Raw genomic sequence first — 144,179 nt, forward strand, 5'->3', positions numbered from 1 at the left:
CTTTGAAAAAGCTGAACTGAGACTGGGAAAGAGAGGGCTGCATTTACTCATGCAATGTTGGGTTATAATACATGGATAGCATAAAGCTGTGATAAAGATGGGAAGAAGGAACAGCAAGAGGTTTTCTTTCTTAAGCAATATAGAATACGTAGAATGCTTTAGATGACTAAAGAAAATATTTTCTTATGGCAATAAAGAGAAACATCTGCTTTGCATGGCTTAAATTCCCCATTCTGAAGTCTAAATAGACTTCTGCTTTGCACAGGTATATATTGACATGTAATAATGCATATGAAATATATTTATTTGCTCCTCTCTATATGGATTTAAAAGGCTTAAGAATTGCAAAAGTATAACAGTGAGCAAAAATTCACCCGTTTTTATCATTCTTTGAACAGAATGAATTGCTTGGCATTGCATAAGACAACATGAATACTGCCTCTCAGTGCCTACAGTAGAGAAGACAGGCTCTGAAATGACAGGATGTACTGGGAAGCCTTGAAACAGTCAATTATCATCACTGTTAGGAACAAGCCTTTAGGAAGAACTTAAGGGCAAACAAGGATGAAAAGGCACTGTAGCATAAGGAGCTGCAGAGAAAGAGAAGCGAGGGGAGTTATTACAAGCTCAGCCATAGCAGCCCCTTGGCACAACAGTGTAGAGATCTAGATATAGGCACATACCTTTGCCCCATAGCTAAGAATCATTTCTATATTGCATAAAACAAATACATTAATTATATCATAGGTATGGAAATTAGATTACAAATATTTCGGTTGAAAGCCCCCAAAGAACTGTTACATTGTGAAAAATTATGAACACCTTGGTGACTTTCAAACAGATTTCATCTTCCACTGTTTTCCCCTGTTCCTGTGCATTTTTGTGTGGATATTCCCTGAGAAAATTTTCACCGATTAGAACTGTATATTTAAGATACAGCTTGCAATATTCCAGATTATTCCATACCTTAAGGGTATATTTTACCTGAAGGTAAATTATACCCCAAAAGGTATATTTATTCATCCCCCTGCCCCCAAGAAAATTTTATTGGGATAGAAATAAAAATAACATGCAAAGATTTAAACAAATACCCCTGGAGCAAAATTAACCCCACTGAGTCTAGGCGCCCAGTCACCCAGTTCAGATAACCAATGTGACCAGTCTGTGACACATCACTAGTAAAGTTGGTTTCCACAGAAACATGCACAAAAACCAATCAAGAGACAGTTTAATATAACATTCTGCATCTGGCTTACATGGAAAAAAAATAAACTAACCTATGTCAATATAACTGTTTGGCAGCCACTGTAAAGTCACCTGTAACTATCTCAAAATTATTGTTCTGTTAGCAGCCTCAGTAGAAAATTACTAAAGGTAGATATTTATTTAGGTGATTCTCTTTCAGAGAACAAGTGACTTCTACCAATCAAAAGTCCCACTTTACTATTATCTACTTATAACAACTGGTATTATGTAACATTTTGTGAGTTTCAGCTACAGCACAGCATTCAGCAGAATTAGATACAAACACTAAATACATATCCATGATATTCTCATTTTCTATGTCAGGACTTGACCTGTGTGTTGGCAACACTAATTATGTATTTCTCCAAAATACTTTTTTCCCGTAGTGCAAAATGCTACTTCCCTGTAAGAATAGTTATTTTAAAAATATAACAGATTTGCAGTACTTTCAAAGAGACCAGCAGGTTTTACCTAGAGAATTAGAAAAGCAAAGTGTCAGTGCTTTAGTCTGATAAAATGTTTTCACCCTTGTTAAAAAAAAAATATATATATACACAAATGGTGGCAGCATGCCATGTTTTCCAGTAGTCACGCTAACTTTAAGCCTACCAACAGAAAGAAACAACATGCACTTTGAAAGAGAGTCCAAAGGAATGAGAGTCATTGGAATGGAGATATGACATGTTTTACCAAGCTCCTTTCTGCCTTCAGTTGCTTATTTCCAGTGCACTAGAATGGAAACACTAACAGGTGGTAGCCCAGAGAGAAAATATTTCTTTTTCAACTTTCTGTTTAAATGCAAGTTTATATCTTACCTTTTTGCTATGTTCCAATTAAGAAACTTGTATTTTCCCTTATTTTTCTTCTGTTATGGAAGGCTGGTGTGATTGGGAATTCATCCCTACTACATAAGTCTCTGCTTACAGATCTAGGGAGGCAAGGTACCTTATGCACACTAGTATAGCTATTTATGCAGACCACATCAGTTTATTCAAAAGACTTATATCCCTGCAGAAGTTCAGGGCTTGATATGATAGTGCTCTCATTTGTTAAGCATGAACCTTTTAATGCTTAAAGAGTAAGAATGTTTCCAAAGGAGAGCAGCAGCAGAGACTAAAATGCCCAATTAAAAAGTAGGGGAAAAATACATTCAAACCAGACACCCCACACTCTCACAACTAACCCACAGGCATAAAATTGACTAGCTGTCTAAGGCTGCTAAGAACAGAGACGCAGGATATCTTCCTAAAGGAAAAGGAGTCATTTCAACCTTTTAATTTACAAAGGGAAACCACACACCTAGGTGTTGCAGCTCTGCTCATGAGGAGCAATTAGAACATAATCTGGGTTGTTTATTTTTTTGTGTTAAGAGGTCCATGCTGAAAGATAAAAAAGACTTATAGTCATTCAGTAAGCTCTATGTCTGTGATGCTTTTCAACTGGCTTTTGTGTTGGTACTATCTGCTTTTTTTTTGTTGTTTGGAAAGAATAAACAATCTCTTTAAGTAGGTAATCTCACTTGGGTTAGTCTGCTACAAAAAAGCAAATTGTCCCTTCGTGTTAAAGTTGGATTTTAAAGGAAAAGAAACTCGAAAAGAAATCAGTGCCTGTACAGCGAGCAGCAGCCATTCAGTTAAAGGTATATTCTTAAAACTGATACAGCCAATCCTTTCTAGATGAATCCACTTTTATCAAATACTTTGTGACTTAAGGTATATTGTTATAAACAAACTTAGCAAAGAGGTTGATTTAGTATATTTAAAACTAGTAACAGACTTCAGAGGCTAGAACAATTCTGCTTGCTATCTAAAGAGAAGTATAAAAGAAAACATATAAGCCATCAATTACAACAGGTGCCTTGAGGGACTTTTATGGCCAATAGTGACACCAATGTCACAGTCAAAGTTGCACAATTACCTCTGCATCTTTCCTAGAATGAAGGAGTCAAGCTTGCATGGCTCTTCTGACCCAAACTGTGCCAGCATGGCAAAGAAAGTTGGGCAATATTTCAAACAAGCAATAAAAAAAATATTTCTCATGCTGTCAGCACAGAACCAGTAGTGAGAGAAATAGAATACGCTTTGGTGTTCCCAACTTCTGGTATCTTGAATCTCTCCAAAGATTTATAGGTGCTGTCCTAACAGTGCTGCTTGTTAGTGTGGTCTCGGGTTTGTTTAAAACAGTCCTAAACCATAGAAGGTGCACACAGTAGACCCCTTTGCCCATGACATTGGTTCAAGGATAAATCTGACTAACAATTTAAGTCAGTTGTGGGTTTTTTTAATAAAGGTGGAAAATAGTATTTAAAGAATGATTGCTTGTGTCATCCACCCAGGAAATGTAGGTCCCTCTGTGGGACAAGACCTATAATTTATTATATGGATATTCAACTTTTAGCATATTGTAAGGTCTTGGACAATCTTCAAGCAAGAGATTCTTCCCCTCTACTAAACTGCTTGGTAGTTGATCTGTCATCAGCTACCCACAAGAGAGAAGGAGGGTAAAAATAGCCATTCTTCACAACAAATTCTTTTCCAAATCTTTCAGATTCTCTGTCAATGCCTTTTCTGTGGCTACTGTTTTTGCAGCTACAGAGGACCTTGGTCAACAGGATGGCAGGCCAGCCATACAGTAGAAACTGTGAAATCTTGAGATTGGCACAGAAAGATGTTAAAACTTGCCAACAGAGTTATATTACTGCAATGACTAACAACAGACTGGGTTACTGCAATCTGGTCTCTACTCTTGCAAAGACTTGTATGCAACCTCAAATTAACACATTGTTAGCCTGATCCAGAAAAGACTGATATTAACGGAGACCTTTTTCCAGCTGATGTCACAGACCTTTGGCTCAGGAATTCTAAATGCATCTGTTGGTTATGAGCACAAATTAAGCTGAGTTTTTGGGGTTTTTTAACTGATGTAAAAGCTTTAAATCTCAAAAATATAGTAAGAGCAGAAAATAAAATATAGTAGTTTCTTCAATATTTCATCAAAAAATAAGTTTCCTGAACTTAAACACTATTTGCTTTACTTTTATATGACTGGAACATCTTTTCATTGTTTCAATTTTGATTTTGGGGAGGTAAGGCTATTGTATAGATTCATTAATTACTAGTCCCTAAGCCAATGGATGTCATACTTGGGACTTGTTCCTCCTCACACTGCTGACTAGCATCCACTGTTGGAGGCTTCTGGAAAGTTACTTTTAACCACAAGTTATTGTACTAGCTGCAGGAATTGTGTGGAAGATAGATATGAGAAAGAGGAGCCTTCTGTAGCATATATTAGAAAGCAAGTTGGATTTGATAGACATAATAGTTATTCCTGGCTCTAATGTTTGTGAAAAGAAACTTTAACAATAACGAATGTAAATTTTATTCCATATTTTAAAGAAAGCCTATCATGTACAAAGCTGCAGAGCTACAAATCTGGTAATAATTTAAAAAGAAAGGCAAGATGTAATTGAGAAATAGAGAAGCAAATTAAATAATTTATTTCTTCAAATTTTAAACTACATCAGATGATCAAAATAGAAAATGAACAAATAAGCAGATGAGCAAAATCTTATTTTGTCACCTATTTTACAATCCAAGGTAAGTGGACACTGCATGGGAAGAAAGTCTGCTGCATAGATGGAGTAGCAGACTAGGATTCTGGAGATTTGGCTCTTACCTCTTCTACTGGCCTTCTGGATTGCCTTCAGCAAGCCACTTCCACAGCTTGTACCTCTATGTCCTAGTATGTAATGTGGATTTCCTCTGTAAAGCATTCTAAGATCTCTTGGTAATACTCTCATAGTTAAATTGTATTATTTTCATATTTTAGAATCATAGAATATCTCAAGTTGGAAGGGACCCATAAGGATCATTGAGTCCAACTCCCTGTTCCTCGCAGGACTACCTAAAACTAAACCAACCATATGACTAAGAGCATTGTCTAAACATTCCTTGAACTCTGACAGGCTTGGTGCCAGGCTCCCTGGGGAGACTGTTCCAGTGACTGACCACTCTCAGTGAAGAACCTTTTCCTAACGTCCAATCTGATCTTCCCCTGATGCAGCTTAATTCCATTTCCTCATGTCCTATCACTGGTCACCAGAGAGAGATCAGCACCTCCTTCTCCACTGGCCCTCCTTTGGACACACTCTAATAGTTTGATGTCCTTATATTGAGACACCCAAAACTGCATGAGAAGATCAGAAGAGTAAAAGTGAGAAAACTCTTGGGTTGAGATAAAGACAGTTTAATAGGTAAAGCAAAAGCCATGTACGCAAGCAAAGAAAAACAAGGAATTCATTCACCACTTCCCATGGGCAGGCAGGTGTTCAGCCATCCCCAGGAAAGCAGGGCTCCATCATGTGTAATGGTTGCTTGGGAAAACAAACACCATAATGCCAAATGTATCCCCCTTTCTTCTTCTTCCCCCAGTTTATATACTCAGCATGACATCATATGGTATGGAATACCTCTTTGGCTAGCTTGGGTCACCTGTCCTGGCTGTGTCCCCTCCCAACCTCTTGTGCCGCACCCCCAGCCTACTCACTGGTGGGGTGGGGTGAGAAGCAGAAAAGGCTTTGACTCTGTGTAAGCACTGCTCAGCAATAACAAAAACATCCCTGTATTATCAACACAGTTTCCAGCACAAATCCAAAACATAGCCCACAGTAACTATTATGAAGAAAATTAATTCTACCCCAGCCAAAACCAGCACAGATATAATTTATGCCACAGCACTACCCTTGGGCAAATAATATTAACAAAGGGTTATTTGCAGTATCCAAAATGGGATTTAATGCAGACAGGCATCTAATCAACTGAGCTTTTGAAAACATTTGTTCAGAGATTGTTTAAAGTTCATAGGAGCCTCAGGCTTCAACAAAGGTGCATTGGCAACTTCTAGTGTGTACACCTAAAGCACCTAAAACTGGACAGGACTAAGCAAGTCAGCACACCAGTGATTCCATATATCATAGTGTGAGCATATATCCTGCTGGAATCCTGAAACTAAATCTGCTTATTTTCATGAGGGATTCAATCCCCAGTGAGTGTTAACAATCATACCTGTGAGAAGAGACACTTGAATTTCAGTGCCTGTTAGAACTGCTGCTTATTTATTTTGCATTAGTCAGTCATAAAATACATAAACAGACCATGGAACACTGACTGAAACCCACGTCTTTATAAAGAGAAATGCTTTAATCCTAAGGTACTGTGTTACAGTTGATGTTTTTCTGGACACTAGTCCATGCAAAGTGGAAAAGCAACATTAGGATTGAGTAAGAAGAAAAAGAGAGCTTATTTCACCTAACATGGCTCAAGCACTTTGTTGGACTGGAGATGTGGACCTAAATCCTCTTCAGGCAGAGGGATTTGAACCAAAAAGTCCTATCACATTAGCAAGAACCTGTGGATGAAAGGCAATCTCCACTTGTGCTTTCACCTCTGTTTCACAGTACTGATTCTTACTTTGTTTAAACAAAGATTTACCTTCAGTGTCTATAAATTCAAAGGAGGAGAAGGCGGCATCTTCCTCTAGTACGGAAACAGCACTTAGGTTTCCAACAGAGTGATAACAAGGTCAGAATGTTTTCTCTTAGATATACAGACAACAATCTAGATGCAACAGGCTGTAGCTTCTTCTAGAGGAACCAAACATCTGATACTTAGGGATCATGATGATGAACATCACAGTGCCAAAATCCTTTTTTTATGAACAGATTCTCATGGCAGTTATATTGCACAGAAACAGGAGCTCATTTGTAGACATGATGATGTCTCCAGACACAGCAATTTCTGGCAGTTCTGACAGTGATTCAGTTCTGATTCCAACTTTGTATTGCATACATTTTCTCAGAAAAAAATATGTAGGAAGAATATTTTAGACATCTTGCACTTACCAGTAAGAAATAACATTCTGACAGTCACATAAAAACATAACCAGCAACTATTCTGACATGAATAAAACACTGTCCATGTCTATTTCATGTCCTTAGTACCTTAACCTGCTGACATATTTATTACAGGTAATTTCAAGAAAGTTGCAAAAAGCCATCAGTGAAAGGGGGGTGGTGGATTGGGGGGTATGGGAGGTGTATGAACATACATTTCTGAAGAGGTTGATTCACTCAGGATTTCTGGCAGTATAAATTAAAACTTCCAGAGTTTTTATTATTTAATTATTTATTTGAATGCCAACTAACAGAGGATATGATTCTTGGTAGAGTTCCCTGGGTTTCACATGTTTTATCTGTACAGAAAATACCACAAAATCTGGCTCAGTAAAAGAGAAAGACAAGACTACTTAAAACTGATGGAGTATTTAACTTTTTGACACAATTTAAAGCCAGCAGGAGCTCTGCAAGTAAACAGGCTGCAGAATCAGTCTAGGTCCGTTTAGAGGACGTGAATTTTTAACCTAGCCTTGAGCGACAAATAAACAGCATCACGACAGAATCACACAGCCTCTTTTGAGTCACACAGCCTCTCCTGACCTCCCCCTCCCCTTTTCTATAAAGAGTCATGATATCACCAGCAAAATATCCTTTCCTTTAACTCAGCACCAGAGGAGTAAGAGGAGTTTAGTCTACCTATTCTGTTACCACCGTCCCCAACTAAATACCTTTTGAGCCAAGCACATGCACACATATCTCCTACTTACTGCTGCCATAGCAAACCAATGTCCAAAACACCAAAATAAGGGTAGCTGAAGAGGTCCTCTTTTTCTCAGCTGCAAAGATGCATTCTTCAGACTAATTGATTACAAATGTTCACTTAACAAGCAAAGTTGTTCATATATAACAGTCATGCAATAGTGAGTCTTGAAGACTTTAAATGTTGTTCACTTGTCTTTCTAAATCAAAATCACCCAGTAATTATTGTGAAAAAAAACAACATCCAGTACTTAAAGCAAATTTCATTTTTAATCTAGGGGAAATTTGTATCCCAGAATTTAATGGAGTTAGCATTCTTTTATTTTTCCTTTTTTTTTTTTTTTAACAGAGAGCAAAGCCTCTATATGAATGCACAGCATAGCTAAAAAAATCAAGGATTAGAAATAAAAGTAGAAGCCTTTTGCTGCTATGCTATTGATTTTTTCACTCAGTTGTGATCAAATAGTCATACTGTCTGACAGGTAGTCAGTGCGCTGTGTAAAACAAACTGCTAAATCAAGCTCCTAGTAGATGTGCACGTGACACAAATATACTACATTGGAAAAACTATAGGTAGAATGAAAAAAATCAGCACACATTGAATGAGCATTAATTACTGTCTCCCTTAGTCTGCACTGGGAATTTCCAGGGAATTTCTAGAATTGCCATGCCCTGATGTATTTTCTGCAATTTGGTCAGTGCAGGAAAATCACATAGAATCCATTGAAGTCAGCTGCCCACACTCAACTGAAATTTGAGTCCTGTTTATTCTCTAATTTTTGAAGAATTAGTTTTAGAGAGAAAGGACCCTCATAAAAAGAAATGGAAAATAAATTATTGTGAAAGGATGAGAGAGCTTCTTGCTTAGTTTTGCAGATGTCAGTAATGCAAGCATTTTGTTAAGCTTTTAATCGAGATTTATTTAGTTTCTTCAAAATAATGAAAACTATAGAAAAAGACTTTGGTAATCATCTAAATTGATCCCTGCATCAGATCAGATCCACTGGCATTTGGCATTCCTTGACTCGTTTCTGGCAGAGCTGCCTCTCTGGCAGTGACATTCCTGGCCCAAATCTCTCTCAATGAAATCACTGGCAAATTTCCCAAAACCTTGAATAAAAACAGAATTTGGTCCCGTGACCAGAAGATGCATGTGCATCTCTCATCATACCATAAGCAGCAAATAGTCATGATTCCTATCTAGCAATCCAAACAGGGGCTGGTGACATCTGAGAGCGAGTTGATTACGTTAACAATCAAAGGCATAGACAGAACTTATTTACAACACCAGAAAAGATAATGACTTGCCTAAGGGAAATCATACAAGGCAAAATTTATTCTAACTACCTTAAAATATTCCTTCTCTGATTCTAGTCATCTACTAACCACAAGGGGGAAAAAAAACCAAAAGCAACTCAAAAACATCCCTCCTTGCTGATCAAAAGACAAAAACATTATATAAGCAATCACTAAAAGTATAAAAATTATTTTGTTCAGACTATTTTTCATTAAAATCCTCCTGTGTGATTTATTTCCCTGAACACTCTTTGGAAAGAAAAGAGCCCAAAAAGGAAATCCTTAAAATATATTTTCTATTTTTTGTACAGTTTTTAGAAAGGGTTTTCATTATTCTGGACAAGTCAATATAATTCAGCATTTATAAAACTTAGTGCAGGAAGCTTTTCACAAAATCTTAAAGCAGTAAGAGGCAAAACAGAAACACTGTTTTAGAAGCAGCAGGTACCATTTCTAATCTAGGACCTGTACTGAAGGTCAAACCTTCGCAATGGAACAATTAATAAAGGAACCCATTACGGTCTGATTGTTGCTCTTAAAAAGGAAGGTTGAATTTCAGGCCTCGATATAGAGATATAATCTACATTCATACATTTATGTTAGTGGTTCAAATCTATTGGGACAGACTGAATTCTGTTAAATAGTGCATCTTTCCCCCGGAACTTTTCTTAGGTTACCCGACAATACAAAATAGTGGGGTATTTAGGTATTCAACTGTGCTATAAAAGAAAGGCTATACAGAAAGTAGAAAAAAGAATTAGATATAATCTAAAAAGCTATGTCAGCTTTTCATTTGGACTCTGTTTTGTAAATGTCCTCCCTGTCATCACACAGGATTGAAAAGGACCCTATGTTGTAGTAGTTTTAAGTACTGCACTGAATATTCCACCTGCCAGAAGCAGATTTAATACAAAATTCTGGATATGTGGGGTTTGTTCTTAACCACAAGATCTTACAACCAACATACAGCCAATCACAAGCTAGAAATAGGTCTAAGCAGAACTCTTCTTGAGAACAATACATTCAAGACTACCTATTTTTTAAAGGATTAGGGGTTAAACGTATCTGTTTGACCCCCACACTGCTATTTTCTCCTGCCACCAGAGATCCTAAAATGCCAATTAATTGTATTTTCCAGCATTTGACAGGAAAAAGAGAAAAAATGAAAAGTTTATTCAGTGTATAGTTTTAAGACATGGTAATTATTTATGATTTAAGCTGTTGGAATCAAAACAACTTCAATTTTAGAAATAACATGTTGTGCCTTTCCTGACCTAGACAGCAAGCAAACACTGGCATCAGCTTTGCAGACATACATGTAAGCTGTCAGGCATTCATTGAAGAGTAGGCTCAAACACTGGCATCAGCTTTGCAGACGTACATGTAAGCTGTCAGGCATTCATTGAAGAGTAGGCTTTTGCTTTTCATTTTGGTTTTATTTCTTATTTTATTAGTTGCCACAAAAGGAAAGCCTAAATCAGATTTACCAAAAATTTTCTGAAATGCTTTGTACTCAGTGCAAATACATGCAGAATAAATACTCTGAAGTACCATAAACATCATAAAACATTGATTCTAACATTAAATGGTTTCATATTTAAGGCTGTTTAAATGTCACCCTTCAGAAGCTGAACACATAAATTTAGGAGCTGTCTCTCTCCAGAATAAACACCATAACTGGAGAAAATAATTTCTAATTTCTGTTGTTAACAATATATTTAACACCCTAATCTAATGAATCAGTCTAATTTTAGAACTTCGTTCTTTGCTGCATTTTCTGTTGTTTAAGATTGACTCCAAATGCCAAATGTAATTGCATAGGAAGTTTTCCATTGCATTCCACTGATCTGTGTTATTAAATTGCCTCTACTTCAAAAAAGTTCTGGTTTTACGTATTGAGTAACTTACTGTGTTTCTGTACCACTTCTCCGCTACTCCATCCTCTTAGCAAACATTCTACCTACTTGCATTCCAAATCAGTTATTTTACAATACTAAATACTGAACCAAAATTTAATATCTTGCATGCTGCCCATATCCTGTCAGACCCTGATGCCTTATCTTGGTGTTAAAAGACAATATATCATATGGAAGATGCCTGTTAATTACTGGGAAAGTTGACAGTTCAGTGATGGGCCAGAAATATGAATATGTCATAACATTCAGTATGTGAAATGAGAAATCCATTAGGAAAGATGGAATAAAAGGAAAAAACCGACATATGCCCCTCTAGGAAAATAACAGCTTGAAAAATTGCTTTAAAATAGCCTTAAAAATGGGGAAAAAAGTTTTTTTTCTGGCAAAGGAAACTGTATTAGTTTAAAAAAAACCTCCAGATTTTATGGGGAAACCTTTGCAATGCAAAGCCCCTTTTGCTTTGAAGTCAGACCTGATTCAGTAAATTACTCATGTTAGCAATTAGAAAATGGTCATTTAGGGCCCTGATTTCTTTTGAGACAAGAATGGTGAGGGTGGGGAAAGACACAATAAATCTTTAGAGGCTTAAAAGGAAGAGCAGGCTAAAGCATGAACTTTTTATTTCAGCAACAGAAGTGAGAAATCAGTGATTCATTAAAAGAGGAAGAAAGACCTCCATGGAAGCTAGCAAAGAAGGAATAAGAGCTAATTACATCTCTTTTTACTCTCTATGACTAGCATATAATCTGCTTTTCCAGGGTCTGCCTATAGCATATACATCTTTCCAACCTCTCCACCCAACCCCTCCTCCAGCGGGGTGGGGGTGGGAGAGGGGGGGAGATCTAGTAGGCAATAAGCTAGCTCCAGGTGACTTTCTCAAGCACTTCACTGCCAATAAAATCAAATCCTCCGCTAGAAAACAAGTTTCTTGGGGAGGGAGAAGGGAAATTAGTAACGCATAAGTCTCCAAGCCATGCTGGTGGCTGGTGCTCAGAGAAGAATGCGTTAGGAGCAATTAGCAACACAGCCACTGCCTTTGGCTTATCTGCGGCTGAGGAGGAGAGAGCATGAGCAACTCCTAAAGCTCTCTCAGCAACAGGCACCACTCACTCCGACTACAAAAGGATTTCAGATGTCCCACCCCTGCTTGACCCCACTGCAAATGAGGATTAACTAATAGAGCCATATCCCACCTCTGAATTGTAATTGCTGACATTTAGGCTACAGATTCCAACCTATTTACAACTAAAGGGGGAAAGATAACTTGGGGTTTCTATTTCTCTCTCTCTCTTTTTTTTTTTTTTTTAATACCATTCTGAAGAATTCAAAGCAAAACAAAGAAGCTGTCTCCTCTAGGGTTGTCAGTGAGAAAGGATGAGTTGTGCAACTGGTTTGGGATTTGCAAAAAGGCAAGGAAGTGGGGGATCAGCAGGTGTAAAGCCACAACGTGTGTGTGTGGGTAAAGGATGGGGGGTGTGTGAAAAATCCCTTCCAACACAGTGTTCTGCTGGTTATTATTTATTTTTGTTGTTGTTGACTTTGCTGTCATCTGTTTTTTTCAGACCTTTTTGCATCTAAGATGGCGAAGAAAGGAGTGAGGAAGAGAATAAAATAACTAACTGGGAAGTCTCAAACCAAGTTGGGGAGTGTATGTGTGTGTGTGGGGGGGGGGGGGGGGGGGGGGAGGAAAGAGAATTAACCACAACAACCCCTCCAAAAAACCCCTTCAAAACAACAGGTTTGGTGGTGTTTTTTTTTCTTGAGGGAGGACTCAAAGGCAGTAACTTCTGAGGCAATTTGTCCCCTGAGTTATGGATGTTGGTGCGCTTACTTCATGCCAGATCAGAGCTCAGAGGAATCTAACCAGAAACAGCAACCGCCGGCTCTCCACTTGCCTTTTACCAGGTTTTACCCTTCCAGTATGTTTCATTTGCTAAGACATTTTCCAGCGCCCAGAGTTTCAGTACAATGTGCAAATGGATACTGACAAATGGTGCCTTAGCCTTTTCCCACCTGCCTTGTTGCTGCTTGCTGCTGCTCTTCTTGGTGTCTTCTGTGCCTGTCACCTGCCATGACCGGGGTCAGGACATGCTGTCCCCGGAGGCCACCAATTCTTCATCATCATCCTCTTCTCCCTCCAGTGTGGGGAGACACGCGTGGAGCTATAGTCACCTCCAAGGAGACGTGCGCAAGAGGAAGCTCTACTCTTACATCAAGTACTTTCTCAAGATCGAGAAGAACGGCAAGGTCAGCGGCACGAAGGAGAACTGCCCCTTCAGTAAGTACGGTTTTGCCGCCGCGCTGCCGGGCGGCGGCTGCTGCCTCCCCCCCACCCCGAGTGCAGCAGCCCCGGGTCCAGAGCGTCTGAGACCTCTCGTTGGGGAGGGGTCGCGGGGCAGAAGCGAGATGTGGTGGGCTCGGCTTCTCCGGGATGTCGCTTCTTGCCAACCTGTATCTGCAAATGTCTCCGGTTACATTTGTTTTGCAAGTGGCTTAGCCCAGCACAGTTTGTTTCTTTGCCTGGCAGAAGAGCAAATTGGAAAGATTCGTAAGGATGTGGCGGGGGGTGGGAATTGTCTCCCGAATCTGAAAATTATTATCCCCTGTAATTAAAATGCCTTGACGAGAACACTATTGAAACAATACATCGATTTCTCCCCGAGCTGCACAAGAGTTATCTGCTCCGCGCTCCCTCCTCCCCGAGCCTGGAAAAAAGGGGATTTTCCTTCGGGCTGGGATTTTGCCTGGGTTTACTCTTCGCCGTGGGAGCGCCCAGCGGGCGCTGGAATCCGGTGCGCAGCCGCCCACGGTGAGGCTCGTGCCTGCCGCGTCCCTGGTGTGAGCGCCGCTCCTGGGTTGCGGCGCCGCTATACTACCTACTACTCACCCCGTTGTAAACATATGGGACTGGATTCTCACAGAACTCACGCATTTCGTTGTCTTTTTTTTTTTTTTAAGATATTATTTCAAAATAAAAGTCGTATGGAAGTTTCTATGGCTTTAGTTTCAAACTTTTCTGTAGTACTAATTAGGCTTTTAGTAATAGCATGCTTCTGGTAATGTATTTTTGGCTGTTAGTGCTAGAAATGTACCTTTTATTATTTATTTATTTTCCTGCCTGTGCAATCTCAAAATGGAGTAACTGTAGTAAATCACAATATATTGTGCATTGTAATTTAAGTGACTGCATCCCACTATGAGAGTATGCTGAAAAAGTAAACTTTGTTATGGAAGTGTTGGAGGAACTTGCTTCACTGGTGGAGAACTGTTTTGGTTCTTGGACTGTCTTACATAAATCCAGGATAAACCTGGGAATAATTTTTCTATTAAATTAAAACAACTTAAAGTAACTTAAGTACATCCCTTGTTAGCTAATGTATAAAGTACTTCAGCAGGTTGCCATGCTGTATGATAGACGTTGTTAATTCCACTGTATTTTTATTAAATACCCATAATATAGGCTTGTAAACAGGGAGGAGAGGGCTGCTGTATCATATTGTCACTACTTTATTTGCTCCACCTTGCAACTTCATACTTTATTATGCACTTAACATTTGTAAAAGCTTTAGATGTCAAAGCAGCTGAATCTTAATACCTCCCTTTCTATATTTCATAGAAAGCCAAATTATTGAAAAACAGAGCTTCTCTTTGATGAATTTGTGTGGAACTCTGTCCTAGAACTGTATTTCTTAAATTAATTTGTGGAGGACAGTGTCATTCCCCTAAAATGGGATTCTGAAAGCTTTGGGTGCATCTCTGAGAACACCAAGCCATTCTATGTAGAATATCACTGCCAAAAAGGCTATAAGGGGCCCAATCTGACAACAGTGTATTCAGAGCAATAACTACTCATCTGAGCAGTCTCACTTAGCCAGCAGAACTGCTCAGTGACTAAAGTTGCACGTGTGCATGAGCTTCTGTGAGATTTTGCTAAGAGGTAGAATACACTGAAATGCACATATAAATCTTTCTACTCTCTCAGCCTAAGTGCAAGAACAACCTCCTGTAACTATAGGGTGTGATATATATTCCCTCCCCCCTAGTTTTCCAAGCAGTACATCAGAAAGAGAGTTGGCATTCTTGGTGATGTCACGGTTATTTTCACATCTTCAGAGTATCTACTGAAAGAGAGAAGAATGTAATTTTTTTTTCATATAAATGCAAACCAGTGCCATTAATATGCATACTTGTATTCTGTCCCTCAGGTTTATGTCCAGTGAAGAAGACTCCCATTGTCATAAAACTTACAATTTGCTAACCACGCTTATATCACGAGGTCAGACATAGTGTACAAATCTTTAAATACAAAACAATTAGATCTTCCTAGCAAAAGTTAGGTCCAACAGTTGTATGTTCTTTATCAGTCATTATAATTTGCAGTGGGGAATTGTTTTCTGTAAAAGCACATAAGCTGAGACCATTTAAGTAAATATTTACTGTGCCTTAATTTCAAGGGTGTCTGTGTAGCAAAATGTTGCAAGTGATTCACAAAATCTATGCTTTTTATAACCTCACATGTAGCTGTGCAATCAGAATGCTGCTGTAATCCCTAGCTGGACTGATTCCATACAAATATGTGGTATCATTAAGGTAGTAAAAAAAAAAATTACATGCAAACAAATTTCTGCCATGCATAAAGGGTTATTCAGTCAGCCCACTAAATTGTAGCTTGTTTAACATTAGAGGCTATTTAATCTCTAATAAAATTCCTCTTTCAAAACCATGCTTTCCTAAACAAATAATAGTGATTATTGACACACAAGACTTTGTTTGAAATATTCTAATTTGGGGGCTAATTTTCTTTTTTCTCATATTATAATGCTTAAAATCCATTTATGCTGCAGTAAAGCCTTATCTGTAGGGCTGTAAGATCATGATATGTTGTGTATTTAGACAATAGCTTTCATGGCTGGCTGCCAATTAAGCACTGTCAAGTAAGAAGAACAGTTGGAGAAAGAATAAACATTCAGAAAACATAATTTTGTCCCTGGCCCTTAAAATGGCTCAAGTAGCATTCATAGATTTGCTCTATAAATATTGTTTTGAGTGCACTGAATAAGTTTACTTTGGCCGATGTTTTCCAACTTGATTGCTTGGAACTATTCCATCAACCTTTCTCTACCTATAGGGTAATGGAAATAGAGGTGGCTTCTGACTGCTCTGTCAGGAGGCTGGGGGAACTTGCAGCATTTGGCATAGATGGAGGGTGTCTGTCACTAGGTAGAAGTAGGACACTTTTTAGTTTTGGGGTTTTTTTTAATTGTTCCTTACATTTGGAGTTTGTCCTCAAAATGCAACTACTCAGTATTAGTAGCTGAAGAACAGTAATGCAATATGCAATGCTTAATTAGCAGCAGCTAACCTGCAGTCTGTAGGGGGAGTTCTGCCTGAGTGAGGATTGCAGGATCAAGACATTATTTAAGTACGTGTTTAGGGAGTGGAGTCTGTGTCATTGAGCCTGGATATTAGTAAGAAGAATTGCTGGAGCGATTCCTGTGGGCTTTGGACCAAGCAGTGTTATGCAAAACCTACGGTAGATGGCGGCACAGCTACTGTCTGGTGTCACCTCTGCTCGAAGTAGGTGAACAAGAAGGGGCTGGAACCTCAGCTGTATGAGCTAATGTAGTTTAAGCAAAGCTAAAAGGCCTTACACCAGCTGAGAGCCTATTAATTTGCCTTCTGAGCATCCACAGTGGATTAATCCAAACAGTGCAAAGGCACTGCAATTGCAGAATGTGTGTTTACTGGGGGAGCTAGCATGAAATAATTAGCTGCTACTCACAAATTAAGCTATTCCAGGCTTTTCCCCTGAGTATGTGATTATCTTTTATACATATCTTTAGGACCTGCTGAAGTCCCTGATAGTCTTTGGTTTTGCTTTAGTTAGTGTGGTATCAGATTAACACCACAGTGGTTGTGTAGCAAGAGCCTTATTTTGTAGCCCAGAAGATTGTAAACAACCACTCTGCTAGAAACGCTGAACGTTACTACTGAGGGATTTAAGTGTGTGCATATATATGTGACATAAATATAGATTTATACTGTGTATTGGGTTATATGCATAAAAATAGCATTAAAAGTGTTTTGATTAAATATACTTGGTTTGATACTCAGTTTTTGATTATACCTCAGGTGTAATAAAATCATAAAGCTTGATAGGTACATTAACCTTGGATGTGCAGCTCAAACCAGGTTAGAATATTTGGTAAGATATGTTCTTTTGCTACTGGTTTTTTGGTTTGTTTTTTTTTTTAAGTTAGCTTTTTGTGGTTAATTGACTCTTTACAAGCTGGTGTTTGTAAATTAATGTGAGAACTTTTCTCTATTTTTCTAAAAACAGATTAGTGAGCGTATGTGTTTTGTTGGTTTACTCTCCATAGAGATCTAGTTTATTTTTTTACTGATTAAAAAGACTTAAAATAGGAAATAATACTGACTTAGTGAAGTTATTTGAATCTTAGGTTCTTTAATATTAAATGCATATGTTTTTATGGAGATGATTTCTCACTTTAAGTCTTTTTTTTTTTTTTTCCTCTACCCTGTAGAACTCAGTTACTTTATAACCAGCAGTATACAACCTTAGGCATTTAGGATTTATGAATGTGGAAAGAATTGTACTATTTAATGTCTACGTGTGAAGAGGGTCCCCCGTGGAGAGTCAGCCAAGTCACGACAATCACACCAATATGGCTACATGCCATGCTCACTTTATTAAACAAACAGGTCATATTTATAACTTAAACCGCTCACCCGACTTTACACACAGGTGATTGGATAAAAGTTTCTGGTCACACGGGCAGGCGAGATCGGTGAGCATGCTGCAGGCACCTGATCAGAGTGTGCCGATGAGAGTGTGTTACCTGATCAGAGTGTGCCGATGAGAGTGTGTTGATTTTGCGGTTCCCAGGACTTGCTCTGCACCTGGCTTCTTGTTTGTGCATAGCTTGTTTTCCTTCTCCCACTGCTTGTTCCCAGGACAATTTAAAGCTGCTCTGCAGCTTCAACTAACAGGCCTGGGTTGTCCAACCCAGACAATGGTAACATATGTCCTCGGTCCTTTAAAAATCCCTCTACATATCCCCCTTTTTCTTTTTGGACAACCCATGTCTGTTTCACAATATACGTGATACTGTCCTGTTACCCTTACTGCAATTCCTGCCTTGTGGACCCTCCATGCTGGTACTGTAGCCCTATCATAAATCTGTTCAACATACAGTTACAAGAAGTCTTTTTGTCTTCATAAATCTAACTTATAGCCACTTGCAAAAAAGAGTTGGGGCAATTGGAAGTTTGTTCTTAAAACCACAGAAGAATGATACCAAGAGGCATACAGACTTATAAATGCCATGCTGCTGTTTTAGTGGGAGGGTTCTCAGGTAGTGGCTTGGTCAAAGCTTCCCTTGAAGATGGCATTAGCTGAGTGAGCACTATAGAATGTGCTTACACTTTTGAAACAGCTTGTATGCGTTTAGTCGTAGGATAAGATCCTCTGTTTTGAAATAAGGCATTTTAAGATGACTTTCAGATATTTTTGAACTGTGTGTGTGAATAGATGTCTTTTTACTTCAAATGAGAGTCAGATCAGGTCCTGTAATAGGGGACTTCCACAGAGCCTTTCATTTTGGAAAAGGAAAACCCCTTCTATAAGCAAGTCTTATTAACCTGTGTGTCTTAAGTTAAAAATAGCAGATACCTGTATGAACATAGGACATCTCCTCTCATGGAGGATTCCTGACTTTTCCTCTGAATAATAGAAACACAGCAGGAGGGTTCTAAATAGGGGAAAAAAACCCCCATTTTTGTAAGCAATATTGTATTGTTATTCTTAAGCTTAATATTTATGATGATAGAAATAGCATCAGCAAAGCAAAGAAATTATTTGGTCAGCTTGGGATTTGTTATAATGCTCCCTTCATGGCCTGTTTTTATTTGTTTTCTCAGTTTTCTGAAGAGCTTTCTGAATCAGGTTTTTAGTCCCTTCTTCCCCAAAATAGCACTGAGATTAAATTTCAGTTAGCATATTTTGAACACTTGCTACCATTGCTTGCAGTCACCGTAAGATGCTGAAGTACCTTATTGTAGTATTCTGGGGTTTGTCATCTAATGACCTCTTTGACACTTTGAACAGCACAAATAGTTTGAATGTTTATCAGCATTATCAACCAACATCAGCTTTTTGAGACTGCATGAAGAAGTAAGCTTTGCTTGCTTTGGGCTATAACCAAATTGTCAGAAATGGAGGATGCATTTAGTCAATGTGAGCGCATTTATGTTTCTTGGTCAGTGGGTATACTAGTACCTCTAGTCTAACTGTATGTACTTATCAAATTTTCCTCCTTTGGCTTCAACAACTTATTTTGATGCGTTATTTTAATATCTTGCAGCCTTTCATTGTTCAGATACTTTGAACGCAAAGAAGTAGTCAATGGTACTTGCAACCATTAGCTCTGTTAACTGGAAAGATCTTTTTCTAGCAGCATTAACTGCTTTTGTTGCTAGTGTCAATTTGTCTCTGTTAGTTACAACATAGTAAAAAGGAGACAGAAAATGCTGTTACATGAAATTTTGAAAAGTCAGCCTGGGAAAGCTCTCTGTGTTTATGAAGAAAACTAAAATATTCAAGGGGAGGAGTGAGGAGGAAGTGGCTTACACTTTAATCATTGAAATGATATTAAAATTAAATTTATTAGGCAAGTGGATTAATAAAACTGATTATGCTATTTCATGAGTACAGTGCAACAAATGGAAGTTGCAAGAGAAAAATGGTTACAAGTGAGCCAGGTCATGTGCTAAATAATGGCTTTAAAGACACTCTTTGCTTTTAAATTAGGTCCCTTGTGTTCTTTCTTTGAACATTCAGTTCTAATTGCAACAGTAAATCAAAGAATACATTCAAAGTAGGTTCCCATGTAAAGTGGACAACTGGACAGTGCTTTTCACTGATACTAACATGTGCATCCAATTACTGGGTTGATATACTCATAGTGTCAGCAGTAAAGCATTCCCCTGTTTTATAGTTAGCCTGAAAAATTATTAGCCTGTCCCTTTCACATTTACCTCTAAATAATCTCAGTAGTGTATATCTTCTACAGTTAAAGAGGAATTTTCACACACATCAAAGTTTATTTTAAAAAAGAAAATAATTAAAACTACACCAAAAAGTTTCATTCCTTTTCTTCCTTCTCTTTTCACAATATCTAATGTTGTGCAAGAGAGGAAAAGGCTACAGATTCTAGAAACATGAATGCTTATGAATTTTATATAAAAGCAAAAATCGGATCTTTCATAAACTTTGATTTAGTAAAGCAGTATGCTGCCTACTCCTTTTCATGGTGGAAAACATATGTGAAGGACAATAAACTTAGTTGTTTTTTGCAGTTCCCAATTCTTCATCCTACATAGGGAGCAGAGGTGAAAATGGGGGGCCTGAGGAGTCTAGTTGCTCTTCCTTCTTCTGCCACTGATATTAGAGGTTCAAAACATTGCCTAGAAATAAAGGAAATATAAGTTTTCTTTCAGGTTCCTGATGCACATCTGTGCAGTTGTAGTCAGTGTGTGTGTGAGTTGGGGAGGGAATGCTGAAGCATTCAGGATGTTGTTTAATTGTAATTAAGGCATTGTGCTAAGTGGAGGCTGGGTATAAATCAATGATATTGTGCCTGCATGAGAGGAAGGGGAAGTGTGACTAGTGCCAGAGCAACACTAGAAAGGATGATAAGAAAAAAATAGGGGCAGCATGTGTTATGAGTGGGAGAGAAGTGGGGAGAGGGGGAGAGTGTGGCCTACTCGTTTTGGCAGCAATGAACTGTCGGTGACTGAATTGTCCTGTCTCATCTCACTGCATCATCAGTTTGCTCACAGCCTGAACTTATGAACCCATGAAGGTGACTGTTAAATTTGTCTAAAAGTATGTAATTGGTGTTGGGATATAAACTCTTCCCACTCCCAACTTCGTTGTATCTTCTCTGACCCAATTCTAGAGATACTATTTGGTAAGTACTCTGGGATTCTCTTCTTCAGATTATCCTCTTCAAGAGGATTAATAACCGGCTTTATTCCTAATGTCAAAGTCAGTACAGACTACTTGCAAGCAGAAAGGTGGGCAAACTTGCCATTGGAAGTAATAAACTATTTTAACACATTTGCTTATAGTTGCTTGTCATGGTTTAACCCCGGCTGGCAACCAAGCACTATGCTCACTCACCCAGAGAGATGAGGAGGAGAATCAGAAAGGAATGTAAAACTCAAGGGTTGAGATAAGAACAATTTAATTGGTAAAGCAAAAGCTGTGCATGCAAGGAAAGCAAAACAAGGAATTCATTCGCTACTTCCCATGGGCAGGCAGGTGTTCAGCCATCCCCAGGAAAGCCGGGCTCCATCATACATAACGGTTACTTGGGAAGACAAATGCCATAGTGCCAGATGTCCCCACCTTCCTTCTTCTTCCCCCAGTTTATATACTCAGCGTGATGTCACATGGTATGGAATACCTCTTTGGCTAGCTTGGGTCCCCTGTACTGGCTGTGTCCCCTCCCAATTTCCCGTGAAATTTCCTGAGAAGAGGAGAGGAATGAAATCCAAAGGGAAGGGAGGAAAGAAAACAAGTGATGCACAATACAACTGCCCACCACCTGCTGACTGATGCCCAGCCAGTCCCTGAGCAATGATCAGCAGGCTCTGGCCAACCCCACCCAGTTTATATACCCAGCATGACATCCCATGGTATGGAATACCTCTTTGACTAGTTTGGGTCAGCTGTCCTGGCTGTGTCTCCTCCCAATTTTTTGTGCCCCTCCAGCCTTCTTGCTGGAAGGCAAGGCCTGAGAAACTGAAAAGTCCTTGATTTAGTATAAACATTACCTAGCAACAACTAAAAATATGTGTGCTATTCAACATTATTCTCACACCAAAGCCAAAACACATCACTGCACCAGCTACTAAGAAGAAAATTAACTCTATTCCAGCTGAAACCAGGACATTGCTTTAAGAAGAAAAAAGTTGGGGGGGGTTGTTTGTTTGGGTCTTCAATTTTTCACTACACTGGTACTGTCTACTATATCTGTTATGAGAAACATATACCTGAAGGACATCAAGATATCCTGAACTTATAAGGGTTTTAATCTTTTGGGTATGGAATAGGGTATTTTTATGATTGATATGTTTAGTGTTATCAAGTATGTAATTTTTTAAGCTTGTCTTTAAGTTTTGAAGTAGTTACATAGTTACAAGCTCATGTATTCAGTAACTGTTACTACAGTGAGCAAGGGAATATACACTCTAGACAAAGTGATTATTTAATATGAAGTGGATTTTATAAGACTGCGGGTTTAGTGCAGCCTTTTCATACATTTTTATGACATTTTAGGAGATGCTAAAGCTCCTGGTGTTCACTGAAACAATCTTTTTACTTCAACAGAACAAAGTTTGTTCTCTGTGTGTTTCCCAGATACTTTTTTTTTTCCGTATGGTTTTCCTGGGGGTAAACATTAAAAGTGTAAACTATATTGATCTGAAAGTACCTTTCCCATCCACATGTAGTATTCTTAGTACCTGTGGCACCTGTTCCTTACAGGCAAAGGAAGGTAACAAAAACCTTACCCTGAACTGTCATCTTAGCTGACTTCAGTGTCTTCCTCCCCTGCCTCAGGGGAAGCAGTGGTGCACATGGCCCATGTTCTGACGACAGGACACCTTTCCTTTGTCAAAATGCTAGTGCTCATAACTGAAGTACAGAAATTGCATGCTCACTGAGGATTTGTAGCTGCAAAATTAAATAGTAACATGAAAAGAAGTAGCAGAGAGTCTAGAGCTAACCACATGAGCTGAGCTGTGGCTGCTTTTTGCTGGTCTGCTTCAAGGTCTAGTCCTGGTTGCTCAGCTAGCTCTCTAGATGCTGAAAAGATAACCTCCTCCTGTAAGAGATACATGTGTGGTTTTGGTGCTACCCTTACCAGGTATCTGGGTCAGCAGTAGATAATTTGGCCAAAGGGCTGTGCTTAAGGCACCACCATGTATAAACTGGAGCTGAAAGTATGAGCTGAGTTTCACCAGATGGTACAACCAGACATCCAAACCACTGCAAGCTCTTTAAATTATCAGTTTACCTGGTTCTGACAGAAATAGCTTGGAAAGTGAATAGCATGTAAGAAATGGAAAGAAATTGTGATTGTTTCAGCTTTTTTACTTGCAAGTGGAGATAGTGGGTGAAGGCACGTGTGCAAGTATGCTGATTATTAAAACAGTAACATTTACTGTCATGTCTGTTAGCTTTTATTCACAGACCAGCATCACCTCTGCTTCCAGACTGGTGAGTCCACACAAGCAATGAGTTACTTCTTAGGGCAATGCATAGTTTAAACCACTTGAGCAGCCAAAACAAAATTTACTGAAGTTAGCAGTGGGAGGTGCAAATGATGCCCTTTCTGAGCCCTAGAAGTGGGTTCAAGTGGTTTTGCCACTTCCCTTGGGTTTTGTTTTGTGGGCAGGCCAAGTCCTAGGCCAAGAAGGGTGGAGGGAGATGCTGAGATCTTGCAGACTGGCAATTCTATCCATCCTGGCAATGATGATGTTTCCTATTGCCAACATACTGTGGGAGATGCTGCAGGACAGGGGAAGGGGGACAATACTAACAAAAATCTCTGCTCCAAGTACTATGTAGAGAAATGAACCATTTTTTCTCAGCTTCACATGCCCAGATAACCTGAGGAGTGGTAATTGGAACCCAATCAGTACATCCCATGGCATTTAGACTATGTAACAGCTATATATTAGTTATTCTTTGGTACTTCCTTTTCTCATATGGCATAAACCAGTCAAGAACAGTGAGTGATGATTGCTTGAAAGCTGATGATAATTGCATATTAAGGAGCTACAAGACTGAACCCACTGACATTGCTAAAAACATTTTAAGGTTGCTGTATGCAAGACACACAAAGATTACTGTTAGTAAATGCAGTGTGTAAAATACCTTGCTTTAGGGCAGGGGTCCTCAAACTACAGCCTGTGGGCCAGATACGGCCCCCCAGGGTCCTCAATCCAGTCCCTGGTATTTAGAGAACGTGCCCCCCCGCCCCCCCCGCCAGGGGTTGGGGGGGAAAACCAAGCAGCTGCAGATGACTGCCTGCCACTTCATCCACACTGGCCCCCTGTTTAAAAAGTTTGAGGACCCCTGCTTTAGGGCTTTGAATGAGGAAATGCATTTCAGCTGGAGGATATACCTTACAGAACAGCTACCCCTTCAAGGCTGCAACTAAATTGCTTGGGAAAGAAAAGGTCCAACACCAGCATTCTTTGTAGAAGAGTTTGGGGATTTTTCGAACTTTAGAAAGGTTCTTAATGACCATGATGTATGATTTTTTTTTTCTTATCAAAACAAGACTGAAATGCATAAGGGCTGGAATAATGACCTGAGACTGTGGGGAAACTAAAGGCTCATGTCCTTCACCATGGGCTGTGAAGATATCATGAGCATAAAGGGAGCTGGGGGACTCTTCCAAGTTCTCCATGCTCCTCTGGCTGATGGTTAAGCAACACAGAGGAGGAATCTACTTAAAGGGAAAGGGAAGAAGTCTGAACAATTATGCACAAGGGTAGTCTGTGGGAACTAAACTTTGAGTATAGGAAGTGCCATAAAGTTTTAGGTATTATGAAATATTAGGACTATATATGTTTGATATCTGTTGTACCCCCCAAATTTATAAATGTATTTGGCTCTAATCTCTCTGACTCCTTGCTGCTTATAAAATGAGGATAGTAATACTTCCTACATGAGCACGGGTGTTATGAAAACAAATTGTTTATGAAACGCATCAGTAACACTGTGATGAATGCCAGAAAAAAAGCCCACCAGGAGAGTAATAATTCTCTTTTTACATAAAGGTTTGGTTATAAGGAATAGCAAGGGTAGTTTTGTCTTCTTTATAGAAACAGAAAGAGTAAGCTACTTCTTAACTCTTCTCTTCCCCCCCCCCCCCTCCTTTTTTAAAGGAAACAGACTAATTCACTTAAATATAATGAGAGCCATGCCTGCCGTAGCCTACTTTTTAAACAGTGTCAAGCTCAAGGAAGATCTGTCTCATTTCTTCATCTCCTTTTCTTGGCTCCAACAATTAAACACAAAGCTGAAAAATACAGGTTTTAATGACAGAGCTATTTCATATGTCAAATGAGAAACGGAGGCTGCCATTTTCATAACAGAAAAAAGTGTTAGGGCAGGGAAATTTTTCTTTTCCTTTGTGGCCCCCTTCTAAATTCTCATCAGCATCATGCAAAAGATAATGTTAAATAGGGAGACCAGATGTATGTCTAAACTCTTGCCCTCATTTTTCTAACTGGCTTTCATTAGGAACAAAAATTTAAAATACTTCTAAAAAATAACCAATATGGTAAGGTGAACTTTTCAACTAAATAAGAGCTCTTTATAAAAAGACAATATTAGAGATTCCTGTGTTAGGCCAACAGACTGTTTTACTGTAGTGATACATCTATACATGGAGCAGTAACTCCATGTTTACTTTTGATAAGTAGTGGCAGAAAGTTTGAGTTGCAGCAAAAATGAAAGTAACAAGCAGTCAAAATTCTCACTTGTTAAAGAAAATCTAGAAATACCATGCTACAGATCTTAGGTTTGCTGTCCAGTGTTAGGCTTTTTCATCTCTACAGACATTAGCCCAAACTTTAAAATATGGCTAGGTTATTTTCCCCTTTTTCAGAGACAGGGACTGAGGCAGAGAGTTTAAGGACCTGGATTTTATCTTTATTTAAGCTTATTCCACCATGAATCCCTGGATTGCTGATTCTACTCTGTTCCTTATTTTGTGTTCGCAACACAAAGGATGACATTCATGTTCATAGTAGAAATGCATATTGAAGGGTAAAGCGTAATTCTGTTTATTTTGTATAGCAGAGTATGTCTCCAACATAGATGTATATGTATGATAGATTAAATGATTACTTTAATGCTAGTTAAAGATACAGAAAATAGAAGAAAAGTTTACAGATGTGATTGAAAATAGACAATATGCAATTCTGTCTAAATACAGAGGTATTGGAATGTGGCTCCTCTTGGTAAGACACCCTTCAGCCAGTGGAGTCAAGAAAATTAACACTGAAAATTAATTGTTCTTAATGAGCAAAGCTAGGAGCTGCTGGTAACCCATAAGCTATCCTTTGGAAGAGTTTGGGAACAGTTTGTTTTATCATGAAAGTTAAATGTTTTAAGTACTGTTAATATATTCACCACTGATACCAGCTGGAGAAAGCCTGTCCTTTAGGGAGTGCACAGTCTGAAAGCCAGCAGATTTTGCATATGGATTCTAAATTCATAATTTTAATTGCTTCCTTCTTACATTGTTCAGCTTTTATGGATGAATTAGTGTTTAGGAGAGTTTTAACTGAAGAAAAGGTATTCACTCAGGAACAAAATAAAAATCCCTACAGAAAGGCAGGAGAAACAGGTCTTACATTGGAAAAAATGAAGAGACTATTGCAATCAGGGATTCAGGGATTTGAGTAGATATTTGCAAAGACAATGAGAAATCTAAGGCTGTGGATGTCTCTACAAGAAGTGATACCTCTTCTGGAGGTTACTAAATCTCACCAGCTCATGTGAGCATTCTATGCAAAATCACCCAGATTAGCTTTACTAGCTTAAATACAAGATTTCAGCCATCCTTATTGATATTATCTAAAGTGTACACTGGAGTGTTTGAAGAGCAGCTAAGCTCCATCTGGGGGCAGTGACGAGCAGCTGGAGACAGGAGGCTGTTCTGCCAGTGCAGGAAAGAATGTTTTCATTCCTACTGAAATCAGGGACATTTGAATATCTGGATTTCTCAGTACTTGAGATGTAAAATTTTCTAGGGACACCGAGATCAGACTTCATCAGAGTGTATTCAGGAAGAATTTTAAAGCAGAATTTTTTAGTCCTTTGAAATATCTGGTACTGCCATTGAGAGAGGTAGGACATGAAATCATGTAAAGACTGGCTGGTATAGATTATTGGGTTTTTTTCCCTTTAGACGTGCTTCATAACAGATCTAGGATGTTTTAGAAGGAAAAAGAATTAAAGGGAGTGTTAAAAGGAGTGTTATTTGATACAAAATACTAAAATAATTTAGACTTTGAACAGAGGATGGAATTTTGACCCCAAAACCTAAGTGCAGCAGTCCAGGATCTCGGTTATGTATTCCTTGTATTTCTCTCAAACTGACAATGTAAAGTAGCCAATTTATTCACACTATCATTTTAATTTCTATCAAGAGTATCATTTCAGCACCTTATAAAAGTAATACTACCATAGAACCTAGTCCAGGAGAAAATACAAGTTGATTTTATGGATTGTGCCAATCCTGGAAAAAGTTGCAGATGTCAGTTTTACAGAAGACTGAAATAGCCAAAGGAAGAAGTCAGTTGTGGGATAAAGAGGAAAAGAAAATTTTAAAAGAATTCTTTGTACTGCTAGCTGCAATGGGGAGGCAGGAGCACTCTGAATTCATATAAGCTCCTCATTTTATGTGCCCTGCAACTACCTTATAAACTCCTCCTTTTATCTGCATAAATTTCAGAGCTAAAACACTAGTATTGGAACTGTTCCTACTGGATAGTTTCAGCAGACAGTTTCTGTGGAACAGCAGTCTATCAGTGGCATCTTTACTACATTTCCAGGATGCTCCCTCTTCCACAAGATGGGCACTTTCAGAGGGCCTCTCTCACCTACAGACATCCAGTCTGTGGCAGTTTGAGAGCTGTAGGTAGGCGTGGTTTGTAGCTCTTGGCCTAGAACAGGGAAGTCCTACAAAGCTATGTCACATGTAACCAGTGAACTTACGGTACAAAAAAAATAAGTCCCTACTCATTTTTCTCTGGCTGCTTCTTTTATCAGCTTTTGGTGGATCACTTCAAAGCGGTCAAGCAGGCCATGCATCCCAGGATCAGGAAGCAGCCAGTATTGCTGTGTGGCTTATGACTGAGGAGCTCTGCTGCATGCACAGCCTCACCATGGCCATTTGTTACACTTGACACTTGGTTGGTGTGTGTCCATTAATTAAAAATGTGTTAAGGCACAGGAAAACAGGACCGAAGAAAACCTTGTGGGAATCCTAATATAGCCCCTGTTATCACCAGTGCTCATCATACAAATTTGTTCAGAAGTTTATCAAGTTCAATTAAAACCAGGTAGGTTCTGCTCACCATACTACTTAGGTGAAGGCTGTTCCACAATCTCGCTCCTCTAAGGGCTACAAGTAATTCTTATTTTCAGTCAAAATGCATTCATAGTCAGCACTACTCTTCCCACTCTTTTGCCAGTAGTGTCCTTCACTGCCCCACAGCTTTTCTTCTTTAGAGTTCACTACCACAATGTACATGTGGGGAACAGTTATATTATCTTCCTTTTTTTTTTCTTCTGCTAAACTTAATATGCCAAGTTCATTGCTAAACAGAGAACAGTGGGGAAATGTAGCCCACCATCTTCCTGCTGGTTCTGGACACAAAGCAATGTAGCTACATCCACATAGGCTAATAAGCTATGCATCTTTGTGGAGCATATTAATTCCTATGTGACTCCCTGGAAACATAGCTGTCTTGCTTTCCAAACCCAAATTTAATATCTTTTGGGGGACAGTTTAACTTGAAGTATTTTTTTGTGGTTTTCTTGTTGGTTCTGTGTAGACATGCTCTTTTCTTGTAAGATAACACTTTCATTCTCCTGCCCTTCTAGAACTGCTTCTAGGTGCCTGGTATTAAACCAGAATTACACACCATGTCCCAGGCCTAAAAAGAAGAATTCTAAGACTGCCAAAACTAACAAATTCTCCAAACAAACCTTACATGTGCCACTTGTCAAAGGCCACCCTCTGCCCAGTAAGTAAAAGAAATGTGGACTATAGAAATGGGCCTGGTTTACAGTGTGTTTGACAGGGCAGAGTGTTGGAAAGGTTGAAGTACTCTGTTAAGAGTGATGGTCAGTATATAGCTGATGTAGACAAAGGTGAATTGAAACAATTTATCACATAATGTTTTACTTTCATTGATTTCCATATGAGACTTCTCTTTAAATTTAAAAGAAGAGTATTGGTTTATGGGTGTTTTTGGGAAGGAACTAATTTTTCCCACTTTCTGAAAAATGTTGAAATGTCAAAGCATTTTTCAGAGTCAACATGAAATACTGAAACAGACTTTCCTACAAAATCAAAGTCCAAAATAATGTCACTTTAGAGTAAGCAGGGCATTTTGTGGGAATTAGAAATATATAATGAAAAATGTCAAAATTGAAATATTTCTTTACTATATTAATCTTAACAAGATGTTTCTATTTTTCTTTTTAAAAAGTAAGTATAAAAATAAATTTTATTATAATTTTTAGAAAATTAAATTCAAGATTTGGTTGAAACTCATTACTTCTATAGGAAAATAAAATTGAATGATATTTTCAAATGAAATAATGTTTGGTCTTAAAAGTTCTCTATATAGCTTACTAATTTCAAAATCAGAAAGGAATTGGTGAGTGAGCAAATAAATGCTCAGAAGAGAGTTATAGTATTCTTTGCCAAAATAATCAGGCTCTTCACTAACACGATGCTAAACAAAGAGAATGACTATATTTTGTTTTGCACAAGCCTGTGTCCAAGTCCTTGGTCCAGACAAGCAGTTTGACTGTCTGTAAATTGTCTGTTAATACTTGAAGCTCAAGGCACTGTTGTCTGTATGACTGAAGGAATAGACAGTTCCAGCCAGTCATTAGGTAGCTTCAGTCCCTAAGAGTTACTGAATTACTGAATTAGAAATACCAGAGAATTAGGGGGCGTACCCATAATGGCTTAACACTGCACACAGAACTGTTGCTTTCCATCAGAAACCTGCCTGTGCATCTTTGTCTTTCTATCTCACATGTAGAAAGGAACAGGCAGCACTCTACATTTACTTCCTTGGCTTCATTCCCCAGTATTATCAATGGGGTTAGGGTAAATGTTAGGAAATATGCTTGTTTTCTCCTCCCCAAGCAAAGCATTGCTTCTCCTGAATTTTTTCAGGAGTAGCAAGACAACTGCCATTTGTTCTGGATACAGTGCAAGCTGAGGAACCAGGACTTATTCATGAAGTTGTATCTTGTTTTATGCTAAACACACATTTGTATTTAGAAAAACACTTTAGGAAACAGTGTTTTATGTGTATTTGCATTTAATATAATCTACACCGTTCTCTTGCTTCTGTGTTGAGGAGGGGTGAAAAGAATGTGTTGACAATTTTTTTTTTCCATGTTGTAACAGATCTTTTCACTATAGTACTTCCTGATGCCTTTAGGTATAATTTCACTTGTTCCTGCCATTCTAAGGTAGATACACATAGATGCGGTGCTTAGGGACATGATTTAGTGATGGACTTGACAGTCCTGGGTTAACGGTTGGACTTGATGATCTCAAAGGTCTTTTCCAACCTAAATGATTCTATGATTTTATATATCAACCAAAGCTATTCTTAGCACTCCCCTGATGCATCAAGATGTCATAAGAGTGTGGACTGTTGCAGATGATATATGGAAATAATGGTCACCACAAGACAATTTTTTTTTCTGTTTTCCTTTTACTGTCTGTATGTCTGGCTTTAATCAGTGACTTCTCTGTGAAATGCTGAATGTGAAAAGCTCTTTCCTCTGATATGAGCCTGCAGATTATAGGTGAAACTGCATTAAGCTACTGTTCAGAAAGATATGCCAAATAATTTCACTCTGCTCACATATATTGCAACAAAATAGTTAGAAGTAGATAAGAAAGGCAAGACAAGGCCCAGAACAATAAGATAAGAGATGGGAGATCTGGTTATTTAAAATTATAAACAAAAATGTCATTGTTGACATGCATCTCATGAGTATTTTCTTAGCAAAACTATTTATATAAGATGACCAGGTCTGACTGCTCAGCTGTAGAAGAGCATTAGGTGACTTGCAGTGCTACAAGTGTAGTGAAACCATGAGAATTAAAAAGAATAGGAGTGTATGTGTGAGTGTGTGTTTACAAATAATAGATTAAATAACAGATCCTATCCCTGGAAGTGTTCAAGGCCAGGTTGGATGGGACTTTGAGCAACCTGGTCTAGTGGAAGGTGTCCCTGCCCATGGCAGGGGGGTTGGAACTAGATGATCTTTAAGGTCCCTTCCAACCCAAACCATTCTATTATTCTATGATCTTATTTTACTCAAGGTGATTTACTGAAAAATAACTTTTTGTTGTTTTGTTTTGGAGTGGTTTTTTAATTAATCATTTGGCTTGTTATCTAGCTGCCTGGTTTTGTTGTCATGGCTACAGTTGTTTTGCCTATATACACACATGCACGAACATACATTGTATGGGATTTGGAGGAAAGATTTAGAGTGGTTTATGGAATTTAGCCACGTGAAAGCAAGGGCATTCCTGTTAGAAACCTGGCTTCAGCTAGTGTCTGCCTAACCCACTGTTGAGTCTAATGAATAGCAATGGAGCCTGGTATTAAGAAGTGCAGGGAATCATCAAAGGTAATAAAATTGAGATTAGACCAAAGCAGCATCTGGGAGCGAAGTTTTAAGTAGCAGGCAGGAATGTGTACTAATTATTGCATTGTTAATATGTTACATGTGTTGGTTGAGTAGAGATTGTGTGACTAAGGGCAGGCAGTAGCACAGCCTGTAGCCCTGGATTTTATCTATCACAGATTCTGTAATAAATTTCCAGCTGCTTTATAACTTTCCTAATACGACATATTCCCATGCAAAACCTGACTGAGCACACCACTTCTTTCAGATGTTACCAAATTTATGTAACAACCATTTGGCTTCCTGCTAAACTGGATTGAAAGCTTTGAAGAGACAGATTGACATGTTTCACTGCTACTAAAATATTTACATTGTATACATCAGACACTCAAGTTTGTCAATGTGCTTTGATGGTTTCTTTCCTATATATACAGGAGGAACATTTAGTTGAGATGATGTTGCAGTGTTGCCTTCAAACACAGCATTCCAAGGTGTCTTTTATCCTTAGAGAAGACTGTTCTTCCTTTTTATAGATCAGGAGGCTTTGGAGACAGTATTGTTTTGTTTTCTGTACAAGGTGTACCAAAGAAATACATAGCAAGCACACTTCACCAGCTAAAAAATCCTCTTCATCCTGAATTTTACGTGTATATTTTCTGAAGTATCAAAGTTGTGAAATTAAGCATAATACTAATCAACCTGTTGAACAGAATAATATTTAGTGTTTGTCCTTCAAGTTTTCAGAGCTATAGCAACATTAGCTAATTAATGTTCTGGAAGCACAAGAAGCAATAAAAGTCCTGTAGTGCTTTGAATATGATGTAGCAGGATAACATAATCAGCTTACATGTCTGCATGAGAAATAGTCTTGAATATTAGCTGGAGTAATAGTGTAGTAAGTGAAACCATCATTTTTCTCTGTGAAGTCTTCCAAAATTGAGGCTTGATTTTGCCATTAATATCTGTTTAAAATGCAGAAAATTTACCTGTTATCATTATTGCTGTTTGCATCATTCTGTTTATGTCCTATTCTGCTCCCAAACTTCCTTGGGCTATCTTCTATCAATGAAAAATCATAAGATTATGCCAAGTGTCAAGGGAATTTGCCTCTCACACCTAGTAGCCTTGTGAAGCTCTTATGGAAAATTTTTATTTCTTATGTCAGTCTGAATGTTGCCTTAATGTTAGGGAAATATTTTAATTGTTTTTAAATTATACGAAATAGAATTTGTCTATCAAGAGTATTTGTAGGTATCAAATACTTCATGGACAGTCTACTAATGTAGTTGTCAAGCCATTATGAAAACTTTTGGTTAAAGTGAGTGAAAAGTAGAGAAGCACTGAAGGACCTCACATCACCATCCCTTTGACCTGGGAATGGAATTGCATTTATGATTTGATCAAGAGCATATGTCAGGAACAGTCACATTTTGTTGTGTCTCCCATCACAGGACTATTGAGAAAGAAGGTAGCAGGGTACAGGCCACCAGCTTTATTATGGTGGTCTGGACGTGCCCTATGATATTTGGGATTTCCTTACCCCAATCTTAAGCTATCCAATGATCAGATGCTATTACACTAAAGAATTTACATTTGAAAAGAGAACAGAGAAGTATGCTGTAGCTCTTTTGGGCTTTGTCCATTCTCCTGTACATTATTTTTGCCAGGCTACTGGGACTCTGATTAGGTCTTTCCTATTCTCATTTTGCTCTCAGACTCTAGTAGTAAGAAAGTGTGATTTCTTTTCCCCAATTTTGTGGATTTTGAAACATATCTTGTCACTATCCATTTTGCTTTGTAACATATTTTAGACACAAATACCCATCTGATTTCAGTGGTAGCAGTGGCTTGGTCAGCCTCCTTGTTGCATAGTGGGAACACTTCTGAAATCTTGAAATGTTTCCTGGGCTAGAGAGATGGTTTCCCACCCAGCTCTTGCTAGCAGTCACATATTTATCCTTGGAATCCCCATATGGCTTTGTGGGTGGTAATGTGTAGAGGGTAGCTTTCCCACCACAGCAGTATTCCCCAATACAGATTTATTTAATACTATTTATTAGGGCAATGAAGCTGGTGAAGGGTCTGGAGCACAAGTCTTATGAGGAGCAGCTGAGGGAACTGAGGTTGTTTAGCCTGGAGAAAAGGAGACTCAGGGGGGACCTTATTGTTGTCTACAACTACCTGAAAGGGGAGGTAGGTCTCTTCTCCCAAGTAACAAACAACAGGACAAGAGGAAACGGCCTCAAGTTATGCCAGGGGAGGTTTAGATTGGATATTAGGAAAAATATCACAGAAAGAAAAGCTATAAACTCCAGCCATTTTGTACAGCCATTTTCAGATGCCACATTTCATAATTACATTTCACGATTCCTTTTCAGCAAAGCCAGCCAAATGTTTCATTGCAGTCTCTTTATTAATGAAACGTCCCAATACAGACCAATTTTTTCATGATGCATTGGTGATATATTTGCAGTCAGTCTGTGAGCATGTTGTGTGAATACATTTCAGCCCTATGCTGAAGCACACACTGCAATGTAGTCCATCAATTTCAGTTTTCATTTATTCTCTTTTCTGTCACTTGACAGTGTTTCTGCTTACTTACAGGATTAGTGGAAAATCATGCATTGGGATATATGGTAGAAAATTTCTGTGGCACGGAGAGTGATGCAAAATCAATTAGATTATTATTAGTAGATATTGTTATTTTTAGGGATATATGGATGTAAACATATGTTTTATCTGATGTCACCAAAAACAATCATGTTTTCCATAGATGTTAACTAAAAGTTGGCTAAACACAGCTGAGCTGAAAAGATACACATAATTAGTGAAAAGCTTTGAATACTTTCTGAAAGACATCCTTCTCTGGTTCTAGCTGTTACTTCTTTTGTTTTGCATGTCTCCAGATGGAAAATAGTTTAGACCAGATCCATCCATTAGACAACATTGACATCTGTCTTGTAGGTAGAAATATGAGAAGGGAAGATGAATGGTGCCTCATGCCTGTGCTGAAATATATAAAACTTAAGAGAAGCAAATTCACCGTGTGCCCTTGGACTACATGAAGTATTTACAAAAGGTCACTTTAATTTTGCCTGCATGTATGATCCTGTAAATTTTCTACATCTTTTTCTATATCAGAAATATTAATTACTAGCTAGTGTGCTTTATAAATGTTAAATATAATTTGAGAGTATGAACAATTTGATAGCTATGCAACAATTTGGCTTCTGATGGAAAATATACCAGGGATTTCACATCCAGTTATATGTACTGAAGAGTTTAGGAGTACATTTCTAAATTATATGTGAAATTCTTAATATATATGAAGCCTTCATAAACAGTATTTCAGTAGCTAACATCCATATGGTTGGATCTATATTTTTTCATCACAGACATAGTGAGGTACATATATATATGATGATATATTTAGTACATGTGGAATGGCTAGAAGACAACGGACATATTATGAGCAATCCAGACCAAGTAACTTTGTTGTAAGAGCAGGCTGAAGCTGTAACAAGCTGCAGGTGTTGTGAAGGTCATATGCAAGGCCAAGGAAGACAAAGAAACTGTGTATTCACAGAGAGATAAGAGAGTTGGACAGAAAGATGAGGAAAAACAGGATGCCTGCACAAGGGGGGAGCAGTGTGTGGGCACCACACCGGGACCAATCACAGGGGAGGTGGAAGTGTGTGAATGAGTAGTTTTAATCTATCACCTTTTACATAACAAAGCGTGCGTAGTGTATGTATTTTTAGCTGAGAGTATAAATTGGTGTGTGTCTATTAATAAAGTGGCAGTAACTTGACCACATTGGTCATATAAGTTGTGTCCGAACCTTCCGCATCAACAAGTGGTGCCCGAACAGGGACCCTCTCGTCCATGCTTCCAGGAGCGAAGAGGCAGCTCAGAGGGGGTGGAAGAAGCCGGCTGTAGTAGGCACTGCCCCGGTGCCTGGAAGATGCGCGCGCGCAACCTTTGGAATCTCGCCCTGATCAGGTGAGCGGTCGGGGAGGAGATGGGGTCCACGCTAAGCAAAGAAGAAGCAGCAGTGGTTAAGCTCCTCCAACATATCCTCTCTAAGAGAGGGTTATCTTATGATGAGGGAAGCCTGAGAAAGTTGCTGTCATGGGCTTGGCAGCGAGGACTGATCCCCTCAGTGAGCGCGGCTTTTGAGTTAACGACTTGGGATAAGATTGGTGCAGCACTGTGGGAGGACATTAGTTCAGGCTCTAAAGAAAGTGTAAAATTCTCCACAATGTGGAGGTTGATTTTAAAGACTTTGAAAGAAATGAAAGCGGTCAGCAGACGATTGTATGATGCTGCCGCGGAGGGGAACTCTGTGTTGGGAATGCATTTAGCACCTTGGTGGTGGCAAATTCTGACTACTCTTCACCAAGTGTGGACTAATTCTACTAAAGGTGCTAAACAAGAGGAAGCAGTAAATTCCACCGACAGTGCGACTCTTCTCAAGACACTGTCAACGATGGCGATTCTGTCCACACCTCCTCTGCCCCTAAAGCTTCTGTCACTGGTTGCAGTAACCCTCACAACACAGGACCAAGCTCAGGAACAGGGCATCTCAGACAATGATTCCATTGACACTGATAAACCTTTTGATCCAGGTCCTATAGATCTGGAAAAGGAGCGAGACCTTCCCCCCCCTCCCCCCCCGATGCATTGATTGTATTTTCGGGGAGGGTGAAAGGGGGTCTGAGCGATTGGTGGCAGGAATACAAGTGGGAAGCACTTAAGCGAGGGGGTTTGGGAGTCGCTATGGCACGTTCAGTATTTTGTCAGACAAATCAACCTCCAGAGTGGCAGCCTGCGCAATATGAGGCTGTTAAAGAGTTAAGAAAAGCAGTGCAGGAAGGCAGGATTCATAGTACATTTGCTATGTCCCTTCTTGAAGTGATGGCAGAGCCTTATACGCTCACACTGCATGATTGGAAGTCATTGCTTTGTATGGTACTAACTCTGATACAGTATATGATGTGGTTATCTGATTTTTGTGAGCTATGTATAGTGGCCTTGATTGAAAACCTTAATTGGGGAATTGCTGTTAACTATGAGCAGTTGGCTGGAGAAAATAATTGTGCCGATTCTGTGACTCAGGCAAGGCATCCCAGGGACAACTATTTGCAAATGAAGGAGATGACTATTAAGGCAGTCAGGATGCAGGAGTCTTGCCACAGTCTTGCAGGGTCCTAGAGAGTCACTAACTTTAATACTACCTTTATTGATCGGCTTCAGAATATTTTGCAACAACAAGTCGAGCATGAGGAAGCTCAAGGGTTGCTTTTAAAACAACTAGCTATGATAATATCAATGAAAATTGTAAACGGGCAACTTTCACAATCGCAACCCCAACATGTGTCAAATGATTATAACGCAGAACTCACAGCAGACTGTAACTCTCAGGTTGAGTTCTGGAATGCAGCGTAACATTTTTTTTGCTTCTCTAATCTCTTCTGTAAGAATAGTACACGCTTTTAACTTGCTTAGTAAATTAGGCTGCTAGCTTGCTAAACAAAGTAATACTACAAATACTATTCTTTTTTTTTTTCTGGCTTATTAACCAATGTTGATTCTGTCCGTCATATGTTGCTACAGAACCGAGTTGCTATTAATTTTTATTATTATCACAGGGACACAAGTGTGAAGACTTTGGTAGGATGTGTTACGTGAATCTGAGTGACCACTCTGAATTAATTCACAAAAGCATACAAAACTTAAAAGCCTTAAAACAAAGATCTGCAGCAGAGCCAGGAGCAGGATGCCTTTGGTCTCTTCTCGTGGCTGGGAAACTTTGGGCCGTGGATCAAAAGTATTACAGGTTTTATTATAATTACCTTATTGATGTTTGCCTTATGTCTCCCATGCTTTTTTTTTCCTGTATTCAGTGTTTAGTTGATTGTAACATAAATCAGGTCATGGTCACCCAGCTACACACAGCCTTTGCCTCGTCGCAATTAACAAGCAAAAAAGAGGAGGATAGAAAATGTCTGAAGAGAGAGATAGGAGAGGAAGCTGGAGAATATTTGACCTAACAAGAGATGAGAGAACAGCTGGGTATTGTGAAGGAGACTAGGAAAGATGAACATGGTTATCTAGTGATAAATAGGTGTCTGCATGCTTGTAGTGATATATAGCTATGTAACTGCATGAATGATTTCTGCCCTGGGCCTGGTGGTGCATGCAGCTGCGGTTTGTGTCTGGGCTCAGAGATATAAATATGGGTTTCTCTGTTACTGTAAAGTGTCTCTGGTTGCATAAAAAAAGAGGGAATTAAGGGAATGACCCCAGAGGCACGTTCAGAGAAAGCATGCTATGTTTTGAACTTTTTGACTGAACCAGTCCTTGTTTGGTGTGCCCTTCCTTGAAACTGACTTGCAGACATTGTTGCAAAAAAGTGAATGTATGTGGGGAATGAAGAATCTTACAGAAAGCCTTGATATTTGGGATAATTGATTACCTCTGTATAATGTTAATCCAAAAGAAGTTGATATTGTTTACACTTTGAAAGTCGATAATTGTTTTTATGTAGATGCTAATGTAGTAGGAGGCTATGATGGGAACTTATTGCAGCGGTTCTTCTCTTATCGGCATTAAAGAGTTAAATCACCTTGTTTGGTAGGCAGTTAAGAATGGGAGTCAAATTTGCCACTGCTTTTTGTTGTTGGCTCAAGGACATGGCTGTGAGGATTTGGATGGTATGTGCTGAATGAATTTTAGGTGCCCCATTGCAGCAACATGTTACCAAAATCTGAGAAAATGTCAGCCATTTTGGCATCCATTCACTCAATTGGCAGTATTGTTTGTTTGCTATTGTCTTGGTTGCTGTCATGTTTGCAAGGGTCCTGCAGAACATGGCAAACCTGGTACTAGCTGTTCAAAAACAAAAAGGGGAAATTGTAAAATTATACAGAACAGAGACAGTGGGTTGTTTTGACACTGATAATGTGCACTTTTGGCCTTGCTTTGATGATGTGCAGCTGAGATCCTGCAGCAAAGAGTTAAATAACTTTGAGGGAGTATGAGAAGAAAAACTAGGATGAGACAGAAACAAAAGAGGAATGTGATCTCACCTCTAGAAGATAAGGAAACAGCATGAACAGTAGAGAATAGCCTACAGCGAACAGCACTAAGGAAAGTGTTTTATAAACTTGACTGATCACTCGAACTCTATTCATAAGCAGCTTGCTGAGTTAAGAAAAAATGTACAGGCCATAAAGATTGAGAACGGGTTAATGGACTGGCTTTCAAGCCTTGGGTTAGGGGGCTGGTTACAAAATATAATCAAAGGAGCATTGATGGTATTGACAGTATTGTTGGTTTTAGTATTATGTATTCCTTGTTTGTTTCAATGCTTACAACGAGAACGCATGTTTAAAACAAACGGGATTTGGATTGCTCAAAAACAAGAAGGGGGAGATGCAGGAGGGGGCCTGGAAATCAGGACCATAAGTATCAATCAGTTAGCTGAAAGGAATGTGCTCAAGCTTGTAGGCCACAAACCCTGGGAGGACAAGGAGGGTGAATAGATAACAATCAACAGGATGAGTTATGCTGAGAAAAGATAAGGGAATGAGGAACAGATGGCGCCAAGGAGAAGTAACAGGATCTGTTTAAAGCGCGCAGCTTCTGAAAACATATAAACTCGTGATTGTGTACAATAAATTGACATCTTGCTTGCATTAAGCGCCGCAGAGTTGCTTATCTTTCTTCACTGACTAGAGGGAAAAATGCAGACTAATTGTGCTCCTGAATTAATTGTTTCTGTTACGTGTCAAGATGTATACTAGTGTAAAGTGATTCCTCTCATTCTTGTAACTAAACTTAAACTCCTTTTGGAGGACTTTAAACTTATACTCCTTTGCTCTCACTATTGCATCACTAATGAGGTTCTCTCTTCCCATGTATCCTAGTGCTGCCACCTTTCCATTTACTTGGTCTACAGAGGAGTGCTGGTTGAGTGGTCCTTGCTCTGCTCTGAAATGAAAGTCATAAAATCAGTAGATAAGGAAAGGAGAAGTAGCTTATTTTTCTTTAATCCCTTTGTGGGTCTGAGAAAGGTCTCTAATAATTAGTCTTTTATATGGTCTTTATGCACCATGGAGATTTCACATTTCATGTTGATATTGTGCTAATGCAGGAAGGAGCAGAGGTCCTGTTTCCACAGCCTTCCACAAGTTTGGATGCTTATCATCTGAGGCTTATCCAAACACATTAGATGTGGGAATTGGACTGGAAAGCTCATGGGATATTCACATTCTGGCTATAGTTGATCTAAATATGACACATTAGCAGCTTGTTTTGTGGTCTTTCAGTACTTTCACTTTTGATTTAGAGCAGGAAGGGTGGAGGTCTCGGCAAATATTAAATAATAATAATAAGCACTGAATTGATTTAAACTTCAAATAATATTTTTAGGTTTAAGTCAAAGCTCGAGTTATGGTTCAGGTTGGTTCTTATTTGAGATTTCTGCCCATAACTGTGCCATCAGGAGTTGTGAGATTTGTATCTTAAACTGCCTTCCAAAGACAACCACAAAGTCTATAAGATTGGATTTTAGTGGAACTACTTTGCTTCATTGAAAAAGCTTCCAAAGACGAGCCTTGCTTAGACCATCTTCAGTTTCTTAGGTTTGTTTCATCTTCTACTCCACCATCTTCTTCCTGTTGTCAGCAATTCTTATGCAAAACAAATAAAAGATAGGAATAACAGTATAACTTCTGATTTGGGGATGTTTTCAACTTGCTTTGTACATATGTAAATGGTGAAACAAAATGGAAATAGTCAGGGGCACTTTTTCAAAACCTCGTGCAACCAATCTTCTCACTGCCTCAAATCACCCTTTTTCAAGCCACCTACTAAGAGCAGCTTTTTGAACTAGCAAATCTTTAATGTTATACCTTATCACCAACTTTGACCCAAGCCAATGCTAGTCAAAGGAACCCCTTCAGAGAATCTCCCTGGAGGGCAACCAAACCAAAGTTCTGAAAACTCAGTTTAGAGGAACACTACCAAGTTCCCCCCTCTCCAGTTACAGGCCCAGCAGCTTCTTGTCATGATTTGGGAAACTGGACAGTTTCAGAAGCTCTCAGTCATCAACACATTCCATTCAGCTGAACTCACTCTTCATCTGCAGTATTTCTGCAGACAGAAGAAAAGGCAAGGGAAGGGACTTCCTGTGGATTGTCACGTATATGGGATCATTTCTGAAAGGGGAAGGCTCAGAATGGGGTAGGAAGATGCAAGGTGGTCCTGTTTCTCTACATTGAGGACTGCAACTAGGGTTGCAAATGTTTAAAGTGCATTTTAAGAACTTATTACACAAATGATGCAGCTACAGAAAAATGGTCACTGCCTCACACTGCAAAGAAGCTGAATTTGGTTCCAGAATCCAGCGGTTCTCATTGCAGGGTATGTTTGGATCCATTGCAGTACTGCCTTGATAATATATTTGATACTCTGTCAAGTTGTCTGTTTCCTAACAAATTGCTTGACATAATTTCACACAAGTTCTAGGACATTTTGTAATTTTTTTGCTTCATGTTATCATCATTTTTATAAGAATATAGGACATTTGGAATTAGTGTACAGAATGATGTAAGAGCAATTTTTCACTTTTATTTTTTACAGTCCCTCTGTGTGGAGCAAGACAGCCAGTTAGCTTTCTCTTGCCTTGTCATTTATATAATGATCACTTTTATAAACTATAAAAATTAGGTTTAAGTTAAATATATTTGGTTTCTATTGGGAATATGTTTCTAAACTTTGGGACTTGTAAAGAGAGCATATACATAGCTACAGGGCACATCTCAAGTTGATATTTAAAATTTTTCTAATTATAATGAGTTGGAAATGGTTTGGGTATTGAAAACCATGCTTTTAAAGTGGATGTGGTCAAAGTGGATTAGTTGTAATTGTTGAAGTTTCCAGAGTTATGGCCGTAAAATAATAGTATGCAATCTGTTTTAAAGCCATAATGGAGGCTGCAGAAATATTATTATTATTATTATTATTATTATTATTATGCTTTCCTTTCCATGTTCTTAAAGAGCATAGAACCAGAAACAGTTAACTACTAATGAGAATTTCCCCCCCAAGAATATTAAGTTTTTGTAGTGCTTATTATCAAGCCTAATTACAAGTCAAATTATACCATGGAAATTATTTACTTTACACATTTTCTTGGAGTGAAAAGATTTAAGCCATAGAAATGCCTGAGCCCAAGCAATGGTATAAATTCAGATACAAGAAACATATAAAGTAGTATTTGAAATGCCTTTTTTGTTTCAGTCTTCACAGAAAAGAAACAAGAGCTCCAAAGAGAAGCTAACATAGTTTGGAATACAAAAAGAACAATTCTAAAATGAGTTGGGTGATTTATCTGTTTTTTACTTGATAAAATTTATTTGCTCTACTAAGTAGGTTGGCCAAGCCTCTAGAGATTCATTCTGAAAACTTGAGGAGAAAAATGACTCCTCCAATGACTGAGGAAGTAGTAAATATAATACCTCTCTTTATAAAGGGAAAAAAACCAAAAACCTAGAGACACGTCAGCATATCCTGAGAAAAAATATGGGAAAAGTAATTTTTAAATAAATGTTATAAGCACCTAAGAAATTATTAACTAAAGAGAATTAATCAAATAATTAATCAAAGAGGTAATACCAAACCAACCTAATTTTCATCTGTGATGAGATGAAAATCTTCATGTATAGGAGAGAAGCAGCAGATACCATAAATTTGGGAAAAAATTTTTAAACTAATGTCTCTAATAATATTCTCTTAACCAAGATCAACAAGCAAAATGTAAGTGAAAGTCTTATAGTATGGAAAGCCATACTCAGGAATTAGCAGTTTTTCACTGCCAATCTGAACAGAAGCATCAAGTTCCACAAGTCTCTTCAAGGTATCTCCTAATAAAAAAATTTAAAAATTTGAATGAAAGAATTGAAAATATGGTTATAAAAGTTGAAGGCAATATGAAACATGCAATAGTTGCAAGGATTCTGGAGGACTGAATACGAACTCAAAACAACACTGACAAATTAGAGAAATGATAAAATAAATAAGAACACTTAAAGAATATGAATCTTTACAGAGTTAATCTTGAGAACCCATGGAAATTATGTTTTTTATTGCAGTAGTATAGAAGTCCAATTGCAACCCATGACTCTACTATATAAACCTTGAGGAAAATACAAAATTTTGTGTGCCCTCAAAAATTCAGTTTCATTAGATGGTGAAAAAGCTACAGTTTTAAGCTTCATGCTGTATGTCTCAATTTCTTTTTCTTATACATTCCTGCTGAATTTAATAATGTCTCAAGAATAATCAAATACATATTTTCACCATTATATCAAAGTAATTTGGTTTAAATCCAGTCTATTTCAAAGTTCTGGAAAGTCCTTATGACTTCTGCTTGTAGATCCATGTCAGATGAGGTAGTGCTCTCACGCTGACCTCTGAAATTTGTGTCTGTATCACTGACACCTATGAAAAGATTCCTATCACACTCATGACAGAATCTCATCCTGAGAAAAAGTGTAAATAATGCTGAATAATTTGCAATCTAGACAAAAGCTAGTTCTGTGCTTGTAACTAGCATGTGCCTCCAGTGAAGTCTCTGGGGTGCACAGATAGTAGCAGGTGAGATAAGTACCAAATTAGATCCCTGTTATCCAAGGGGTAATATATCAAGAGTATTGTATTTATTTGAAAGAAAAACAGCTATTGAAATCCCCCCTTCTCCCCTCAAAATACTGCAAAGGTTAGAATATGCAAAATTATCACTAAAAATTATATCACATTTTTCAACTTCCAAATACACAAAACACACTCAATGAGAATAAATCCAGGATAATTGGTGATCAAAATGATCCAAAGAATCCAGCTATGTTTGGCTCAAGTAAAATAGTATAAGTAGGTATAATCTAGCTAGTTACTGTGGTATATAATGCAAATATACTAACATTTCTCCTCATGACCTGATTTCTGCTGCCTTATTTGGGATATAATAGAGTGAGAGACTGTAACCAAACTTTATCAGGAAAAAATTAGTATATTTTCATTAATTATATTAATACTTCTGTTGCTTTAACTTGGGTATTGTATTGAAGACAAGTGTATCTCCATCATTCAAGTGAAAAACAGTAAAACTGGGTTAATTGAGTGCAAGTTTCTTATGTAAGCACTGTTCTCTTTCAGCTGCACTCAAAAATTTCACAAATATAAGAGTCGATTGAAATGGTCTAATATGCTGTTATTGTTACAAAGATAATGTTACCGAAATCTCGGAATGAAGAACTTATCGACACCAATGTGATGTAGATAAGCAGACACTTCTTTATTAACGGCTGGGTGCGTGAGTGAGTCTTCTCACGATCAACGCACACCAAGTCTCAAAATCAGACACCATATATAAAACTCATTCATACATATTCATTAAGTATTCATGCATAACCATGATATTTCCCGTAAATCATTAACATATTCTCCTCCTATATCCGATTCTGCGCAGTAGTGCTTAGAAAAGTCTAGAAATGGTTCTGGGGTACGATTTGGGTAGGTGGTATATGAGTCGGTGGTCGCGATCTCCCCCTGCCGGAATTACCCTGTACTAAAGTTCACGGTTTCTTGGCAGGTAACCACAAGCTGTTCCAGTCGACTCTCCCCAGTTTCCATTAATCTTATATTCTGACATTTCAATACACTTTCTACATACAGAAGACTAGTCAAATACAAAGAAACCTTCAAACCCTAAATTTATTACCTATGTTTTAACAATGATCCTAGCCCATTCTTCTGGCCTTGGTACGGGATGTACAGAGGATCTCATAGCAGCTTTTACTATATAAGTTTCATTAAAATATATTTCTTATCCTTCTATATTTCTATTTTATAAAATGATTTTATAAAATCAAATAATCAATCCAATAAAGTCAATCAATCTTAACTTATTAGCAAATCTGTAACATTTCCCCCCTTTGAAAGTGTTGAAAATCATTTTTCAATACTTTCACATTATTTACATATCATTTGTTTCAACATATTTTGGTGGTGGACTATGTCTTGATGGAGTAGTTGGTACTTCTCTCATACGATTGACTGAAATTATATTGGTAAACTGTTTCTTCAAACATGCATATACTAGCATGATCATCAGAAAGACAATTAGTAACAGAAACAAAGTTTTGATTATGGACTGTATCCAAGAGCTCAAATTCCATCCCAGTTTGTTAAAAAATTTTCCACAGCCAATCTTCTGACATATCTTCTTGAATTGATTCTGTATCTTTTCTCAATTTTACCTAATAGGTCCAGATCATGTTCCACATATTGAGTGAAATTTGGAATGTGAATGCAACTGTGGTCCAGTCTATCCTTGAGATATCCACATACCCCATGTTCTTTAAGTAGGAGCATATCTAATGCCATACTATTTTGTAAAGTCATCTTGGAAGTCGCCTGTAACTGTATGTTCAATTCCTTAAACCTCTTTTTGGTGACATTTGTTATTTTTTTTACTTGACTTGTTAACTGATAAAGCCATTCTCTATTTCTATATGATGCTGTAGAATTCAAAATTGATTCAAGTGCCCAGCCAATTTTTATTCCTGTTGAGGGTTCATTCCAAGTATCATCATTTGTCTCAGGTCTCTTTGTTCGTTTCAATTTTAAATTCTCTAGGGATCCTTTAAATGGTGATTTCTTCCAAATCAGACACAATGTTGGCGTGCCTAAAGTAATTTGTTTCACCTTACCATCTAATGGTAAATGTGTGGCCCAGGTTCCATCACTTAATGCCCAAACTAAATGTCTTGGACTTCAAATAGTAGTTTTACTACAACTAAACAAAGTTCCTTTCCTAACTGTAAAAGTGCTGGTTAAATTGAGAGTGTTCTTAAGACCTCGACAAAAACAACCATATTTCAAAGCAGCAGCCAAAGGAGGAATTCTTTGAATTATTAAGTCTGCATTGCTGCAATCATACAATTTTTCACATTTCCACAATGGTACTATTTTATTTTCCTTTTCTCTCAATGAAGTTGCTTTGTCATTAACTGAGGGTAACACTGCAAAAACTTTTCCATCCCAGGTAAAACACCAAGGAGTTCTGTCCATGTACTGAAATTGAAAAAAAATGTCACCATGGACTATATAGAGCCCCATTGTTCTACTAATTGCATAATTTGGCCAGTTTTGTTACACTTCCATTCCATGATACTTTTGCTTACATTGGTTTTAAGTTGTTCATCATAAGAACACCATCCTAACTGGGGATTTGGACCCCCAGGAAGAAGAACTCGAGCTATGGCACTAGGTCGGGATCCTGTTATAAAATCATAATTCAATAGTTTTTTACAATCTGTTTCTTTACCTGGCGACTTCCACTGTTTTCTAATAACCTTTACTTGTTCATACCATTGAGTCACTGGCCTTTGTTCACAATAGGTGGTTTCATTTTAATGTTCCAGATTGGTCAGATTCATAGTTAAAATTCCCCATGGAATAAATTCACCTACTGCCCTCGATATTGGCAAACAAGCAGTGATCTGCGTGACATTTTGTAAATTGGCAAATCCTTTAATCAATCCTACCATTAAATTTTCCTCAGCCATTTGTTTGGGAATGTCAATCACTTGTTCTGTTTCTACTTGTCTTTTGTTCCTGTCCACCAAGCCAGCCCATGATCCCACCAACACTACCGACCAAAATAAAATCAGATATAAAAATTAGACATGTTTCAGTGTCAATTTTTAAGTCTCTGGGTCACGATTGACAATCTTCCATGGAGTAGGTGCTTTCTTCACTTGAGTAACATGTATCCAAGCATCTGATTCTGCTATCTTGATAGCTGTAAAAGTGGTTAACAGTACTTAAAAAGGTCCTTTCCAACGTTCCTGTAAAGGTTTGGAGGTCCAGGTTTTCACATAGGCATAATCTCCCGGTTGGAAATCATGCACTGAATTTTCCTGGGATAAAGGTCTATTCCAAATTACTGCACTCCGAATTGCAGCCAAAGTTTTCCTTAGAGAAAGCAAATAGTTATACACATCTTGTTTTCCTTTTACATGTATGTTTAGATTTGGTTCTGGAGACTCATGTTTTTCCATATAATAATTCATAAGGACTGACTGAGGTTCCACTCTTTGGCTGTACCCTGATTCATAATAATGCCAATGGAAGTGCCTGAGGCCACTTTAGACTGGTTTCTTGACAAATTTTACTTATTTGTCGTTTCAAAGTTTGATTCATCCTCTCCACTTTCCCACTAGATTGTGGTCTCCAAGACGCATGTAAATCCCAATTAATACCCAATGCTCTGCTAACACTTTGGACCACTTCAGCAACAAAGTGTGGACCTCTGTCAGAAGAAATTCCAATAGGAACTCCAAATCTCGGAATTGTTTCTTGTAATAACCACTTCACTACTTCTTTTGCTTGTGTGGTGCGACAGGGAAGGGCTTCTGGCCATCCTGTAAAAGTATCAACCCCTATCAGGATGTACCGGTACCCATTTTGTCTAGGTAACTCTAAAAAATCTACTTGCTAATTGTTGGGGCTCTTGCTGTATTGAATGATTATACTGAACTCTGAAGCAAGTGGAAAAAATACTGAAGAGATAAGACGAGGTTACGGCCAGGACAGTGGGATGAAGAAAAAGGAACGAATTGCAGATGTTGGCACAAAACCAAGGCCAACGGGACGTGATAAGAGGAGCTGGGAAACTGCAGAAAGGAGCCTACGTGCCAGAAAAAGCAGAAACAGAAATCTTCCCAGTAAACAATTGTTAACCAATCATATTATTATACGCTTGTAAGATAACCAATCACATTATCGCACGCTTATAGAATGCCTTATAAAAGTTTACCTGGTTTGTACAATAAACGGATCAGATCTTGAACTCTGTGAGTATTCGTATCTGACTCCCGCTCGCCCGAAATGCCCGCAGCAGCTAATAATCTCCAGGTTCTATACCAGATTTCAATCTACCCATTTGAACCTTTTTCTTAATCACTGGATTGGTTTTCAAACATAGTTCACATTTTGTAGTTACCATTTTAGCTATTCCCAACATTTTAACTGATACTACTTGTTTTCGTAAAGAAGTTACAAAGGCTTGTGCCCCCCAGTGACATTCCTGATGTCTTGTTTGAATTATCTCTCTCATCAGAAGAGGTGGAATTACTACCTGTCCATTAGGAGTTATCCACCACCTAGCTAAGTTTTCTTAGCATTTAATAACTGACCCAATTTGTCATCTTCTTCTGAATATTTGGTTTTTCCCTGGGAAGGGTTACTGTTTTAGAAAGAATTATTGCCATCTGTAATGCTTGTTTCTTTGCTACCTTTCTTGCCATTTTATCAGCCAATTTTTTTCCAGCTATTATTTTTGTATTCCCAATTTGATGTGCCTTACAGTGCATGATTGCTACTTGATCTGGCTTTTGAACTGCTTGCAATAATTGTATAATTTCTGTTTGATGCTTAATGTTTGATCCTTGAGAGGACAACAGCCCTCTTTCTTTCCACAAAGCCCCATGGACATGCACTATCCCAAAGGCATATTTTGAATCTGTCCAGATATTTACTTTCTTGTCTTTACTTAATTCTAGGGCTTGAATCAAGGCAATAAGTTCCGCTTTCTGGGCTGATGTGGTACTCGCCAATGCTCCTGCTTCTATAACTGTAGTATCTGTTGTTACCGCATATCCAGCATATCGGACTCCTTGTTCCATAAAGCTGCTTCCATTAGCATACAATTCCCAGTCTGGACGCTCCAGTGGTACATCCTTCAGATCTTCACGACTGGAATAAACATACTCGATGGTAGCCAAGCAGTCATGTTCCAGCCGTCCTTCTTCCTGTATGGAACTTAAAAACACTGCAGGATTTACCAGGTTAGTTGTCTTTAGAATCACATCATCCTGTTCAGTCAGTACCACCTGGTACTTCATCATTCTGCTGGGAGACAGCCAATGTCCCCCCTTTTGTTCTAAAACAGTTATCAGCATGTGTGGAACATAGACTGTTGTTGTTCTTCCCAAAGTCAATTTCCGAGCTTCTTGTATGAGCATCACTGTTGCTGCCACTGCTCAAAGGCAGTTTGGCCACCCTTTACTCACTGTGTCCAGTTGTTTAGAGAAATATCCAACTGGTCATTTCCAGCTTCCTGTCTTCTGAGTTAACACTCCCAGTGCAAGGTGTTGCCTTTCATGAACAAACAACTGAAAATCTTTGGTTAAATCCAAAAGTCCCAAAGCAGATGCAGACATTAAGGCACGTTTCAACTCTACAAAAGCCTTTTGTTGTTGTGGGCCCCATACAAAGGGAGAGTTCTTTTGGGCCTCGTACAGCGGTTTAGCTATTAGCCCATAGTTCATGATCCAAAGGCGACACTACCCAGTCATTCCCAAAAATGCTCTGAGTTCATGAATATTTCTCGGCTCAGGTATACCACAAATAGCTTCTTTGCGATTTTTTCCTAATTGTCGTTGTCCTTTTGAAATCTCAAAGCCCAGATATATCACAGTCTGGCAGGCTATCTGGGCTTTCTTCCTGGATACCTTGTACACATTTAGTCCCAGGAAATTCAAGAGGTCAATAGTCACCTGTATACAAGTAAATCTTTCTTCTGTAGCAATCAGTATGTCATCCACATATTGTAGGAGTAAATGTCCAGGCCTTGATTTATCCTGTTTCCAGATTTCAAGTTCCTTTGCTAATTGATTTCCAAAAATAGTTGGACTGTTTTTAAATCCTTGGGGTAATCTAATCCATGTCAGCTGCATCCTTCGCCCGGTTTAAGGATTTTCCCATTCAAAAGCAAACAGTTTTCTGCTTTCCCTTTCCAAAGGTATACAAAAGAAAGCATCTTTCAAATCAAGCACTGTAAACCACTGATAATTCTCCCTCAGTGCTGTTAACAGTGTATAAGGGTTTGCTACTACAGGATAAATATCCTTAACTATTTGATTTACTGCTCTCAAGTCTTGCACCAGCCTATATTCACCCGAGGGTTTTCTGACTGGTAAAATAGGAGTATTATACTCAGATTCACATTCTTCCAAAATTTTATACTCCCAAAATTTATCAATCAATTTCTTCAATTCCTGTCTCACTTCTGATTTGATTGGATATTGTTTAATTCTCACTGTTCCTGCGCCTTCCTTCAAATCTACTTTAACAGGTTCTGCTAGTTTTGATTTACCAGGAATATTTGTTTCCCATACAGTAGGGATCACTGCCAAATCCACCTCCGGTGGAATTTCTTGTTCCTTTACCTTTTCTTGTATCATCAGGATTTCTCCTGTTTTTGACTCAGGTATTTTCAAGAAAAGTTCTCCTTCGTCAAAAACAATTTGTGCATTTAATTTGGATAACAAATCTCTTCCTAACAAGGGTATCGGACATTCTGGTACATACAAGAATTCATGTGTAATTATCTTATTTCCAAATTTCAAATCCAGTGGTTGCAGGAATGGCCTGTTTTTGTTCCAGTTTTTCCTTTACAGGTATTTAATAAAAAAAATGTTACTCCTGTATCCACTCCCAATCTCACAGGTTGAGCAACATATTTTTTTTTCCACTTTCTTATTATCAGAAGTTATAGCCATTACCAAATTATCTCTAATAGTTAGCTTACATTCATCCTGCCAATCCTTTCTTTGTCTTAAGTAAAAAAACAAATCCACATTTGGCATTTTATTCCATTTCCCTTCTCTTTTACAATACAGCATTAACTGCAGAATAGTGTTATAATTCAGTGTCCCATTCATGGGCCACTTTTCCTGATCATCCAATATATACAAAGGCCACCAATTATTACAGTACTCAAATTATTACAATACTCAATCATCTGGCTCTTTTGCAGATCATCATGTAAATTTCCCCAATGTGCCAGTAAACATCCCAACGGAGAATTTTTTTCATGATTTTGTCATTTGCAGCAAGATTACCCATGCTTTTACTTTTAAACAACCGAGTTAACTTAGATGCCATGGTATAATCACTCACAGTACAATACACAATTATTCAACTCTGTCACTCCGATCCACGGATCCACACTCCACACTCGCTTTCGTGCTCAATTGCACGTCTCACCCTTACAGCCACACTCACACTTTTCCACAATTACTTTAAACAAAGACATAAAACACAATATTATACACTTCTTAATTTTCTTCTCAATACACAGAAACAATAAACAATTCCGTATCAAAAGAAAAACCCCTTCTAACTTCTTGTTAGAGGCACTACCTTAGAGAACACTATAGCATATAGGTTCGCTTGTTTCCACTTTTGTCCAACCCTGCAATAGCTTTCGCTTATGTCTTACAGGCAGACGCTTAGTCCTACCCTGCGCAGCTTTCACTGCATCTGACAGGCAAACTTACTCAGTGGGACTCAAACCCACTGGTGGGACTCTAACCCACTCCTTACCATACACTTATTATAGTGGGACTCTAACCCACTTACTCTTGTGGAACTCCAACCCACTTCCTCCAGTGCACTTACTTTAGTGGGAGTCAAACCCACTTACTACAATTAGAAAAATAAGTGTCTTACCAAAATCCAGGGAACGTCGCGAAGAGCCTTACGGATCGGGGATCGATGGGTATCCCCGAGAAATCCTCGGTGCCGGCTGGAACCGATCAGGTCCCCGACTCCTCCGGTCTCCTTCAGCGAGGTCCCATCTGGGTCGACAAAACTGTTACCGAAATCTCGGAATGAAGAACTTATCGACACCAATGTGATGTAGATAAGCAGACACTTCTTTATTAACGGCTGGGTGCGTGAGTGAGTCTTCTCACGATCAACGCACACCAAGTTTCAAAATCAGACACCATATATAGAACTGATTCATACATATTCATTAAGTATTCATGCATAACCATGATATTTCCTGTAAATCATTAATATATTCTCCTCCTATATCCCATTCTGTGCAGTAGAGCTTAGAAAAGTTCAGAAATGGGTCTGGGGTACGATTTGGGTAGGTGGTATATGAGTCGGTGGTCGCGATCTCCCCCTGCCGGGGAGCTTGTCATCCATATAACTTAAGGCACTGCACTTAACTGTGTTTGATTTTGAGCACAAATACTTTAGGGGATGACCCATGGGAGGGAAATATTAAAGACTACTACTCTATATTAATACTCTTTCAGAAAATCAAGAAAGGAACTTTGGCTTTTTTTTGCTGTGAAAATGAGCAATGTTTTAAAAGTATTACAAACATAATAGGCCTCGGCTGGTATGGACTCACTGATCTGTTTGTATCAATGGCATGACACTAGTATATATGAGCTGGCTATCAAGACCTAATTAAGGAGCTTTCACTACTTATCTTGAGATTGGAGAGTATAATTCTCTTCATTTTACATATGGAAAGTGATATATGGCACCTTTACAACAGCAAAAAGTTAACCTTAAGAGTAGGTCATAGGTCTTAACTAACTCTTCCCTCATGTTTTCTGGGTCTTCCTAGATACAGAGTTCCCCTAAGTTGTAGGTCCTCTTCTTTCCACCTAAGCACCTTGTGCTAATTCTCAAGCTAACGTTACATATAAGTAACTAATGGAAATTATGTTTAGAGTTTTCATTTATCTAACTGGCCATATCTTTTTCTGCTTGGCAGTAGTTAGGCAGTTCCAGATATCAAAGGGGCCTTTCCTGCTACTGAGTTGGATAACACTGGTGATGGAGTGAGCTGATTTTGGGAACTGTTGTTCTTTCCCCTTCACAGGTAGCAGGCTTGCAGTGTCATATGTAACTGTCTTCACTCTGTCTGTTCCAAGTCCATTGGGTTTCAAGCCTGAGTGGTGATTAGCACAGAATTATTCTCACACAGCTGTAAGAAAGTCAGTGGATATTCAGATTTGTCACAGCACATATTAAGTTTTTTTAGTTTATATGTGCAACTCCATCTTTAGCAATGCTGATTTTTCATGCTACATTTAAGAATCTTACCATAAAACCCTTACAGTGAAGGCTTTATATTTTTTTTAATAATACATGATCATTTGTGCCTATCGACATTGATATTTTCATTTATATATCAGTCTTTGTATTGTCAGGGACTCACAAAGAAATTGAAACAAAATAATCCTCCTCTTTCAGCTCTTTATAGGTGTGGACAATAAATGTGTTATTTCTGGTTTAATATGACCCATTTTCTGAAGGGCTTTACTAGATCCTAGACCTACTGTTTATCCTGCAGTTCTCACTGAAATCTTTCTCATATATCTCCTGGTTTCAGCTAGGTTAGAGTTAATTTTCTTCTTAGTAGCTAGTGCAGAGCTGTGTTTCGGCTATGATGTGAGAACAATGTTCATAGCACACTGATGTTTTTAGTTGTTGCTGGGTAATGTTTATACTAAGTCAAGGACTTTTCAGTTTCTCAGGCCTTGCCTTCCAGCAAGAAGGCTGGAGGGGCACAAAAAATTGGGAGGGGACACAGCCAGGTCAGCTGACCCAAACTAGTCAAAGAGGTATTCCATACCATGGGATGTCATGCTGGGTATATAAACTGGGTGGGGTTGGCCAGGGCCTGCTGATTGTTGCTCAGGGACTGGCTGGGCATCAGTCAGTGGGTGGTGAGCAGTTGTATTGTGCATCACTTGTTTTCTTTCCTCCCTTCTCTTTGGATTTCATTCCTCTCCCCTTCTCCCTCCTTTTCATTATAACTGTTATTATTATTATTAGAGGGGGTGGGGTGTTTTATTTTATTTGAATTATTAAATTGTTCTTTTCTCAACCCTGGAGTTTTACATTCCTTTCTGGCTGTGTGGTACTTCGTTACCAGCTGGGGTTAAACTATGACAGTCTTTTGTGATGCCCAATGTGGGGCATGAAGGGTTGAGATAAAAACAGGTCCAACAGTGTGTTAGAACGAAATTGTCAGTATTCATTGGATTGGATTAATAATCATTGGCCACAATGCTGTTTTCTATGTTCTTAAAGTTGCTGCCCATGGTCTCAGGGTTGCATTATTTACTTGCAGTATGTGTTCCCTGTTGTGCTGTTTGTTGTCCTTGGGACTTGGGCGAAAGTTATCAGTGTTGTACTATATAGTGCTGGCTTATGATACGATGGACTCACTGGTTGTAAAACTAATCTGGTCTGTGTACTTGCCCCTGTGTGTCAGGTGGCTCCTGGCGGGAAATGCCAACAATTGCACCTTTGGGTTGTCTTTTCCAGAGTCAACTTATAGGGTGGGGTCCACACCTCCCCTTTCTCCCCAGGGCTAATTACTGAAGCATTTAGGATTTCTGGAAATTCTGAATAACTTTGGACTTTTGGAACTACCATAGTGCAGGTCCTGACCCTAGTGCTAGGAATACTGAATGTGATCTTCACCTCCTGGACCTGGTGGAGAATTAAGCGACTAATTGTTGTAGGAGGGGGCCTGGAAATCAGGACCATAAGTACCAATCAGTTAGCTGAAAGGAATGTGCTCCAGCTAGTAGGCCACAAACCCTGGGAGGACAAGGAATGTGAATAGATAACAATCAACAGGATGAGTCATGCTGAGAAAAGATAAGGGAATGAGGAACAGATGGGCCAAGGAGAAGTAACAGGTTGCTGTTAATTGATGACTGTAAAAACTTACTTAAAGTGGCCTTTGTCTGTAGTTAACCACCAATCAGGGATTGCCTAGTATGTAATGCTTAGCTTAAAGAACCAATCTGTTTAAAGCGCACAGCTTCTGAAAACATATATAAACTTGTGATTGTGTACAATAAATCGACATCTTGCTTGCATCAAGCAGTGTCTTGTCTCTCCATTGCAGCAAATTGTAACTACACTAGCCTCCATGGAAAAAACAACAGCTGCTTCAGCCCCTGCAGGTACTCCAGCCCCCAGGGCAGGCGCTTCAGCCCATGTGGTGGGCACTGTGACTACTCCAGACCACCCTGTGGCAGGCACTGCAGCTACCTTGGCCCTGCAGTGAGTGATGCAGAAGACCTACTGGTGTCAGTATCAGTGGCCCCTATACAGAAGAAGTAGAAATAGAAAGCAGCCCATTTAGGAAAGGAGGGTGAAGCAGGGACATCACAGGATCAGGATGAAGAAGGTGAACAAGAGGTAACCTCTTGATCCCTATCCCTGAATGAACTATGGGATATGTGGAAAGATTATGCCCATAAATCAGATGAACACATTGTCACGTGGTTGCTTCAATGCTGGGATAATGAGGCTAATAGTATAGACTTGGAGGGTAGGGAAGCCAAGCAGCTGGGATCACTTTCTGAAGAAGGGGGCATTGACAAGGCAATTGGAAAAGGAACATGAGCCATCAGCCTCTGGAAGTGACTTCTGTCAAGCGTTAGGGAAAGGTATCCCTACAAGGAGGATATTACATGTCACCCAGGGAAGTGGAATGCAATAGAGAAAGGTATCCAGTACTTGAGGGAAGTAGCTGTGAAAGAGATAATTTATTATGACCAGGACAATCCACAGTCACCCAAGGATCCCAATGAAGTCCTATATACATGATCCATATGGTGGAAATTGGTACAGAGCACACCATCAGCATATGCAAACTCATTGATAATAATAGGCTGGAGAGATGGCGCACCAATGTCATTGGATGAAGTGGTTCATCATCTCTGGGACTATGAAAATAGCATCTCTACCTCCATCATCTCAGCTGTGGAGAAGCTGGTCCAGCGACATGATTAGGATATATCCCACTCTCCACCTGTACAGACCCGCATCTCAGCTATCAGCTGTAGATGCCCTTCTGTTTGGGAGGGAGAATACATGAAATACACACCATGGGGTACCCCATGGTTTTACCTGCAGGACCATGGAGAGGATGTGAGGAGGTGGGATGGAAAACCTACCTCAGTTCTGGAGGCACGGGTGTGTGAATTACAAGGAAAAACAATCACAAATAAGAAGTCTTCCAGGAAGGTTGCTGCTGCAGTCTCCAGAGGACAGTCACCCAGACTTTATTCTCGATCCTGTGAAAAGGAATCCTGATTAATTCTGGCAAGATATAAGTGAGCAGAACTACTCCACGCTACATGTGCTTCACACCATTTGCCATCCTGGTGGAGAATCCTACAACTAGGATTAGGGGGGCCCTGCCTCCAGTCATGTGAATGCCAGGGATAACTAGGTTTACTGAACTGTGTGGATCCGATGGCCTAGCACATCAGACCCACAGGAATATAAAGCTCTAGTAGATACAGGTGCAGTGTACTCTAATGCCATCAAGCTATGAAGGGGCAAAACCTATTAGTATTTCTGGAGTGACAGGGGGATCGCAGCAGCTAATTGTATTTGAGGCTGAAATAAGCTTGACTGGGAATGAGTGGCAAAAACATCCCATTGTGATTGGCTGTCCTGGTTTCAGCTGGGATGGAGTTAACTTTCTTCTTAGTAGCTAGTACAGTGCTGTGTTTTGGCTATGATGTGAGAACAATGCTGATAGGACACTGATGTTTTTAGTTGTTGCTGGGTAATGTTTATACTAAGTCAAGGACTGTTCAGTTCCTTGGGCCCTGCCAGCCAGAGGGCTGGAGGGGCACAGGAATTTGGGAGGGGACACAGCCAGGTCAGCTGACCTGAACCAGCCAAAGAGGTATTCCATACCATAGGGCATCATGCTTGGTATATAACTTGGAGGGTTAGCTGGGGGGGGAATCGTTGCTCGGGGACTGGCTGGACATTCGTCAGTGAGCAGTTGTACTGTGCATCACTTGTTTTCCTTTTTTTTCCTTTCCCTTTGGATTTTATCCTTTTTCTCACCTTTTCATTATAACTGTTGTTGTTATTGTTCTTGCCTTTTTTATTCTGTTTAAATTATTAAATTGTTTTTATCTCAGTCCTCGAGTTTTACATTCCTTCCCAATTCTCCTCCCCATCCCTCTGGGTGATGGGGGAGTGATCAAGTGGCTGTGTGGTACTTTGTTACCGGCTGGGGTTAAAATATGACATATGCAAAGAGTCTAGACCTTGTAGCTGTGGCCAACCTAATGCTTCCTGCTAAGTAAATACATAGCCTCTGGTAATTGCACTAGAAATTGTATTTCTTCATATCAAAATGAATATAATTTATATATATATATATAAAAATCTATATTTGTATATTAAAAATGCATCCAGGAAAGGCCACGTTTCCTTTCTTGACAATAAAATGAGGTCTTTCATCTTAAATTCCTTAGTTTGATGTTCTCTCTCTTTTTCATGTGCATAAACTATGTCATCAGTATGCTTCCCAATAAAAATAAACTATTACTTTGTCATGCTTGATTCACAGCTACTGCCCAGCTACTGTCAACTGCCTCTACTTCTAATCACAGAATAAGTAACACCCTAAACTCCTCTGTTAATCCTGAGTTGCATAGACCAGTACAATGGCCATACAGAATGGCTTTTGCATCGTATATAAAGCAGCCATATAAAAAAAAAAAAATCAGTGAAAAACATTCTCCTCACCTCACTGCACATTAACGTCTACATGGTTCTACAGTCTGAACAGACTGCATTCAGTGTTCAGGGACAGAAAATCAGCATTTCCAGAAAAAGCACTGAATACCAAGTTACACTCTTGGCTTCAGTTGGTGTGTGGTTACCATAAGGAATTTTAAAGTAAGTGAAAAAAGCATATGGATTTTCTAGTACTACTCTGCTCAGACAAAGAGCATAGAACAGACTTAGGAGGAAATTATTGCAGATTCCTTTTTTTTAAGCAGTTGGCAACTCATTAGTGTTTTTCCAACTGATCTATTTGTCACATTAATTGTTGGCTTGGTCTAGGATGTTTTTCTTTAAAATTTCTCAACACTTTTGCCCCTCCTGTAATTTCCCCAGTGGAAAACCTGTCATGACCACTGAGTTAGATGGACTATTTTTCTGACCACTATAAAGATCAGAAGAAAGGTTGGAGCCAGGCATATTACCTGGATCAACTATTTAGAAAATATTTGATCGGAGCTATATTTCTCCTATATTAAGACACAATTCCCAAACAACATAGCCATCCACTTACTCTAGCAATAGCTGAAAAGAGATCTCTAAATTCACTATGTAAGTTGTAGTAACTTCTACTACTACTAAATCAGTATGTTTTGGGGCAGAAAATATAGAGATGAAAAGCTGTGTCCCATTACTGGCCCCTTTAGCCATCCAATATCCCAGAAAGAGTTTGTTTTAAAGAAAAAAAACCTTAATATTTATTACAAACACAGCAAAATATTTCTGATATCTGAAAGACAAAGATAATGTGGCCATTAGGGTTAGTCTTACTATATCCCAAAAAGTCAACACACTTGCCAAAAAAGAATTTTATCAGCTCAGTGCAGCCAAGGGATTTAGTTTATCTAGCTGTCCTACAAGGAATAAATAGTTTACCACTGTTTTTGAAGATTGGGGTAAATCTAACATTCTATTGACATATGCTATAGATTCAATGTAATGCTGTGGTTTAGATGTCTCTTCTGATAAATTTTAGTAAAATCTATGCTAAGAAGAATGGAACTGTTTCAGTATTTATGGGATTTAAAATGCAGAGTTAGCAAAGGAAACAATTGAAACAATGTTTGTGTATATTCTTGCAATGTTTTGGAGAACATGGCTAAAGTTTGTTGGTCAGTTGGTTCTGAATATTAGAAGTTTAGTATTTTTCAGGTTTATTGGTCTTATAGTGAGAAAATCCTCTGATGAAGTGATTAAATAGCTCAATTTTTATTTTTTAGGCATATTGGAGATAACATCTGTAGAAATTGGAGTTGTGGCAGTTAAGTCCATTAAGAGCAACTATTATTTAGCCATGAACAAGAAAGGAAAGGTCTACGGCTCTGTAAGTATTCTTTTGTCTTCCAAATGGATTGCAGTAGTTGGCACAGTTCCCTCTCTTACCTATTGAAAACTCCATTTGACTATGTATTACTACTAGAGCTGAAATGAGATGTTCATCAAAATTTCATCCTGTGGTAAACCAGCAGCCCCCCTCTCCACAAACTCCCTGGTGTTTGTTAGGCTCATATCATACCAAAGCAGCTACTGGGGGATTTATCATGCCTACTGCTTCAAGTCAGGTTTATTATTAAGTATTGTCCGATGGAAAGCATACTACAAAATGGAATCTTCAAGGCTATTTTCCCCTGGTTTTTTTCTACAGTACAGCCACATTTATCAGTAATTCTGGGGGGATAAAGTGTACCTAAAATCTTTTAAACTTCAGCTGATGGAGGAGATGCACCTAATTATCAAACTATGACTGCCAAGATTTCTAGAGTAGCCAGCTTTACATTGACTGTATTAATTAATTCACAAGATTATGGGCAGTACAGAGAGACAAAGACTTGTACATCAGCAGACAGATAAGCTTTGACTGAGCAGAATTTGGATATAATTTGAAAATTGTCCATATATACTCCATTTGTATTTGTGTAAGTTTGAGGTTACCGATACTTCCAGTTAAAAAAAAAACCAACAAAAAAAACCCCACAAACAACAAAAAACCCCAAACCCCAGTGACTATCCAAATATTGTTCTGGTATTACATCTGGTTTGATTTATAATTTTGCAGCTTTTTGCCAGTTCCAGTGAGTTTGAGCCCATGTAAATGTAAACTTATTTAAGTCATCTGCAAAGGTTATGAGCCAATCTTTAGATTGTTCAGTATTCAGAACAACCACAGGCTTTAAAGAGCACTTTACAAATAGGTACTGGGATTAGGTTTATCCTCGGGCAATGTAGCTAAACCTACCAAAAATGATGAAGTAATGCCACTCTGAGACTCGAGGGGGTTGAAGTCATTTGGTGCGCTCTTTTTTAAGGAAGCATTTCTACAGGGTGAGTTTAGTTCATACAAACTATATAAACTGCCCTCCCTCATCTACACTGTGGCTAGTCACTCCTGGTTCATAAGGTTACTTCTGACCTTCTAAATTCCTGGGCAGTGTCAAAGAATCACATTAAGGAAAGACCAGAAGAAAGAAATGTTTCTTAAGCTCCTGTAAATGTGAATTTTAATTTCTAAAATTACACTGGTCGGGAATACAGGATGATCAGTGCTCAGTCCTGCACCATTGAGAGGTATAAGGGTATACTGAGTTGCTGACAAAGTTACCATTTGTCAGTTAAGCTCCATTCATTGATTGTGGGTATGCTTCTGGACATATGTGAAGGTGTCAGCATAAATCCCCATAGTCAATTCACATGTCTCAGTGAACAGTGTTTAACTTATTTTTTTGTGATGATACATCACAAAGCCCGAGATAAGTTTTCCTACCCAAGTTGTTAGCCACAGCTGGCGTGGTGAGAGCTCATTCCAACCCTATACACATACAAAAGAAGGCAAAGCAGCTTTCATGTACCATAAGTGGAAACTGATGCCATAAGATTCAGTAATTCAGTGTATTAGAAATAGTGTTGACAGGAGGATATGAATGTAGAAAGCCTTTTTCTTTTTTTATTCCAGCTAAGTTTTCAGTATTCACATCATAAAATCACAACATAATTACTTATCAAAACCTATTCCATAATACTTCAGAGATTTCAAAAATGCTTCTGTTGTTATTTTTCCCATCCTCCCAAGACTTGCAGTTAGATTCATATTACAATAGTGTGACAGCTTGCAGATGGATATGAAAACCAGAATCAATAAAAATCATAAAAACACTCTTAAGCATATGCACAATAGACATTGGTGCAAGGTTAAACTGAAATTTGTTTGAAACAAACAAAGCAGTCCTGAGCTAACACTCAGACCCCTGCCAATAAAATTTCTTAACCACATCACATCTGTTCTCTCTTTATTATCTAAGAAAAGAGATAAAAGTTTGTATTGTATTTTAAATTGTATTGTTTGGCAACAAGCTAGCCAGCTTGGTGAGGCAAATTTTAAGCTGAAGGACTTGGGGGAGAGGGGTCCAAAGTGGCAATGTTCACACTATTGCATCCAGCTGGGGAATAAGCCAGGCCGACCAGAGCAGTGACATATGTTCCTTAGCTGCCTCCCAAGAGGAGTACCAGAAGGCCAGCCACCTCAAGGGTGTGTACGGCTATGGTGGATCCACTTGCATCCCTCCTGGGAAACCTGCAAGCTTGATTACCTCTCCGAATTGCTTGTACACTAATGCACACGGCATGGGGAATAAACAGGAAGAATTAGAGATCTGTGTGTGGTCGCAGGGCTGTGATCTCCTTGCAATTACAGAGACATGGTGGGATACCTTGTATGACTGGAATGCTGTCGTGGATGGCAATGTACTTCTTAGGAAAGACAGGCCAGCAAGGAGAGGTGCTGGCGTTACTCTTTATGCGATGGAGCAACTGGAATGTATCAAGCTCTGCCTAGGGGTGGATGCAGAACAACGCAAGAGCTTATGGGTAAGGATTAAGGGGCAGGCCAACATGGGGGACACTGTTGTGGGTGTTCGCTACAGGCCATCTGATCAGGAAGAGGAAGTCAATGAGGCCTTCTACAGACAACTGGAGGTAGCCTCACAATCACAGGCCCTGGTTCTCATGGAGGACTTCAACCACCCTGATATCTGCTGGAAAGACAACACAGCTAAGCTCACGCAGTCCAGGAGGTTCCTGCAGAGCATTGACGATAACTTTTTGACACAGGTGGTGGAGGAACCAACGAGGCGAGGTGTGCTGCTGGACCTTGTACTAACAAACAAAGAAGGGCTGGTTGGTGATGTGAAGGTTGGGGGCAGCCTTGGCTGCAGCAACCATGAGATGGTGGAGTTCAAGATCCTGCGTGGAGGAAGCAGGGCAATAAGGAAGATTGCAACCCTGGACTTCAGGAGAGCTAACTTTGGCCTCTCCAAGGACCTACTTGGAGGAATCCCATGGGTTAGGGCTCTGGAAGGTAGGGGGATGTCCAAGAGAGCTGGCTAATATTCAAGCATCACTTCCTCCAATCTCAAGATAGGTGCATCCCTATGAGTAAGAAATCAAGCAAAGGGGGCAGGAGGCATGACTGGATGAGCAAGGAGCTTCTGGCAAAACTCAGACAGAAGAAGGAAGTTTATGGAATGTGGAAAAAGGGAGAGGCCACTTGGGAGGAATATAGGGATGTTGTCAGAACATGCAGGGAGGTGATGAGGAAGGCTAAGGTCTGTTTGGAATGAAATCTGGTGAGGGATGTCAAGGACAATAAAAAGGGCTTCTTCAAGTACATCAGTAGGAAAAGGATGACTAGGGAAAATGGCTGAATGAGGTGGGTGCCCTAGTGATGAAGTACACAGAGAAGGCAGTTACTGAATGCCGCCTTTGCCTCAGTCTTCACTGCCAAGGCTCCGGTTTCCCAGACCCTGGAGGCAAGAGAAGCCTGGAGAAAGGAAGACTTTCCCTTGGTCAAGGAAGATCACGTTAGAGCTCATTTAGGCAAATTTGACACCCACAGATCCGTGGGTCCCTTTGGTTACTTTAACAAAATAAGGTGCTGGCAGATAGGAGAATATACTGCAATTTAGAACTGCGATTGATGGTCACCAGCCTTCTTAATACCTTGAAGCAGAAGGTGGCATATTACAAGTGGTGGCAAGTAAAGAGTAAATGATCTGTATGTAGCTTTGTGACTACAGGTAGTATAAAGGGTGATTTTGCAGAGTCTTCACTTTGTAGTGTCTTCTCCAACAGGCATTGTTTCACTAACTACTAATCCCAAAATTGAAGTGAATTTTGGGAGCTGTATTGAGTTTGAATATGCACAATTCTGTTAGGAAAATATAAGGATGTGTTCTGTAGTCTTAACAGCAAATAAATAAAACATTAATTATAGACCTGGAAAATCTTACTGTATCAAAGTACTGAACATTAGCTAGTTTAAAAATTCTAATTTAAATTAATAGAAATGGAAAATACATTTTAAAAATATTCATATGTTCATTTTATTGATGTGAATGTTATATCTTCATTAGCTGAATATTTAAGGATTTTGATCATAATAAAAAACATCCCTGAAATCCTTATCTGTACCGTGAAAATTCTTTTATATTCAGAAATATTTCTCATCTTGTTTGTAGACATGTTAAAAATACCACATGTAGTTAGTATATCATACTCTGAGATTCTGACATGCTTCTCCCTGATCTGTGAAATAACATATTGTTTTCTGAAAAGCAGAAAAAACAAAATGCTTTTTGGTGGTTATTTAAGTATTTTGTAAATGTCCTACTTTCAAAAGCTTTCTAAATGGAGTATAAGTAACTTGACCAAACTGGTACCCTACACGAAATTGCTTTCAAGTTTACTTAGCCAATAAGATACAGGATCATATGATTCTTTTTTAGGCTAAGCCCCTCTTCATGTCAGCAAAGTAAACAGGCCTCACATCCATTTTAACAGCAGCATAACAGTGATTTGTACCCATCCAAAAAAGCCCTTTTTCATGGGTAGTATGGTGTAAAGGATCTTACTTTAAATAAGAAGTAGGCCTGTGGCATGCATATTTAACATATGGTATCAATAATCTAGTTCAAGATATTTAAGGATTATATTTGTTAGAACTGAAATATGATGAATGATTCCAAGATTGCTACCTCATACTTTGATTTTATGACTGAGAATTTGATTTAATATTGTTGCCATATTCCAACAAAGGGAAGTTTCATTTTTGCTGTAAATTACATAATTTTATTGCTATAATTATACACTGAATAATTATGTCTTTTGTTGGTTTCACTTTTTGCAGTCTAACTGATGTTGCTTTAAATGCTATAGACATGGTGAAACCTCTCTTTAAAATACACTGTAGAAACCTAAAAGGGTGTCATATACAGAACACTCAAATCTTCCAAAGTGTTTTTAGAAATTATTTAACTTCAATATACTGCAACTCTGAAAAATTATGTCTATTCTGAATTTGTGCATTTATTTTCTTCTTTTAACAGAAGGAGTTTAACAGTGATTGCAAATTGAAGGAAAGAATAGAAGAAAATGGATATAACACATATGCATCCTTAAATTGGAAGCACAATGGAAGGCAAATGTTCGTGGCCCTGAGTGGAAGGGGAGCCACAAAGAAAGGACAGAAAACAAGAAGGAAAAACACTTCAGCTCACTTTCTTCCAATGGTAGTAATGCCATAGATGAAGGAACTATTTTATCGATGCAGTTGAACCAAAGGCTCTTATGTCAAGAATATGTGGCAATCCTCTTGAAGAGTAAATTCAAGCAAATAGTGCAGACATCTGCTTGTTTTTAAAGAGAGCAGGGAAAGCCTTTGAAGGTTTTGTATTCATTGAAATACTTTTTAGTTCAGTGTCATATCTTATAATCTATATACAAGCTGGATCAAATGTAAGTTATTGCCAGCATGAACAATTTTTGTTAATCTCTGCAACAGAACTTAAGGGACTTGAGACAATCTGTTGATTGACCTTTGTGAGGAAAGTTATTTATAGAACACTAATTCATATCAAAGACCTTAACTTCTCATTCAAGCCTAATGATACAATGAACAGTTAGACACTAGCATTTACCGGAATCATTTGGATCACATGCACATATAATAACATTTCCAGAGAAGCCTTGTGGAAGAATGGAGAGGATTAAGGAATATAAGCAAAGTAGTGTAAAACTCTTCTAACAAAGCAAAAAGTATGGTTTTCTTGTATGTTCTAACTTAATTTCTTTTTATTTCTAAGTTATTTAATAGGATCTTAAATATCTTTTTGATTTAAAATGCTTTCCTCATTTGCTTCTTTATTTTCCCTTTTTCTCAGTACTTCACAGAGAGGTTGATAGGTTAGTGTCAGAACCTCCTAAGTACTCTGAGAATAGGTATTAGACAAGGCTTTAAAGGCAAAATTTAATGTGTATAATCCATTTTAGTGCAACTGTCTCGTACTTAAGCAAAAAGACCAAACAAGCAGTGCTTGGATTTATAGTATTGGGTCTCTTTATGTTGGAGAGGGTTTTTTTTTTATTTTACTTATCAGTGCTCAAGAACAAACTTCAAGAAATACTTTGTTCAAGGGGTCTTTCTGCTATTTTGAAATTGAGAGAAAGGGCCGCATCTGTACTTGGGTATCAATGCATCTGCGTGTATATTCATCTGACTTTGATTTGAATTTAGAACTAAGATCTAATGCATTGCAATCAGTGTTGTATTCTGCAGTAAGCATTGGGCTGGAACCTATATGTGGACAGCCACTGAGACTGCAAACATTAAAGTTAAAGAGCATGTAATTCCCAAGTGTAAAATTTGGCCTCTAAAAGGTAAGTAAGAAGGCAACACAGTTCTGCACTCCTTATTCAGTTAATATGCCCATTCAGCACATTTGCCCTTGTTACCAGCTTGTAGAATCATGGGCATATAGTGGGAGCAATACTCAAGTAAGGACTGAATGATAGGAGATCCAAAATCATACTTGTGCATTTATCAGAGATTATTACTCACGTGTATATTATATATGAGAGCTAATCAAAAAGCCATGCTGGCATCCAGCTTTAGCATGCCTTTCATATACATCGTAGTAACTGAAGGCTCAAATTAAATAATAACCAGTACACTTATGAAGTGTTACTAGTCCCACGGCTTAACTTGGGCAACTGCAATATAACAAAGTTAAGCATAACATGAAGTCTGTTTAATTAAAGGTACATAAGGTTTGTTTTATGCTTTGCTTTAAAATTAGAGCTATGGATAGCTCACCAATGTAGCCATACTGAAATTCATTTTGTTAGAGCAGATAAATAGAAAACAGTACATCAAAATTTGTACCACTGTCTTCACATTGTATTTGACTAAATAAATAAGCCTTTGCAGTGTCTGTAGTAAGAAACAAAAGTAGTATAATATCATTTTGTTCTAAATACTTTAAGTATGAGATTATATTGATGTTGCAGTTTTATCTTCAATATTTCTTGTTGTGAAAAAGGTTTTATTTTTATTGTTTGGAAATTATTTTGGTACAAAGGAGAGCCTTGCTTAACATGTCTTTTTGAGAATGTTTAACCTCTATAAAGGCAGATGGTGTTGGAATCTTCTATAATTTATTTAAGTCAATGTTTAACCAGCATTTCAATCTTAATCTGTTATTTAAATATTAGCTGGTTGGGTTTTTAATATCAAAATATAATAGCTTTCCCATAAAATACAAAATGGTCAGATTGATTTCCTGTCCTTAAATAATGTCAACTGTTTTAAACCCAGGAAGTAATTTGAGACACAACATTTCAGCTGATAGCTAACATTATATTTCATGGTGCTTCATCTCCAGCTTGCTTCTTCATAAATGAAATTGTTCTATAAAGGGAAATAAGAATTTCAGATTTTAAATGTAATTGGAGGTCACAGAAAAATTTAACTACCATGATAAAAGTGAGTTTGTTTAAAATTTGTAATCGATAATTAAAACTGACAAAACATAACAGACCACCCACAGTGAACATCCAATGTGAGATTAGACAAATGCAGCATTGGATGATCATTTAAAGAACATTTGGGATACAAATGAAGTTCTCTTTTGACAGAATTCCCTAGGTGAGTTGGTTGGGGGGAAAATCATGCATAAATATTACCATAGTACTCAAAATACCATGCTGCTCAGAGGCCAAACCCAGGAAATATCAGTTTTCCAAAGCGAGTCAGAAGCCATTTATGACATACATAGCAATGAAACAAAAAAATCCTTGAAGGAATCAATGATTCATGTATGATTGGCATACTGTAATACCCACTGTGTTTAGAGCAAACTGCAGACCCTCTATCTAGAGCATCACAGATCCTCAGCTATAAGCTCTGTTTTCTGTCACCCTCAGCATAACAGACTCCTGGAGCAAAAGGAAAACAGGGGGAGGGATAATCACTGAGCAACAATGTATTTTATATTATTTTAAAATAAAAATAATAAAATGTGGGGAATAGAGAAAAAGAGCATTATCCCTTGTTTGGTTTATTAACCTGAAATGGTACTGCACAATAAATATAAAAAGGAAAAGATCTGTTGTACTACAGGATGTGGTTTAGTGCTGTATAACCCCAAAACAAAAAGAAAAAAAATCACTTGAATATTTGTAAGTTTCTTTAATTTTTTGCATGTGTGAGTCCGCTATCTCCACACTAATAACAACCAAAAGATTTAAATTCTTCCTGTACATATTCAGATCTACCTAGTTTAATGTAGTGGGAAAAGCAATGAATTTAAAGCAAGCATATTTGACGAAAGAATTAAGGGGTTCAGGAAAGAAACATTTATTCACATTTCTAAAGTAAACTTTAGATATAGAAAGCTAGTTAAATTTTATACAAGACTTCATTTAAGACATTTCAGGTTATAAAGTTCACTAAAGGTTAGTAAGCTTCAGTAATACAATAATAACAGTGAATGAGCAGAAATTTGTAATTCATGCCTCTGCTGAAACTGATAGTCTCTGTTCACACAGTCATAACTGCTTCAAAGAGTGATCTTGAAACTAATGCAGGAAGACAGCTCCTCTTTTAAAGTATCAAGTATCATTATTTACTCTCTTAAGTTAAACTGTGGGGCAGAATTTACCCTCCTAATTTCCTATTAAATTGGAGAAAGCACAACAAACATTTTCTGCTGCAGATAGTCAATATATGATTACTGACGGTGTTTTGAGAAAAAGCTCATTGAAACAATTTTAGTGCACCTGCAAATTACAGAGACACATGCAGAAAAAAATTGTTTCCGATTGCATTATGGGCAAGAAATGGAATATGAAAAATTAATTGGTTTTGGACCAAATATGCTTACCTGCTCAAAATATTTGAACCTCGTGTTTAACTATATGGGAGATTTCTCAGTCTAAAATTTGGGACTGTCATTTTCTAATGAAGCACAGTGAATCTCTGATACCTGACTGATGTCTTTTCACTTACTAATCACAGAAAAAAAAAAATTCTTTGCCCACCCCAGCAATATAAAGAAAATATGCTACTGTGAAAGACAAACCAGAGAAGCCATGATTAAGCCTCAAGTAACTGATTAGGGAGGACTGATGTTTAAGCTACCACAGTATAAATGAGGAGAATTTGTACTCCTGAAATTCCTCACTGGGACCTTTAATGAAATTATATACAGTGGCATCACTAATGCAAAATATTAACTCATACCATTGAATAAGTGGATATGCTGGCGATGACAGAAATACACGTCATATCAGACCACTGTCAAAATACAAGGCTATGAGAATTGCAATACCTGAAAAAAAGCACAGGAAGTACCCCACTGTATAATTCTGTGCAAAATACTTAGGTCACTGATACTATATAGATAATATAACACAGAGGAAAAAACCCCAGTCTATATTTACATCAAAGCTCAGACTATTTATCTTGAGATAATGCAGTAAATAAAGAATCAAGATATTACAGGTTCTTTATTACTGCTGAAATGTAAACCTTTGCAGTAGCCATTCACCCAAGCTCCAGGTATACTATTTCACCATCCAAAAATTTTTGGCTTGGTTTAAATGTTATATGTTGGGGGTGGGGGGTGGGGTGAGTGTGTTTGTTTTTTTTAATGATGGAACTATTTTATTAATTTCTCAGTGAACTTTTAACCCTTTCATCTGCTAACCATCTTCACAGAAGTCTGGGGAAAAGCCAAACACTGGTCTACATCTGAATCTGCACTTTTCAACTAGCTATAAATAGCTGGAAAACAGATTACATTTAATGTTGTACATGCAGGAACTTGCCTTATTTAGTGAGGCATGTCTGAGTGGAATGAAGTATGGCAGTTGCAAAATGTTCTCCCCAATTCATTTATCCATTATTTTCATTATACCCAGCTAATTTGCATACTTTCTTGTATTAGAAATATTCTTGAAGTCTCACGTTGTCCCCATGTTTCCAAAATGTATGTCACAAAATTGTACGAGCATTTTAGCTTTCTCTTTTATCTTTTGTTTTTAAAAAGTTGAGACAGCACCCAGAAAAGGAACTACCTTATCAGGAGCCTATACATACAATTTAACATACTTTTTAAATTGTACTGGAATAATCCATTCAGGACAATCAAACTATTTTGAGTATGGTCTTCTAGTATCCATGTCAGTATGCTTCAGATACAATTGACTACTTGAAAAAACTATTTTATTTTTACTCAATTATAGAAAGATTGGCTAAGGAACAGTAGAATCTTGGAAAAAAGTCAATAAGCACTTTCTAGGTGTTAGGGCCAATAGGCTAGGACCTTTCAGGCAATATTTCTAACAAATCACAACAAAAAAATTAGGATATTAGGTATAAATAAAAAATTCACAGCATAAGTATTCATGTGAAGAATTTTAAATTTTAAACTGAAAATGGAACAAGTTTCTTTTTTCCCCAGCTCAAAAAGCACACTCTATCTTTCAAAAAATATAGTTTTCAGTTTACTCTTACACTAGTACATGCAGGATATTTATTGACCAGTTATGGTAACTTCCTGGGATTTCTTCCTTCTTTTGCATCTAGTGATGCCCCCAAACAATAAGATTCATTGTTCACTGAAGGAGCCTGCATGACTGATGCCTGCAGTACACTGTCATTAATGCCACAAAAAAGACTCTCACTTTTGGTTCCATGTAGAACATGACACAGAAATCTAGTGATGCTGTAGTGTTTTGATAACCCTTGGGTCCCCTGAAACTACCCATATACTTAATAGTAAACATGCAAATTAGGTTCAAAAGTTAAATATGCATTGAGAGGATAGCTTGGCTTTTATAACAACCACCATGCACAAGATACATTGCAAATGAAAATTTATTTTGCTCCTTCTTTCCCTTTACATGGTTCACTCAAGGAGAACAGAAGGAAAGGATACAATATCATTATTATTTACAGTCTTCAGTGCTTTTCTTAACCAGTAGATAATATATGACCTACGCTGGTCTTTGACTGTATCTTATCTACAGTGATGCAATAGAACAGATATCAGAAATCTTGTAAAAGAAGGGTCAGCCTCTCTCTTCCTTATGGTCAGCCAATTTGACTTACTGAGTGCTACTGATATAGCATACAATTTATGGTCACTTAAATATGGAGTAAACTAAAAGATTCAAGCTTTAGAAGAGAGACTCTGCTTATCCTATTAAATACTTTATCCTTTACCTGACAGAGATGGGTAAGATTTAATTCATTAACCAATTGCTTATTAAATGCTCTAAGGTGAATGATATAGTGTGAGAAAAAAGTAATTTCTATGATAACTGGGAGGTGCAGTGTCAGGCCAGTTAAAGTACTTCAATACAAAATCCTGCAGCAAGGTTTATCCTATATTCATACTGAAAGCCACCATCAAGTTGTAAATGAATGTCTGGGCCTCTGGACTTAAGGAAGTCAGTTATCCAGAATCAGTGGTAGGCCCTTTGATCCCGACTGCTCTAGTGTCTTAACCATTCTCCACACTGAAGTCACAACAAGCTTTACTCTGATTACATGTACAGATGTAAAATGGGAGGCAAATTCTATTCAGAGTCAGAAAGTGATGGCAACTGAGTTTAAGTAACCTGTGGCACTAATGTGTTTCTTCCCTTTCACTCTTGTAACAGTTTCCCTGGACTTCTTGTCTGAGTCCTGACACAAATACAGTTTTTCCTCATTGCACTTGAAATGCAATACAGCACAAGGTTCTAACACCAAGTCCTATGTGTACTAAGGATTAAAATTCACTTGGGGGGGATTAAGTGAAAAACGTCAGGTGGAACCCTGCAAGCACAACCATTGCTGAAAACTGCCTGTGACACACAGGACCAGATTTAAGAGCAGACTACTCCTTAGCATTTATGTGACAGGTATTCCTCTTTGGGTTAAGCCTTACATATATCAGATTTTCCCCATACTTGCCATATATTTTGCCAAAAAGGACTTCAATGAGCTTTGGACAGTTGTCTCAGCTTGTCCAGAGGACTATTTATACAAGACACCAGGTTTTGGCCCAGGAAGTACTTTAGCTTCTCAGTGCTGGACTTTGGAAGTGTACTTTAAGGAAATACTACAAAATTACTCCATTCTTCTGCTCATCCCTCTTGCCACAGTTTTATGTTCACCGCTGGAAACAGAACATTTTAGAAAGTCTAGCATAATATATCTTTTCTCATAATTTATTTAGCATGTCAGTAATTCTACTTTGGCTTGCAGACTTCCAAAAATATGGCCACCTAGCAACTGGTTTTATGCAGTACCACAGTAGCTGGGCATGTCCAGCTCCATTCAGACTGACTGCATATATGCAAGTCATTTGTAAAACAGACATGGTACATACAACATACCCCAGAAAGCCAGACCCTCAGCTTCCACTCTACATGTAATATCTGTGTCCAAAAAAATCAAGATACTATGGTACTGTGTTAGAAATACTTAAACATTTCTGCCCCAAATGTTTATATTGAACTACTAAAACTGCAGTGAAAGAGGTATCCAGTAACAAATTCTGCAAAATAATAGTGGAATGATAATCCTAGAAGCTGAGCTCTTCTCAAAAGCCACAGTGCTTGTGACCATCATATGGCAGCATTTCCATATCACCCTGTACATTTGGCCTCATCTGACTTTGAGATAGAACAAGTACTACTGAGGAAGTTGTTCTATTTCCAGAATCATCAGATTAGTTCTTCAAATAAGTTGAGACCAGTCAAAACTGTTAGTGTTGATTTTAATACCTGTCCAGTTGGACTATTCCATTATGTTGAGGAATGCTCAATGCTTGAGAGGAGCCATGGTAACTATCCTGAAATATATATGTACGTAAAAGGATTCTGCAAATAAGAAAGGCTCCCTATTTTCAACACAAAGAGTTTAAGAACAAAATTATCAAACTGAAGTAAGTTCAAAAGTTACTTCAAAAGTTATTAAGGCAGGTGTTCCCATTTCTCTGTAGATTTGGCAGCTATTGGGTTATTACTCACAGCAAAAACACAATTGCTAGCTACAGCTACTGCTGTTATCAAAACTTTATTGGTTTAGGTATCGAACAATAAAAAGTAAGATAGAAGATGTTACTATACCCACATGATTACACCTCTCATCTGAAACGGTGGAATATTACAGAGAACAATAAATAGATGAAAGTTTTATCATGAAAGTATCATTATGCATACCTCTAATCCATTTCAGGGAGGATGGGGCTGTGGTCCTTACTGGTGGACTTCAAGGAGTGATTTATAAGAAAATCAAGTTAAAAATATAACAGATTTTCACATGTAGAATTTTTTTTCCTTAGTCCAAAGGAAGGAACATGAAAAACACCCTGCAGGCATACTGAAGACAGAGACAACAATCACAAATAGTATCATGAGACCACTAAATCATATAAGGCATATCACAAAAAGCCTCAAAGTCCTCTTCTTTAAGGGTGGTTAAAGATAGAAAAAGAATGAAAGGATGACAAGCCCTGAAGTAGAAGAATGATTTTAGCAGCTGTGTCCTTAATACTAATAATGAGGGGACTCAGCACAGCTGGCATCTGAGCTAAAGAGCAATAGGACAAAGTATGTGATCTCAAAACAAGGCACATCTTTCTCACTTAAAATCAGGAAGGAATTAGAAATAAATTTATATTTACCTGTTTGAAATACAGTCTCTAAACAGGACTTTCTTATTTTAATATAGAAAACAAAGTTACTGAGAAAAACCACAGTAATCATGCAAATACAGTTGTGTTTTGAAAGAAAATACTACATATTTCAGAGAAGCATAAAACAAACCTTACCAATACACTGTAATGACCATAATAAATGCTCACTGTTATTCACAAGTGTCATGATCAACTGTTGACTAAGAGCTGCAGGAATGAGAGGGTGGATAGATCTAGAGCCACACATGAAAATTTTACTGAAAATGTAAATCTCTAGTTATTTCTTCTTTAAACAAATAGCTAGTTCAGAGCTATATAATATGAGAATAAAAGGAATCATATCAGTATTGTAGAGAAAAATTAGAGCCTTAATCTTTACTTTGAAGGTATGCTTTAAATCCAGCAAGGTGATACAAAGTTTCTGCATAGGGGATAACAGCAAGAAACTCCTAGGCAAGTATAGGCATCACATCACAATAAACAACAGAACTTAAATGTGACCAAACCAGGAAGCACATAAGTAGAAATTAGTATTGGGAAGAATGATTTAAATTAATTTTGCAGAACCTCACAGAAAAGGTTCAATTTAAGTTTTGGACAGTGCCTGAGAGAGAATTCAAGTTTTCTTCAAATCCAGTCCTAGAAGCAAGCTGCTATTTGGTTCTAATTATTAAATTAAATGTGATTTTTCTTTCAGTTTGTGTTGTAAACGCTTTACTGATAACATTGTGTTTTATGTAAATATGGATAATTTTCTTAACTTGAATCAGATCACATTTAAAGCAGCACCATGTAACAAGCATGGCCTTAACTAAACAGAGGACAGCTAGCAGTACTATTGCAATACATAGAAATCTTGTGCTGTTTCCTGTCCTTTTTTTATTGAGCATGTGTCCTGGTTTCAGCTGGGATAGTTAACTTTCATCTTAGTAGCTGGTGCAGTGCTGTGTTTTGGATTTGGTGTGAGAACAATATTGATAGGACACTGATGGTTTTAGTTGCTACTAGGTAATGCTTATACTAAGTCAAGGACTTGTCAGTTTCTCAGGCCTTGCCAGTGAGAGGGCTGGAGGGGCACAGGAAATTGGGAGGAGACACAGCCAGGTCAGCTGACCCAAACCAGCCAAATAGGTGGTATTCCATACCATGGGATGTCATGCTGAGTATATAAACCTGGGGGGTTAGCCAAGGCCTGCTGATTATTGCTTGGGCACTGGCTGGGCATCAGTCAGCAGGTGGTGAGCAGTTGTACTGTGCATAGCTTGTTTTTCCTTTCTCCCTTCCCTTTTGGATTTTATCCTTACCCACACACCGTTTCATTATAACTGTTATTGTCATAACTTTTATTATTGCCTTTTTTATTTTATTTCAATCATTAACTTGTTCTTATCTCAACCCTCAAGTTTTACATTCCGTTCCAACTCTCCTCCCCATCCCTCTGGGTGAGGGGGGAGCCATGTGGTACTTAATTACCAGCTATGGTTAAACCATGACAGCATGAAAGCCACAACAGATTTCTTGCCACTTAGGAAGAACTGAACAAGATACTCTCTTATTCTTCCCTGCAAATGCATAGAGTTAGTACTGTATGGAGCCACAGCATTGACTGTGGGACTGGGCAGCAGTCTGCGTCTCCCCAAGCACACGATATGGAGCCTTTGCCAAACCAGGTGATTCTATAGGGAACATCAAGACAGTTGAGCATGCATGGTAAACCAGATCTCTGTCATTGAATGTGCTTTAGAAAATTCATTAGGGAAGAAGTTTTTCACTTTGGCAGCTGTTCTCAGCTAATGCAACATCAGACTTCACTCTTTGGAAGAATAGCAACATAAAGCAAGAGTGGAAGTAGTTTACACAGTGGAAAAAAGGCAAATAGAGTTGATGTAGTCAATGTTTTATGTGTCATATTCAGGTAAGGAGTCCCCTCTGCTCTAACTATTGCTTCCTACCAATACCAATAAGCAAGAGGAGAGAAAAGATTAGGAAAAAAATGAGGTCAAGACACAAAAGGATAAAGGCTGAAGTAGAAAATGCAGGAAGCTGGCAGACCTGGGTTGGTGCATTTATCTGTACTTTAACATACTGTCTGCAGTGACCAAGAGAACTCCATTGGTACAAAAAACGATCTAATCATTCACTGCAAACACTTGACACTGTTCACACACATTCATATATATAATTTCTCAGTAATTTCTATTGCAAGCAAGACAATTATCTTACTCATCTTTTGTGTACCCAAAGAACATGAAACTAGAAGGGAATATCACTTCATCTTCACAAATTTCTTAGTCGTAGCTATATTTACCTCAATCAGTTTGTAACTGACTACAGCCTAATTTGTATTTCACTAAAGAATCTCCCTTTAAAAATTATCCTGTCTTGACAGGAGTACCTGAAGATAGAATGAATCAAGTTTTTTCCCGGTTACATACTTTATTTAAAATTTGTGTTTCTCTGGCTTTAATGCAAATCTCTGTTTCAATTCTACCTTTCTTCCACTGGAGCTAAAAGGCAGTGATAGCCAGTGTTTTACTCTCTGTGAAGGACCAGAATCATCACACTCAGCATTTCTGAATAAACAGAATTCTTTCAGTTGCTGAGTATAAGGCACATCACTCATCCTCTGATAATATTTAAGGCCCTTTTTTGTGCAGCAGCATCTATTGTGTCTACAGTATCCTACTATGAAGAAGGAAAAGAAAGCTTTCTAGTTTTATCACCCCTACTTATAAGTCTGAGGCTGAGACTAGTCCATCTTTTGCCACAGAAGCTTTTTTATGAACTTTGTACAGATATATAGGAAGTGTATGTTTATTTCCAGGTCATTGGTTAAAATCCTGAATAGCATCAGGCCTAATATGCTCACTTCTGGAACTCCTGTCTAAACCCTCTATTAAGTTTCTCCAATTGCTACTTTTTGCCAATTGGCATATCATTTAACATGTGTTTTACTGCCATCTCATAATGTTGATTTTTCTAACTGCAATATTACATGATGCTAAATGGAAAGTTTATAAAATATACTATATCTATACAGTCCTTTTATCTATCAAGCTTGTTGCCTTATTAAAGAAAATCTGACTTTATAAGGTCTAAATTTCCTTTGAGGCCTTTTAGCTATTACTGTACTTTCATTCTCTGGTTCACAAATCCTGTAGCAGGAATTATATAATGCTGGCTGGCTTATATACCCCTAAGTTATCCCACATGCCTTTCTGATGATAATTACAATCTTGTATGCTTCATATAAGGACTATTGACATACAAAATTAAACTCATAACTCGAAAGTTATAAAGTAGGTATGTTTATTGCACGCAGATGCACGGGGGATTGCTCCTCCACAAGCGTGCATGCCCGAAGTGACGAAACATCTCACATTTATACAATAAAACAAATGAATATTCAATTAACACCTATACATATTCGTTGCCTAAACCCCCTTACTCTCGCTTCGTATGTTAATTAGCTTATCAGTCCTTTGCCTGGAATGTGGTGGTCTTGCAGGTTTGTAGGTGATTCATGTCCTTGTGACCATCTGATCTTCTCCAGCAAGGAGACTTAGCACTCCCTCCCTCTAGATAACATTGGAATGTCTCTCATCCTTTTCTCATCCTTTTTATAAATAGCCCCTTTGTTAGAGGAAGAAGGGTAGGTGTCTCCTCAAAGCTGTGTGCCTATGTGACCAGACACCACACCCATGACTAGTCACCATACCCACATTCCTGAGCAGACATATACAATCACGATCGATGTCCATTGTCCCCATTTCACACTATTTCTCCATATCACTATGATTTAATTCAATAATATTGAATGTACTCTGTGTAGAATCCAAGGGATTAAGAAAACCAGATTTATCAATATACCTAATTTGCTGAACATAAATTCACATCTCCATTTCAATTGAATCTGCAAGTTGGCTTAAAATTATTTGTCTAATCATTAAGACAGTGGCTTGCTGTAGGAACATAAATAAGAAAATCCATGCTGGTTTTGTTGTTTATGAATCATTAATAATGAATCACAAAATTTTGCAGTTTATCCAATAAAACAACCAAGCAATGAATTACTGAATCTCTTATAATTTACAGTTAATTTTCTATTTGCCTAGTACTTACTACTTTTATTAGTCAACTGGAGATATAAAACTGATCAGAAATTTTCTTTTGCAATCCTTTTTTTCTACAGTATAATCCATTATCTAGACTATCCCTGACAGAAGTTCATCCAACAGTTTTAACTGTTTTTAGAAAATTTGAAAATTTTGCTGCTTCCTCAAGTTGCCTGATTGGATGTTGAACTGGAATTTTGATGCAAAAGTTTTTCCTAAAATTTAATATAAATTGTCCTTGCTACAAATTAACTAATCTGTGATCAATCTTCTGCAGAGATGAAAACACTTAATCACCGTCTTCTTTGTAATAGCCTTTTATGCATTTGAATCCTGTTATCATATCTGTTCTTCATTCTTCTCTTTTCCAGACTAAACAAGCTACATTCTTTCATACTTGCTTTGGAGGTCATGTTTTCTAAACTGTTTATCATTTGTATTATTTATGATGTTATCTCCAATTTCTGTGTCTTTCAGAAAATGTGTCCCCTCCCCCAGAAGTGCTCACCAATACCAGGTAGCATGAAATAAACACATCCTCATTCTAACAAGCGATACACTTTTAATAACTTTCTGGAATTACATTTGCCTCTCATATAAATCAACATTCATTTGCATCTGTGTCCTGTCTTGTTTCCTCCATTTGCAAGTCAGTCCTTGCCCATTCCCTATATGCATTCATGTAGTCAGCGAATGGTAGGTAAGATTGGTTTCAACCAGCTATGACCTCACTTTATATTAGTTTCACTGAAACCATATGTCCCTAATTTGGTTAAGCATAGAACTGAGGACTGCATGGAAAGCATTGAACTACTGCAGATAAATATTAACCCAGACTGATAATTCCTATCCAGAGCCAAAATTCACATAAACTAAGAATCTCCTCTTTCTGCCCTCCAACCTTACTCTCTACACTGAGTCTACAGACTCATATCTACCCACTCCTGTTCCCGCCCTAACAATTTAGTTCACAGGTTTGCTTCTTGAGATTCATAAAGTAAGAGTCAAGCTAAATTGGCTGGGTTTTAATATAAACTCTATATAGGCAAATGTTTACTTTAACATGTTTTCTTTAACACTCACCAAGCATGAGTGTTTAACAGACAGCTAACTGCATCTATAATAAACTAAAGCAATCCTACAGATCCCAGGTATCATGTTTTAAATATCTGGAAATAACTAGTTAGCCTGTCTGTAGTAACAGGCCATTTTCCAAATATTACCCCCAATATTATATAATACAGAACAACCAGGAACACCTGTCATAGATCGTTATGAGCAGATAATTACTTTAGGTCAGCACTCAAAAGCCCTTTAGGTTTTTGCCTTTCTGCCTTAGGACAGGAGTGATCAGTATGCAGAACATCTATTAAATGCACCCTGTACAGCTCATAAGCGTGCCCATGGTTGTTCTTATGTTTAATAATAAAACACAAATCACAGGACTGAAAATTCCAGCAATAATTCCATATTGATCTCATTAAAGAAACAGAATATTCAAGATGAAATAAAATAACGCAAAAGTAAAGATACAGCCTTACATGGTCAGACCAAAAAAGTCCTCCTTTTTTGAAACAGGTACACCATACCACACAGGTACTGTGAATCAATTACATCTTATTATTCTTAGGTTTGTCATAAAAGCACAACTTTCTCTCTACAGTATCCATGTTGTTCTCCTCCACTCTTATTATATTTTCCTTGCATCTACTAGTCTTATTTGCCAGTATAATTGTAGATTCTTCTGGAAGCTTTTTATAGAAAATTAGTGTCACATTTCAGGATATTTATCTTGAACTGAACAGAGAAATGAGTTTTAATCACTGCATGCCATCAAAAGTTTTGTTTGTGAACATTTTTCTGCTAAATTTTTTAATCAAAATGAAAGTTACCTTATATTAGACTTAGTAAACAAGAAGCCTTTTGGGGTTTAATCACAGCCGGCAACCAAACACCACACAGCTGCTTGCTCACTCCCCCCACACCCAGAGGGGTAGGGAGGAGAATCAGAAAGGAATGTTCTTATCTTGACCCTCGAGTATTACAATTTAATAATTTAAACAGAATAAAGAGATAAGAACAACAGTAACAACAATTAGGATGGAAAGGTGGGGAAAAGGATAAAATCCAAAGGGAAAGGGAAAAAAAACCAAGTGATGCACAGTACAACTGCTCACCACCCACTGACGGATGTCCAGCCAGTCCCCGAGCAACGATTCCCCCCCCAGCTAACCCTCCAAGTTATATACCAAGCATGACGCCCTATGGTATGGAATACCTCTTTGGCTGGTTCAGGTCAGCTGACCTGGCTGTGTCCCTTCCCAGTCTCTTGTGCCCCTCTGGCTGGCAGGGCCTAAGAAACTGAAAAGTCCTTGACTTAGTATAAACATTACCCAGCAACACCTAAAAACATCAGTGTCCTAGCAACATGTTCTCACATCATAGCCAAAACACAGCACTGTACTAACTACTAAGAAGAAAGTTAACTCCATCCCAGCTGAAACCAGGACAAAGCTAAATCTCAGAAGTGAAAAATAACATTCTTCACACAACTTTCCTCAGTAAAAACATGCTGTCTTAAAAAGACATTACAGCAGCTTAGCTTGAGCAACTCTAGCACTGCTAAGCTTTGAAGAAGGGGGCTGAAGGTTGGCAAGAAGTTTGAAATTCATTGTCATTCTCCCTATGAAGATATATCCAACTTGGGCCAATTTATAGCTGCTATTTATGCATACATATCAAGCTGTTTTTTAATGCAAATAATGTCCTGGAAACAAGGAGCAGAATCTAGGACTAGGAGTCTTTCTGTCCCTGAACACATCTTCATCCTTGAAAGGGATACAAGTTTTGATATGGAGAAATAGTGTGAAATAGGGACAATGGACATCGATTGTGATTGTATAGGTCTGCTCAAGGAATGTGGGTATGGTGACTGGTCATGGGTGTGGTGTCTGGTCACATAGGCACACAGCTTTGAGGAGACGCCTACAGTTTTGAGGAGATGCCTGCCCTTCTTCCTCTAACAAAGGGGAGACGGGGAGACGCCCGCCCTTCTTCCTCTAACAAAGGGGCTATTTATAAAAAGGATGAGAGACATTCCAATGTTATCTAGAGGAAGGGAGTGCTAAGTCTCCTTGCTGGAGAAGATCAGATGGTCACAAGGACATGAATCACCTACAAACCTGCAAGACCACCACATTCCAGGCAAAGGACTGATAAGCTAATTAACATACGAAGCGAGAGTAAGCGGGTTTAGGTAACGAATATGTATAGGTGTTAATTGAATATTCATTTGTTTTATTGTATAAATGTGAGATGTTTCGTCACTTCGGGCATGCACGCTTGTGGAGGAGCAATCCCCCGTGCATCTGTGCGCAATAAACATACCTACTTTATAACTTTTGAGTTATAGAGTTTAATTCCGCACGTCAGTTTCCGCTTGATTCCTTCCTCTCTAACCACACTAATTTGGTCTCTTGGCTCTATAATAGCAATCCTCACAGTGAGGTGGGACAGTTGCCACCTCCTACATGCTTTCTAAACTGATGGTTAGGGCACTTTCTTAGGAGCCAGAGAATGATAAATACCCTCAGATTATCATACAAAAGGTGACTTGTGGGGCTATTTTCTTCCCTGGCTGGGTTTTAAAAGAAAAAGAAGTTGCAAAGGCCATAGCATTTGAGGTATAAAGCACTTAGCCAATTCTGATTCTGTCTATAAGGGACTGATTCTGCCCTGTGAACCCTACTCTCACACACACATTGAAAGCAGAGGATAGGTATGTATGGCCAGGAGACCCATGGGATTTTGGACACCTTTTCCTTGAGTCAACTTGGGCTCCACCAGACTGACGTGCTGTAGGGGACTAAAATAAGCTGACCTTGTAGAAAAACAAGGTGAATTGGCAGAACTGTTAGTGTACAGATAACCAGCCAAATTTGGCAGTAAAACCACAAGTGTGTGAACAGCTCATAACGAGCAACTGCTTTGCTACACATAGTCAAATTCCCAGGTGCGTGCTGCATGCAGGCACATTCCAGGGTAGAACTTGGGCAGATAAGCATTTGTATATAACTAGCACTTATGCATGCAATAAGTGATCTCACTTCTTCACTGACTTGGGGTCTGTGCATTCATACACCACAAACGGCACCAGAACAGGTACTCTAGTAGGAGGCTCACGGAGCCCAAACTGGTGGTGTTGCCCAACTGAACCAGGAGCTGTGGAAACTTTGACTTCGTGCACTCATCACCTACAAAGAAGGTGAGCAGTCAGGAACCATGGGAGGAAAGTTATCCTGAGATCAGCAGCGCAGCCTGGATGTATTGTGATGGCTGCTGGCAGCTCAGCGACAAGCTGTGATGGGTCTGCAGCTAGAGACTCCATTAGAATGGATCCATGACAAAGTGCCAGACTTTCCACCTGACAGCACTTTGCAAATTACTGCCTGGCAAGCGGTCAGCAGACAATTGTATGATGCTGCTGCGGAGGGGGACTGCTGCGGGAAAGCATTTGTTGACCTGGTGACAAATTCTGACTACTCTTCACCAAGTGTTAACTAATTCTACTAACAGTGTTAAACCAAGGGAGGCTGCAAACTCCACTGACAAAATGGCTCTTCTCAACACACTGTCAACGATGGCGACTCCGTCCACAGCTCCTCTGCCCTCAAAGCTCCCATTACTGGTTGCAGCAGCACCCGTCACACAGGATGAAGTGTGGGAACAGGGACTTGAGGGATAAAAACTGCAACTCCAGTCAGTAGCATAGCCCAGCCAAACCAGGGAAAAAGGGAAGACTGATACGCGAGTGCTCTCATCACCACTGCTGGACGGCAGGTGAGCGGCTAGGAACCATGGGGCAATCATTAACACGGGAACAGAAAAATCATATGGATGTTTTGCAGAAAATTTTAAAGACTTATGGGGACAATGTGTCTCAGCTATCCCTTGTAACCCTCTTGGCATGGGCTCAGAGCAATTGTTCTTGGTTCCCTAAGGAGGGCACACTGAATATCACCATATGGAAACATATCAGGGATGAGTTGGGACAGTGAGATGAGAAATCAAAGAGTTTGCTGATAATGTGGCAGCAAGTATTCTCGGCTCTTAGCAGCATACAGACTGCTAATGAAGCAAAACTTCCGCATTATGGTGCGGCAACCTCATCAACAGCAAGCAGAGACAAAGAATAGCAGCCACTGTCTTTGCATAACGATCCTGAGCCTGATGATCCTTTCAACCCAGACTTAGATAAGAAAAGGAGCCAGATCTTTACCCATCAGATGATGACAATGCAGATGAAATCCCTGTGCCTCCAACCACGACAACAGCTCCATTTAACCCTATGACCAAGGAGCCTGGACTGAAACAGCCAAAATTGCCCCCACCCACAGATCCTGTATTTTGAGCAAAACCGGCTGAGTCATTACATTCCAGTGGGTCATCTGAAGTATATTATGGTGCCTTAGATGAGTGCAGAAAAGAGGCTATGCAAAAGGGAGATCTGGAATTATTCAGTGCATTCCCAGTCTGGTACCAGGCGGGGCAACCAGCTGTGTGGGAGCAACTCCCATATGAAGCTGTAAAAACTCAGACACTCAGTTAAAGATTTTGGACTCAGATCAGCATTCACTATGAACTTGTACACCACCATTGCAGAAAGATATGTGATATGGAGAAATAATGTGAAATGGGGATAATGGACATGGATTGTGATTGTATGTGTCTGCTTAAGGAATGTGGGTATGGTGACTAGTCATGGGTGCGGTGACAACTACAGTTTTGAGGAGACGCCTGCCCCTCTTCCTCTAACAAAGGGGAGACGGGGAGACGCCTGCCCCTCTTCCTCTAACAAAGGGGAGACGCCAGCCCTTCTTCCTCTAACAAAGGGGCTATTTAAAAGAGAATAAGAAAAGATGAGAGACATTCAAATGCTATCTAGAGGGAGGGAGTGCTAAGTCTCCTTGCTGGAAAAGATTGGGTGGTCACAATCACCTGAAGAAGATCGGGTGGTCACAAGGACATGAATCACCTGAAGAAGAACCGATGGTCACAAGAACATGAATCACCTACAAACCTGCAAGACCACCACATTCCAGGAAACGGACTGATAAGCTAATTAACATACGAAGCGGGGTTTAGGTAACGAATATGTATAGGCGTTAATTGAATATTCATTTGTTCATTGTATAAATGTGAGATGGTTCGTCACTTCGGGTATGCACGCTTGTGGAGGAGCGATCCCCCGTGCATCTGCGCGCAATAAACATACCTACTTTATAACTTTCGAGTTATAGAGTCTAATTCCGCACGTCAGTTTGGCGAGCCAGGCAGGAGGATTTCTGCTCGGCCGAGGGACCAGCTGCGGAGCGGACGCTCCTAGGCGCGCCCCGGGAGATTTCCTTGGAGGAGCCTCCTCTTCTCAGCTGTTCACCCGGGAGCAGAAGGGAAACCCCTGGATCCACGGATAAAACGGTATGTTTAGTAACGGGGCGGCTGGTGAGACGCACGGAGACGTCCGGCGCGCAGCGTAGTCCCCAGGAGGAAAGGTACCTTGGGAGGGGGTTTGCTGACCAAGGGGTGGCCGCTAGCGATCTTGAGGGCAGATCGAGCAAACCCGAGGTTACTGCCATTCCTAAAAGCCCGGAGGCCTCGTGACGGAAAGCGGGGGGCGGGACGGAATAAGGCGGAATCTCACAGGAACAAGAGGGACCTCACAGCAAAAGTAAAAGGGAAACTTTTGCGTAGGAAAAAGAGGAAGCTAAAAACTTCCTTTAGGTTGTCTTAAGAATTGGGGAATTCCTGGAATGTAACAACTGAAATAGCGCTCTGTGTCTTGTTTGTTCTATGTGTTGTCTTGTTATATGTTCAAAACTCGGAGTTATGAAATGTATGTTGAAAAATATTAACATTCTGGTAATTTGTGGCAAATAGCGGAAAACTTAACACTCTGCTTAAGACCAGGAAAAATTGGTTTTTGTTTGTTGTTTGGTTTTTGGCAATTGTTCATTGAAATGCATACTTTGTGAACTGTTAGTGTTCCTAAGAGTTTGTACATAAGTGCACGGTACCGTATAACATACTGCTTGTGTGACTGCGGGCTGCCCAGAGAGTGTGAATGGTGTGATTGAGATGCGCATTTTGATTTTCCGTGTATAGCTTAATTATTTTGACTAAGTGTGAGTGCAAGAGTGCTTGAGACAGGCGTTTGAGTGCAAAACGAGTAAAAAGCTCTATCCGCGTTTCCAACCTTGGGTGGCTAAGGCGGCCGGAGAAAAACAAAGTAATTAAAATTGCAAAATGGGAAATGGAAGGAGTAAGCCCTGTGAAAAATCGCCTTTGGGTTGTATATTAAAACATTGGAGTGATATCGTAGGACAGGGTGGTACCGAAAATAGAAGGAAATTGGTTAAATACTGTAATCAGTGGTGGCCTTTGTATAAATTGGAGAGCGATGCGAAATGGCCTCAGGAGGGAGGAACGTTAGATTATAACACTCTCCTGCAATTAATGTTGTTTCTGAGGAGAGAGGGAAAATGGGATGAAGTATCATATGCAGACATGTTCTTTGTCCTCCGGGACAAACCTGAGTGGCAAAAGGACTGCGGCTTAGTACCCCCTCGGGATCCTATGGTACTAGCACTAGAAAGAGAGGAGAGGACGGAGCGTAAAGGAAAGTTAAAAAGATGTTGCTCAGCATGTAGTATTGGACAAAGGTGTATCAAATTAAACGGAGAACAAGAGCCCGAATTAAATGATTTATTTAATCCACCTTATAGAGTGGAGAGACAAGGTTCGGCCGGGGCTCCCAGTCCACCCCCAGGCGAACAAGAGGAAGAAATTCCACAAGTTATTTATAAAGAAAACCAAACACCCGGTGCCACACAAGGAAACACAAAAACTGCCATTACGGCTCCAAATAGTCCGGTGTCTTCACGCACCAGACAGAAGTCTATTTTACAGGCACCCCTCCGAGAAGCTGTAAATCCGGACGGAGGAACAATGAAAATAAAAGTTCCGTTCACGGGCGCTGATCTGAGAGAATGGAAAGAGGCTGCCCGAGAATACCGTAATGATCCGATAAAGACGGCACAGAATTTTAAATTTCTAATAAAACAGCACAATCCTGACTGGAGTGATATACAATTATTATTAGATTGTTTGACTGAAACTGAAAAACAATTAGTCATAAAAACAGCGGGGGATCTCGCAAAGGAACATTATAATATAAAGGGAGATAATTATAGAGAATGGTTTCCTTTGTTGAACCCGGAATGGGACCCAAACCGAGCCGCTGAAATGGGAAGATTACAAGCATACCAGGAATGGATATTCAGAGGAATGGAGAAAGCAATTCCTAGAACAATAAATTGGGCAGCGTTATATGAGGTCAGACAGGGTCCTTCTGAAACACCTTCAGAATTCTTAGACAGAATAAGAGATGCAATGCGCCGGCACACGTCTCTGGACCCAAATTCGGAGGTAGGCGCACAGCAACTAATATCCCTCTTTTTAGGACAATCACAGGGGGATATTAGGCGCAAGTTGCAAAAATTGAGACCTCCTGAAAATAGAGACTTGGAAAAATTAGTAGAGGAAGCATGGAGAATATTTAGTAATCGAAGAAGGTTACAAGCAGGACCAAAAGAAAATATTAGCAGTAGTAAGAGAAAATGAGAATCAAAAATCTAAAGTTAAATCAAGGCGTGGGCTGACACCCCTGGGTAGGAATCAGTGTGCAATATGCAAAAGGACAGGACACTGGAAAAACGAATGCCCTGAACACAGACATCAAGAAAACACTAAATGGCGCAATAATCAAGGGAAAACAATAGCTCACATGGAAGAAGAAAATTGACTAGCCGACCCATTAATAAAATTAAAATTAGGAGAAGAACAGGAGGAGGTGGAATTTTTAATAGACACAGGAGCCACCTATTCGGTTTTGAACCAGGCTTTAATGCCTTTGGGAAATAATCGTTTCAGTAAAAGGTGCAACTGGCCAAACTGAAAAGGCTTATTTTTGTAAACCTTTAAAATATAAGTTGGGAAAACAGATGGGGATCCATAAATTCCTATTTATGCCAAATTCCCCAAAGGCCCTTCTTGGTAGAGACTTATTAGAACAATTGGAGGCAACAATCAAATTTAAAAAAGGGGAAGTTACTCTGGAGGTAAATAATCATCAATACATACAGGTTATGAGCCTATCTCTGGCCAATACTCCTATAAAAAGGGAAATTGATACCAGGATTATTGATCAGGTATATCCCGGAGTATGGGCAATTGACATACCGGGACGTGCCAAGAATGCATCACCTGTAATAGTAAAATTGAAGGATGGACAGAGTGCAGTAAGAATTAAACAATACCCACTGAAAAGGGAAGATAGGGAAGGAATTCGTCCAAACATAGAGCAATTCATAGAACTAAAACTACTAAAAGAATGTGAGTCAGAATTTAACACACCTATCCTCCCAGTTAAAAAACCTGATGGGTCTTATAGGATAGTTCAAGATTTAAGGGCCACTAACAAAATAACAGAGGATCTGTATCCTGTAGTAGCTAACCCCTATACCTTACTTACCACCCTGACACCTGACCTAGCTTGGTTCACAGTTTTAGACTTAAAAGATGCCTTCTTTTGCCTCCCTCTCCATGAAGCCAGCCAAAGAATTTTTGCTTTTGAATGGGAAAATCCCAGAAGCGGTCGAAAGACCCAGCTCACATGGACGGTGTTGCCACAGGGGTTTAAAAATAGCCCCACAATTTTTGGAAACCAATTAGCAAAGGATTTGGAGTTATGGGAACCACCGTCAGAAGAAGGGAAAGTGTTACAATATGTAGACGATCTTCTTATTGCAACCAGAACCGAAGAATCTTGTATTATTTGGACTGTGAGTCTGCTGAACTTTCTGGGACTACAGGGATATCGAGTTTCTAAGAAGAAGGCACAGGTGGTGTTACAACAGGTCACATACCTGGGGTACGAGATCAGTGCCGGACAACGGGTCCTGGGGAAGGCCCGAAAAGAAGCCATATGCCAAGCCCCCCGACCACGAACTGTAAAGGAACTGCAGACATTTCTGGGAATGACAGGATGGTGCCGGCTTTGGATATGCAATTATGGCTTGCTTGTTAAACCATTATATTCCCTGATAGCAGCTAACCAGAAGGATCTTCAGTGGGATGCTGAATCAGACAGAGCTTTCCATGAACTGAAGAAAGCCTTGATGTCGGCACCAGCACTAGGACTTCCTGATGTGAGTAAGCCATTTTTCCTATTTTCCCATGAGAAACAGGGAATGGCATTAGGAATACTGGCACAAGATTTGGGACCATACAGACGGGCAGTGGCATACTTCTCTAAACAGCTGGATGCCACTGCAAAAGGGTGGCCTGGTTGCCTGAGAGCAGTAGCAGCCGTCATCCTAAACATCCAAGAGGCCCGGAAGTTTACCCTGGGCCAGAAAATGACTGTCTTAGTATCCCACACAGTGTCTGCAGTCCTTGAAACAAAAGGGGGGCATTGGCTCTCCCCACAGAGATTCCTAAAATACCAGGCCATAATGGTGGAACAAGATGATGTTGAGATCGTGACTACAAACATCGTCAATCCAGCCTCATTTCTTAATGGGAATATTGGAGAATCAGTCGATCATGACTGTCTAGAAACAATCGAAGCCACTTATTCTAGTCGGACAGATCTCAAGGATGTTCCTATTAATGGAGCTGAACATTGGTTCACGGATGGGAGCAGCTATATGCTGAATGGAAAGCGACATTCCGGATATGCTGTTACAACCTCTGAAGAAGTGATAGAATCGGGGCCGCTACCAGCTGACACTTCGGCACAGAAGGCTGAAATCATAGCCCTTACTCGAGCTCTGGAAAGAGCTCGGGGAAAACCTATAAATATTTGGACTGATTCTAAATATGCCTTTGGAGTGGTACATGCTCATGGAGCAATATGGAAAGAAAGGGGACTGTTAAACTCCCAAGGAAAAATCATCAAACATGCGGAAGAAATTTTGAAACTCCTAAATGCGGTCCAGCTTCCTGAAAGGGTGGCAATTATGCACATTAAGGCACACCAGAAAGTGAGCACAGAATTGGAAAGAGGAAATGAACTGGCAGACAGGGAAGCAAAACAGGCAGCCAGAAAAGCAATCAAGGTAGAGGGTGCGCTAATACCCGATGGACAAATATCTCTAGAAGGTAAACCAGACTATACGAAAGAAGATCGCAAACTAATTTCTGACCTAAAGGGATCATATAATGAGGAAGGGTGGGCTATAATCTCACATGGGAGAATAGTGATTCCTTCCTACATGGTATGGTCAGTGGTCAGGGAAGAACATAGAAAAAGGCACTGGGGGGCAGAAGCTCTATATAAGGATCTCACTAAAAACATAATAGCACGAAATTTGTATACTACTATTAGACAAGTAACCCAACAATGTGATCTTTGCCTCCAGACTAATCCTAAGATTACCAAGGGGCCAAAGTTGGGAAAAATTGGGAGAGGAAATGTTCCTGGGCAACACTGGCAGATCGATTTCTCGGAACTTCCTAGAAAAGGGGGGTATCGATATTTATTGGTACTAACAGATACCTTTTCAGGTTGGCCAGAAGCCTTCCCGTGCAGAACTGCTAAAGCCCGGGAAGTGACCAAAATACTACTCCAAGAGATAATACCTAGGTTTGGAGTCCCAGCGGTAATGTCCTCGGATAGAGGACCACATTTTGTGTCCAGAATAGTGCAACAGATTAGCCACCATCTAGGAATAGATTGGCAATTACATACCTCATACCGATCACAATCGAGTGGCCAGGTGGAAAAGATGAATCATCTAATCAAACAACAGATTGTCAAGTTAGGCCAAGAAACAAATCTAACTTGGCCCCAGTCTTTGCCATTAGCTCTTACACGAATTCGAACTAGACCGAGAGCAAAAGAGGGGCTTAGCCCATTTGAAATTTTATATGGACGACCCTATGGGGTACAAAAGGGGATGTCTTCACAGATTGGTGAAGAAACAATGACTTCCTATATGGTGGCACTAAACAAACAATTAATAAGAATTGAGAAGCATGTGATGGGAACACGCAGTAAGGGTCTGGATGGACCTGTTCACGATATACAACCAGGGGACTATGTATACGTTAAGTGTTTTGCAGATAAAACCCTGGAACCACAGTGGACCGGACCTTTTCAAGTCCTGCTCACCACCTACACTGCAATCAAGGTTGAGGGACAGAATTCTTGGATTCACCATACCCGGATTAAGAAAGCCCCTGCAACTTCTTGGAAAGTAACCCCAGATAAAAAAGAACTGAAACTCAAATTTACTCGGACAAATGGGAACAATGTGGGTGGCAAGTAAGTGAACCTGAGCAGTTGCGGATCCACCATATGGGAAGGACACCACAACAAACAATATAGAACAAGAGTCGGGGACTGAGCCAGTGGCCAGGCTCGCCCAACTTGTTATTAGTAAGCCCCAACTCAAACAAAGATATTTTTGATCAAAACAGATTTTAACGTTTAGATTCTTAAAATGATCAATAGTGGGTTTAAACCATTTGTGTTTTTTTGTACCCTCTCTCTTGCCTACAACCAAGAGCCTGATAATTGGCCTTGGAATCATGCCCAGAAAAAACACACTGGAATAATGGGAAAGGTGGACTCAAAGACGAAACTAGCTATGGTGGTTTTTTCTGAAAATGAGGTGTACCAAAGGAATCAATGGGATCGGGAGGATGTACACAAAGTCGACCGATTATGGGGAAAATTAGGAGATAAGATAAAAGTAGGATGTCAAACATATAATGAAAAGGATAACACCAAGATTTCGGGAGACACCCAGATTAATGTCAGAAAGGTAGATAAGGAATTTACCCTTCTAAATACAACCATGTGCTTTAATTCACGGGAATGTTGGCACAATTTTACCTTAACCGAGCCCATCTTTATAATATGCCTAGGAAAGGAATCCCCAAGAACAGCTCTGACTTATAAGATCAAAATAACAATCATGCTAACCACTGTTCCTACCACCACCACAGTTACAACAACCCCATTAACACTTGATCTTAAATTAACTAAACCAGATCCAAAGATTTATACAATTGGACCATATGTAATCAGAAATACAGGTCAGCAACAAATGTTGTTTAACCCAGAATGGTCTCTTAAAAGAATAGAGTTAAAAATACAAGTCAATGTTTCTGATGTTAAGCCATCCTGTTCCCCCTTCTTACGAACCTCTTATGAGGGATGGACAACTTGGTTAAGAAAAAGGGGAAATATTTATCGAAACAGAATAGTGAGAGATGTAACTGGAATGTTGGGAACAGGACTCGGAGTATTAAATTCCATAGACTCAGAGGTGATAATGAATAAACTAGCCGCCACCACGGCCGATCTATCAAAACTACAACAACCACTAAAATCTTCATTATTGGCATTAGGGGCACATCAATGGTTGATATCGAAGGTACTCCCCAGGTGGGAACAAATAAACATGGAAGATCATCAACTCATCACTAAGGCATTAGGTGGTTTACAGGATGACATCGCCCTGGCTCTAAGTTGCATCCAAGCCCAAATGTGGATGCAGTCAATAGCTGCATCCATAATAAGAGAAGGAGAGGAAGGCATATTTCCTACAGAAATTCGAAAGATGGTTTGGGACAGTGCTACGGAGGTAGAAAGAAAACTCCAGTCATGGTGGAATATGGTGAACTTTACCTATGACCCCAACACACACACCATCACAGCTTTTGTGTTAACCATACATAATGCAGTAATAATTACCATACACCCCATTGTAGCCCTTGGAATTAACCATAATGGGGTGCTCCTATACCCTTTTGAACATAGAACATGGGCCAGAAAGGCGACAAGTGGCAAACAGTAGATTTAGAATCTTGTATTATGCGAGAACAGCAGGGCTTCCTCTGTGAAAGCAATACTATAATGGCTCAGGATACTTGTTTAGATACAGATCAGAAAATATGTCATTTCGAGGCCCGACCAAATGCAAACTTGAAAACAGTAATTATATATGCAGGGAAGGGATGTGCGTGTTTGAGAACTAAGTGTAACACAATAACCATAGATGGGGAGGTAAAAGAGACTGCACAGTATTCAAATTATTGTATTTGTAATTTTACTACTATCACAGGATGCGATTTTAGTTACTCAGCCCCAGTAGTGTCTCATCAATTCTTAAAATCCAATTTTACCCTATCACAGATAATAATTCCTACCCCCATAGGACTAAATATAAGCAGTATAAAAGAACTATTAAAACATGCAGATTTCCAACATATACTGGAAGAAACCAAAGAAAAGGGACATGAAACTCTTCTTATGGTCCATCATGATGTAGAGGGGATCAAGAAAGTTTTAAAAAAGGTAGAACAGGATGGAAACCATAATTGGTGGGATACTCTCTTTGGCTGGTCACCCTCTGCAACAGGAATTCTTAACACTCTGGTACACCCCATTGTGATCTTATTGATCAGTTTAGGAATTTCCTTAATACTAACCATTATGTTATATTTGGGTTTGGAGAATGTTTAAAAGAGTAACACTTATGTATGATGCTTTATATCATTCGGGAAGGCTGCTTAAGTAAAAGAATTTACTTAATTTAATAGAAAAGGGGGGATTGATATGGAGAAATAATGTGAAATGGGGATAATGGACATGGATTGTGATTGTATGTGTCTGCTTAAGGAATGTGGGTATGGTGACTAGTCATGGGTGCGGTGACAACTACAGTTTTGAGGAGACGCCTGCCCCTCTTCCTCTAACAAAGGGGAGACGGGGAGACGCCTGCCCCTCTTCCTCTAACAAAGGGGAGACGCCTGCCCTTCTTCCTCTAACAAAGGGGCTATTTAAAAGAGAATAAGAAAAGATGAGAGACATTCAAATGCTATCTAGAGGGAGGGAGTGCTAAGTCTCCTTGCTGGAAAAGATTGGGTGGTCACAATCACCTGAAGAAGATCGGGTGGTCACAAGGACATGAATCACCTGAAGAAGAACCGATGGTCACAAGAACATGAATCACCTACAAACCTGCAAGACCACCACATTCCAGGAAACGGACTGATAAGCTAATTAACATACGAAGCGGGGTTTAGGTAACGAATATGTATAGGCGTTAATTGAATATTCATTTGTTCATTGTATAAATGTGAGATGTTTCGTCACTTCGGGTATGCACGCTTGTGGAGGAGCGATCCCCCGTGCATCTGCGCGCAATAAACATACCTACTTTATAACTTTCGAGTTATAGAGTCTAATTCCGCACGTCATATGTTATGACCCCATATGATTGGAAAGCACTGTGTCCTATGACGCTTACCTCTATGCGGTATAGAATTTGGATAATGGAGTACTGAGACCAAACTACTACACAGACAATGAGTAATTTAACAAACATGAAAAATAAAGATAGAGGGCCTCGCTGAGGGGAGGGGCTGCTCAGTGCAGGGGACTGGGTGTGTGTGTGGCAGCATCACCCCCTGCCCCCCCCCCCGCTTTCTTTTGTGTATGAATAAACTCCAGAGCAGGGCCCCCAAATTTTGTATATATGTATTAAAAAAAAATTTTAAAAAGCTTCACCTAGGGATAATTTCTGCAGAAATGTATTGTAAGAATAATTTTGTGGTATATTTCTAGTCATCACTTACATGTTTGCTGAAACTTCAGTTATTTTTTCTTTTGACCTCAAACGTAGCATTTCAGAAAGTGAACTACATCCAAGCAGTCTGTTCATTTATGTGAACAACTATTGTCAATTTTAATGTTACTATTTGAGATGCCAGTTTCTGAGGGGAGAAGACATGCTGTGACTTTTTTCACCAGAATTTGCCAAACCTAACCTATTGCTTAATAGGAATGAACTCATCAGTCTCTTAAAGACATGCTGCAAAAACAAAGAAAGGGGGAATAGCCCAGGTACCTCACCACAGGAATAACTGTGGAAAGCTCTGTATATGATCATTTTTTTAAACCACTCTTCCAACCACAGCACTGTGCATAAACATTTTTCTTGTCCTGCTTGGTGGGAACTGCCTTGGGTCCACTACAAAGACCCAGAAACTAACCAATGGAGCGTTCCAGTAGAATTAATAACATGGGGAAAAGGGTATGCTTGTGTCTCTACAGATTGAGGGCTTCAGTGGATCCCCACTCAGATCATTCGACCAGCTGATCACAGACCTCCTACCAATGATGAGCCAGAGAACAAGCCAGAATAATGCAAACAGACTAATGTAACTAGTTTGGCCCTTGAAAAATTATTGATTGATGTACAATCAGTGATACATGCCACTTTGCAGAATAGAGCTGCGATTGATTTTTTTGTTCTTAGCTCATGGGCACAGACTGAGGAGTTTGATGGAATGTGCTGTATGAATTTAAGTAATAATTCAGTGCTGATTCATCACAGTTTGAAACAGCTACATGATTTGACAAATAAATTGAAGGAAGATTCCAGATAGAATCCTTTTGAAGGTTGGGATTGGACCCTAGGATTAGGTCCTTGGATACAAAAAATATTGATGTATGGGTTTATTACATTGCAAAGATTTTTGGCCACTGTTATATGTCTGCCATGTTTGATGAACCTGATGTGATCCATGATACAAAGGGCTGTCCATCAAGCTATGAAGGTTCAAACTCACACAGCCTTAACCTTATCCAATTTAACAAACAAAAAAGGGGGAATTGTAAGAGGACAAAAATAAGTTGACCTTGTAGAGAAACAAGGCTGAATTGGCAGAACTCTTAGTGTACAGATAAGCAGTCAAATTTGACAGTGAAACTGCAAGCATGTGAACAGCTCATAAAGAGCAACTGCTTTGCTACACAGGCAAATTCCCAGGTGCTCTGCTACACATAGGCACATTCCAGGGCAGAACTTGGGCAGATGATTGTATATAACCAGCATTTATGTATGCAATAAGTGATCTCACTTCTTCACTGACTTGGGGTCTGTGCCTTCATACACCATAGTGTGCAGACCATCAAGAATCCCACTGCATCCCAAATTCTTCCCCTTAACTTTTAGGGAGCTCATATCCTTTGTTCAGCTTTTGAACTCTATTTGCAAGGCCAAGTGCCATTAACCACCTTGTTTACCTGTTCTGCAGAACTGGTCACTATGTAAGTCACCAAGTAAGTTTTATAAGTAATGTATTACTCCACTTTCTTTTATTAAGATCAGACCCCATACACTTCTACACCTGCACCCCTGCAGTGTCAATCCCCCATATGCAGAATCAGAGTATCATTATCTGTTCACATTATTCACAGAAACAAATAATGTTATTTCCTACAATTTTTTTTTCATTTTCTGTTGTTTAATGATAGACTATTATTTTTTACTCCAAAAAGATACTTGGGACATTCAGTTAGCCTTTTGAATAAAAGCAGGAAGTCATGAGCTGCAAGCTCTTTAACTTTTTGTAAAATTTATACCTAAAAAGTAGTCAGCCTCCAATTTTGCAAGACATGTTTTAGAAAACATTTTAAATATATCTGCTAACATTTCCACTACATATCATTTGGAATCTTTTCTCTGCCACTGTTCCAGTAAAGCAAAAGGTTAAGACACTTATGATACAGGGAAGCAGAAGGGAGTGGAAGTGAGATAGATCTTTCAGACACATTGGATTGTGTTTGGGTGATAAAGGAGCAGTATGACGATTAGCTTACTTTTGAGACTAGAAATGTACAGAGGCTCTGATATTATGATGCATGCTAAAAGCAGGTTTCAGAATATAAACAATGCCTTACTGAAACCTGCTTGAGGCTGAAATTAAGATGCTGAGGCTGGTGCCCAGATGTAATTTAAATGTGTGTCTTTAATTATAGAATGACTAGTTAGTTTTGCAATTATTTAATGCTGAACGTAGAGCCTCAAACAAGTGTGGTTTTCAGTGTGTTCTTAGAGTCACATGAGCACTGAAGTGCTAAGGAACCTCAAATGAGGAAAGCAGTTTAAGTAATATTAAGCTTCTATTTTATTTGGCTCTGACAGAATGAAATTCTCTTTCCAAAAACACATATTAAATGGGTTATTATAGCCTTATGCTCAACTTCTGAAGGGCAACTGTTGAGTGCTAGATCCTCATGTCTCCTCAAACCAAAAGCTCTCTCTTTGAAATGTTTACTGTAGAATCCGTTTGCAATCTTAACTATAGTCCAAACTTTTCAAAAGTTGAGTCTAGTGTCTAAGCGTAAAGATAATCTTGTGGGTAAGGCACTGGACTGAAATTCTGACCTCAAATCTCAGCTTCCAGAGTGGCTATATATGACCTTGACAAGCCATGCAGAGCCAGATATAAATAAAAATGCTTAAAATAAAGATTCAAAAGTACATCTGTGGCAGATGATAGGTGCCTGCATCCAAATTTGTAATCCGACAACCTTAACTTGGCTGCTGCTTAAATTCCATAGACACTTTTCTCTTTTTGGTCAAGATTCCCTAAACTGTATGTGTTGTAACTCTTATTGTGATCCACCATCTCATTTTCAAGCTCCCTCTTAAAAATTATATTCTTCTGGATGGGGTATTCATGGGAGCTAAGGATTCAGGCAGCTGATCTTATATCAGCAAAACCAAATCAACAAAAAATACAGATGCCATCTTCCACAACACAGCGACTGACAGAGCTAGCGCTTTCCTTATCTATCCCTCAGAAGAGCGTTATCAGAGCTTTGATAAGTATGACATTTTCAGGGATTCATCCACCCTTGTTGGACAACCCTCCTCTCACTGTCCATCATGTTGCAGTTGCAATTACTAAGGAAACAACTAAATACTTTTAATTTAACTGGCAAAAGCTCAGTTACCTTCAGAAAGAAGAGTAACAACTGGTTGTAAATTTTTCCTTCTGGTACTTCATAGTAGTTAGCTGACCCTGGCTAGTGTAAATGTTCTACAATGCCCTTAGTTCCACCTATGGCCCATTTGGTGATTAACCTGCTGCTTAGACTAAACTACAGATTAGATCATCTGTCAAGGAAGTTGAAAAACTGTATTAAGGTGTGTTCTGTTTTGTCCTGCACATCAAACAATTTGACATTTCTTATAGAACCAAACACTGAATTGTCAAGATTTCTCTTGAAACTGGAGACATAAGCACAGCTCTGTTTAAGTATTTTAAGTCTTTCCTATTAACTTGTTCTTCCCATACTGCAACCTTTTCCTCCTAACACAAAAAGGATCACGTGCAGCAGGGGCATTTTCAGGGCTCCCAAGAGTAAACTCCCAGGAGGTTACCACTATACAGGTTAACACTAAGGTCTACAGAAAATTCCCTCAGCCTGAAATATGTGTCCTTATAAGTTAGCTGTCTCCCCCCTTGGCTACAAAAGAAGCCTAGGTATCCAGCTTGGGCTGGATGCTAACTTCCATAAGGCTAGAAGTGGACCATCTTAAGACCATAAGCTCTTCAGGAAAAGTACTGTTTTTATTATGTTCCACTTCCTTCCACAAAACATCCATAATCTTGATAGGAGCTTCTGTAGCAACAAATAGTAATTAAGGTGCTGTTAATAAAACTTATGGCTTCTCTAAGTTTATCCATTATTTTAAGCAACGCATTTTAACAGCAAAAAGCACTAATGGACATTTTCTACTCTTTGGCAGTTGCAATTTGAGTTAAGATGGACAACAAATATTGCAATACACCCATATCAATTAGTTGTCAATGACTCGCCTCTCACAGTATCTGTTATGGGTCACAGATTCTCCCACTTGTTTCAGCTATGTTGGGCACCAGTTATAGTCAGAGTCCAACACACCCTCACACAGGGCACCAATTGTTGCAGCACAAACAAACTAATAGGCTGCAACAAGGCTTTTACCATCAGTCAGATTCTACTGTCTATGCTGTTTCTCCCTCCTCCAGGGGCCAAGCCACACTGCTCTTTCTCCATCCAATACTTTCTCCTACAATCCTCAGTGCTCTTTGACTACTTAGCAGGAACAAGCTACAGCTGCACATCATCCATGTCAATCAACCCACTGCCTTCTAGGCAAGGCCACAGCTGCATTTTATCAATGCTAATCAACCCACTACCTTTATTCCTCTACATTTGACCACTATAGAAAGAAAGTAGCTGCTCATTTTTTATTTCTTTGGTCCAACTGGACCCACTGGTATGAATTAAGTTCTCAGATCAAGATGAGATTAGTTTAAATAAACACAATTAAGCACAATTCATGGATCTTTATACCAAAACTCTAAAGTACAGCTCCTCAATTCTGACCCCAAGGAGAACTCTATGGATTTTATAAGCCCTTGTGTTTTACAAGCCCCTCTTCAAATTCTGAGTTTGATACAGTTGTCAATATATAGGTACAGTACGTTGTTATTGGATGTTCATCCCAATTAAAAATACCATAATATTAAACATTTTCATCCAAACATAACATCTAGAGAATGTTCCACAGGTTTGGCCCACAGAGAACAGGTTGTAACACTATTGCAATTACATCCTCTACAGATAGCACATGCTATATGGGTTATAGCATTGCTTGTTCTGTTGTTGTGGACTTGGTTTGAAATGTCTGTGAAGCGTTGGAACCATAAATCAATTCTTCTCCCTCTCAAAGAAAATAAAAAATATTTCAAAGGGAATTTTGTGAAAAATAGCAAGGGTCAGGGAGGTGAGGGTAACCTTCCACTTTGTATCAAGGAGGGGAAGCCTTTCAAATAAAACAAAGAGGAAGCTGCCTGAATAAACCAACTTCTTTTCTCCTGACCTCATATATCAGAAAGAAAGTCTCCATTGGAACAACCTAAAATAGAAGACACTATATTCAACCATATCTTGTATAGATCTCCAGGGCTGGCAATTGTCCTCAAGAAACAGCTTTACCAGCATCAGTGGAAGACCGAGCCAAATTCCATATCTAACACATACTCTTTAAAGCCAAACTGTTTGTGACTAGAAGGATTGTAAAATATTATAACAAAATGGTTTTCAAGCTTAGTGTTGAACCAGATAGCAAGGTAACATCATGCCTTGATCAAGCCTTATATAACTGTTTTGGTGTGTGGCAATATTAAATGTCACTCTCACTAACATTTGTCTTTATACATGCACTGATCATTAGAATTACTGTATTTAGAGAAACCCTTCTGATAAAAATGTCAAATGACTTTTGCAAAATTCTGTCTTTTAATCTTGATCTTGTGTTGCAATTATTCCTAGACCCTTGTGGTTCCCTGCACAAAATTATATTCTTAAGCATACCAGTCCAGCATTTATTACAGACACAGGACAATAAAAAGTCAGCAGCAGGAGACAATATGTTTTATATGTGCAGTTAAGTTTACACAGTGCTGGAAAATATTGGCAAGTGGCACTTAATTATGGTACCTCTGGATTCTTAAAATTATCACAAAGAACACAAAGGCACAAAGCACTTATTTACTGTAGTTACTTTTAGAAACTATTTTTCAGAGGTAGTCTTTGCATCTTAGAATACAATTTCAAGATGTTCTAATTTTGCTAATATTCTTCCTTGTTTGCGTTCTTTGTTTACTTTAAAATAATTTCCAGTTAATAATTGTATGGAAAGTGGTTTCATTTGTGATATCTGAGAAATAACTCCAGACAGATGTAATTCCAATTTTTTACCATGTTGGCTCTGGGTCTGTAAGTTTCAAACACCACCAAAGTTAGAGGATTTTCTGCTGCGCTGCACAATACCTAGATCTGGAAATAGGATCAGTGATGGAAAGAACCCTATAAAAGGAAAGGCAGGGTACAGAGATAGCAACAGTAGGACATTTTAGTTTGTGGCTCATTGAGACTACATCCTAACATGAAACTGCTGGAAATGCTGGGCTGGAAGTTCTTCAGAAAAAGAAATGAAGACATGATCTGATGGTTCAACCTTCCTATTTTCTACTTAGAAGTGCACTCAAAGTCCACTGCTTTATTCCCACCAAGCTAATATTGACCAAACTTGTATGCAGAAAGCATATTCCATTTACTTCACATCCTGAAAAAACGTTCTAACAAGAAATGAAACTAGCTTAGCACAGTCATATCGCTAACTAAATGCAACAAGAGCAAAAACTTACTAGCTGACAGTAATCTTCTGCTTTAGTAGCTAATGCAAGAATAATTTTATATATCAACATAAAAAGATTTGGGACAGTAAGCACCTTCTAAAAATTGTAACTACTACTTATACTGTAGCATGCCAGTGTACAGTGTACTCTCTGACTTGATGAAAAAGACTAGTCCAGGGTACAATTCAAAGGTCCCTGGAGATACTAAAAGAAATTCTGGAAAATCTTTGATCACAAATTTTCAGCTAAAGATGAAAATGTTAAAAAGGGATAGCTTTAAAATACCTCATTCTCATTTATTAAAAATGTTCCCACTTACAAAAAATCATCTAAAAGAATTGACTTTTTTGTAGATTGCTTCATAAGGCTGACAATTTTCTTAGTTTTATGATTCAATTTTATTAGGAAAGTAAATCTGTAATATGATAATTCCACATGGATCCTGCAAAACTTGATAATGCTGTACTTAAAATAGTATGAATGTATCTTAACAAATAGTGCCTTTACTTTCACTGAGTGCTACAGACAGCACTACAGCTCAAACACTGTGTTTAATAAACAACCATTTTACTTGCTACTCTGGGAGAAACGTGCTATTGAGTTATTATTAGACTCAATACTGCTAACTTTTGAGTCACACGTGGAGGAAGAAGCCAACATTTTTTCTTACCAGACATATAGTTTGACTTAATTGACAACATTTTAGTTTTGCCAGCTTGATTTAAAAATACTGACATTTGCCTCATTGCAAAAACTTCAGAAAGATAGCCATTCCTGCCATTCTTTGTTTAATTTTCTTATTACTACCAAGACTGTACGTAGCCACAAAATTGCTGTTGGCGATTCAGAAGCACATCTTCTGCCATCTGGAGATGTGAAGTATGCATGACAAGACCGCATTCATGGGGTCTAGTCCCGTTAGCCTCTCCTGATGAATCCATCCTAACTAGCAGAATAAAAAGTGCTGGAGTTTGTTTTGTGTTTTGATGTTTTTTAGTAAATTTACATTTGGTTCTGGTTCTAAAAGAAAACAGAGAAACCTTTGACCAGACCCTTCTCTGACATGAGATACTGTGCCACTAGCTTTCAGGGCACTTATTTATACCTGCTTAGGATCTGGCTCAGCATGTCTGTTTTAACTCCAAGCCAGAATCTGAACCTGTGTTGAGCTCTTCTGCACAATGAAAGGTGCAAAATGAGAGTAATGAAAAAGACATTGCCATGTGAGAAACTGGTATGTGTTTTGTCTTCTAGTCTCACTCAAAGAAAAAAGGCTGTTGTCCACACACAGGAATGTGCTTTTGAAAGTGAAAAAGCAATTCACAGAAAATGAAGACAGCACAGATTTAAAGTTGCATAAATCAAACACCTTTTAAAAGATTTAGATTCTTCATCCAGAAAAGTAATGAGAAGATCTTTGTGATAAGCTTGCACTAAAAACTTAGAGAAAAAGGAATTCTGCCCTTTCTCAGCCTGTTAGGAACATCCCAGTGTGTACCTGCACTCACAGAAGAATATGGCTCAAGGAAAACTCACGCTCTTAGATTCTCAGTCTCCTTCTTATCAAAAGAACAAAACAATAATAAAAGAAAAATACTACTGGTCATTCCCTGCCCTCACAAAGTAAACAGTACATGTTGAGCCAGGCATTTTACAAAGAATTTGTGGTTATGTTACCGAAATCTCGGACTGAAGAACTTATCGACACCAATGTGATGTAGATAAGCAGACACTTCTTTACTGACGGCCGGGTGCGTGAGCGAGTCCTCTCACAATCAACGCACACCAGGTCTCAAAATCAGACACCATATATAGAAATTATTCATACATATTCATTAAATATTCACGCATAACCATGATATTTCCCATAAATCATTAACATATTCTCCTCCTATATCCGATTATGCGCAGTAAAGCTTAGAAAGGTCTAGAAATGGTTCTGGGGTACGATTTGGGTAGGTGGTATATGAGTCGGTGGTCGCGATCTCCCCCTGCCGGAATTACCCTGTACTAAAGTTCACGGTTTCTTGGCAGGTAACCACAAGCTGTTCCAGTCGACTCTCCCCAGTTTCCATTAATCTTATATTCTGACATTTCAATACACTTTCTACATACAGAAGACTAGTCAAATACAAAGAAACCTTCAAACCCTAAATTTATTACCTAAGTTTTAACAATGATCCTAGCCCATTCTTCTGGCCTTGGTACGGGATGTACAGAGGATCTCATAGCAGCTTTTACTATATAAGTTTCATTAAAATATATTTCTTATCCTTCTATATTTCTATTTTATAAAATGATTTTATAAAATCAAATAATCAATCCAATAAAGTCAATCAATCTTAACTTATTAGCAAATCTGTAACATTTCCCCCCTTTGAAAGTGTTGAAAATCATTTTTCAATACTTTCACATTATTTACATATCATTTGTTTCAACATATTTTGGTGGTGGACTATGTCTTGATGGAGTAGTTGGTACTTCTCTCATACGATTGACTGAAATTATATTGGTAAACTGTTTCTTCAAACATGCATATACTAGCATGATCATCAGAAAGACAATTAGTAACAGAAACAAAGTTTTGATTATGGACTGTATCCAAGAGCTCAAATTCCATCCCAGTTTGTTAAAAAATTTTCCACAGCCAATCTTCTGACATATCTTCTTGAATTGATTCTGTATCTTTTCTCAATTTTACCTAATAGGTCCAGATCATGTTCCACATATTGAGTGAAATTTGGAATGTGAATGCAACTGTGGTCCAGTCTATCCTTGAGATATCCACATACCCCATGTTCTTTAAGTAGGAGCATATCTAATGCCATACTATTTTGTAAAGTCATCTTGGAAGTCGCCTGTAACTGTATGTTCAATTCCTTAAACCTCTTTTTGGTGACATTTGTTATTTTTTTTACTTGACTTGTTAACTGATAAAGCCATTCTCTATTTCTATATGATGCTGTAGAATTCAAAATTGATTCAAGTGCCCAGCCAATTTTTATTCCTGTTGAGGGTTCATTCCAAGTATCATCATTTGTCTCAGGTCTCTTTGTTCGTTTCAATTTTAAATTCTCTAGGGATCCTTTAAATGGTGATTTCTTCCAAATCAGACACAATGTTGGCGTGCCTAAAGTAATTTGTTTCACCTTACCATCTAATGGTAAATGTGTGGCCCAGGTTCCATCACTTAATGCCCAAACTAAATGTCTTGGACTTCAAATAGTAGTTTTACTACAACTAAACAAAGTTCCTTTCCTAACTGTAAAAGTGCTGGTTAAATTGAGAGTGTTCTTAAGACCTCGACAAAAACAACCATATTTCAAAGCAGCAGCCAAAGGAGGAATTCTTTGAATTATTAAGTCTGCATTGCTGCAATCATACAATTTTTCACATTTCCACAATGGTACTATTTTATTTTCCTTTTCTCTCAATGAAGTTGCTTTGTCATTAACTGAGGGTAACACTGCAAAAACTTTTCCATCCCAGGTAAAACACCAAGGAGTTCTGTCCATGTACTGAAATTGAAAAAAAATGTCACCATGGACTATATAGAGCCCCATTGTTCTACTAATTGCATAATTTGGCCAGTTTTGTTACACTTCCATTCCATGATACTTTTGCTTACATTGGTTTTAAGTTGTTCATCATAAGAACACCATCCTAACTGGGGATTTGGACCCCCAGGAAGAAGAACTCGAGCTATGGCACTAGGTCGGGATCCTGTTATAAAATCATAATTCAATAGTTTTTTACAATCTGTTTCTTTACCTGGCGACTTCCACTGTTTTCTAATAACCTTTACTTGTTCATACCATTGAGTCACTGGCCTTTGTTCACAATAGGTGGTTTCATTTTTATGTTCCAGATTGGTCAGATTCATAGTTAAAATTCCCCATGGAATAAATTCACCTACTGCCCTCGATATTGGCAAACAAGCAGTGATCTGCGTGACATTTTGTAAATTGGCAAATCCTTTAATCAATCCTACCATTAAATTTTCCTCAGCCATTTGTTTGGGAATGTCAATCACTTGTTCTGTTTCTACTTGTCTTTTGTTCCTGTCCACCAAGCCAGCCCATGATCCCACCAACACTACCGACCAAAATAAAATCAGATATAAAAATTAGACATGTTTCAGTGTCAATTTTTAAGTCTCTGGGTCACGATTGACAATCTTCCATGGAGTAGGTGCTTTCTTCACTTGAGTAACATGTATCCAAGCATCTGATTCTGCTATCTTGATAGCTGTAAAAGTGGTTAACAGTACTTAAAAAGGTCCTTTCCAACGTTCCTGTAAAGGTTTGGAGGTCCAGGTTTTCACATAGGCATAATCTCCCGGTTGGAAATCATGCACTGAATTTTCCTGGGATAAAGGTCTATTCCAAATTACTGCACTCCGAATTGCAGCCAAAGTTTTCCTTAGAGAAAGCAAATAGTTATACACATCTTGTTTTCCTTTTACATGTATGTTTAGATTTGGTTCTGGAGACTCATGTTTTTCCATATAATAATTCATAAGGACTGACTGAGGTTCCACTCTTTGGCTGTACCCTGATTCATAATAATGCCAATGGAAGTGCCTGAGGCCACTTTAGACTGGTTTCTTGACAAATTTTACTTATTTGTCGTTTCAAAGTTTGATTCATCCTCTCCACTTTCCCACTAGATTGTGGTCTCCAAGACGCATGTAAATCCCAATTAATACCCAATGCTCTGCTAACACTTTGGACCACTTCAGCAACAAAGTGTGGACCTCTGTCAGAAGAAATTCCAATAGGAACTCCAAATCTCGGAATTGTTTCTTGTAATAACCACTTCACTACTTCTTTTGCTTGTGTGGTGCGACAGGGAAGGGCTTCTGGCCATCCTGTAAAAGTATCAACCCCTATCAGGATGTACCGGTACCCATTTTGTCTAGGTAACTCTAAAAAATCTACTTGCTAATTGTTGGGGCTCTTGCTGTATTGAATGATTATACTGAACTCTGAAGCAAGTGGAAAAAATACTGAAGAGATAAGACGAGGTTACGGCCAGGACAGTGGGATGAAGAAAAAGGAACGAATTGCAGATGTTGGCACAAAACCAAGGCCAACGGGACGTGATAAGAGGAGCTGGGAAACCGCAGAAAGGAGCCTACGTGCCAGAAAAAGCAGAAACAGAAATCTTCCCAGTAAACAATTGTTAACCAATCATATTATTATACGCTTGTAAGATAACCAATCACATTATCGCACGCTTATAGAATGCCTTATAAAAGTTTACCTGGTTTGTACAATAAACGGATCAGATCTTGAACTCTGTGAGTATTCGTATCTGACTCCCGCTCGCCCGAAATGCCCGCAGCAGCTAATAATCTCCAGGTTCTATACCAGATTTCAATCTACCCATTTGAACCTTTTTCTTAATCACTGGATTGGTTTTCAAACATAGTTCACATTTTGTAGTTACCATTTTAGCTATTCCCAACATTTTAACTGATACTACTTGTTTTCGTAAAGAAGTTACAAAGGCTTGTGCCCCCCAGTGACATTCCTGATGTCTTGTTTGAATTATCTCTCTCATCAGAAGAGGTGGAATTACTACCTGTCCATTAGGAGTTATCCACCACCTAGCTAAGTTTTCTTAGCATTTAATAACTGACCCAATTTGTCATCTTCTTCTGAATATTTGGTTTTTCCCTGGGAAGGGTTACTGTTTTAGAAAGAATTATTGCCATCTGTAATGCTTGTTTCTTTGCTACCTTTCTTGCCATTTTATCAGCCAATTTTTTTCCAGCTATTATTTTTGTATTCCCAATTTGATGTGCCTTACAGTGCATGATTGCTACTTGATCTGGCTTTTGAACTGCTTGCAATAATTGTATAATTTCTGTTTGATGCTTAATGTTTGATCCTTGAGAGGACAACAGCCCTCTTTCTTTCCACAAAGCCCCATGGACATGCACTATCCCAAAGGCATATTTTGAATCTGTCCAGATATTTACTTTCTTGTCTTTACTTAATTCTAGGGCTTGAATCAAGGCAATAAGTTCCGCTTTCTGGGCTGATGTGGTACTCGCCAATGCTCCTGCTTCTATAACTGTAGTATCTGTTGTTACCGCATATCCAGCATATCGGACTCCTTGTTCCATAAAGCTGCTTCCATCAGTATACAGTTCCCAGTCTGGACACTCCAGTGGTACATCCTTCAGATCTTCACGACTGGAATAAACATACTCGATGGTAGCCAAGCAGTCATGTTCCAGCCGTCCTTCTTCCTGTATGGAACTTAAAAACACTGCAGGATTTACCAGGTTAGTTGTCTTTAGAATCACATCATCCTGTTCAGTCAGTACCACCTGGTACTTCATCATTCTGCTGGGAGACAGCCAATGTCCCCCCTTTTGTTCTAAAACAGTTATCAGCATGTGTGGAACATAGACTGTTATTGTTCTTCCCAAAGTCAATTTCCGAGCTTCTTGTATGAGCATCACTGTTGCTGCCACTGCTCAAAGGCAGTTTGGCCACCCTTTACTCACTGTGTCCAGTTGTTTAGAGAAATATCCAACTGGTCATTTCCAGCTTCCTGTCTTCTGAGTTAACACTCCCAGTGCAAGGTGTTGCCTTTCATGTACAAACAGCTGGAAATCTTTGGTTAGATCCGGCAGTCCCAAGGCAGGTGCAGACATTAAGGCACGTTTCAACTCTATAAAAGCTTTTTGTTGTTGTGGGCCCTATACAAAGGGAGAGTTCTTTTGGGCCTCATACAGCAGTTTAGCTATTAGCCCATAGTTCATGATCCAAAGATGACACCACCCGCTCATTCCCAAAAACTTTCTGAGTTCATGAATATTTCTCGGCTCAGGTATACTACAAATAGCTTCTTTGCGATTTTTTCCTAATTGTCGTTGTCCTTTTGAAATCTCAAAGCCCAGATATATCACAGTCTGGCAGGCTATCTGGGCTTTCTTCCTGGATACCTTGTACACATTTAGTCCCAGGAAATTCAAGAGGTCAATAGTCACCTGTATACAAGTAAATCTTTCTTCTGTAGCAATCAGTATGTCATCCACATATTGTAGGAGTAAATGTCCAGGCCTTGATTTATCCTGTTTCCAGATTTCAAGTTCCTTTGCATGCTTTTACTTTTAAACAACCGAGTTAACTTAGATGCCATGGTATAATCATTCACAGTACAATACACAATTATTCAACTCTGTCACTCCGATCCGCGGATCCACACTCCACACTCGCTTTCGTGCTCAATTGCACGTCTCACCCTTACAGCCACACTCACACTTTTCCACAATTACTTTAAACAAAGACATAAAACACAATATTATACACTTCTTAATTTTCTTCTCAATACACAGAAACAATAAACAATTCCGTATCAAAAGAAAAACCCCTTCTAACTTCTTGTTAGAGGCACTACCTTAGAGAACACTATAGCATATAGGTTCGCTTGTTTCCACTTTTGTCCAACCCTGCAATAGCTTTCGCTTATGTCTTACGGGCAGACGCTTAGTCCTACCCTGCGCAGCTTTCACTGCATCTGACAGGCAAACTTACTCAGTGGGACTCAAACCCACTGGTGGGACTCTAACCCACTCCTTACCATACACTTATTATAGTGGGACTCTAACCCACTCCTTACCATACACTTATTATAGTGGGACTCTAACCCACTTACTCTTGTGGAACTCCAACCCACTTCCTCCAGTGCACTTACTTTAGTGGGAGTCAAACCCACTTACTACAATTAGAAAAAGAAGTGCCTTACCAAATATCCAGGGAACGTCGCGAAGAGCCTTACGGATCGGGAATCGATGGGTGTCCCCGAGAAATCCTCGGTGCCGGCTGGAACCGATCAGGTCTCCGACTCCTCCGGTCTCCTTCAGCGAGGTCCCATCTGGGTCGACAAAACTGTTACCAAAATCTCGGAATGAAGAACTTATCGACACCAATGTGATGTAGATAAGCAGACACTTCTTTATTGACGGCCGGGTGCGTGAGCGAGTCCTCTCACGATCAATGCACACCAGGTCTCAAAATCAGACACCATATATAGAAATTATTCATACATATTCATTAAATATTCACGCATAACCATGATATTTCCCATAAATCATTAATATATTCTCCTTCTATATCCGATTATGCGCAGCAAAGCTTAGAAAGGTCTAGAAATGGGTCTAGGGTACGATTTGGGTAGGTGGTATATGAGTCGGTGGTCGCGATCTCCCCCTGCCGGAATTACCTTTTACTAAAGTTCACAGTTTCTTGGCAGGCACCTACAAGCTGTTCCAGTCGACTCTCCCCAGTTCCCATTAATCTCATATTCTGACATTTCAATACACCTCTGCGTACAGAAGACTGGTTAAATACAATGAAACCTTTCAACCCTAGAGTTATTACAATAGTTCCAGGCCCTTCTTCTAGCCTTGGTACAAAAGATTCCATAACGTCTCTTATTGCGTAGATGCAAGTTTCCTATAAATTTTTTTTTCCCTTATCCTTCTATATTTTAATTCTATTAAATGATTTTATAAAATCAATTAATTAATCAAATAAAATCAATCAATTTTAACTTATTAACTAATCAGTAACAGTTAGGCTGGCAGCCCAGAAGATGAATCTTTGTTTTCCAGACATTAGTAGATTATGACACACCATTAAAAATTATTCTTCATTTTGTTTATACTCTACTAAAAGTGAATTACAGTTTCAGAACACATATATACTCTTCTTCAGCCATTTAGAAGAACCATTGCATATAATCAGTTAGCGTATTTTCACACTACTAGAAAAGCAGGATGCAAATATAGATCCTTACCATATGAACTGATATTAATCAGTCTGGCATTAGCTTGTGACATCTGGAAGAATGGTATCCTCCTTTGTAGGAATGATACTGTAATGCTGTGGTTTTATCTTACTTTAATTACAATGGATAGTCTGTCAAACCACAAAGATGTAAATAGTTATACTTTACTTTGATCTTTTAAGATGGTTCTATCTCATTAAATAGATATATTTGCAGTTTCCACTTCCTTTTCAGAGATGATATAACTTTCTTTTACTTACATGTTAATTAAACAAAAAGTGTGCTAGATAGGAAACTCTTTCTTGAAGTACATTTTTTAACCTGCTAGTTCAGATGATATAAATACATTTATAGATATTTGCCAAGGTTCATCCGATTTATCTTTAGCCATCTAAATGGCAACTGGGACCCCTCTTTAGTCAGTGTACAAAGATACATATTTTCATTTTAGTATGGTATGAGTCACTCTCCAGAGGTGACTACCTCGTTCCATTGACCATCAGAGGGAGTCACTAAGAGAATAGGTGAGAAAAATCTCACCCTTAGCTGAGAATGTGAAATGAAATGTGTACTTTCAGGTATACTGACAGACATTATTTGGACACAGGCCTCTTCTGTGGCCATATATAAAAAAAAATAATCATTAAAATCAAGTGATGCATAATTTCACCACTCTACAGTTTCTGTGGGAAGAATTTTGCAGAAACAATATACACAACCTCCACAAAATTTACAATTATTTAAATGAGCATAAAGAGAATGAGAAAGAGAGATTACTAAATACCTCTGATACATCTGCACTTTGGATACCCCTACGGAAGTCACTTCTAAGCATATATCTATTCTGAAAACAAAAGTCTTGCTCCTTTGGGGTGACAAAAGTCACCCCAAATAGGTGAACCGGTTAGATTTTGAAACCCTGCATAAAACCCCCGTTCACCTTGACATGTTAGCCGTAACTGCCACGGGTCACCAAACCAAATTACTCCAGTGCCATTCATGGGTTGAAGTGGTGATGACATGTGGGTACAGTCTGCCATACCAGTTGCAGTAACATTAACATATTCAACAGGTACAATGCTAGCCAATAGGTCTAGCCCCTGCAAAGGTAAATGATGTGGTCGATTTAAATTCTCAATAACCGTTTTCTGCCACACTGCATTATGCATAGAAGGCCAAACAAATTGCCCATTCGGACTCAGGCATATTCCCTTTTCATTGGAAGTCAGATTCACAGTCGCAACATTCCAAAAACCATCAAAATCTGTTTCATTCTCCTGCAAGGGAATACCAATTAAACAAGTTCTAAAGGGGTTGTCAGCTTGCTGCAAACTTAAACAAAAGTCTGTTACCCCTGTAATATTCGCCCATGTCACCCATATGTTTGTCCTAGGCAAGATGTTAAAAATACCTTGGCCAACAGGTAGAATATTCATCAAGACCATAAACCGAGTCCACCATTTGAGCATGTCTAATCCTACAGAAACGTTACCTTCTGTGAGCTCTCCTTGCCCACTCATTCTGGGCCTTCCTCCACTATTTGGCAGGGACAGCATATTGTCGAGGTATAAAAATACCTTTACCACACTCCCTACTTATAATTTTAGTCTGGCGTTGCAGCCTGAGGCAGTCCAAATATCTGCAAGCCCGCCACTGCCACTGTGCTCGATTCGCGTTTTCAGTAGCTTCAAACAGGGCAAACAGATCTTGGGCAAATCGGTGGTCTCCTCTAATCCATTCTTGCAATTCCCAAAAAGGATTCCTTGCGGCAAATGAAGAGACGGGACGCAGCTTGATGCAAGCAAGTTGTCGATTTATTGTACACAATCGCGAGTTTATATATGTTTTCAGAAGCTGCGTGCTTTAAACAGATTGGTTCTTTAAGCTAAGAATTACATACTAGGCAATCCCTGATTGGTGGTTAACTACCATCAATTAACAGCAAGGTGTTATCTTTCCTTGGCGCCATCCATCTCCCACTCCCCTGTGCTCTGTAAACATGCCTCATCATGTTAATTGTTGTCTAGACAAGCTCGAGCACATTCCCCTCAGCTAACTGATTGCCATGCATGGTCCTAGTTTCCAGCCCGCTCCTGCAATTCCTCTTTCTAACTTTCCATTTACATTGTAAACACCCTAAACCCGTTAGCAAGGTATATACAGAGACCCACCATTCAAGTTTACATAAGCCACAAAGTAATAGAACCCAGCCACATTCCCTTTGATCACAATCACAGGCATTTAGGGAATAGTACAGAACTTTGTTCTCTAGTCCCGCCTGTAGCTGGTCACATGCATCCCTTGGGGAGGCCCAAACTGTCCTCTTCTGTAACAGCAGCGATGCCTCCAACACCAGAGGCTGTGTGGCCAGTTGCCACCGATGTAGCTCCCGCTGGCGAGCTTCTGGTTTCAGTTTTATGACTACTGGTATCAGCACGTGTCCATTTACTGGGTACCCACACTGGACCTGTAGGGGTGGAAACACACATATAACCTCGAACATTAAACAAAATAGGGGCAGGACCTTCCCATTCCTCTGACCGTGGACTTCGAGGATTTCAATAATAGACAGATAATTCAGTTCTTGGGGCTCTAGTATTTACACAGGTAGCGTGAATAATAGCTGGGGGCTCTGAGTCGTCTCCAAAAACACAAGTGATTGAGAACAAACAAGGCTCTGTGTAGGCGCTCCTTTGGGTCTGTAATGTCCGCAAATTTCTGCAGATAATCCTTCAACGTTCTGTTTGTTCTTTCAACGATGGCTAGTCCCGTGGGAGAATGAGATATTCCAGTCTTATGCTGTACTCCCCACGTGATAAGAAATTTCCGCACAACTTGACTGGCATAGGCAGGATCATTATCCGTCTTAATCTGTTCTGGGACTCCCATGATGGCAAAACAGGCTGTTAGATGTTTACACACATGCAAGGCTCTTTCTCCAGATTGTACAGTTGCCCAAATAAATTTTGAATAGGTGTCTACCGTGACATGTACATATTTCAACCTGCCAAACTCAGGAACATGAGTGACGTCCATCTGCCAGATCTCTAATGCCCTCAGACCTCGGGGATTGACCCCCATCCCTAGGCCAGGACCATGGTGACTGCACTGCGGGCAACTCCTAACAATACCCTGTGCCTCAGCATGTGTTAGCTGAAATTGTCTTTTTAATCCCTTAGCATTTTGATGGAACTGAGTGTGGGAGATTCGTGCGGCTTCAAATTGATTGATGGGTGCAGTTCGTGTCAGGCTAACCAATTGATCTGCTCTGTGATTACCTTCTCCTAAGCCTTCCTGCCATTTGTGGCTTCTGATATGGATGACACAATATGGCGCAGTCCTCTGCTTTGTAGCTCTTTGAAGTTGCTGGAATAACTCATTTAGTCGTGGGTTTGCTACTTCTCTCAAAAGTGAATCCTCTATCCTTTGAGCTACTCCTGCCACATATAGTGAATCGGTGACAATGTTCAGCGCCACCGTGCGCCAGTTTGCCATAGCCCAACAAACTGCAAGCAGCTCCAATGTCTGTAAATTATCTTTAGGGTGGGCAACAATAATGTGTTGCTGCCAGAGTTCCTTTTCCTTCCAGACCACAGCAGCCCTTTGAGTAGCCTTGCCTGCATCCGTGAATGCTGTAAGACCATCCTGAAGTGGAACAGATGAATGCTTAGGTATTTCCATCCATGAATACATTCTCAAAAACAGATATCTTTCCCCTTTAGTTGTTCTCGTGATATCTGTCCAGTATATCCTAAGAGTGCCAATTGTAAAGCAGCAGAGTTTCACAAAGCCCATTCTAGGTCTGCTCCCTTCATTGGCAGGTGAATACTAATGGTTCTTCCCCTGAAATAGCTATCATCCTGTCATGACCTTTTCGAATGACTTCGGCCATTGCTTCCATACGAGTCTGAACTGTTTTCTTAGGTTGAAGGGATAAAAATATCCATTCCAAGACATGGAAGAGGTTATCTCCCCCATTTTTCTTTTGCCACTGCATGATAACAGCAAAAACAAAGACAGGGCGAGAAACCACCAGTAGTTGGAGGGGGAGGGTAGCGTCTCGTCGAGCTACCCATCGCGCTGATACTAGGTGCCCAAGATGCTGTATACATTTCTGTTGTTCATTAGTAAGGTGAATGGATTTAGCTGCATCTGTGCCTTGTAAAAGAGGCCGTAGAGGAGCTAGATCTTCATTAGTAATGCCCAGAAGGGGACATACCCATTGTAAATCCCCCATCAGCGTCTGCGCATCAGTAAGGGTTTTGATCTCAGTGGTAATGGTGCTTTTCTGTGGCGTTATGATGCTGTCATTAATCTTCCATCCCAGGTATTTGAACGGAGATTGCTTTTGAACCTTTTCTGGTGCCACTTGTAATCCTGCCTGCGCAAGTGTTTGCATAAGTTGTTGTAGGTTCTGTTCCGTAAAGGGTTGCGGTTGAGCTATTAAAATATCATCCATATAATGGTAAATGAGAGCATGCGGCCACTGTCGACGTAAGGGTTGTAATGCTGCAGCAACAAAAAGTTGACACATGGTGGGACTGTTGCACATTCCCTGTGGAAGGACCACCCATTCATAATGGTGAGCTGGTCGATCCTTGTTAATCGCTGGCAAGGTGAAGGCGAAGCACGTTGTATCTGATGGATGTAATGGTATGGTAAAGAAACAGTCCTTCAGGTCTACAATTAATAAGGCCCAGTCTTTAAGTATCATAGTAGGAGTTGGTAATCCGGGCTGGAGCGCTCCCATGGCTTGCATTTGTTCATTCACCTTGCGTAAATCATGAAGTAAGCGAAACTTTCCAGACTTTTTTGGTATAACAAAGATGGGGGTGTTCCAAGGGCTGGTTGATGGCTTAATATTGTGAGCATTTAGTTGTTCTTGTACCAGCTCATGCGCTATCTGCAGCTTCTCTTTTTGTAGCGGCCACTGCTCCACCCAGACAGGCTCATCTGTAATCCAGGTGAGTTTTAGGATGGGAGGCTGCCCTGCAGGGGCCGCTGCCAGAAAACCGTACTGGGGTAGTTAACACTACTCCCAACTGAGTCATTATTTCGCAGCCGATGAGGGCAGAGATGCCATCTGGTAAAGGTAAAATCAGTACATGTGCTGATGCTATTTTGTCTTCCACTTGAATAATGATTGGCTCTGTGCTAGTATGTGGCAGTGAGACGCCTCCGATGCCGCTGACTCGTCCTGTAGCCAGTCTAGTAGGCCAATGTCTAGGCCACACCTGTCAGGTGATGATAGTAACATCAGCTCCTGTGTCAAAAAGTGCAACAAAGGTACAAGATTCATTTCTTCTCCGTAATGTGACTCTAGCTTCTGGGCGGTTGTTCATTGACATAGTGAAGCATACAAATTCGTCTGTAGATCCAGTTATTATTCCCACGATTCGGTAAAGAGTCACAAGGTGGCGCACATACTCCATCTGTGAAATTTTTCACGGGAACTAATTGAGCAGTTTTACTTCCCCGCGGTATGTGGAGAGGCGGATACAATGTGTAAACCACAATAACAATCTGTCCCGTATAATTAACATCAATTAGCCCCGGAATTACAAAGACAGCTTTTAGTCCAGCTGAAGATCGGCCTATTAGGAGAGCTCCAAATTGCTGACACGAGGAGTGTATCGGGCCAAAGGTCATGGATGGAACCTTTTGCGGTGTTGTGTCAAACAGAGTGACATCTACTGCTGTCGCAAAGTCGATTCCCAAGCTTCCCCGGGTTGCTGGGAGACTGGGGCCTGCGTTGGCGGGACCACTTTTGTCTGCAGCGGCCACCGTTCGCGCTCTGTTTGTAGTTTCCTGGACGCCAACAGACTTTAGTAGCATGAGAAGTAGTCTGGCAATTGTCACACCATACAGACACTGAGCAGTTACAGCACTGAGACAAGTTTTTTGTTTGGTTCGCGGTCGCGCTGCAGGTTTGAGGACAGCTGCCAGCACCTGGGTATGGTTTTGCATGGCTGTAGATACAGCAGAACTTACAGCAGAACTTACAGCATCAGAGACAAAGGTGGCTTGCTGGGCAGATGCGCTGTTTACCATTCGTTCCAGCATTTCCTCTATCGGAGCTGTTTGGGGAAGGGTGGACAGAATCGTCTTGGCCCTTGGATTAGCATTTTCAAAAGCTAGCATCCGGAGCATTTGTACTTTAAGGTCCTCTGTCATACTGTGGTTTTGGTCCAAGGCTTGCACTAGCCGGTTCACAAAACTATCAAATGGCTCCGTTGTTCCCTGTTTGACTGTCGTAAAAGAAGGGGCCTTACGTTCCGACGGGACAAGCATCAGGGCTTGTTTTGCAGTCAGGGCGCAAGCATTATGCATTTCCATGGAAAACGTTAATTGTACCTTAGGGTCAGCATAAATGTCACAACCTAACAGCATGTCCTCTTTAACATCACACAGGGGATGCCCCTGAGCCCTGGGCAGAATCAAAGTCTTATGCACTTGTCGTTCCCATTCCTTTTCAAAAAGCAAATACTGTGCCGGTGTAAGAAGCAATCTGGTTAGCGAAGTACAGTCACCAGGTATCATAATTTCAGAGTCAAACAAATAATTCAGCAAGTGTTTGACTGGTTCAGATTGTAATCCATATTGTGTAACGGCTTGTCGTAGCTGCTGCATAAACTTCCAATCAACAGGTTTCCACGCTGCGGCTGCTGAACTATCTGGTAAAGTGGTAGTCCGCACCGGACATGCAACAGCAGAAGCAGCTTGCCACTCTCCCTCCAATATAGCGTCTCTTATAATCCCAGACCAATGACTTTGGGGAGCGGCAGGGTGGAGGATAACGCCTTCCTGGGTCAGGACCTGAAGATCACGACCGGCAGTAGGCAGATGGCATTCGTTCAATTGCTGCTGCAAGCGGTTTAGGGTCCGGTCGGACGGTTTTGTTCGGGGACGGGGGATCAGGGCAGCTGCAGCTGGGATGGGTTCATTTTCTTTATCGGACTCTGCACTCTCATTCAGAGGCACGCTCGGACCCGCTCTAGTACCCTCATCCTCATCTAGCATGGGGGGCGGCTCTTGGTAGCTTTCAGGTCGGCATTGTGGACCACCCGTTGCGGCGGCACCCTCCGGAGACGGTGTCGGGTGTAATAGCTCTGTCGCAGATTTTTTAATAGGCACAACTATGCCTTTCGCAGACAGAGTGCCTTGACCAAATAATCGGGTAGACTCCGACTCGGTTTCCCGACCGAGGAGGTCTGAGGCAGCCATAGTAATTTTTTTCTCCGCAACCATTGATCGTAAATGGTTTATAACCTCCCGCCAGGTTGTTCCCAAGTCCTTGGCCGACTTGCTGCCGCTAAGGATCGCATCGCAAAGGGAATCCCCGATCTCTCCCCACTCAGTCACACTAAACATCAATTGCGGGTCTTTTAAGTGTCCTTTTTCATTCGCCCACCTACAGAGCTCATGGAGCTTCTTTGTGCTCACGCTAGCCTCTCGCTTAGCAAGAATATCAGTTAATAGCATGAGTGCCGCCTCCCTTTCCATTATCAAGGGAAAAACGGTCTTACCGGTGCAGGTCCGTGCAGGACGTCAATGCCGGATTCAGACGCCTTTACTCCTTACGGACGTCTTCCTGCTCGAACTCCTCTCTAGCGACTCTCAATTCGCAAAGCCCACCGTCAATATGCAAAGGCAGAGTTTTTCCAGATTTCCCGTGGTTTGGGCTCCAATTGTTGGGGAGAAGGGTTCAGCGGAGTCAAGAAATCGCTCAATATGAGTTATGCATCTTGCTCAACTTTATTAGTTTCTAACACTACTTATATAGACTCGATACACATGTATATTCGTAAAGCAAAAATATAATTGGTTATTAGCCTCTAAGCGCGCGTGGTTCTCACACCCCTAATTATCATGACTAAAATAAGCATTCTATCCATGTAGCTATTTGCGTTGCTATGCTTCAGCCTTGCGGTTTGCTACTCCCTATATTCCCATACCGCTCCCTATCTTTCTTGGCCTTGCACCTGCCTTCCCAACAGCTGTAGCTTGTTACAGCCACGGCCTGTTGGCACAACATAATTACTTGATCTCAGGATTCAAGAATAGCTCAAGGCTACCTTTCTTGTTAACTTCAGCACAGCAACTTCAGCACAATTCTAATTACAGGCCTATTCTAATACCAGGCCTGGATTGTGCAGATCTTTAGAGATTTTATGGCCACGCTTCTGCAGCCTTTCTTCTACACTCCTAAGCACACAGTCATTTATTGATAAAACCACAACTGATATGCATTCTTAATAAACACAGCAGAGTCCTATAGTTAAATGCTTTGCTCTATTTGCAAACCGCTCCTTATATTGTCTAAGAGATTCATGTCTCATGTAACTTACGTGGGAGGTCAGATTCTACTTTTAAGTTCTTTCCTGTGTTCTCTGCATTGATGGATAGTTTTCTTACTTAGCTTGGAAGTTGAAAAGGGAGTTTTCCCATGAGGCCCAAGTAGGAAACAGTATTAATCCACTTAAGAAAAGCCAATGTAAGAGAAAGAAAAGATGAACGGAGTTGTAACAGTGACAATTTATGGGACAGGCCCAAGCCTTTGTCCTTTCCCCCTTCAGAAGTGAGGCAATTAATAGTCACCTCTGAGTATTATATTTTTCTAACTGTGGCTGTGCATAAAGACAGCAAAAGAGGAAGCTGATTCCTTTTGGACTCCCACAGAATGGATCAGGTGTACATCCATTAACTGGACTTCCAATAGCAGAAAATCAATTAAGTTATTATGGAATATGACTTGGTCAAATTTTGACATTTTGTTAAGGAAAGTATACTATATTCAAGTTTGTAAGGAAAGGTCCTTGTTGATGAGACGGTTAAAAACACTTCAGCCTAGGTATCCACCACTGGGCACGTAGCAAACTAACAGAAACACACACAACTTTATATGTAAAAGCTTTAAAAACATGACAATTTTAAACTACACAATGAAGTAGCAAAAAAAATAATTGTCTGAACATGTTTCCAGGGTTTTTCCATCTTCTTTAGTTCAGAAGCAAGATATGGCACTAAAAAGGAAAAGCATTTAAAAGGTGTAATTAAAATTAAATTTTTAAAAATTAATTTATATTTATAGAAATCCATTTATATAAATTTTATAAAGAAATATATTTTATATATGAACTATTTTATATAAATATAAGATTTTTATATAAAATAGTTATATAAATACATTTTTTAAATTTATATAAAATAAATTTAATTTGCAAAAAAAAATTTTAAAATGTTCTGGTTTCAGCTGGGATGGAGTTAACTTTCTTCTTAGTAGTTAGTACAGTGCTGTGTTTTGGCTATGATGTGAGAACAATGCTGATTAACAGCACTGATGTTTTTAGTTGTTGTTGGGTAATGTTTATACTAAATCAAGGACTTTTCAGTTCCTTGGGCCCTGCCAGACAGAGGGATGTAGGGGCACAAGAGACTGGGAGGGGACACAGCCAGGTCAGCTGACCTGAACCAGCCAAAGAGGTATTCCATACCATGGGATGTCATGCTTAGTATATAAACTTGGAGGGTTAGCTGGGGGGGATCATTGCTCTGGGACTGGCTGGGCATCGGTCAGTGGGTGGTGAGCAGTTGTACTGTGCATCACTTGTTTTCCTTTCTCCCTTTCCCTTTGGATTTTATCCTTTTCCCCACCTTTTCATTACAACTGTTGTTATTATTATTATTGTTTTTGTTGTTCTTGCCTTTTTTATTCTGTTTAAATTATTAAATTGTTTTTATCTCACCTCTCGAGTTTTACATTCCTTCCCAATTCTCCTCCCCACCCCTCCATGTGTGTGTGGGGGGGGGAGGGGGGGGGTGGGGGGGGTAGTGAGCAAGCAGCTGCATGGTGCTTGGTTACCAGCTGGGGTTAAGCTATGACAAAAAATTAAAAAGCATTAAACTTAAGTGTACATGGTCTAGATTCTAGTTTTAAAAAATATGGACTGTCATTAGCTCACCAATCAACTAACACCAATGATCTTTGTAAACGCTGGCAGCTCTGATACATAAACAATTTTTAGGTAAGAGACACACAGAGTTTATGAGCAATGTGTAAGTTTACATGAAACCCGCCAAAAGAAAAGCCTGTAACTTTCATCAATGGATAACAGGACCAGCAAATGCTGCTGTGATGATTTGTGCTGGAAAACACTAAGATATTTGTTTTTAAAAGTACAAGTGTCTTGGCATTAAATTCACTGGCACTTTTAAATCCATACTATTAACTATGGAACAAAGTACAGAGTTATAAGGATTTGATCACTGCTACCTGTTCCGTGTAGTTATTATTTACATATGCAAATATAGTTTCAAAGTTGTAATAAAAATTAAGCTTCTACCATGGAGTGAACATATTACATCCAAATCACAAGTTTATTGTCAGTTTTACAGTATTGGTTGTCACTTCCTCAGGCATGGACTCAGTTAGGGGAGTCAAAGGAAGGGGTTAAAACCTTGTTTTTTCTTTAAGAAACAAGTTTATTATAGCACATTTATACATTCACAGAAAAATCTTGGACATGTAAAATCAGAAGACTCAAGCAGCAGAAGACATAAAATCCCAGAAGGCATTTTATTACATATTATGATTTTTTAGACAGTCATATATTTTAATGAGGCAAAAGTATAGAGTTTTGAGTGTCTGAAAGAATATTGTATATCTGATTGCTGCATTAATTGTGTTTTGGATAATGAAACAGAAATCCAAGTGATAAAGCAGCTATATTTTTGCCCCTCCGAAGTGACTCAAACTCTTGCTAGCAAAGTTGAAGGTGCAATACTGAAATGCATCTTTAGAGTCAGGGATGTGCTAGAATTCCAGGCATCCATATAACTGTTCTGTATTCCAAATGCCTTTTTCAAAGGAAAAGCAATACCAGAATAAGCAAGAAAATGGAGATCTATGTTCCAGCCGAAGGCAATTTCCTTATAATTTTAAAAGTGAAACATGAGATTTCAAAGTTGTGTGACTGAAGACAGAAAGAAATTAACCTGCTTCAGAAGGTATTTAAAAACACTTGGCCTTAATTTTCATGATCACACACAATCTATGTATTCAGTAAATGACAAAACTGTCTAAAGATAACACAATAGGAAGGATAATTTCCTTCCTCTACATAACCAAAGGCAATTCTCTTCACAATACTCTTTGCCTCAATTTTCACTAAAAATACAAGATGATACCTCCAAATTTCATAGAAGCCTTCTGAGGATAAAATTCATTCACGAGAAATGTTCTGACACTACAAAACTGAAGGCTATGTACCTTGTTTGCAATTACAATGAAAGGATGCAAAGGTCTTTTTTTTTTGCCAGGGGCTGTATCAATATTGTGTTGGCATGTCATGATGTCAGGCCATTTTTTTTGATTAGTCTTCTAAGACAAGAGAGAAGTGACTGAAATAGGAGTGTCTAAAGCGCCTTCAGCCATAAAAAAATAAATCCCTAACCAGTAGTATCTTGTCAGAGCACAACACAGGTCTCTTAGAGCCAGAATCCTCTCTGAACCTGCAAATTAGGTCCATTTACAGTACTCCAGTAAGAAAGAGCTGGTCTTGTTGGAAAGGTCACAGAAGGATCATAATACTTCCTTTTACTGCTTTGCAGAAATTTTCCAGAATATCTTGACTTAATGACTTAGTATGAATAATGCCTTGTCTTTCTAACCTGCTAGGCAAGTGCTAAAAAGTACAACCTATTCTAAATCAAAATGAAATAGGTAAAAGCAGCACTGTTTTAGAGCTATTTACTATTCCCTTGTATAGATCACTTCCTCTGCCCTGTTCTTATTCTGTATCTTCTTACAATCCAAAGATAAAATGAGCTATGCAAACTTCAAGGCTGCTCCATGTGTCAGAGCCTTCAGAAACAACAGAAATCTGCCCTGTGTCTGTGTCAGCAGGCATGGGATTGGAAAGATAAAATTGTCATAACCTCCATCCACTGGAAACTGGTTATTGGTTTAGTTAACACATCCTCTGGTGCCGCGATGAGAGACGGGACGCTGCTTGATGCAAACAAATGTCGATTTATTGTATACAATCACAAGTTTATATATGTTATCAGAGGCCGAGTGCTTTAAACAGATTGGTTCTTTAAACTACAAATTACATACCAGGCAATCCCTAATTGGTTAACGACAAACAAAGAACACTTTAAGTAAGTTTCTACAGTCATCAATTAGCACAGACTTGTTACTTCTCTTTTGGGCCATCTGTTCCTCATTCCCTTATCTTTTCTTAGCCTGACTCATCCTGTCGGTTGTTATCTATTCACATTCCTTGTCCTCCCGAGGTTTGTAGCCATCCTCCCAAGGTTTATGGCCGACAAGCTCCAGCACATCCCCGCTTATCAGCTGGACCGTACTGGGAGGCTTGCCTCTCAGGCCCTGTCCCACATCTCCCCCTACCTGTTGCACAAAAAGAACTTTCATCATAGAGTGTGTTATCCACTTTTGTAGACACTGCAACAAACAGGATAAAAAGAGTAACAAGAAGACAAAAACGGCTAAGGCATAAACAATCGTCTTCACTAAACTTCTTAACCATCCCAACAGCCAGACAAAGAGGGTCCTCCGTGAAGAGTCGGCCAAGTCACGACAATCACACCAATATGGCTACATGCCGTACTCACTTTATTAAACAAACAGGTCATATTTATAACTTAAACCAACTGCTCACCCAACTTTACACACAGGTGATTGGATAAAAGTCTCTGGCCACGTGGGCATCCGTGTTGCTGATTGGTGAGCATGCTGCAGGTGCCTGATCAGAGTGTGCCGATGAGAGTGTGTTGATTTCGCAGTTCCCAGGACTTGCTCTGCACCTGGCTTCTTGTTTGTGCATAGCTTGTTTTCTTTCTCTCACTGCTTGTTCCCAGGACAATTTATAGCTGCTCTGCAGCTTCAACTAACAGGCCTGGGTTGTCCAACCCAGACAATGGTAACATATGTCCTCGGTCCTTTAAAAATCCCTCTACATATCCCCCTTTTACTTTTTGGACAACCCATGTCTGTTTCACAATAGATGTTAAACCTTTCTTCAAACAAGAAAATAAACAGCTAAAAACATTACAACAATGACTATAACAAAGCATATTCCTTCCATCAATAACATCTTTAACCAACCTGTTATCCCCAATCCTCTCAACCATTCATCAAAGGGATTATCATCAGCAAGAATATGCTTCATGTTTCCCTGCAGTTGTGACAACTTCTTGTGGATAGATATGGAATGATCGGAAAGGTTCATACAACACATCCCTTCAAAATCCTCACAACCGTGTCCATGTGCTAATAACAAAAAAATTATTGCAGCTCTATTTTGTAATGTAGCATGCCTAACACTATCTACATCAAGCAATAATGAACTTAAAATCTGCGATGTAAGATTAAATTGTTTCTCTCCCCAGAACACTAACTTCCGTATATTCTTAGCATTTAATGCAGTCATTGTTCCTGGCATAAATATGGAGGCTAAGGCATTTGTTGTTACAGACCGCTGATTGACTCGGTCATTACATGTTTCATCAAAGGTGCGCAGGTCCCTCCGTGATCTATGAAATTGTGGAGTCATTTTTAATAAGTCTTTCATAAGTGGAGCAAACAAAGTCGAACGCCCTAAATAACATGGTCCACCGACAGGATACAAAGGAATCCCTGGCCATGCTCTGTCCCCACATATCAAAAAGACTCCCGGTGGCAACTGATAACCCCGTGATACCTCTATATGGAAACCCCCAGTTTTCAATTCACCCCAAATAGGTGAACCGGTTAGATTTTGAAACCCTGCATAAAACCCCCGTTCACCTTGACATGTTAGCCATAACTGCCACGGGTCACCAAACCAAATTACTCCAGTGTCATTCACGGGCTGAAGTGGTGATGACAAGTGGGTACAGTCTGCCATACCAGTTGCAGTAACATTAACATATTCAACAGGTACAACGCTAGCCAATAGGTCTAACTCCTGCAAAGGTAAATGATGTGGCTGATTTAAATTCTCAATAACTGTCTTCTGCCACGCTGCATTACGCATAGAAGGCCAAACATATTGCCCATTTGGACTCATACACGTACCATTCTGATTGGAAGTCAGATCCACTGTTTTAACATTCCAAAAACCATCAAAATTTGTTTCATTCTCTTGCAGGGGAATACCAATTAAACAAGTTCTAAAGGGGTTGTCTGCCTGTTGCAGACTCAAACAAAAGTCTGTTATTCCTGTGATATTTGCCCATGTCACCCATATGTTTGTCCTAGGCAAGATGTCAAAAATACTTTGGCCAACAGGTAAAAAATTCATCAAGACTGCAAACCAAGTCCACAACTCAAACATGTTTAGTCCTACAATTTCCACAATTTTTTTATTTATTTTTTTTTTTTTTTTACATTCCACCCCACAAATCTGTTCTTTCACAGATTCTGATGATGTATACTGTCTCCAGTTAGCATGGTATTACACTAGTCGTATGTTTTCTCTTGCTTCATGCCCGGTTACTAATCAAACACATACACTCTTTACACCATTTACATTTAAGCTTTGGCCTACAGAACTGTTTTACTCCACATAGCATACATTGGCATAATACCTGCAGGTTACATCCCTTACAACATAGACAGTTTATTCTGTCTGCTCGCTCTGAGTCTTCTCTTCTGTCTTCTGATCTTGACATACAGGTCGCACAAACTTGCTAGGGACTCATATAGGTCCTTTATCTGTGGAGATACAAAAATAACCTCTACCGATAAATAACACCGGATTAGGTCCTTCCCATACGCCTGAAGCCATATTTTTATACAAAACATTCAAACCAGGAACTGTAGTTGTTTGGTTCCCTCGTGCTGTTTGGTGATATATAACAACAGGTGGTCCCTCTCTATCCTCCATAAGGGAGAGATAGTTTAAGGTAAACAACACCTTAGTCAACCATTTATTTACGTCTATGTCCTGCCATACTTTCTGTCTCTGAAGATAATCCTTCAGGGTACGGTTTTCCCTTTCAACAACTGCTTGCCCCGTTGGGGAGTGAGGAATCCCTTTAAGGTGTTTAATTCCCCAAGTTGTCATAAACCTAGCGACTCGTTGACTACTATACGCTGGACCATTGTCTGTCTTTATTTCTACAGGTAGTCCCATGACAGCAAAACAAGACATTAAGCATCTCTCCACATGTAATGCCTGTTCACCGGTTTGTGCAGTGGCCCATATAAAATGAGAATAGGTGTCAATTGTGACATGCACATACTTAAGCTTCCTAAAGTCAGGTACATGTGTTACATCCATTTGCCAAACCTGAAGTGCCTTCAGACCTTTTGGGTTAGTGCCCACCCCTAAACCAGGTCCATGATGACTACATTGAGGACAGGAGCGGACAATACCCTTTGCATCTGCTATGGGTATTTGATACTGTCGATGTAAAGACTTTGCATTCTGATGAAACATCTCATGGCTCTTACGAGCTTCTTCAAACTTATTTGTTGGAGGAGTTATTGCCAGACAGCTGACTGCTTCATCAGTTCTAGCATTACCTTCGCCCAATACAATGGTCCACTGATGACTTCTAATATGCATAACACAAAACTCATGTTTTCTCTGTCGAAGAGTTCTACGCAGTTCTATAAACATTTCACCAAGATGTTGGTTCTTTGTCTCTCTCAACAAGGCATCTTCAATGTGCTGTACTACACCAACTACGTACAATGAGTCTGATACTATGTTTACAGGTGTGTCGTTCCAGCTTCCCCATGCCCAACACAGTGCTTTCAGTTCCAAGGTTTGAAGGTTGTCCCGTGGTTCACCGGTGATCATGTGTTTCTGCCACTGATTATCAGATTGCCAAACACACGCAGCCTTCTTCATCTTTCGTCCTGCATCTGTGAACACCGTTGGCCCTTCAGCTGGTCTTTTGAGCATAATGGTCTCGCAGTCCACTGGTAATGTTCTAATATCTTCCAGAGAGGTCCTTTTGGCTGGTTGTTGTGTACGACACCTGTATAACCCATCAAGGCTTCCTGTATGGCTGTTGAATGTCTCAGGAGCTACTCATAAATCCTCACCACGGACTGGAAGAATGAGATCTGCTGGTTCAGTCCCATCACTTTCAACAATCCTGTCTCTTCCTTTTCTCACCAAGGTCGCTACTGCTTCAGGGCGACTTAAAATATGATGTCTGGGTTGCAATGGCAAAAACAACCACTCTAAAACAATCGCCGTATTTCCCCCCTTTTTTTTTTTGCCATTGTAAAATAAGGGCAAAAGGTGAAGTGGCAACATTACAAACCAAAAAAGACAACGGATGATTTGCCATTCGGCGACCACACCAGCCAGTCTGAATCTTGTGGGACACAACTTCTAGGGCAGCCCGCTGTTCTGGTGAACAAATTCGAGGAATGTTGGCTTTGGTGCCATGCAACCAGGATCGGAACGGTTGCAAATCATCATTAGTGAGGCTCTTTGCATGTCATCAGGGTGTAAGGGAATCGTGAAGGAACAGTCTTTCAAGTCTATCACAACAATTTTGCCAATTATGAGGGATCATCTTAAAAGGTGGAAGAGCAGGTTGCAACACTCCTATCACTAAAATCTGATCATTAACCTTCCATAAATCATCTCCCAGTTATGTGCATCAAGATTATTAATCAGTACTGGACAAGCTAACGAGCTGGTCACCTGCCAATCACCCTCCAAAATAGCATCACGAATAACACCAGACCAATGCTGTAGAATTGGATCTTTTCTCGAGTTCAGCATCGGTGGGGTCGTTGGCTTCGGTGCCATGCAACCAGGATCGGAACGGTTGCAAATCATCATTAGTGAGGCCAACTATATTACAAACCCACTGTAGGTCTCCTAAAAGCCTTTAAACATCATGCAGATTAGTTATTTGTGTAGTAAGAGTTACCTTCTGAGGACGGATTTGAGCATCCGAGATGAGCCAGCCCAAATATTTCCATGGGGCCGAACGCTGAACCTTCTCAAGCGCCACAACCAAACCACATGATAGAAGGTGGTCAACAAGCCATTTCATTTGATCATCTGAAATCCCTTGTTCAGCGGCCAATAATGTATCATCCATATAATGATAGATCAGGACGTGAGGCCAACGCTGTCGTACCGGAACAAGTGCCCAATCTACAAAAGTCTGACACATCGTAGGAGAGTTCTTCATTCCTTGTGGTAAGACAACCCATTCATACCGTTTGGCCGGAGTGGCACAATTTATTGATGGCAGAGTGAATGCAAATCTTTGCGTGTCGTCAGGATGTAAGGGAATCATGAAGAAACAGTCTTTCAAGTCTATCACGACAATTTGCCACTTCTGAGGGATCATTGTAGGAGTTGGAAGACCAGATTGCAACACTCCCTTTGCTAAAATCTGATCATTAACCTTCCATAAATCATGTCCCAGTTATGTGAATCAAGATCATCAACCACTACTGGACAAGCTAATGAGCTAGTCACCGGCCAGTCACCTTCCAAAATAGCATCCCAAACACCACCAGACCAACGCTGTAGAATTGGATCTTTTCCTGAGTTCAGCGTCGGAGGGGTAGTTGGGCTAACTGGAGGAATTACAGGTATTGAAGTAGTAGGCAGGTTCATTTCAACTCGCTTTTTCAGTTTTCTTTATCTATTACCTCCTGCAAGGATTTCTCTGTATTGTTATCACAAGGCTTCTCCCTGCCTTCCTCCTCAAATTTGTCAGATGATGTTTCAGGAAGAGGCGCTTTTGCCCTCCTTGACTTGACCTACGAGCTGTCACCACCCTCGTTTTGGTCTTGCTCCACCCATAGCTCCAATTGGTGCAGCATGACTCGCTGCTCCGCCTTCCTGGGGAGGCTCAGCAGCCTCTTCCGGGTTCGGCTCAGTTACAACAGACCCCCTGAGGAGTAACTTCCGGTTTGTCTGCTGTCTTATCTAAAAACTCCTGCACTGTTGAACACGCAGGGGCTGACATACCCTTCGTAGGACGAGTATGCCCAACTCCGAAAAACATAGCCAAGAGAGAAGGCTTAGGTGAATCACCCTTCTGCTCTATCGGCTTTTCTACCACATCTCCTACCAAAGCTTCTATAGCTGCCGCCGCTACTTTTTTTTCCGCCTTCATAGTTTCCAGAGTGTTAACTATAGACCGCCATGTAGCTCCTAACGCTTTAGCTTCTTTTCCTTCTTTACCTCCCTCAATCATAGTATCCCAGAGGCAATTTCCCATTTCTCTCCATTCCGTAATACTAAACAATAACGCGGGCTCGGGGATCTTATTCTTTTTTTCGTGCCCAGTGAACTAACGTCTCCACTTCCATTTTTTTAACGCACTCCCCTCTCTTAAAGAGAATGCTAGTTAACAGTTTAATTGCTGGGTCTAATTCCATCGCGGTCTTCCTCAGAGCTCCCCCCTCTCACAGAAAGGATATCAACGGAGAGCCCCGCTGCACTCTTCGCGGTCTTCTTTAGTGCCCCCCCCCTCACAGGGAGGAAATCAGCAGGGAGCCCTGCCGCGATTTACTCTATGCGGTCTTACCTCCAGCGGGGGTGCGATCTGCAGCTCTACACTGAACTCTGGACTCCACTTTTCGCCTTCCAGGTTCCGCCCGCCTCCGACCTCCAGCTCCCTAATCAGACAACTTCCCTTTGGGTCTGATGCACGGAGACTTCCGCATTTAAGCGAACAGCATTTAAGCTAAACCGCATTTAAGTGAACCACATTTAAGCAAATAAATGGGTCCCTGTTCGGGCGCCAGATGAAGAGTGTCCTCCGTGGAGAGTCGGCCAAGTCACGACAATCACACCAATATGGCTACATACCGTGCTCACTTTATTAAACAAACAGGTCATATTTATAACTTAAACCAACTGCTCACCCAACTTTACACACAGGTGATTGGATAAAAGTCTCTGGCCACGTGGGCATCCGTGTTGCTGATTGGTGAGCATGCTGCAGGTGCCAGATCAGAGTGTGCCGATGAGAGTGTGTTGATTTCGCGGTTCCCAGGACTTGCTCTGCACCTGGCTTCTTGTTTGTGCATAGCTTGTTTTCTTTCTCCCACTGCTTGTTCCCAGGACAATTTAAAGTTGCTCTGCAGCTTCAACTAACAGGTCTGGGTTGTCCAACCCGGATAATGGTAACATATGTCCTCGGTCCTTTAAAAATCCCTCTACAGACTGGGAGATTCAAGCGGTGGCAGATTAGTCTCCTTCGGCTCTCAGCTCTTTAGCCGCACTACTGTTACACGCGACTTATCCCTGTCCCTTCTTTTGGCTTTTGGGAACAAGGATCCCGAGAATGTCATAGCAGTAGCAGAGTCTTTTGCTCTAGCGCCTTCAGCTTCTGCCGACAGGGCAGCAAAAGCAGATGTGGTAGTCTGTCGTTCTGCTTTCATCTCTTTCAGATTCTCTAGGATCAGCCTCCACACTGTGGAGAGCTTCCCACTGTCTTTAGAGCCTGAACTAATGTCCTCCCACAGTGCTGTGCCAATCTTTTCCCAAGTGTCTAGTTCAAAGGCTGCACTCACTTGAGGTGATTAGTCCTCGCTGCCGAGCCCATGACAGCAACCTCTTCAGGCTTCCCTCATCATAAGATAACCCTCTCTTAGAGAGGATATGTTGGAGGAGCTTAACCACTGCTGCTTCTTCTTTGCTTAGTGTGGACCCCATCTCCTCCCCGGCTGCTCACCTGATCAGGGCAAGATTCCAATGGTTGTGCATGCGCGCCTTCCCAGGCACCGGGGCAGTGCCTGCTACGGCCGGCTTCTTCTGCCCCCTCTGAGCCGCCTCTTCGCTCCTGGAATCAAGGACGAGAGGGTCCCTGTTCAGGCGCCACTTGTTGACGCAGAAGGTTCGGACACAACTTATACGACCAATGTGATCAAGTTAGTGCCACTTTATTAATAGACTTACAGCAATTTATACTCCTAGCAAAAGATACACACACTGTTCAGGCTTTGTTATGCAAAAGGTGATAGGCTAAAACTACTTGTTCACACACTTCCATCCCCCCTATGATTGGTCCTGGTGTGGTGTCCATGCACTGCTCCCCCCTTACCCAGACATCCTGTTTTTCCTCATCTTTCAGTCCAACTCTCTTATCTTCTTGCCACGTACACAGTTTCTTCATCCCTCTGACCTTGCATATGTCCTTCACAACAGCTGCAGCTTGTTACAGCCATGGCCTGTTATTACAATAAATTACTCAGTCTGGATATGCTCATTTTCTTCCAGCCACTCCACAGAGAAGTATATCTCCAGGCTTTTACCAAGGGTCAGATTCATCTCACCTAAATGTAGATGTTTAATTGTTAAACTTCTAAAGTCATAGATAGGCAACATATAGGCTTTTTCTCCAGTCAATGAAGAGTAATAAAGTATCGATGATGCTGTGTATAACAGATGTGAGCTTGAGTTGCACTCACTCACTTGTGTTGCAATTCATACCATCCTGAGAATGGATGTCTAAAAATCACTTTCCCTGGAAAAAGCCATGGTACTCCACTGACTCTGAAGAAAGCCATGGAATGTCTATCTGTTAGATACCCAAATTGGACAAATTAATCCATCATTCAATTTCCAAAATCCCACTAATACTTAAAAGCCTTAGATATTTATATGTTTTATGCTTAATCTTATTTAAACTAGGGCTCTTAAAACCTGGGTTTCATGCTATTTGCTTACTTCATGCTAGTGCAAGATTCGCCCTACTGTGCAGTCTTCTGTGATCTTAAATCTAATCTCTAATACTCTGAGGGAAAACTGGGCTCCTGAGAAAAGATGATTAATTTTATTTATTTTTTGATTATTTTTTTTTCCTTTAACATATGATGACCTTCTCTAACTGCCAGGAATCCTCAAGCATGTGTTGACCTGTAACTAGTCATTTATTCCAGGGAAAGTGTGTAATAGCTTGACTCTCCACTTTATATTGGCTGACATACATGTTTTTTCCTAATGTTTCTACTCACAGCAAACTGGACTTTTCACCATATGACAATGACCTCAGAAGGTAACAGCATAATCTGCTACATAAACAATATGTTTTCAAGATAAACATAATGGTGGATCAAAGACTGATGAGCTTTTCCAAAAAGAGGCATGTTAGCTTCATATGTTATGCAATCATCCTGAGCTTGTTGCCTTGCTGATTTTCTTTCCCTTGAATATTAGTTTTCATCTGTATTTTATATATTCATTTAAAAACACCCTATATTTACTCCAGCAGAGGTTAAATATCTCAAAGATTAATTAAAGTGCACAATCATTCCTATTTCTATATAATTACATTGCCTTCCATGCTGCAGTATTGGTCTCAACTCCTCAGTTCCCCTTGATCAAAACTCCTGAGCTAGTTCAAGCTCCAGGAATTCAGCCTACATAGAGCTCAAACTAAACAGACTCTGGTACCATGGAGATCAGGCACTTTCCCAAAAGGTGATAATGAATGGCACCAGATGGCTGACCAAAGACAAAACAAATGCTGCTGGTATGTGCCAAAAAAAAAGAAGACAAAAAGATTGGCATCAAAGGAAAATAGTAAAACCATCAGTAGCTCTTGTGTCTGCTTTAAAGTTATGCTTTAGCTCAGCCACAAATTGTTGGACACCATACAGGCATAACTAGGTGAATTTGAAAGACTTGTGAAGTGCAAGAGGTCAGGCAGCTAGATCATTCCTTCCCAGCCTGAAACCCCAGAGCCTGCAAGCCCCAACCCACCCCTTAGTGTCAGCTCTAATAAGCACTTTCTTGCAGACCCTCATCTGGATCAGCTGTTTCATCTGCTTTAGAAAGATATTTTAGCCCCATAATACAGAGTTAATTATTGAGGTTTCATGTAATGTCTATATCATCATGACTCAATAAAATAAACTTTCATTATCTTTGCAGACTCCAAGGATCTCCTACTCTTTTGTTGGCAAGGTACCTTGAACGTCAAAATGAGCAGCTCCATGAACAATGGAGGCAGCAAGGCTCAGTTTCCAGGCTGCACAGGCTCCCGTAAAGGCAGAAAATCTCTTTTCCCTCCAGGGACAAGCAGCACTAACTTTCCTTCATCAGCCACTCTGGGAATGGGAGTCCTACACCAAATTACAATAGGGCAGGTACTCCTCACAGCAGCAGGACACAACTCCTGCTTACCTTCCATGCTGTGCCGGGGAGTTGGCTTCCCTTCCAGGACAGGCCACAGACCCCAGGGGAGTCAGAGCATATGGGAGGTCAGGGGAGCAGTGAGGGCAAAGGGAGATCCCAAAGTCCTATTGACATCCCTTTCTCAAAGTTCCTTGAAACAAGTCTTCCTGGGGAGCTGTGAGGCTGCCACTGCAAACCTGAATTCAGCATCCTTGGTGCAGCACAACACAGCACTGTCTGTATAGGAAGTCTCAGCCCAGGCCATCATTTCTGTGAGGCTCTCCCTAGGCTGGAGATGTCCACTTGGTCTGTGGCTCCAAATGCTACAAGGATGGAGAGAGGCTTAGCCAAAGATAGAGAGGCCGGACAGTCATGGTTTACACAGGAATGCAGCAAAATGCAAGGTGAGGGTGCTGCCTTGCAGGTGGAACAAGTCAGAAATGGAGGTGAAGGAGGACAGTATGCAGGAGCTCTGGAGCTAGGCTGTGGGGACAGGGTCAGGTTTCAGTGGGCAGTGTGTAGCCCAGCACACAGCTGAGAAGAGAAAACATGTGACTTGAGCTACCTCAGTGCTCTGCTTGACTGGGATTTCAGCGGGGGAGAGAGGAGGAATTATCTGGTGACAAGGCAATACCACTATTACAACAAACCAGATTGCTGGGAATATTATCCTTAGATTCACTCTAAATACTCCACCTACGTCATTCAGAAAAGGCATAAAAAATGGTCTAAGCTCACTCTCAGCGTAACTATAGGTGAATTTACTGCATTCTGTGGCATTTCTGCAAAGGCAAATTATCTCCATTCCTACTTTTAAAGTTCAAAAAATAAATAGAGCATCTGTGGATTTGGGGGAATTTATTATCCCACAAAATAACTGATGTGACCATACTTAAATATTCTGAATTAGATACATAACTGCAGATCCCTGTGCTGATTTGACAATTAAATTCTTCAAAGGGCAAGACAAGGCCACAGATGGCACAAGCCATTGCATATTTCACAGATTATCTTAATCCTTCAATTCAGATTAAAGAGTTTTAGTAAAGTCAGTGGATTTCTAAAAGGAAAGGCAAATTAGTACAGTATTCCTTCTGTGATTATAGGTTTTTAAATTTTCAGCATAGCAGCATTCCATGTACATTGGCTGCCACCTTAAACAAAGGAGACTGAATTTTCAAGACAAAGCTACCCTAAAAATTCATATGTACAATAGGCCTGTTCATTTAAATTAGTCAGTTTAAAATCTCATTAAAATATCATTAGACCTCAGAATCAAAGGTGCCAAAAAATTGAATTTCCACAGCTGTAAACAGTAAATACCTGAAATGGGGAGAGTAAGAATGCATGAAACTTCCAGTAGAGTATGTTTTTCATTAATGTACACAAATCAAATGTTTTGTGAATGATTTAAGTGGATGAAACGTCAGGAATGAAGAAATATAATCCAGTAAAGCATTCATACCCTGAGGCAGAAGTCGCTTTAGTTTTTTTGTCATAGCACAGCGTTTTGTTGTGTATGTGTGTGTTTATGGAATGAGGTAGGGGACACTTGAAACAAGGAGTTGAGCAAAATTCTAGAAGGTCTTTGTAGATATTTCTGGTGCTAAAGAGCAGGTCTCTGTTTAGGGTTACAAACCATACACCAAAGTGCCTTGAAAAAGTTCTACTTTCCCTCACATAGATTTTCACTTTCTCTTCTAACCACCAAACTATTCTCCTGCCTTTTCCTGTATGCAAATATAATGCAGATTGCAGACAATTTGTTCTGAGGCAAAGGATTTAGCAACTGAGAGCTGTAGTGTTTCAGGACTGGGAGTTATTCCTAGATCCAGTCTTGTCCTTTCCAAACAGGTAGTCCAGTAAGAATACAAACACCCTTAATATTTTTTTAACCCACTGTAAGATCAGACTTTATTAAACAGAGAAAAAATTCCTCTGTGAACAACCTACCACCCACTGGCTGTGCTTTGCAGAGTTCAGGCATTTGCTAGAAAGCACTATCTTCAGAATACCTGCTTTTAATTAAATCATTACTTCCTAGCTTTGTCCACAACAAACACAGAAGAACGAAAAGAACCACATGCCCAGCTTTTTTGACAAAACTCCCACACACTGATAATTAGAAGCACACAAACCCATACACAGGCTAGGAGACCCTGAGCAGCTGTCATGCTTCATGCTGTCTGTCAGCATCCTCCACTTTCAATTCTGCCACAGAATTGCCTGGAACAGTAAAAAGGGCAGGAGAAGATTAACATAAACAATCTAGAATCTTGTCTGAAAATAATGATGCTATTTTTTTTTAATAACTTTCCATTTAAATTTAATAGGGAAAGTTCTTTCAAAATGTGTTAGCTTTAGCAGGTGTAATTCCAAAGCTCTCAAACCTCATGTAAATGTCCAGGACTTTTCCATACCTTGTTGAGTGCTTCATCTCATTAACTTTGGAAAAGAGCTGCATGGGTGTTTCAGTAGACTTCCTGGTTATTTCTGGTCTGGGAGTGCTTACAAGAATATATTACTATGCTGCTGTTTTGTATATAATCGTCATTTAGCTAGACTAAGAAATATTTACAGAAATCCCAGATTTTTAATTTCACAAATCTTACAGCTGGAATGGACATATGCGGCAAATGAAGAGACGGGATGCAGCTTGATGCAAGCAAATGTCAATTTATTGTACAGAAGCACGAGTTTATATACACTTTCAAAAGCTGCGCGTTTTAAACAGATTGGTTCTTGAAGCTAAGCATTGCATACTAGGCAATCCCCGATTGGTGGTTAACTACCATCAATTAACAGCAAGGTGTTACCTTTCCTTGGCGCCATCCTTGGCGCCATCCGTCTCCCACTCCCCTGTGCTCTGCAAACATGTCTCATCATGTTAATTGTTGTCTAGACAAGCTCGAGCACATTCCCCTCAGCTAAATGATTGCCATGCACGGTCCTAGTTTCCAGCCCACTCCTGCATCTCCCCCTTCCTGTTGCACAAAAGGAACCTTTGAAACCGAACGAGTAAAACCAAGGTATAAGTAATAGAACAAATAAAAAACCAACTGAGACATATTATTAATGTCAAAATAACCCACTGTCTTTGTTCCGTACAATTTTACAATTTCCCCTTTTTGTTTTTGAACAGCTAGTACCAGGTTTACCATGTTCTGCAAGGCCCTTGCAAACGTGACAGCAACCAAGGTAATAGCAAACAAACAATACTGCCAATTGAGTGAATGGATGCCAAAAAGGCTGAAATTTTCTCAGATTTTGATAACATGTTGCTGCAATGGGGCGCCTAAAATCCATTCAGCACATACCATCCAAATCCTCACAGCCATGTCCTTGAACCAACTACAAAAAGCAGTGGCAATTTTGACTCACATTCTTAACTGCCTACCAAACAAGGTGATTTAACTCTTTAATGCTTTCCCTGCTGTTACTCTGGATAAGAGAAGAACCGCTGCGATACATTCCCATCATAGCCTCCATAGCATCTACAGAAAGACAATTATCGACATTCAAAGTGTAAACAATATCAGCTTCTTTTGGATTAACATTATACATAGGTGGAAGGGCACACCAAACAAGAACTGGTTCAGTCAAAAAGTTCGAAACATCGCATGCCTTCTCTGAACATACCTCTGGGGTCATTCCCTTCATTCCCTCTTTTTTATGCAAAGAGAAACACTTTACCATAACAGAGAAGCCCCTATTTACATCTCTGAGCCCGGACACAAACCGTAGCTGTATGCTCCACCAGGCTCAGGGCAGAAATCATTCATGTAGTTACATAGCTATATATCTCTACAAGCATGCAGACACCTATTTATCACTAGATAACCATGTTTATCTTTCCTATTCTCCTTCACAATACATAGCTGTTCTCTCATCTCTTGTTAGGTCAAATATTCTCCAGCTTCCTCTCCTATCTCTCTCTTCAGACATTCTCTATCCTCCTCTTTTTTGCTTGTTAATTGCGACAAGGCAAAGGTTGTGTGTAGCTGGGTGACCATGACCTGCTTTATGTTACAATCAACTAAACACTGAATACAGGAAAAAAAAAGCATGGGAGACATAAGGCAAACATCAATAAGGTGGTTAAAGATAATTATAATAAATCCTGTAATACTTTTGAGTCATGGCCCAAAGTTTCCCAGCCGTGAGAAGAGACCAAAGGCATCCCGCCCCTGGCTCTGTTGCAGATCTTTGTTTTAAGGCTTTTGAGTTTTGTATACTTTTGTAAATTAATTCACAGTGGTCACTCAGATTCACGTAACACATCCTATCAAAGTCTTCACACTTGTGTCCCTGTGCTAATAATAAAAATCAATAGCAATTCAGTTCTGTAGCAACATATGATGGACAGAATCAACATCTGTTAATAAGCCAGAAAAAAAAAATAGTATTTGTAGTATTACTTTGTTTAGCAAGCTAGCAGCCTAATTTACTAAGCAAGTTAAGAGCGTGTACTATTCTTACAGAAGAGATTAGAGCAGCAAAAATCTGTTATGCTGCATTCCAGAACTCAGCCTGAGAATTACAGTCTGCTGTGAGTTCTGCATTACAATCATTTGACACATGTTGGGGTCGCGATTGTGAAAGTTGCCCGTTTACAATTTTCATTGACATTATCACAGCTAGTTGTTTTAAAAGCAACCCTTGAGCTTCCTCATGCTCGACTTGTTGTTGCAAAATATTCTGAAGCCGATCAATAAAGGTAGTATTAAAGTTAGTGACTCTCTAGGACCCTGCAAGACTGTGGCAAGACTCCCGCACCCTGACTGCTTTAATAGCCATCTCATTCATTTGCAAACAGTTGTCCCTGGGATACCTTGCCTGAGTCACAGAATCGGCACAGTTAATTTTCTCCAGCCAACTGCTCATAGTTAACAGCAATTCCCTGATTAAGGTTTCCAGTCAAGGCCACTACACATAGCTCACAAAAATCAAATAACCACATCATATACTGTATCAGTTAGTACCATACAAAGCAATAACTTCCAATCATGCAGTGTGAGTGTATAAGGCTCTGCCATCACTTCAAGAAGGGACATAGCAAATGTATTATGAATCCTCCCTTCCCGCACTGCTTTGCTTAACCCTTTAACAGCCTCGTATTGCACAGGCTGCCACTCTGCAGGTTGATTTGTCTGACAAAATACTGAACATGCCCTAGCGACTCCCAAAACCCATCACTTAAGTGTTTCCCACTTGCATTCCTGCCACCAATCCCTCAGACTCCCTTTCACCCTCCCCAAAAATACAATCAATGCATCAGGAGAGACAAGGGGGTGGGGGAAAGGTCTAGCTCCTTTTCCAGATCTATAGGACCTGGATCAAAAGGTTTATCAGTGTCAATAAAATCAGTTTCCGAGTTGTCCTGTTCCCATGCTTGGTCCTGTGTTGTGAGGGTCGCTGCAATCAGTGACAGAAGCTTTGGGGGCAGAGGAGGTGTGGATGAAATCGCCATCGCTGACGGTGTCTTGAGAAGAGTCGCGCTGTCGGTGGAATTTACAGCTTCCTCTGGTTTAGCACCATTAGTAGAATTAGTCCACACTTGGCAAAGAGTAGTCAGAATTTGCCACCAAGATGCTAAATGCATTCCCGACACGGAGTTCCCCTCCGCGGCAGCATCATACAATTGGCTGCTGTATGTACACACTTTCATTCTTTCAAAGTCTCTAAAGTTTCTTGGCTGCTCACCTGTCTCGATGAATACAGGTGTTATCCTCGGTGTTTAGGTTGTCCGCCTGGTCCAGACAGCAAGACGATCGTTCAGCCAAGACGTCTCCTCCGGAACGCAGCCCTCTTCCACGAGCTGTCTTTTTTCCGTCCTTATTCTTCCAAGGCTTCGGAACACCACCATAGGGGTCACCATTTGAGGAGACTGAGGCACGGACTCCCGGATCTGACTAGAAGACCCTTTATGAGTCCATATACGTCTCTTTCTGGGGACGAAGCCTGATTCCCCATTACGGATTTCCCACAGCTCACCTCTCAACTCCAGAGGGATTTAAGGCCGGCTCCTGCTTCCTCTCAGCAGATCATTCAAAGCTCTGTGGGATTCGCTGCATGTCGCTCAGATAGGCGATTCGAGAGCCCTTCACGTTAGATCCTTAAACGCATCACGTCAGGGTCACCAATTTGCGGCGAATGAAGAGACAGGACGCAGCTTGATGCAAGCAAATGTCAATTTATTGTACAGAAGCACGAGTTTTTATACACTTTCAGAAGCTGCGCGTTTTAAACAGATTGGTTCTTGAAGCTAAGCATTGCATACTAGGCAATCCCCGATTGGTGGTTAACTACCATCAATTAACAGCAAGGTGTTACCTTTCCTTGGCGCCATCCTTGGCGCCATCGTCTCCCACTCCCCTGTGCTCTGCAAACATGCCTCATCATGTTAATTGTCTAGACAAGCTCGAGCACATTCCCCTCAGCTAACTGATTGCCATGCATGGTCCTAGTTTCCAGCCCGCTCCTGCAGACATAGTCATCCCATAGAATAAATTTATATCCACAAGGAAAATCAGAACCCCAGTAAAGTCTGTTTATAACACTGCTATGAAAAGGGCTTGAAATATTATGAAAACCTCTTCCAAAAGTTAGTGCAACTTTCTGAGTAAGAGAGATCCTATGCGACTTTGTGAGACAGTGGTTTCTTTTCTGCACAGGAATGAGCATCACTCTTACCTTCTTTGGATTTTTTTATGTTAACAATAAATTCCTTCCAAATAGCCTTAATTATTAAATGTGGCACTGGCATATTAATCCACTGATTTATTCCTGCCCAGTATTTTATTTTATCCATGTATTACATCTAACAGACCAAAGTTAAATACCCGAATGCTAGATTCACTAATATAGATCATCAGAATTGTCAGTAGCTTCACATCCTGATAACATACTAAGTAATATGAGAGTTTCTAATTATTCTAGAGCTGGAACCTATTAAAAATGCCAGAAAGCTAAACCAGAGAAGGGCGCTTTCTATCAAATTCCCAGTAAGAGTGAAAACTCTATGAATCCAGTTAAGTGACCTCATAATTTCTGCTTGAAACAAAGACCTTGCTGGGTCTACACCTGTCCTGAGATAGCTTTTCAGATAAAAAGGATTTTAATCAAAAGCTGCATTTATATACAGCTAATAGGGATCCTTTATTTCGGTAAGCTTATTTGCCTTCCTACAGGGTGTAAATTAATTGTAACACCTTTATAGCTGCATAATTGAACGCACAGTAGTAACTTTCATGTCACTGTAAAAGTGTCAGTAAAGCAAAGTAATTTAAAATAAGCAGCTGGGAAAGGCTTCCAGAGGGTCACATAAGCTTCATAAAATTATTCAGAGAAAAATGGTATCTAAGCCAGTAGGCTTAGACCTTAGCCCACAAGAGACCTTATGACTGCGTCTAAAAGTCACTGAAGTCAAAAGGCTTTTAAACACACACTATTAGAATACAATTAAGCACCATTTCTAAATCAAAATGTTTTCCTGAATAAGGACCGCAGACAGGCTCAGAGCTTCTCTCTGTGACCCAGCATCCTGTGTGGGTTGCTGTAAGTATCGCCCTGAGGAACTGGAACTGAATATTCCATATAATGACTCAACAGTCAACATTTTTCCAATTTGTGCTGGTCCTTTATATTTCCAAGAATGGGTGGTCCCAATTGGAATTGCCCCAGTGTTAAATAAGGTAAAGGTGTATTGAACAGCAAGCCTCAGGAAGACATTATTATTATACTTACTTGTATGGCTTGCAAAAGTAGTTTTCATGCCAGCAGCAACAAGAGTAGTAAGTAACTGGAACTGTTTTGTTTCAGAGACTAATGGTAAATGCAAATAAAGATTTCTTTGCTAAGAAAACAACAGCCCTGTGAGTTAACAGAGAACAATAACTGGTAGCTTACCCTCTAAGTAATAAATCCGGTTTAACAACACACATATGCATCTCCAAGGAATTGTTCTACTACATAATTCTCTCTAGCCCAGTTGTTATCTACAGGGATACTACCTTAGTTCTGCTAGTCAAAACTGATCCACCAGCTTTGAGGAAAAAAATGTACATTACAGAGAAAAACTAAGTTAGCAACTCTACTGAATACAAGCAAAATTGTTTCCTTCAATTGTAAGTGCACCATTTTATAACAAGAACAGCTTTAATCACAGCCCTTCCTGCACCATAGAATAAGTAACAAGGCTTAGATACTGATGCACTTTTTCTGTGGCTGATGATCAGTCCAAGAAGCTATTGCAAAATAGGTTTTAAAGTAGTTTTGAACCCTCCTTCGATCAGAGATCTTCATTTTGGTACACAGGAATAAGAATCAACCATAAAAGATGCTTTGGGAAAAAATGAAGTTGTGAATGGAAACTATAGGAATAGGTTCCACCTCGGAAAAAACCCTATTGCTAGCAATCCACCTCCCTGTGGAATTTTAATGTGACACCATTATTTGGAAGTAACATGAAGGTTTTTCATTTATTGATGTCTACTCTCCTTCCTACTGACACAGGCTTTTATGATGTTTTCACTCTAAAGTAAAATTAATTTATTTTCTGTAAGATTCCTGTCATAAGACTGTAGTAAACAAATATTTTCATTTGTTTTGGGAGAGAAATGATTAAAGATTTTCCAACAATGGTAGGTGAGTATGGATACAACCCAACCCAAATCCAATCCAGCCCAATCCTCAGACTTAATAATCAGAGGGGCAATGGACAGACAAAAGATGACAGAACACAAACTAAAAACCTGGATATAAATGATCCAGAACTGAGGAACAGATGAGCTAAATTATCATTCCAAACTTAGTGACTTGATCTCATCCCAATGTGGACTGAAACTAGGCCCATGACTGCACTACCTTGCTAAGTGGGAACAGAGCTGTGCCACAGCCCTGCGCCTGGTTTGAGAACAAGAGGATTCATTGTCGCAGTCTCGATAACTTAAATATTAAATGCAAATTGAGCTAGTAAATTCAGGCTCTGAGTTTTGAGCAATATGGGAGGTATATGAATCCAACACTGAATCAGGCTCTCTTGCTGTGAAACCAATGCTGTACATCTGCCTAGTATGCATTTCCAAACACTGTATATGATGGTTCTCTCTCCTGCACATATTGCTTGTTCTGAAAACCTCCCCATCAAGCCTCTGATTCTTTCCTTCTTCGGATTTTTTTTCTTTTCTCATTTGTTTGTTTGGGGTTTTTTCCTTTGATTTGAACTTTTCTTTATGGTCCCTTTATTGCTAATCCTTTTTTTCTCTTTACTATTTTCCTCCTCTTTTATATTGATTGACCATAATTGTGGGAAATGACTGGAAATATTCAACAGTCTAGCAAATGGCATAAAACAAATGAGTCCTTATTATCAGAAACATGACAAATACCTATGGTTCCTTTTATATTCGTGGCAAAACAAGTGGTCAGCATCCTTAGGAATCAGCCAGATATTTCTTCTCTCTGTATCTTGCACTGACTTCACAAAGCATGCTAATAATGACAGCAAGAATGGAAAAAGCAAACAAACATACAATTCTGGGTGAAACTTAAAGGAAAGAAAGCAGACTTCACAGCTTGGATATTGAAGCTCAACTTACAGGCATTTATGGAGTGAAGGGACACATGTCAAAGGCATTAGAAATAAAGAATGTGATGCTTTGATTATCTCTTCCACAATTGAACATATGAAGGTAGAAACAGCAAAACCTTTTCATTAGACTTTTAGGAGTATATCTCAGGAAAAAACATTGACAATTATCTTATTATCCATAAGTTCTTTTCTAGAAATTTCTCTGTTGTGTTAGAGAAAAAAAGAATTTTCCAAATCTTTCATCTGAAGTCTTTAGTCCTTCATGCAATATTCAGGTATGGGTCTACTTTGAAAAGGAAACCCATATGACATTTTACTTCTTACACTGATTTTTGCATAAAGTGCCAATTTTCTATTACAGCAAATTTATAATTTTAAACATCCTGAGCCCTCCATGAACTTTTTTTTCCCCCCAAATTGTCTCTTGGAGTGAGACTAACAATAAGTCTCATTATTTTTCCTTATCATTATCTCTGAAGATGCTCTACATTTTTTCTATAGCACCCACTCACACATTTTCCTGCTTATTTAGACTTCTAATAGACTTTACCTATTAGCTTTAAGGTTGTTAATTTATTTTTTAAGTCTAGAAAAATAAGATGTATTATCAACGGATATAGATGGATACATGTCATATGCATACACATTGCACAGGCAGGCTATAGCCCAATGTTCTGGTTTCAGCTAGGATAGAGTTAGTTTTCTTAGTAGCTGGTACAGTGATGTGTTTTGGATTTAGGATGAAAACAACGTTGATAACACACTGATGTTTTCAGTTGTTGCTAGGTAATGCTTATACTATGTTGCAGCACTCTCCAAACTACCCAGCTGCAACAAGGTCTTTTACCATCTCATACCAACATACACTTCATGCTAGTCCCTCTGCTGTATTCTCCTTGTCTTTCCTCATCGAGGGCACACATTCTCTATTCTCTCTTTTCTCTGCTTCTTCCTCTTCTCTTCCTTGGCTGCCCAACCTCTTAAGAGAACCAGCTGCACCTTGTCTACATCAGCCAACCCACCGCCCCTGAAGCCAGCCCACCGCCCCTGAAGCCAGCCCACAGCTGTATGTTATCAATGTTAATTAACCCAGCTTCATTCCTCTACAACTCCCCCCCTTTTTTTTAACATTTCATACCTTATGTTTTTAACAATGATCACAACATTTTTACAAATAACTTTTTTATACAGTCCTCTATAATTCCTCTAGAATACTAAGTCAAGGACTTTTCAGTTTCTCAGCAAGAAGGCTGGAGGGGCACAAGAAATTGGGAGGGGACACAGCCAGGTCAGCTGACCTGAACTAGCCAAAGAGGTATTCCATACCATGGGACAGCATGCTTGGTATATAAACTGGGGGGAGTTTGCCAGGGCCTGCTGATTGCTGCTTGGGAATTGGCCAGGTATCAATCAGTGGGTGGTGAGCAGTTGTACTGTACATTGCTTGTTTTTTCCTCCCTTCCCTTTGGATTTTATTCTTTTCCCTTTCTCCCTCTTTTGTTATAACTTGTTTTTATTATTGTTGTTGTTTGGGGGGGGGGGGGTTCTACTGTTTTATTTTAGTTATTAAATAGTTCTTATTTCAACCCCTGAGTTTTACATTCCTTTCTGATTCTCCTCCCCATCCCTTGGGGGGCGGTGAAATGAGAAAGTGGCTGTGTGGTTTGATTGGCTGGGGTTAAACTACAGCACCCAACTTGCAAGGCAGGAAGTGAGATGAGCAAGCTCTTCCAGGCCTACTTGGATGACTCAAGACCTCTCAGACATTACCTTTTACTCATACCTCAGGACAGGCGTATCGGGCACCAGGAATTCCCCATCATCCTCAGAGCCCCCCAGACTCTCCAGTACTGCCTAGTGCAGTCATACCACAGAGAAAGCAACTTGGTCACAGCTTTGTTCTAGTTTGCCTCTTATAACAGGACTTCCAGAAGGATCCCCAAAGATATCTTGACAGCAGACTGCCACAGTGCCTGCACTATGGAAATTAAGTCTTTCAATGGCCCCTTTAAAGCAGATAGATCACCAGTGAGATTCTGAGCCTCTGCTTTCTGTAGACTATCTAAAGCATTAAATCATATAAGCTCTTTTTCCACTGTCATCTTATACTTAGCCTGTTTTCACTGCTCATTTGAAAAAATCCAAGGTCTCATCTTCCCGCTGACTTGCTACTGTGTACAAATAACTTTTATTTTCTGCCTTTTTTCTCAGGAAAACATAAGCAGTACTGTGTGTTTTTCATACAATGATTGCTAAAGTCACTTAAAGTGATGTGATGCAATTTATGTCATCTACCAGCTGAAGCTCTAGTGGGAGAAGGTTTAGCTGCTAATCTAGACAGAATGTAAGGGTTCTGAGAATGTCCATACTGGATGTTTCATTGGAAAACTGTTAAAAGTGCATTCCATATGGCTTCCAAAAAGTCCCACAGATGTTACCAACAGAGAAATTGGGATGCTTTTAGAAATCAACCTCAAAATTCTTCCATTGTCTGTCTCCCTGGTCATTATGTTCCAAGACTAGCACTAGAAAAAAAAAAACAAAAACCAAATAGTTTGACACAAATAGAATTAATATATAAATTGCTACTATTCAAGAAGATATTTTTTCAAAACATTTTTTCATAGATTTATGAAAATCAGTGTGCCTAGTGAATGTGCTTTTTTTATCAGAGCAATGAATTTGTAATCAGGAAGGGAGAAATTCTGCACTTGCAAATTTAGCCTTCAGAAAGTCCAGGACACCATAGCTGTAAGGATTCAAGGACAGAGTATTTTCAGAGGCATGATTCCCAACCTAATCCTTTCTTGCTACAAGACAGCCAGTAGCTTATTCTAAGACCAGGCTGTAGTGGCACAGCTCTTTCAGCTGAAGAAGACTGAAGCTATGCCTAGACTACAGGGACATGCTGTAGGTCCCCCTGACCTGTGACATCTGCTTGGGCTTCCAGCTGAGAGCGAGCTACCTAGAAGAAACAGTATGGAGGCAAGATGCCAGTCCCTGGGACATCCTGAAATTTGAAGTGCTAATGAGCATACTCTAGCAACTATCTCTTTCTGAAGATTTTATTCTTTCTAGTTATCATTGTCTAAACTTCCACTGCTAACTTTGATTTTTGCCTTTCATGTGTTTATGCATATATTATCTAAATTCTATAGAATCTAGAAAAAAAATAAAATCTAAATCTAAAAAAATCTGAATCTCTAGAAAGAGATTTAGAGATTATTATTTACCCTACTTCATGATGAGCAATGTGCATAATTCTAGTTATTGTTCATGGTAATTGTGTGTACATAGTACTGTACCAGAAAGAAAATGTAATTCTTCTTCAGTGGTGAAAAAATACTGCTGGTATACCACAGACCATAATTTGCTAAATTCTGGAAATCATATAGCTATTGTAACTCCAATAGGTGCAAAGAAAACTTTTTTTCACTGGGCAGTCACATTTAACTTCAGTGCAAATTCATATAAACTACATTTTTAAAAAATTCCTGTAATGCTGTTCACAATATAGAGTAGTAGAAAATTTGTCCAAATAGCTAAAACATGACAACCTGACATGTGCTCCAGTATATCTATGTATCTATGCTTAGGAAACCATAAAAAGATCAAAATCAAACCACATTCATCCTGAAAAGAACATATTCCAGACACAAACACTAACAGAGCCACCAAGTCTTCAAATTCAAATAAACTAGCACCTTTTGTAATGTATAAATCACATGTTAAAACTAAATGCAGGCAAACACACTACAATAATTTTTTCCAAGTGCAGCTCTTGGAATCATATAAGTCACTGTAGTTTCCAAGAATACAAATGGCCTGGAAAATGAAAAATAAAATAGTTCTGTGACTAATTGGAGTCAGAGATTGGAGGTCAGACTTGGCTCTGCAGTTGACCCTGGTGACCAGTAAAAGTCCAGCTTGGCTCACAGTACAACTTTCTGTATTTAAGAGTTGTTTAAGTAGAGAAACACTGAAAGTGTACATTAGAAAACTTCCTCTAACAAATCTAAAACACATGCCAGTTCATAGGCAAGTAATAAACTTACAAGGGGCCATGTTGAGTTTCAAAGCCTTTTGGTAGGGCCCTGCAACTTAAGATTGGAAACATTATAATAAATAGCTCTGCTTTTAAATATTGCTGCTTGTCCTAAGATGCCTGAAAAATGTAGCAGCTTCATAAAGAATTTTGTCTCCCCTAGCCTTTTTCATCACACAAGTAAAAATATTATTCAACTCTGATAATATTTTGCTCAGGTATGAATCTCATGCAATTCTCTTAAGGTTAAGAGAGTTACATTAGTGAAATATTTAAATAAGATGTTTCAGAATCAGGCATCTTATTTTTCACACAGAGAACAATATGATGTTAATTTAGTGCATTGGCTTGGACTTGTAATGGCTGATATTTTCATTGTGTTGTTCAAAGTATTTTGCTCCCTTCAAAAGTGTTAAAACTTTTTATAAAACACATCTGTTTCCTTGCATCATGTAATCATTGAAGATAAACTGTTTATAAAGCACCACACATAAAACAGGTTATAAAATTTCTTAAAGTTCTGATGAGCATGAGACACTAATCAGAGAAAAATCAAGCATGCACATAGTATTATTACTACTTGAATCCACTTGTAGCCATAAGAGAGGAAACCATTTCCCAGTGGAAAAATTCTACTTAATTCATTAAGATCAAATCTTCCAATGCTCCCCAAAATCTCAAGTAAACAGGTGATGTGATAGATGGAAGAGTCAACTTAGAGGGAGCAACCCGATTTATGAGCTCAAGTAGGAGCAGATGCAACTCTGTATGGCAGGGTGAGAGGAAGCTGCACGGTCACCAAGCTCACATCACCTTGTAGGTATTAGGGTAGATCTGTGCTTGTTTTGATAGCTGTACTTGCAATTTTATATTTCTTGCTACTTTTCTAGTCTTATCAGGCCTATTCCATTTTCTTCCTCTATACCTTGCCCAACCTCTCTCCATGTCTCTGCTGCTCCCACACCAGGTGCAAAAGAAAGCAGGGCATAGCCTTTTTTCTTAGCCTGCAGAAGGGAAGGCAACCACAGTAACTCCCAAATAGCAGGGCATTTCAGAAAACATTTACAAATTGTCAGTATTCCCAACACTGATTTAAGTTTGAATGCATTTGCTGGTCTTGCCTCCAGATAATTCTCAAAGCATTGTGGATTCCATTTTAAAGTGGTGCTTAGGGACATGGTTTAGTGATGAACTTGGCAGTGCTAGGTTAACAGTTGGACTTAATAATCTTAAAGCTTTTT

The 144,179-nt window shown here is 39.5% G+C and overlaps 2 protein-coding genes across 3 annotated transcripts; one reads left to right on the forward strand and one right to left on the reverse strand.

Moving 5' to 3' along the window:
- Positions 1-12,977: 12,977 nt before the first annotated feature.
- LOC129783008 (fibroblast growth factor 10-like) lies at positions 12,978-63,959 on the forward strand. Its single transcript, XM_055792625.1, has 3 exons — positions 12,978-13,387; positions 58,342-58,445; positions 63,499-63,959. The coding sequence occupies exons 1-3, from the start codon at positions 13,078-13,080 to the stop codon at positions 63,694-63,696; spliced, it is 612 nt and encodes a 203-aa protein (XP_055648600.1). The 5' UTR covers positions 12,978-13,077; the 3' UTR covers positions 63,697-63,959.
- Positions 63,960-119,821: 55,862 nt separating this feature from the next.
- Positions 119,822-126,333, reverse strand: LOC129783001 (uncharacterized). 2 transcript variants are annotated; one of them, XM_055792605.1, is made up of 2 exons: positions 125,706-126,333; positions 119,822-121,899 (listed from the first exon to the last, which is right to left on the reverse strand). In XM_055792605.1, the coding sequence occupies exon 2, from the start codon at positions 121,517-121,519 to the stop codon at positions 120,224-120,226; it is 1,296 nt and encodes a 431-aa protein (XP_055648580.1). In that variant the 5' UTR covers positions 121,520-121,899; positions 125,706-126,333; the 3' UTR covers positions 119,822-120,223. The 2 variants fall into 2 exon arrangements, with proteins under 2 accessions (XP_055648580.1, XP_055648581.1); XM_055792606.1 differs by lacking the exon at positions 125,706-126,333 and having other exon boundaries at positions 119,822-120,169; positions 120,218-122,693.
- Positions 126,334-144,179: the final 17,846 nt, after the last annotated feature.

Source organism: Falco peregrinus, chromosome W, assembly GCF_023634155.1.
Source record: "Falco peregrinus isolate bFalPer1 chromosome W, bFalPer1.pri, whole genome shotgun sequence".
NCBI lineage: Eukaryota > Metazoa > Chordata > Aves > Falconiformes > Falconidae > Falco > Falco peregrinus.

Coding starts and splice junctions, on each gene's coding strand:
- LOC129783001 (XM_055792605.1), bottom strand. CDS start 121,519: ATGTTTGAGTTGTGGACTTGGTTTGCAGTCTTGATGAATTTTTTACCT.
- LOC129783008 (XM_055792625.1), top strand. CDS start 13,078: ATGTGCAAATGGATACTGACAAATGGTGCCTTAGCCTTTTCCCACCTG. Junction 13,388..58,341: donor GAAGGAGAACTGCCCCTTCA/GTAAGTACGGTT, acceptor TTTATTTTTTAG/GCATATTGGAGATAACATCT. Junction 58,446..63,498: donor AAGGAAAGGTCTACGGCTCT/GTAAGTATTCTT, acceptor TTCTTTTAACAG/AAGGAGTTTAACAGTGATTG.